The sequence below is a fragment of the Oncorhynchus gorbuscha genome, linkage group LG21 (genome assembly GCF_021184085.1).
Source record: "Oncorhynchus gorbuscha isolate QuinsamMale2020 ecotype Even-year linkage group LG21, OgorEven_v1.0, whole genome shotgun sequence".
In the NCBI taxonomy this organism is placed as follows: domain Eukaryota; kingdom Metazoa; phylum Chordata; class Actinopteri; order Salmoniformes; family Salmonidae; genus Oncorhynchus; species Oncorhynchus gorbuscha.
Window position 1 is genome coordinate 49,848,838 of NC_060193.1, and position 112,500 is coordinate 49,961,337.

Below are 112,500 nucleotides of genomic sequence, written 5' to 3' on the forward strand. Positions count from 1 at the left end.
GCATTACATGATTGAAGTATCTTGCATAATTAGATACGTTTAGATTACACCTATTACATAATCATATGCATGTCTGTTCAGTATCCCCTGGTGTTGTTTAAACGGTGTCTACGCGGCGTACATGTCGACAATCAAGTAGATCATTGATTGGATCTGCCAGCCATTGGATCTGCCAGCATTCACTCATTCATTGTACAAATAATTGTAGTCTTATGCAATATTCAACAAAAAAAACGTACAGGGCACCGTGTAAAACATATGCCACCAACAAATTTGACCTCAACTAGAGGATAATACAATCCGTTATTGCATCAGTTTCACAAATCTCCATGTAACAACATCATGAGAGGAAAGCATGTCTCTTCCGATCCATTCCCAAACGAACAGATATAATGGGACTGTACATTTCTGGCACAGCGTTTATGATGACACATCAGGGCTCTATTCAATTGTCTGTGTTCTTTTTATGAACCGTGTGCAACTAATTATTTACCATTTTCATGCTAATAAAAAATAATGATGCATCAATGAAGTGCGGGGAGGAAAATAGTTGCATGTTTCAAAACACGCTGCGAGCTAAGAATTAACGAGATTTATATCTCGTTGTGAAGCTGCCAAAAAAACAAAATGCTACACTAAGAATAGATGAAGACAAAAGGGTTTGGAGAGAGAGAGAGAGAGAGAGAGAGAGAGAGAGAGAGAGAGAGATGGGGGTAGGATGGAGAGAGAGAGGCGGGGGTAGGATGGAGAGAGAGGGAGACTTGGGAGAGAGAAGAAAGCGAGTTGGAGAGGAAGACTGAGAGGGAGAGAGATAGAAAGCGCATTAAAGGGGAATAACAAGGGAAGTTGAACATAACAAACAAAAGCAAATCAGGAGTCTCCTATAATGCTATTCTATTCCCTGAGAATTCTCAGTGATTAACTAACATCAACATCAAGGCTCGAGAAAAAAATCTGTCACTTAAAAACAGAATAATAATGTTGCTTTAGAACCAAAGAGGAGTACTGAGGAATGTACAACTTTTGAACATTTCCTTGGATCCTAATCAGTAATAACATATTGTTATTTCCCCCCCCTTCTTTGCCCCATTTGAAATAGAACTGTGGTTGTGTGTGTGTGTTTATGCTTGTGTGATTGTGTCTGTGTGCGTGTGTTTGCGTGTGTGTGTGTGTGTGTGTGTGTTGCGTGTGTGTGTGTTTGTGTGTGTGTGTTTGTGTGCGTGTGTTTGCGTGTGTGTGTGTGCGTGTTTGCGTCTGTGTGTTTGCGTGTGTGTGTGTTTGTGTGTGTGTTTCCTTTTTTTGTGTGTGTGTGGTTGTGTGTGTGTGTGTGCGTGCGTGCATGTGTATATATGTGCATGTAATTGTCTGCCTATGTGTGCTTGTGTGTGTGTGTTTGCTTTTATGTGTGCGAGTGGTTGTCCCCAGATTATAGTAATCAACCCTGTACTTGAACCAGAGAATGTCTCTCTTTGCACTACAGCCTCTTCGGCAATAGTCTGTAGACCCTATCCACTGCTACAGAATAAATCACACACAAATGTCCAGCAGCAGTAGTAGTACTGGACCGAGCCGGTTGGTGAAAGTGGAATGTGTGAAGAGGTGTCTTGCAGATAAGTCATGCTAATAATGGTGTGGTTAAGCGCTGTGGAAAGCATGCTTTGAGTGTTTTGTCCACTTACAAGGCCCTCTCCATGGCTCACTGCCCCTTGGAGGATTACTGTGTAAGGCTGCAGTGAGGGGCTAAGCGCCCAACTGTTCAAGCAGGGGGTTGGTGGCAGCACTGAGTGAGTGGCCAGGTGTGAAGCAAGACAGAAGGGCTTATTAAGTTGCATAATATCTGTTATAACCAGTACCAATGCACAGTGCCTTTGGAAAGTATTCAGACCCCTTGACTTTTCCACATTTTGTTACGTTACAGCATTATTCTAAAATGGATTTAAAAATACCTTATTTACATAAGTATTCAGACCCTTTGTTATGAGACTCGAAATTGAGCTCAGGTACATCCTGTTTCCATTGATCAAACTTGAAGTATTTCTACAACTTGATTGGAGTCCACCTGTGGTAAATTAAATCGAATTAACATGATTTGGAAAGGCACACAACTCTATATAAGTTCCACAGTGCACGTCTCAGCAAATACCAAGCCATGAGCTTGAAGGAATTGTCTGTAGAGCTCCAAGACAGGATTATGTCGAGGCACAGGTCTGGGGAAGGGTACTAAAAAATTGTCTGCAGCATTGAAGGTCTCCAAAAACACAGTGGCCTCCATCATTTATAAAAGGAAAATGTTTGGAAACACCAAGAACCTTCCTAGAGCTGGCCGGCCGGGCCAAACTGAGCAATCGGGGGAGAAGGGCCTTGGTCAGGGAGGTGACCATGAAACCGATGGTCACTCTGACAGAGCTCCAGAGTTCCTCTGTGGAGATGGGGGAACCTTCCAGAAGGACAACCATCTCTTCAGCACTCCATGAAGGTCATGTCTGGAGGAAACCTGGCACCATCCCTACGGTGAAGCATGGTGGTAGCAGCATCATGCTGTGGGGATGGTTTTCAGTGGCAGGGAGGCTAGTCAGCATCAAGCGAAAGCTGAATGGAGCAAAGTACAGAGAGATCCTTGATGAAAACCCGCTCCAAGACAATGCAGGAGTGGCTTCGGGACAAGTCTCTGAATGTCCTTGAGTGGCCCAGGCAGAGCCTGCACTTGAACATCTCTGGAGAGACCTGTAAATAGCTGCCCAGTGACGCTCTGCATCCAACCTGACAGAGCTTGAGAGAGTCTGCAGGGAAGAATGGGAGACACTCCCCAAATACAGGTGTGCCAAGCTTGTAGTGTCCTACCGAATAAGACTTGAGGCTGTAATCGCTACCAAAGGTGTTTCAACAGAGTACTGAGTAAAATGTCTTAATTCTTATGTATATATAATATTTCAGTTTTTAATTTTTAATACATTTGCAAAAATTTCTAAAAACCTGTTTTTGCTTTGTCATTATGGGGTATTGTGCGTAGATTGATGAGGGGGAAAAAACAATTTAATCAATTTCACAATAAGGCTGTAACGTAACAAAATATGGAACAAGTCAAGGGGTCTTAATACTTGCCGAATGCACTGTACATTCACAGTGGCATGCTGTTTTTTCTCATAAACTTACAAGGGCTGTCATGACTCTTGATGAGATCAGTTATTTCTGTCTTATGACAGGGTTATGCAGGCCTTATGAAAGAAGGGTCAAGACATGTGTTGCCACATTAATCAAGTTTTAACAGTTTACCATAGTTGTACAAGGGTTTGCTACTTTTGCAAGGGGCAATGGTTATTTTGGTGACAGTGACACCCTCAACCTCAGCCTCAACCTAACAGCATTACAGTACAATGCAGAATAGATTCCCAACCAAAGTGACATTGCGTCAATTTAGTTTTCATTTCAGAAATGGGAAACATCCCTCTAACTGAATTAATCAAGAAGATGATTAAACATTGAAATGGGGTGAATGAAACTAACAGTCTGAGACAGACAACTCTGCATAGTGTAAGGGAAATAGCCCATGCAAAAACAAGTTACTTGAACTAAACAAAAATCTGTTCAAGCTGACGCAGGTGTATGCAAAACTGTTGTTCCCACCGTGAACTCAATGAACTAAACTGATTGAAATTGTGTTATTTTGGTGTTCAAATTTGAAATCAAATGGGCCATTGATTAGAAGATGGTTTTCTACATAGCTTACATTGAGTGACATTGTTGAATGTCAACAAGCTGGGAGTGACACGATTCTATCATGTGGAAGATATGAATGTACTTATTATTCTTGCAGAAATATATTTCCACTTTGACATATCTGCTTTTTACACAGATCACTGCAGGATCCTTATGTCCTTAAATGGTAACTCTCAACTCCAATTTCAGCCAGTGCCCAACCCCTTCAAATAAAAAAAATATATTCAGGTGAGAGGTTGTTAGGTGGGGGGGAATTGCTCATAAATGTTCATTTCGGGGGTGGGTAAACGTAGTTGTAACTGATCCCAACACTTTCTCACTAAAGCATACAGTTCGTACCAGAAGTCTACTGGCACGCTCTGATAATACAATGATGTGCATCGTGAGCAAATACAGCTCTGGACAGTTAGGTACCGAGTTCCTGAGATCTGTTGCCACTTATGGTGTAAATTCAAATCCTCCATGTGGTGCAAAAAAGTACATCTTTGAAATGTGGCCTCACATTTTTTTGCGGTATTGTGTTGGGAAGAAAAGTGCAATCCTCAAAATGAAGATTAGTGGCTCAATTCAATCCACCCACATTACAGTATTTGCGCAGTAGTTATTTTTACCATGGTCAGATTAACTCACAGATTGGTCTTGGGTACTATATACAAACCCACAATTACTACCTTCCCAGAATTGGAAGGAGGAATATTGAAAACAAACAATTTTAAAAACAAAGGAATCTTTCTGAAGTGGGATTAGAACTCCTAGCAATTAAACTATGAACCAACTGTTTTAGTAGACTGCGCCACCAATCAGTCATATTACAACAAATTAGCTTTACAACCATTGTTATCTATTTCCTGTTACAATGGATGCAACTACGAATATACACGTATATTCCCTATAGTCTACACGTAAAATCACATAGATGTGTATGAAAGGGTAAACCATTTTATTTATTTTTTGGGGTCATATGTGGAAATATGCCTTACTGCCTTTTGAATTTTGTGTAATGTCAGTTGTGTAGTCAAGGAAGCACCATACTAAATATATTGTCAAACTCCATTTACCAAGACCAATGCCAAATAAGGCGCACTCTCACCTGCTTTTATAGTCAGCCTTGAGGAGGTACCTCTCTCTCTCTCTCTCTCTCTCTCTCTCTCTCTCTCTCTCTCTCTCTCTCTCTCTCTCTCTCTCTCTCTCTCTCTCTCTCTCTCTCTCTCTCACACACACACACACTCACACACACACACACACACACACACACACACACACACACACACACACACACACACACACACACACACACACACACACACACACACACACACACACACACACACACACACACACACACACACACACACACACACACACACACACACACACACACACACAAACAAACCCACATACACACACATTAGAATGTAATCTCAATGAGAAGCCCTATTCCAGGGCGTGCACATAGATGTCATGTCATCATCTTGGATGTTCACTGTCAGGTCAGACCTCTCCCAGTGGCAAAACAAAGATGTGCTTTTCTCTGAATCAGTTCATTATGAGTGTATTAATTGCAAAGTCAAGTCTCTCAACAGCATCCCCAAAGTAAGGGCGTTCCCTGTGAAATGAGTCCATCAGGAATCACAATTTTCCTCCAAAATTAGATATACTTGCAGACAAACTGCTCTTAATTTCCTTTGGGTTAAAAACAGAGGGGGGAAAAGGGAAATGTGAAATTGAATTAGGTCTAATTACCAGTGCAATCGATGGAAAATTGAGTTGATATTCACTTTCCGCTTTTCTCAACACTAGATCTCAGATAAGAGTGTTGGCATTGTAACATGAGCTGATACGGAGGAAGGTAGTTTTGATGGAAGGCGATAGGGAGTCAGTCTGGAATTATCTGATCTGTCAAGGTTGCTGCTCAGAGAGCTTGGCTTGGTTCCCAAATCGGGATGAGCGGAAAGGTTGGAACAGGGAAAGGCTGTTTTTATCATCTTGATGTCTTCTAAGTTGTTGAAACTGTCATAGTGCCAATGTAAGACAAGCTTAGCTTATGTTCCATGGTAAGATACTAGGTGTGGCTTAATCATAGTTTCAGTGATGTGATTATTATTGATGTGCTCTATTATCCCTCCACATATAACTATGTAAGTGTGAGACTTACTGCATCCGTAATATACAGGGCCTTCAGAAAGTTTTCATATCCCGTGACTTATTCCACATTTTGTTGTATTACAGCCTGAATTTAAAATGGATTAAAGTTGCTGTTCTTTCACGCATCTACACACAATATCCCTTGCTGACGAACTGAAAACATGTTTTTATTTCATTAATTGAAAATTAAATGCAGAAATATTTCATTGACATGAGTCAATGCTTTTTAGAAGCACTTTTGGTGTCGATTGCAGCTTTGAGTCATCTTGGGTGTGTCTGTATCAGTTTTGCACGTCTGGATTTAGGGGTTTTCTCCCATTCTTCCTTGCAGATTTTCTCAAACTTTGTTAGATTAGATGGGGAGTGTCAGTGAACTGCAATCTTCAAGTCTATCCATAGATTCTCAATGGGATTCAAGTCTGGGCTTTGGCTGGGCCTCTCAAGGACTTTCACATTCTTGTTCTGAAGCCATTTCGGTGTTGCTTTGGCTGTATGCTTGGGTTAATTTCCTTTTGGAAAATAAATCTTCGCCCCAGTCTGAGGTCGTTTGCATCCTGAATAAGGTTTTCATCAAGAATTTGCCTGTATTTGGCTCCATTCATTGTTTCCTCCAGCCTTACCAGTCACCAGGTCCCTGCCAATGAAAAACATCCCCATAGCACAATGCTGCCACCACAATTCTTCATGGCTGGGATGGTGTAAGACCGGTGATGAGCTGCATGATTGTCTCCAGACATAGCCCTTTGCGTTCAAACCAGAGTTCAATTTTTGTCTCATCAGACCACAGAATATTCCAGGCATGCTGTCATGTGTGTGCCACTCTCCCATACATCCCAGATTGGTGAAGTGCTGTAGAAACTGTTGTCCTTCTGGCAGGTTCTCTCATCTCAATCAAGGAACTCTGTAATTCTGTCAGAGTGGTCATTGGGTTCTTGGTCACCTAAAAACAGGTTGCCTCCCTGCCGGAGGTCCGTCTTGCCCAGTTGCTCAGTTTGGTCGGACGGCCAGCTCTAGGCTGAGTCTGGGTAGTTCCATATTTTTTTCCAGTCGCAATGATGGAGATCACTGTTCTCTTGGAAACTTTCAACACTCTAGAAATGGTTTTATATTTTCCCCCAGCTATATGCCTCATCACAATTTTATCGTAGAGACCTACGGACAGTTCCTTGGATGTCATGGTATAGTTTCTGCTCTGACATGCACTGTAAACTGTGGGACCTTATACTGTATAGACAGGTGTGTTTCTTTCTAAATCATGTCCAGACTATTGAATTGGCCACATGTGGACTCCAATCAAGTTGTACTGTCATCTTAATGATAATCAGAGGAAATTGGATGCACCTGAGATCAATTTGGAGTGTCATAGCAAAGGGGTGTGAATACTTACAGTACCAGTCAAAAGTTTGGATACACCTACTCATTCAAGGGTTTTTCTTTATGTTTACTATTTTCTACATTGTAGAATATGTGTGTAGATGTGTGAATTCAGGCTGTAGCACAACAAAATGTGGAATAAGTCAAGGGTCATGAATACTTACTGAAGGCACTGTAGGTACCAATCCCTATCCACCAGTCAATTCCAACTATCCTCTCTCTCTCTCTCTCTCCGTATGGTGTTTTACATCAATGAGTCTTTGAGCAGAATGTGGACATATTGAACTTTTGAATGTGCTAATGGGAAAAACAATATAACAAGCTGACTATAAATCTCTGAATTGTAGCTCTCCAGGCAACAAGGTATCAATTAACATTTTGGGAGTTTCTTCAAAGAGAAGACATACGTCAGATCCTTGCAGCATGGGGAACGAAGCACACGGGAGGTGGTTGGAAAAATGGGCGAGCGGTTTGCTGATGTCAACGTTGTGAACAGAGTGCCCCATGGTGGCGGTGGGGTTATGGTGTGGGCAGACATAAGCTACGGACAACGAACACAATTGCTTTTTATCGATGGCCAGTTGAATGCACAGAGCAACAGTGGCAAGATCCGGAGGCCCATTGTAGTGCCATTCATCTGCCGCCATTACCTCATGTTTCAGCATGATAATGCACGGCCCCTGTGTCGCAGCGATACACAATTCCTGGAAGCTGAAAACGTCCCAGTTCTTCCATGGCCTGCATACTCACCAGACATTGAGCGTGTTTGGGATGCTCTTGATCAACGTGTACCGGTTCCAGCCAATATCCAGCAACTTCGCACTGCCATTGAAGAGGAGTGGGACAATGTTCCACAGCCCACAATCAACAGCCCGATCAACTCTATGCGAAGGAGATGTGTTGCGCTGCAAGAGGCAAATGGTGGTCACACCAGATACTGACTGTTTTTCTGATCCACGCTCCTGCCTTTTATCTGTGGCCAACAGATGGATTTCTCTTTTCCCAGTTGTGAAATCCATAGATTGGTGCCTAATGAATTCATTTAAATTGATTGATGTCTTTATATGAACTGTTACTCAGTAAAAGCGTTAAAGTTGTTGCATGTTGTGTTAATAATTTTGTTCAGTGTAGTATGGATGCCATACGCTGGCAGAACAAGTCACAGACTCGTGACCCCTAGTCTGTTGAACCCTACGAATGAATAGACATCTTCCAGTGGTGGTGAGTGTGTGGGCGAGTGTGTGTGTGTTTGTGCGTGAATGTGTGTGTGCGTGCGAGCGAGCACGTGTGTGTGTGTGTGTGTGTGTGTGTGTGTGTGTGTGTGTGTGTGTGTGTGTGTGTGTGTGTGTGTGTGTGTGTGTGTGTGTGTGTGTGTGTGTGTGTGTGTGTGTGTGTGTGTGTGTGTGTGTGTGTGTGTGTGTGTGTGTGTGTGTGTGTGCGAGTGTGTGGTGTGTGCATGTGATATTTTGTTTGTGATGGGATGCACCAGACGTGTGTTTGCTTGGCTCGCTTACTATGATGGGTCAGAGTTCATTATAGGGCCTTGACAACAAAAGTGAGTCTAACTGGGAGTCCGTAGCAGGAGATGGGAAGAGATCTGATTGGGCAGGGTTATGCCTCCAAGGGGATGGGTGAGATTTGTTAGCCTTGGATGGTGACGCTGTATCCCATGCCGTTGGCAGAGAGAAAACAATTGCTGTAGGGATGTTTAAACATTTCAAATAGGATGGTACCAGTCTGTCCATTTAGTACTGAAACAGAAAGCATAATCACAGTAGGTACACTTCAATGTATCTCTAGCTTTTTGTTTTGTAATTACATTGAGAACGTGGTATTTTGGTGAGGTTGGTTCATGCTATACAGTCTGCCACCTCAACACTTCTTTCCCCTTTTTATAACGTCTAACTTTCTCACTCTGCTGTCATGTAGTAACAATACATTCAAGCCTGAACAATTTGCTGTGACCTCTCTCAGTCACGCTCTGACAGAGTCACTGACCGGCACATAGAGTAGTCTCAGACCGGTGATTTTGCAAGAAGCAGTGTTACACGGAGCGATGTTTCCTCAAGTGTCCAGAGATATGGTATTGCTCTTATTTACCCTGTCTGCACCTATACTACCTCAACAGGTACACATACAGCATACTAACATGATTGATAAAAAGTATACACCCCATTGATTTATTCATCTTTTGTTGACCATGCACGCTTTCCTTTTGGGCCCTTAAAGCCATTGGGTATTACTTTGAATGACTCTTTATTGAGATTAATCTGCTACCTTAATCAAAGGGACCTTTAAAATCTGTTTGTTTGGCACTTTTGTGTTTATGCTGCTGGCTGTTTTCATGGACTCTGAAAGAGTGGATCAGCCGAACGTGCTAGCCATCATTTGCTGAATGTATTACAATACTTAAGGCACTTTTTATTCCCATCAGAAATCAAAAAATGCTTTCCTGTGAAATGCATCACCTTCATCTAAGGTCAGCTAGACGATTGGACTGATTAAATATGAATAAAACAATGACTATATTCATGAAGAAATCATTCAATTTCGGTAGACGCTCTTATCAAGAGCATTTAGGGTTAAGTGCCTTAAGGGTACAGAAGGAATTTTCACCTAGTTGTCTCAGGGATTCAATCCAGCAACCTTTTTGTTATTGACCCAACACTTTTAACAACTAGGCAACCTGCCACCCTCTAAACCATGGACAGGTTTGTCTGATAAGTGTTTGAACAATATGGCAGCAAACAGTATATGTTGTATTATTTTTGCTGGAAAAATAACGTTTATTCTTTCATTTTCAGTTAAGCCTGCATCAGCGAGTCGTGTTCAGACAATCTCATTGTTCAGGGATTTTGTTACACTTTTTTTCAGTGAGTCAGGATCAAACTATAGAACATATTCAATAATATGTCCTGTATTTCTCTTTGTGTCTGAGCCTTTGTGTGCTGTAGAACACATTGTCAGTAGAATGTATTATACCATAACTGAGTTCTCGGCAAACCAAAATGTAGTTCGGCAAGTTAGAGCTCAAGAACACCTTTTTGCTACACTATCTTTAGAAGTTGGCAGTCACCTTGGCCGTCCTTGGTCAGCTTGCTCAAGTTAGTCATGAATTGTGTAATGAATCATGCATGGGATCAAATCAAGGTGTCCTTGAGGGTGAACATGCCTGAACAGGTCTGTCGCCTCCTCTTCCTCCTCCACCTGCTGGCCCCAGTCATCTCCAGTCACCTCCAGTCACCGGGCCACAGGTTGGACTCTCTCCAACGATGTCATCCAAGTGACCGTCCCGTAAGAATTATACCAGACGGAAGTGAGTTTTATTTAGTGACTCTCCGAGGCGAGTCACACTTCAATGCCTCCGCAGCTGCTACTTGTTGTCTCCCATCTGTTAAGGGTATTGTTTGTGTGGTTAGTGATCCTGAACTCATTATCATCAACCTCTAAGATAAACTATTGTTCTTCCCTCTAATATGGACTCTCGGAGTCCAATCAGGCTCCAAAGTTTTGCGGGGAAACTGAAATGATCGCAGCTGCACTGCTGTGGACCTAATTACATCACAGGGAGTCAAGGGGGAGACGAGAGGGGCCAGACCTGGTTTCTCGTTTTGTTGGCCGACCCTCTGAAATCACAGGGAATGGAGACGTACTGTGCCCTATGATGTCACTGGCCATAAAACATTGCTTTACGTTTGTTGTGTAGTCTATAACTGATGTAGTATTGTCACGGTGATTTTGTTTCTGTAACTACTCTTCTTGTTTACCCTTGAGATGAAGCAGCGAGTCAGAGTTTCTTTCTTTATCTGTCTGATAAATAGACATATTGTGTCCATCCTTTACCGTCTTCAATCCGTACGCTAGACTGGCGATCAAATTGTATTGGTTCATTGTTTTGAACTTTTTGTCTAAAAAGCCATGCATTTCTTTGTTGACTTCTGAATCCAGGTAAATATTGGTTGAATGGGGTGTCTGGATCTGAGATTAGTGTAATTGTTAGATAGATATTCATGTAAATATCCAGAACTCAACACAGGAAACACAATGTCTTATATTGACAATCCATCTACTTACTTTAAAAGAGTGTATTGCTTTATTTGGCAGAATGCCGTCCCTATATCCCTATATCCCTATCCCTGCTGCTCGGGTTCTTTTCTGCTGGCCTGGCAAAGAACAATAACTTTCAGCTTTCATTTAATTAACTCAGCTTTTTTATGCACTTTTTAAAGGTACTGTGACAGTACAGAAATCAACCAGTTATTAGTCCATCAGCTCTTCTGTCCTTAAGTCTCCCGGTGTAGAACTGCTGTTGTACACCCAGCAAAACGCTCTTGCAGCAAATTGCCTCCGTAAATATTAGCTGTATAAACAGGTCATATGTCAAATTCTGGCAGTGCGAATAATCCTGGATAGATATGTCTGCTACTGTAGGTCAACGAATAATGGGAATTAAACAAATTATTCCCTGACTCAGAGCCATACCTATACACATTTATAAGCAAGGCCCAGAAAGATCTAGAGATTCTAATTATATGAGGGAAGCAATCTATATTTTAGCGATCGGGATAGAATATCCACTGAACAATCCAATACCGTATATTGAAAAACTAGGAGATTGTCTTCATAGCAGGCAGTAAGACTGGTAATGTTAGCAGATGATAGTGAACAATCCAATACTGTATATGGGAAAAAAAACATGTAAGATTTCAGATAATATTACCTTGACCTCCATTAAGGCATTTCTTTGGTACAACTTCAATGCGTCACAATACCAAAGAGTGGTTTGACAGGGTTTGGTACTGTAGTGTATAAGGTGAGTTTATGCAGCTTCTTTTAGGACATTCAGAATTATTATGGTCTTCTTGATTCATCGGAAATGGATGGCAATGGATATTTTAGTGTAATTCATAACAGATCATGTTTATTACCAGGAGTGTGTATCAACTGGAGTAGTGCCTGCACATTAATGTCTAATTTCAAATCTATTTTCTGATAAAGACAATATTCAGTGCGTTTGCTTTATGCGTCTGGCAAATTGAAAGACTTATTCAACAATATTCTCCGCAGATGTTTCTTCTCCCTTGGGATTTAAAAAGTGGTGAACCATGAATGTCTATTAGATTCTTCGATTTCTAAAAACGCTCTCAGATAAATCTTCATTGGGAGGGGATGTCCCACCTTCACACAGGGAGACTTGTAATGAAAGTCATGTTAACTTTAGATCCGCCATGAATTACTGGATAATGTGCAGAACATATAGTGGATACTTGGGACTGAGTTTCCCTGCACTGAATATGTGCTGTCACTCTGCACGACTCATTGTGGACCCTAGGGCTCAAAGATATTGCTTACTCATGTGGATTAAACTGGTGTCAAATGTGTACGCCCCACTGTATATCATGTTTGACTCGCTGGCGCCAAAATCGATACATATGGAATAATTCATTCCAGATTGGAATTCACTGAATTTATCAAATATATCACAGATCTTTTCGCTGTCGTGCGCACATCGCAGAGCGTTGGTAAGTGACAACTTAGGTCTTTAATGCATATATATAGCAGCAAGCATGAACTGACAATGGAGTAACGCCATGACAATCATTTAGATTTACAGTAGCCATTTAGCTCTTGAGAATAATCTGTGTTTTGCCCTTTCAATCCTCCACATTTGCAGCTGTATGAGAATAAGTGTTCCCTGAGGCAAAATGTGGTGATAATGGAATTCATACTGCTTGAGGCATTCTACACAATCCCGCCAAAATGACTTGTTTGACAATCTCTCTGCTAAACCAGACACTACCTTAATTGGGGAATAAGGAGACAGCAGACATGACACATCATGAATCACCTTATCCATATGCAGGTACAGCAGGACTTAAAGGAAACTATTACATTTCTTCCCACCTGGTAATGGTGAGTAATGGCCATTTTATCACTGATAGAGCTGAATTCCACATTGGTATGATTAAATTCATTGATGTAGCTTAGCATCGGAAAAATCCAAGTGTATTACTAAAAGAGCAATGACACAATTGGCTTTTGAATAGCTACATTTAATTTATTCCACTTTCAGAAATGGACCTCAAAGTAATTGTCCAGTGAAAATCTCACTTTTAAAAGTTGATATTCTGTTAACAGATACCTAAATAATGTTGTTGACTCATGCTATTGTAGTATTTGTGGTGAAAGCATAAATTGGCTAATAATTTCTTTCAAAAACCCCACCTCAAACTTGTATTTCCTCATAGACGATGGTGTCATCCACCTGAGGAGGATGAGCTGGCCAATCAGCGTTCTGCACACATTCATATTTTTTATGAGCCGTATGTGCCCACACCATTCTGTTGTTGGGGTATGCCCACACCATTCTGTTGTTGGGTTATGCCCACACCATTCTGTTGTTGGGGTATGCCCACACCATTCTGTTGTTGGGGTATGCCCACACCATTCTGTTGTTGGGGTATGCCCACACCATTCTGTTGTTGGGGTATGCCCACACCATTCTGCCCACACCATTCTGTTGTTGGGGTATGCCCACACCATTCTGTTGTTGGGGTATGCCCACACCATTCTGTTGTTGGGGTATGCCCACACCATTCTGTTGTTGGGGTATGCCCACACCATTCTGTTGTTGGGGTATGCCCACACCATTCTGTTGTTGGGGTATGCCCACACCATTCTGTTGTTGGGGTATGCCCACACCATTCTGTTGTTGGGGTATGCCCACACCATTCTGTTGTTGGGGTATGCCCACACCATTCTGTTGTTGGGGTATGCCCACACCATTCTGTTGTTGGGGTATGCCTACACATTTTATTTAACCTTTATTCATCAGGGAGTCATACTGAGACTAAGGTCTCTTTTACACATGAGCCCTGAATTACATAAATTACAGAATGTGCACACATCAAAATATAAATACAAAATGCAAGGAGAAAGAAAACACTATTGTAAAAAACTAACACATTCATCAGTAATAAGGTCCTCAATCAACTTTCTGAATTGCCGTAGAACCACCAAAACATCAAATGTAAGAATATTTTGAAGACCATTCCACAAATAAGGAGCAAGAAAAATAACTTCCAGAGTTAGCCATCCCTGAGACCGGATGTGGTAACTCGTATGTCTACATTTTAGTAATAATGTTAGATACAGCGTGGGACTTTTTGGTAAAAGGGATTTATAAATGAAAAATAATTACAAGCAACCTAAGTGACATCAGAAGGCCATCCAATTTCTGGTAGAGAATGCTGTGATGAGTACTACAATTGTCACCTGTAATAAAGCATAGTGATCTATGATAAACTGCATCTTAACTACTTTAATGAAGTGGTAACTACATTCATATAGATGATGTCGCCACAGTCTAGGACTGATGGAAACATCGACTGAATAATAGGCTTTCTACTATTTAACGTGGCAGGACTTATTTGTATAGAAGAAGCCCATTTTTATTATCAGCTTCTTAAAGGGAAATTCCACCCAAAAACTACATTTTGGTATTTGTTGTGATATATTTCATTGGTTCATTGTTGACGTTGTCCCCATTGCTTGTCAGCAATCAACTTTTCAAGATATGTAACTTTCAAAATGCCTAAGTTATCATGCAAAATGCATCATACGGGGGATAAAGCCAATCTCAATGCAAAACACAACTATAGAGTATGTCCGTTGTATTGTCAATGACAATTGGTGTGCCCCACCACATCCTGCGCACCTGTCATGTTACATTGGGGGTATCTCACTCAGTCATTATTTTAATAGTGCATGACACTGTTAATGAGTGTTCAAACTTTAATTCAAAACAGAATATTACCATTTGCTCCATCCGGTAATTCAGGCTCTGAAATCAATTTGGTCCCAATGTCTCTTACCACTCATTCAGAGGGCCTTGCAGAGGGAAAACGTAATTCAACTATCACTCTATAAATTCTATTACATCTCTGTGGGTATGGCTGTGAATGCAATGTATCAAATGAAGTGCTTGCAGCAGACAAGCTGCTCCTTGGAGCTATTGCACAATACAGGAAGTTATGGGGGCGCATTGGTGTGTCAAGCAATAGCTCCGACATTATGTCTTGCAGAGATAAAGTGTCTTTCCATTTAATCATAACTAGATGGTATTATTCAGTGGCATACACAATACGTACACACACACACATGTACACGCACAGAGTCAGTTGGTGGGGACACTGACAGTACCTGATAGAAAATCGTAAGAATAGCATTCTTTGGAAATATCTGCTGCTTTTGCCTTTTTGCACTTCAAGAAATATAAACAACAGTCTACAGCCCTGCAGATGACATGCAACATTAGGTTACTGTACTCAAGCTTGTGCAAGCTCAGGTGAAGTAAGCCTCATGTCCATCAGGAAAAACAGTTTGATGGTAATGGTTCTCACTCACTGCCAAGACTCCCTGGGTTTGTAAGTGCACCGACGGAGTTCCCGAGTCAGCTACTTTTAAGTGTGCTGAGACTATGAATAAAACATACAAGGTAAAGGTCACTTGCAGGTCATGTCATTAACCTAACAGAGTGTGGCCCCTTTTAGACCCTGGTGTGGCATCCTTAAAAATCTGCACAGACACATCCATCACAGACACCTACTTTATCTTACATGGGATAGAATTACTCAAGTAGAGGTCAACAACCACTACCTTTGTTATTAGTGTAATAAAACAAATCCCAGTGTAGAAGTGCTGATCTCGATATGATCCCCAATATCCATGTAAACGCCACATATTCTTTTAACCATTTACTAGAAGTAAATTACAATATTCCAATACAATACAGATGAGCTAAATGCCTTTTATGCTCGCTTCGAGGTAAGCAACACTGAAGCATGCCTGAGAGCATCAGCTGTTCTGGATGACTGTGTGATAACTCTCTCGGTAGCCAATGTGAGCAAGACCTTTAAACAGGTCAACATTCACAAAGCCGCAGGGCCAGATGGATTACCAGGACACGTACTCAAAGCATGCGTAGACCAACTGGCAAGTGTCTTCACTGACATTTTCAACCTCTCCCTAACTAACTCTGTAATATCTACATGTTTCAAGCAGACCACTATAGTTCCTGTGCCCATGGAAGCGAAGGTAAGCAGTATGGCTAGTCATGGCTCACATCAACAGCATCCTCCCAGATACCCTTGACCCACTCCAGTTTGCATACTGCCTCAACAGATACACAGATGGTGTAATTTCAATTGCACTCCACACTGCCCTTTCCCACCTGGACAAAAGGAACACCTATGTGAGAATGCTGTTCATTGACTAAGCTAAGGACCCTGGGACTAAACACCTCCCTCTGAAACTGGATCCTGGACTTCCAGACCGGCCTTCCCCAGGTGGTAAGAGTAGGCAACAACACGTCTGCCACGCTGATCCTCAACACTGGGGCCACTCAGTGGTGTGTACCCATGACTGCGTGGCCAAACATGGCTCCAACACTATCACTAAGTTTCCTGGCAACATAACAGTGGTGGGCCTGATCACCTACAACGATGAGACTATAGGGAGGAGGTCAGAGAACTGGCAGAGTGGTGCCAGGACAACAACCTCTCCCTCAACGTGAGCAAGACAAAGGAGCTGATTGTGGATTACAGGAAAAGGCGGGCCGAACAGGTCCCCATTAACATCAGCAGGGATGTAGTGGAGCTGGTAGAGAGTTTCAAGTTCCTTGGTCTCCAAATTACCAATGAGCTATCATGGTCCAAACACACCAAGACAGTCGTGAAGTGGGCACGACAAAACCTATTCCTCCTCAGGAGACTGAAAAGATTTTGTAGATCCTCAAAAAGTTACACAGCTGCACCATCGAGATCATGCTAACCGGTTGCATCACCGCCTGGTATGGCAACTGCTCGGCACCTGACTGTAAGGCGCTACAGATGGTAGTGCGTACAGCCCAGTACAACAACCAAGTTTCCTGCAATCCAGGACCTATATAATAGGCAGTGTCAGAGGAAAGCCCATAAAATTGTCAATGACTCCAGCCAACCAAATCATAGACTGTTTTCTGTGATCTGCAAGGCAAGATCTACCAGAACACCAAGTCTAGGACCAAAAGGCTCCTTAACCTGTAGTGACACCCCATCCCGTGAACGGGACCGTTGTCATCATCTGACACTAATTAGCATAACGCAACGGACATAAATCTTCCTAGAAAATCTTCCTATTTATGAAAAACACAAGTGAAATATATTGGAACACAGCTTAGCCTTTTGTTAATCACCCTGTCATCTCAGATTTTCAAAGTATGCTTTACAGCCAACGCTAGACAAGCATTTGTGTAAGTTTATCATAGCCCAGCATAGCATAATGCCTTGCTAGCAGCAGTCAACCTTGTCATGGAAATCAGAAAAGCAATCAAATTAAATTGTTTGCCTTTGATGAACTTCGGATGTTTTCACTCACGAGACTCCCAGGTAGACAGCCAAAGTAAATTTTTTCCCAAAATATTATTTTTGTAGGCGAAACAGCTCTGTTTGTTCATCACATTTGGCTGAGAAATCGTCTGGACGAAAAATATCCCAAATTAGCTCCATAATATCGACAGAAACATGGAAAGCATTGTTTAGAATCCATCCACAAGGTGTTTTTCTAATATCTATTCGATAATATATCCGTCGGGACAATTCCTTTTTCACTAGGACCGATTGGAGTAATGGCTACCTCTGTATTTTACGCGAGAATCTCTCTTGGAGCCACCATGTGACCACTTACGCAATGTGGCAGCCTACAGCTATTCTTCAACAGAAATGAGTAAAACTATGTCACAATGCTGTAGACACCTTGGGGAATACGTAGAAAGCGTATGCTCGTTGATGGTACATTCACAGCTGAATATGGAGTCATTGGAACGCAGCGCTTTCAAATCCTGGGGCACTTCCGGATTGGATTTTTCTCAGGCTTTCGCCTGCAACATCAGTTCTGTTATACTCACAGACAACATCTTTACAGTTTTGGAAACGTTAGAGTGTTTTCTATCAAAGCCGTCAATTATATGCATATTCTAGCATATTTTCCTGACAAAATATCCCGTTTAAAAATAAATAAATAACGGGAACGTTTTTTTTTCTCCAAAAATGAAAATACTGCCCCCTAACACCAAGAGGTTTTAAAGGCTTTTACCTCCAAGCCATAAGACTACTGACCAATTAATCAATCAAATGGTCACCGGAAGATTATATTTCCCCCCTCCCATTTGTTTTGCACACTGCTGCTACTCAGTGTTTATTATCTATGCATAGTCACTTCACCCCAAGCTACATGTACAAATGACCTCAACTAACCTGTACTCCCGCACACTGACTCGGTACCGGTACCCCTTGTAAATCAAATCAAATCAAATCAAATTGTATTTGTCACATACACATGGTTAGCAGATGTTAATGCGAGTGTAGCGAAATGCTTGTGCTTCTAGTTCCGACAATGCAGTGATAACCAACAAGTAATCTAACTAACAATTCCAAAACTACTGTCTTATACACAGTGTAAGGGCATAAGGAACATGTACATAAGGATATATGAATGAGTGATGGTACAGAGCAGCATACAGTAGATGGTATCGAGTACAGTATATACATGAGATGAGTGTGTAGACAAAGTAAACAAAGTTGCATAGTTAAAGTGGCTAGTGATACATGTGTTACATAAGGATGCAGTCGATGTTGTAGAGTACAGTATATACATATGCATATGAGATGAATAATGTAGGGTAAGTAACATTATATAAGGTAGCATTGTTTAAAGTGGCTAGTGATATATTTACATCATTTCCCATCAATTTCCATTATTAAAATGGCTGGAGTTGGGTCAGTGTCAATGACAGTGTGTTGGCAGCAGCCACTCAATGTTAGTGGTGGCTATTTAACAGTCTGATGGCCTTGAGATAGAAGCTGTTTTTTCAGTCTCTCGGTCCCAGCTTTGATGCACCTGTACTGACCTCGCCTTCTGGATGATAGCGGGGTGAACAGGCAGTGGTTCGGGTGGTTGATGTCCTTGATGATCTTTATGGCCTTCCTGTAACAACGGGTGGTGTAGGTGTCCTGGAGGGCAGGTAGTTTGCCCCCGGTGATGCGTTGTGCAGTCCTCACTACCCTCTGGAGAGCCTACGGTTGAGGGCGGAGCAGTTGCCGTACCAGGCGGTGATACAGCCCGCCAGGATGCTCTCGATTGTGCATCTGTAGAAGTTTGTGAGTGCTTTTGGTGACAAGCCGAATTTCTTCAGCCTCCTGAGGTTGAATAGGCGCTGCTGCGCCTTCTTCACGACGCTGTCAGTGTGAGTGGACCAATTCAGTTTGTCTGTGATGTGTATGCCGAGGAACTTAAAACTAGCTACCCTCCACTACTGTTCCATCGATGTGGATAGGGGGTGTTCCCTCTGCTGTTTCCTGAAGTCCACAATCATCTCCTTAGTTTTGTTGACGTTGAGTGTGAGGTTATTTTCCTGACACCACACTCCAAGGGCCCTCACCTCCTCCCTGTAGGCCGTCTCGTCGTTGTTGGTAATCAAGCCTACCACTGTTGTGTCGTCCGCAAACTTGATGATTGAGTTGGAGGCGTGCGTGGCCACGCAGTCGTGGGTGAACAGGGAGTACAGGAGAGGGCTCAGAACGCACCCTTGTGGGGCCCCCGTGTTGAGGATCAGCGGGGAGGAGATGTTGTTGCCTACCCTCACCACCTGGGGGCGGCCCGTCAGGAAGTCCAGTACCCAGTTGCACAGGGCGGGGTCGAGACCCAGGGTCTGTATATAGCCTCATTGTTGTTATGTTGTTGTGTTACTTTTTATTATAATTTTTAAAAACTTTACTTTATTTGTTAAATATTTTCTAAACTGTTCTTGAACTGCACAGTTGGTTAAGGGCTTGTAAGTAAGCATTTCACGTTAAAGTCTACACTTGTATTCATCACAAGTGACAAATACAGTTTGATTTGATTTGATTAGATCTTGGCGCTAGGCTCTGCAGCTTCAGGGAAGCTGACTGCAATAGCAAGTCTTAATCATTACCGTAATAATAAACTACAGGCAAAGAGTGTGGTATAGCTACAGTACACCAATCCCCCTGACTGGAACAAAAGCAGAGCCAAAAAGGTGGAGGCTGGGGTGGTGGTGACAATCCATAGTGAGTATCGCATGTTACAGCAGCGTCATAGGTAGAAAGAAACACCAGCGCATAGCTTGCGTTCGGCAGCCATCAGAGAATGTCTGTGCAGAAATGCTCAACTGAATTAGACCGTCATGTTAAGGTGGAGTGATGGATTTAATTGGTGCAATATCAGCTGATGCTATCAGCGGACACAAACACTTGGGTTCCCTGCCTGAACTGGCTTTGCTTTATTCATTATAATCAAAAAGGATAAACTGATCTTAGATCAGCATTTCTATTCAGAAATGTTTCATGAAGACAGTACCTGAATATCAATACTGAGATGGGAGTAGACTATCAATGCATGAAGGTGATATGACTGTAATGGTATATACTAGTTTATTACATAACCATTGCATGCATTGGGATATTTTAAATGTAAGATGTCACTCATTAAAATTAAAATTCAAGACTGTACAGGAGAGGAATTGAAATGTGACAATCTTGTGCAGTTATTATTCTGGAGAATTCAGCACCATGGATGGTCACTTTGACATCATCCATTCAAAATGTTTACTAGTAGCCTGCAGGAAAGGACATTTAATGGAAAGTGCTATATTTTCAGTTTTGACAAAAACGATTTGGTCTAAAATGTAGTCTATGTTCCAACCTGTACAGTTTGCCTGCGTTATGTCACAGATGCATATCATATGTTATGCAACTGGCATAACAAGATCAGAACTTATTCATACCCCTTGACTTACTCCATATTTTGTTGTGTTACTGCCTGAATTCAAAATGTATTAAAAATGTGTTTTTATCTCAACCGTCTGCATACAATATCCCAAAATCAAAACATGTTAGCAGATTTTTGGGCATATTTATTGAGAATGAAATACACCCCTGAGTCAGTACATATTAGATTGCCTTTTGGCAGTGATTACAGCTGGGAGTCTTTCTGGGTTTTACACATCCTGGCATGTACAATATTTGCACAACATTTTTTTATTTATTCTTTGTTGGTCATTGCTAGACAGCCATTTTCAAGCCTTGCCACATATAATTTTACTGATTTAAGTAGGCCACTCAGGAACATTATACAAGTCGTCTTGGTAAGCAAATCCAGTGTATATTTGGCTTAGTGTTTTAGGTTATTGACCTGCTGATAGGTGAATTTGTCTCCCAGTGTCTGGTGGAAAGCAGACTGAAACAGGTTTTCCTCAAGGATTTTGCCTGTGCTTAGCTCTATTTTGTTTCTTTCTATTTAAAAGAAACTCCATAATCCTTGCTGATGACAAGCATACACATAACATGATGCAGCCACCCCATGCTTGAAATGATCAAGGGTGGTACTCAGTGATGTGTTGTGTTGGATTTCCCCGAACATAATGCTATGTATTCAGGCAGGATCTTAAGTTAATTTATTTGACAAATGTTCTGCTCTTTTACTTTAGTGCCTAATTATAATCAGGATGCATGTTATAGAATATTTATTTTCTGTACAGACTTCCTCGTTTTCATTCTGTCATTTAGGTTAGTATTGTGGAGTAACGACAATGTTGTTGAGCCATTCTCAATTTTCTCCTATCACAGCCATTGCATTATGTAACGGTAACCATTGGCCTCATGGTGAAATTCCTGAGCGGTTTCCTTCTTCTCCGCAAGTGAGTTAGGAAGAGTGCCTGTATTGTTGTAGTGACTGTGTGTATTGATACACCATCCGAAGTGTAATTAATAACTTCACCATGCTCAAAAGGATATTCAATGTCTGCTTTATAAAAGGCATTGGAAATCCTCTCTGGTCTTTGTGGTTGAATCTGTGTTTGAAATCCACTGCTCCACTGAGAGATCTTACAGATACAGTGGTTGCTCAACTAAAAGTTGTGTGATTATGCTGCGGGACTTTGGTCGTTTGTGGTTTAGTACAGTACCCTGCGTCACTACTTCATTGCTCCAGAACAGCGCAAGGGGGAATTAGAGCCATGATTATGTTTTTGGGTCCCAAGGCGCTACTGTGTCTCTAACTGACAATGAATGGGCAACATAAACCACATGGAAACTGATAATTGTGCACTATTTTAAAATTGAATTTCAAAGAACTGAATGCTGAGGATGAAGAAAGTGATTCAATTTAGAACAATAGTGTAAGAATTGACAATTCTTTGTCCTGCAGTGCACACCCGGAAAAATACACTTATTATTTTGTTACTACTCGTCAGTATTACTTACTAAAACTGTTGTTACACTAAGGTTTTTATTCTAAGAAAAATGTAGACTACAATTAGGGTGAGTAAATGTCTGGATTTTTTTGCTATTAACCCTGTTTTTCACAAGCCTGGCAGGCTGTGAATTCTGCAAACAACGTTTCTAGCCGAACAATATACAGTATATTGGCCATATTGGTCATGGCTCCCGAGTGGCGCACAATGGGATTGCCTTGCTGTTCTCCAGCGTTATCCACTGTGATAGCAGTAGGCGCACAAGGTTCAAGGCACAAGGGCAGGAGGCATGGGACTAGACCCAGGGCAGCGGACAGAAGACCCCCACCCCGCCCCACTGGGTAGCACAGAGCAACACTTTAAGGGGCATTGCATTAATAATGGCCCTGACTAGGGATAAGTTCCAGCTGTTCTTAGTGCCTGTCTGCACATTCAAACTAAAACAATGTACCTTATAATGGTTTGAAAAATGCCCCTTAGATATGAATTCGGAGGGCAGAAATGATTAAATGTTAAAGCATTTGACCTCTCACTAAAGGCATCAGTCAAAAGTTAAACTTTAATCCGAACTGGATTTAACGGGAAAAAAAGGACATGAAAAGCACACATTTGTAAATTCCAAATTCGAAAAGTAATTGGAAAGGTAGATCAATTATTTGTGACCTTGTGATTACAATAAAGAATGTTAACAGGATGTAAACACTTGCTTTTCACAAGTGTACTGTAGTACTTTTCCAGTACTCCTCACCCCGCCCCAAATTCCACCCTTAACACAGTTCCCATTCAAAGACGAGTAGTTTATCTAAAAAAATGACATTGCGACCTAAAAGAACAGACAACATGTACATCGTTTTCATCAAGCCAACTTCTTTGCATCGTGCTACCCGTTCCAGGTTTCAGACCATAACCACCAGAGGACTTGAAAACGAGCCGGAGCTAAGAGGATCACCAAAACTAAAGGTATTTTGGTTTCGGAGCATTTTCTTTCAAATAATGATACAACCTATCAATGTGTAGGCATACTGTGTAATTAAATCGATAATTAAATAAAGGTTAAATAAAATTACAAATATTGTGTACTAAAAATGTGAATGTGTTTTTGCAGAGCATACAACCATGCCGACAAGACAACCATCTGTTAAGATCCATGGACGGGGCTGGACAACAGGCCGCACCGGAAAAAAACACATGGTTGCCAAGAAAGTGGTTAGTTTTAGTTTTCTTAAAATGTGTACGCAGAATTTGTGTGTTGGAGTCACTTTTAAGTCTTAATTGATCTACCATTTCTATCATAGGCCACTGTAATCGATGGGAGCTCAGGGCTGTACCATTCTGCTTATCTGATGGAGGTGCACATGGATCCGATTCAATCTTTGAAGACCGAGACCGAGTCATTGTAGGCAGACCGGCAGAAAGAGAAACATCATCTGAGGGCAGAGATATGGGCGACAGCTGATGAATTGGTCCAGAGCCAGGCGGTATTGGCAGAGAGTTACTCGTCATTGTCAGAGAGTCACTCGTCATTGGCGGAGAGTCAGGCAGAGAATGACGCATTGAAGAGGGCGAGGAACGAGATGGAGACACAATCCATGCCAGACACACCTGTGAGCTCTGGAACTCCATCTCCGACGGTCGGGGTCAACATACTTGGCGGATTCGTCAGGTCAGCGGTTCACCCTGACATTTCCATTCCTCTTCTGACAACAGAACTTGACCAACTGCTCAAAAGGCACAGCAATGGCCGCCCGGAACGTTATGCTGTTCTGCTATTCCAAGGATGTGTAACCAAAGAGAGATACCACGAGTGGAGACAGAATACCAAACGGGATGGATCCCAAGGCAAATGTGGCTTACCATTGAACCTCTGGGTGTTCATCATTAATACTGTGTCTCAGAAGTTTCTGTCCATGACTAATGCAACCCGAAAAAAACATTAAAGCCGGGGTTAATGAGTACTTGAGGTCACGAGAAAGTCTGGACATGGCTTGCTCTCCCTTATGTAAGGAATTAGACACTTTACCATGTTTACTACAGTATGTACTGTAAAAATTATTATCATTATGTATCACATCCGACCATGATAGGGAGTCCCATATGGCGGCGAACAATTGGCCCAGTGTTTCTCTCCCTCTGAAAACTGTCACGTTCTGTCCATCGTTCGTATGTGTTTTCCTTGTTTTAGTGTTGGTCAGGATGTGAGCTGGGTGGGCATTCTATGTTGTGTGTCTGGTTTGTCTATTTCTATGTTTGGCCTGATATGGTTCTCAATCAGAGGCAGGTGTTAGTCATTGTCTCTGATTGGGAACCATATTTAGGTAGCCTGTTTTGTGTTGGGTTTTGTGGGTGATTGTTCCTGTATCTGTGTTTGCACCAGATAGGACTGTTTAGGTTTTCACTTTTCTTGTTTTGTTTAGTCTGTTCATGTATTGTCGTCTTTATTAAAAACATGATTAACCATTACGCTGCATTTTGGTCCGCCTCTCTTTCACCAGAAGACAACCGTTACAAAAACAGAAATAAATGTTTTGGTCTTTACAAATATTATTTTGCCATTTATTTAGATTACAATCGCTCACTTTCATTTTTTTTATACAAAATGATCTCCAAAATATCATTATATATAATCAGGTTGATGGCACAGTCATATAGCCCTGGCACCTATTTAAAGCTGAGTGACTCACTCATTCATGGCTTTGGATTAAAATAAATAAGTACCAACATTTTTCCTGATAGTCTTTAATAAAGAAACATTTTGGTTACGTTGACCTGGACACCATGTGCGGTATTATAATAGCTCATTATGGGCTATTAGCAGGACAATATAGCTTACCAACACCTCTCTGTATTTTGATACTTTGTGCAAGGCAATTGATCAGCATGACAAACTTTGTGGATGGGGCTTCCCGAGTGGCGCAGAGGCCTAGGACAATGCATCGCAGTGAAAACTGCGTTGCTACAGATGCTTGTACGATACCTGTGCTGGGAAACCCATAAAACGGCTATTGGTTTTTCCAGAAATAAATAATCCTAAAAAACAAATCTAATTTATTTACAAATTAGAGAGAATTTCTCACCCAATGTTCAAGAATGGCCCTTTTCTCGCTCCCTCTAGGTTAAATGAAAATGAAATAATCTCCAAAATATCATGCAATTTTTAAACAAAGCAATGATTATTATTATTATTCATTAATTTAGAATTATATAAATGCTCCTTACATATTCTCACAGATCTGATTTGCCATAATGAAAACGGCCCCTCAGAAATTAATTTAGAATCCAATCCTCTAAATGTAATTATTGGCGGAGAGTCACACCATTTAAAAAAATATTTGTAGATATACTGTAGGCCTACCGTAGAAGAAAAGAGTCTCACTAGTGTTGAGGAATGTGTTGTTAAAAGTGGTGTAGGTCTTATTTATTTAAAAAGCATATTGAAGTTAGAAGCAATAGCATTTGAAGCAATAACAATTTCAGCATTGTTTCTGCGCTGCTCTGAGACAAGCAGAGACTGGTCTTGATAAATCAGTGAGGTTTTTATTTTCACTGAATCTCTGTTTGAGTATTGGTTACACTACAATTAGAGTGTGGAAATGTTATGCCCCTTAGATATTAATTTAGAATCCTAGAATCCTCTTATGCTCTTAGTACTGTAACCTACTCCCGACCGTCACGTTGTACAGCGTCATATTTTCTGTTCTATCCTAACGGAAAGCCTGAGGGTTTCGTTTTTTGATTTTCTTGGAATAGAAACACCATAATCAAACTTATTAAGCTACAAGACTATCAAATGCTTCTCAACAATCCCCCCTGGTGGTCAAACTAGCACTATCTTGCATTAATGATAAAATTGGCTGACAATTAAATGTCACGTGCCATAGAATTCTTCAGCAACTATTATTGCACACAGAGTGAGTCCATGTAACTTATTATGTGACATTTTTACTCCTAAAATTATTTAGGTTTATCATAACAATGGGGTTGAAAACTTTATGACACATCATTGTTTATTCATTTGTAAAAGAAAGTCTACAAACATATTTCCACTGTGTGTATGTATGTAGGCCAGTGACACAAAATCTCAATTTAATAAACATTCAGGGTGTAAAACAACACAATGTGGGAAAAGTCAAAGGGTGTGAATACTTTCTGAAGACAATGTATGTAATATAATGTATGATCTTATTATTCTTGTGAAGGTCTATGGTTTCACTCCATCTTTACTGAAAATTAGACTACACCAGTAATTTATTATTTTCCAGAAGGTCTTGATTCTGTGAACCATTTTGGTTGTACAGGTCTTTCAACACATTGTGGAGTACCATAATTAACACTAAGTGTTGAATAGTTATGGCGTATGGGCATACGTGCTGTACAATACGATTTCACACAATTGTGTTTACCTATCTAAACTCTCCTTTCATAAAGTTCATCAACAATGGACCTTTGGAACCTTGCCACCAGTATAAAAGGAACTCAATAAGTTGACTTTGTTTGAATATTCTTTAGTAACCCTAAATAGTTTTACTCAAACAAAATGAATGTGCTTACCGATTTTCCCCACAGTCCATGTTCAATACTTTGTCATCAAGATGGATTTTCCAAACAGTCGAAGCCCCCCAAGCTCAATGGGTAGAAAAATAATTGTTTGTGTATCACTGATGAAATAAACAGTGTGAAATGGAATGAAATGCTCACAGACATTTGCCATCTCTGAATTGAGGTAATATAGTGCAATTTGATGGGAATTAGAAAAAGAGAGGACAATCATCGCTTTGCCACAGGCAAAAATGGAACATTACAAAAACCACATTACAAAACCACTTCATAATCTATAAAACACTGGCATGCACTTTTAGAAAACATGAGCTTCTATCATATGTGTAAAAGTGGATTCTGTTCAACTGTGGTGACATTATATGACTTTGTAGACATAACCTATTTCCGCATCTTTCTATTTCAAAGTTATTCATGATCCAAAGCAGATATGATCAGTTGAAGTCCTTGATGTCGAGAACACAGCCGTTCACAAAGACTTGCTGGGAGGGAAAATAAGCCTCATTATCTATGCATATTTATTATCCTTGAATTTTGCTCTCCTCGTGTTACGTTCATAGATGACCCTCACTTTACTGGTGACTAATCCCAGGGATCCCTGCGAGCAACAGCTATACAGGGGGCCAGTGGACTTCTGTGACATACGTCATTATGTGACATTAATGGACATGGCTAGTTCACTCAACGCCACTGTCTCGGAATGAAGGCAAGGGAGGGAGTGAGATTGACACATTGTATTTTCCTCATGTTTTATGAGTGGATTCAAAGGGAGGGCAGTGTAACCTAATGCTACAATAATTTACAGATGGTTCCAACCCACCTCTGTGTAAGTGTACCTCCTAATTTCTATTGCCCTTCAGAGGCCATTACGGTGCCTAACCCAATAAGGTAATTGACTCGGTGCAATGGGCATCAGGGAATATCTCTGCCTAGCAATTTTTCCAGAGAAGATGACTGGCTGAAAACACTGTCTGCTTCAATTGAGCCGGGCTCTCGAAAAAGATTGTGTACTTTTTAGCACTGCACTTGCATTAAACCGCATATTTCAACTGATTGCGTTTTTTTGACAGGTTGTTCCTCAGCCTTTAAAATACAGTCAGTAGTGGAAGTCTACACACCCCTTGCATAGTCCTCACATTTTGCGGCCTTAAAATTAGATCCCCCCCTATTGATCTATGCAACCTACTCCATGTTTTCAAAGTGAAAGAAAAGTCTAGCACATATCTCAAATTACTAATAAATACAAAATGAGGATGTATTGATTGCATATGTCTTCACACCCCAGAGTTAATACTTGGTAGAAGGATCTTTGGCAGTAATTACAGCTGTTGTGTCTTTGGCTATGCCGGGTTAAGTGATATGACATGCTATTCTATAAAATCCTTTCTCCGTAATTAATATTACCTGATTGAGCTAATCATGTAGATGTAATTAACTATAGAGTCGGGGCACCACAAAATAATATTTATAGAGCTGTTATCTTCCGAATAAACTCTTAAAGACCTAGCAATATTTTACATCAATAGCAGTCAGTATTTATCGTCACCTTAATTCAGTCTTATCTGAAAGTTGTAAATTCCTGGTTATCTGCATGAGCCCTGGCTAACAAGTTGAATCAGCAATACAAAATTGGGTTTAATTATTTAATAATTAAATACCTAACTAATCACACAGAATTACATATACACATAATTAATTATACCTTGATTACAAATGACGTCATCAAGGAAAACGTCCCAAGCGGGCGGTACAGATATGACAGCTGGTTACACAAAAGAAAAGAAGCTGGGTTTGATTGAAAGAGCGGGAAGACTGAGGGACAAAGGGAGAAGCTGTGCTATTGTAAATACAGTATCTTATACATTCTAAATTGCCGCCCATTTGGAAAAGGAAAATGCAACAAACATTTACTCTGAGCTGCGCTTCAGTAGGTTGGTGGTAGATGGAACTCTGGGTTGCCAAACCGAGTCCTTTGAAGAATGTCTCTGGTGGTCAACTGGATAAGTTGTAGTAACGTCGTTGTGTGGTAGATGGGATACTCTCTCGGTTCTTTCCTAGACCGCGTTTGCAGCTGCTGTTGCTAACTCAACGGCTAGGAGGTATCACTTGTGTCGTGAATAAGAGTTCAAATTTCATACCATTCGCAATCAAAGCTCATGCTGAGGTTGGCTTAGTTCTGTAGTTGACATGTTAGTCCTTTTTTAACGCAGAGGCTGCAGACCTCACATACTTGGAACAGGAGGTTATATTGTCGTCAAGGCTTTATATAGGAAGGGAGAGGAGGGCGTGTTTGAAAAGTTGTATAACCCATGTCCCTTCACAGGGGCGGGCCACTGATTGAGCAGAGCCCTAACCTTATGAAAACCCAAATCTCTCATTTGGAATCTAAAATTACATTTCATCTCTTCACCAATCATTTTATATTCAAACATTTAAATTAAACAACAATTCCATGTGAATCCGATAACTCTGATGTGTAGACTTTCCACTGTAGAGCTTATGTCATCCTATCATCGATGAGAATGTCTCAGATGACAACCGAACTGACATAGTCATTAAGTACCACCGCATATGTTCAATTGGTCGGATTACCAGTATATAGTTCATTTCCCCCACCTTCTGATGTTCCCAGAATCTCTATGTTAACCAAGGGGTTTTCAAACTTCACATCAGTAGGGTAGAGAGAGCAAAAAGGGGGGAAGAGGTATTTATGACTGTCATAAACCCCCAGGCCAACGTCATGACACAGCTATGAGTCATTTTGAATATGATTCTACCAGCACAACAAATTTGGTTCGGAATCATTGGTGGACAGCAATACTCAAACCGTGTCTCAGATTTTTAAGCAGATTTAAGGCAGTCCGGAGACTGGACCATTTAGGAACACTTTTCACACTTCTTGGAAAACCATTCTGGTGTTTTCCTCATTACAATTAGCGTAATTCTCATGTGGAAAAATAAAACTCGTTCCCAGGGTTAGGTTTTCAGAAGTTTGAGGAGTGTTTTCCTCTAAATGTTTACCTGGGCTTTGCTCCTTTCATATATATTTTGATCCTAACAAACTCCCCAGTCCCTGCCGGTGACAAGAATACCTATAACATGCTGCTGCCACCACAATACTTGAAAATTCAAATGGATCAACAACATTGCTTTCACTCCACATTACTGGCCTGTTTGAAAAAGTGAAAGGAGGAAGCTTGTGTTAAAAAAAATCCATTCCAAATCACTCATTCGATTTGAAACAAGAAATGTAGTTGTCCGAGTCAATTTCCCCTTCAACTGATTATTGCAGCATAATTATTGTCTGTGAAAGCTTACTGCACCCATGCCACAGTTAATTAAGTATATGCCTTTCAACTAATTGATACCATCAAAATGTATATAAAAAAACACTGGGAGACTTCGAAATGAAGCTTTATCTCATCTATAGTAGCAGATTAAACAGTTAATTGAAACAGATAAACACATATTCCAAATTCAAGGTTTATGGCTGCTTACGTTTCCCCCTTCGGGATCAAGGTAATTGAATTGAATTGATTGTAGATGGCCAGTGGCCTGTTACTGACAGACAATCCGAAAAGGTATTCTACTGTGAATATGGTTTCTAGGTAGATGTCTTAACTTAACAAGCTATCTCAGTTTAGGTTGAACTAGGGCACTATTTCTTTAGGAAACAAATATTGATTGGTACAAATCAGTTTGATCTCTGATGGATCCATTTGATCTATGTGTAATTTGAGCTTTGGTAGCTGATAGGTCAAAGGTCACAAGAGACACAACTTAATATGATGAATGGTATTTCCATTCTCTCACTTCTCCTGTTTTGCAATCAAACAACATCATTCAAATCACTGAGTAATTGGAAAGAAGTTCAAACTTGGAAGAAAATAAGAAAAGAAAAGGGGACCAAAATGATCCTCCACTTGTAATCAAAGCCTTAGGTCATGTGGTTTACCTGAATTAATATGCATAGTCCTATCTGAAGCAGGTAGCAACTTTAGTCCCCTACTTTGAGCAGATCTGTAATGGTTCCAACCAACAAAGTGCACTGTGAACGAAGCAACATCAATTGCTGCACACTCCATGACAGCATTAGTTGTCCTGCTTTCCATGCCATTCTCCCCTCTTATCTGAGATGCAGTATGTGAAGTCTGACACCTCATTTGCAGAGGGAGCGACACGACACATTTTCTGGCCTACCCAGACAAAGGATCCAAGTCCCCTGTCTGTGAACCTTGCAAATCTGATTACAATATACAGTAGCATATGAAACGAGAGACTAGAGATTGCAGCAAACGCAGTCTCATCCCACTGTGATGTTCTTAGACCGATTGCGAGCTCACAAAATAAAAACAACTATCATAATTGCCTAGAATTGAAGCAAGACCACGTTCTCTTGGTCACAGAAGGACGGGATCACCTTGTTCTTAAAGCTGAAGTTTTAATGAGTCAGCAGGCATTTGAATGGGGTCTGTGTGTCGCTCATAGGACTCTGGACATAAAATGCTGTATTTTACAGTTATAAGAAAGGTCACATATTATAGTAAGCTGTTTATAACTTGACTGTTACTATATTTAGAAAGTATTACAATCATTTCAAGCCATATTCCCCCACTTTTGTTGAATAGAAAAACGAATTATTTATGATTCGTCATGTTTTCATATTTATATCATATCTGTACTGTGTACATGAGCTTTTTTCCTCAAAAGTTACTACACCTCAGCACCTTATAAAAAAACTTTTTACCAGAAAGGTGAGATTTTTGTCTTTCTAGCTGTACAAGCATTAGTAGGTATTATTTATAGCCCCCCCGTGATAAAAAAATATAATTTGGGGCAATGTTCCCGTGTATGTCGCTTATGCCTAGACGCTGGAGAGCATCATGGCATATAAATAATATTATTTAATTTGGAAGTGGATTGACACCAACTCCTTGAGTGGTCTTTAAGAACTTTGATGAACAAACATTCTGAAAACCTCAGTGCTGGGGGTTTACATGACGGTGTTGGGCGGCAGCCTGAAAATAATCCAAATCCACCTCCCTCATACTGCCGGCAGCAAAGTTGGTATCTTTCTTGCTTCGTCACAGAATCAATAAAGAAAGGGCAGTGGAAGTTTCTGTTCATGGTATTTAAAGGGATAGTTTAACTGCTATAGTAGCCTAAATGATAGAAGAGCTATTTCCATGTTAAGATGTATTCACCATTGTTTTTGGGGTAGGCCACTCTGGTAGGCCTACATTATGATCATAAATTGTGCTGACTGGGTAAACACATCCTGGCAGATTCTATCACATGTTGTCTATAGTGTAATTTGGAAAATTGACCTGTGGTATATTCTGAGAATGAGCAGAAGGGCCGTTTCTATAATTTTGGAGGCCCTAATTTATTTATTTTGATTTTTTTACCTTTATTTTACTAGTCAAGTCAGTTAAGAACAAATTCTTATTTTCAATGACGGCCTAGGAACAGTGGGTTAACTACCTGTTCAGGGGCAGAATGACAGATTTGTACCTTGTCAGCTCAGGGATTCGAACTTGCAACCTTTCGGTTACTAGTCCAACGCTGTAACCACTAGGCTACCCTGCCACCCAAAAGCGATACTTGGCCCACCTCGAAGGGGAAAATATATTAGTGGCCCCATATTTTGACAGCGGATATAAACATTTGCAGCTTTAAAGTTAATGTCTTGCAATTTTACACATTTTTCAATGGGGCAGAACAAACATTTTGCCATGGGGTGGAGAAACATTAGTCGTTTTAAAGCACATTTCCTGGAGTTCGACATGTCTTGCCATGGGTTGGAGAGAACCTGTTTTTTCAGTTTTAAATGCTAATTTCCTGCAGTTCTTGTCACTTTCGTTTAGAGATGGATTGGACCAAGGGCAGCGTGGTAGGCGTACATCATACATTTATTAAATGAACACCAAAAAACAGCAACTATCCAAAAACAAGATCCCACAAACTAAAGGTGGAAAAAATGCTGCCTAAGTATGATCCCCAATCAGAGACAACGGTAGACAGCGGCCTCTGGTGGGGAACCATACCCGGCCAACAAAGAAATAGAAAAACTAGAATGCCCACCCAAATCACACCCTGACCTAACCAAATAGAGAAATAAAAAGGTTATCTAAGGTCAGGGCGTGACAGTTCTATATCTGGGTTAGCGTGACTAACAAAATCAATGGGGGCCCCATGGAGGTCAGAGCCCCTGGACAAGTGCCTTGTAAGCCGGGTCAGTAATTCGGCCATGATGACAGCAATATTTAGGTACAGTTGAAGTCAGAAGTTTACATTCACTTAGGTTGGAGTCATTAAAACTTGTTTTTCAACCATTCCACCGTATTCTTGTTATCAAACTATAGTTTTGGCCGGTCAGTTAGGACATCTACTTTGTGCATGACACAAGTAATTTTTCCAACAATTGTTTACAGACAGATTATTTCGCTTGTAAATCACTGTATCACAATTCCAGTGGGTCAGAAGTTTAAATGCACTAAGTTGACTGTGCCTTTAAACAGCTTGGAAAATTCCAAAAAAGTATGTCATGGCTATTGAAGCTTCTGATAGGCTAATTGACATAATTTGAGTCAATTGGAGGTGTACTTGAGGATGAATTTCAAGGCCTACCTTCAAACTCAGCTGAAAATAAAAAGAAATCAGCCAAGATCTACACAAGTCTGGTTCATCCTTGGGAGCATTTTCCAAATGCCTGAAAGTACCACTTTCATCTCTACAAACAATTGAACGCAAGTATAAATACCATGGGACCAGGCAGCCATCAAACCACTCAGGAAGGAGATGCGTTCTGTCTCCTAGAGATTAACCTACTTTGGTGCAAAAAGTGCGAATCAATCCCAGAACAACAGCAAAGGACCTTGTGAAGATGTTGGAGGAAACAGGTACAAAACTATCTATATCAACAGTAAAACAAGTCCTATATCAACATAACCTGAAAGGCTGGGGTGACAGCATCATGTTGTGGGGGTGCTTTGCTGGAGGAGGGACTGGTGCACTTTACAAAATAGATGGCATCATAAGGTAGGAAAATTATGTGGATATATTGAAGCAACATGTCAAGACATCAGTCAGGTAGCAAATGGGTCTTCCAAATTGTCACACTCTGACCATTATTTGAGTTGTTTGTTTCTATGTTTTGTTTGGTCAGGGTGTGATATGAGTGGGCATTCTGTTGTTCATTCTATGTTCCCACCTTATTGTGGGAAGCTTGTGGAAGGCTACCCAAAATATTTGACACAAGTTAAACAATTTAAGGCAATTCTACTAAATACTAATTGAGGGCACGTTGCTGTATGTAAATTTTCTAGTGACCACAGGATCAAGCAGCTGAATTACTACAAATGTAATGTCAATGAGAAGGATTTCCACAGTAAAGGTGCTAGTTTCTGCACTGCACACAAATGTAGCAGAAGCAGATCAATGAAAACAATTGTCACCACGACGACGACGACGTGATAGATGTTTAAATGTAGAAATGCGAGCGGATCAATACGCCGCTTAGGGGAGTGGTGATCGGGTTTCTCTCTGAGTGATACTCATACGCTGCATTGATCGTGAGCTTGCCTCCCAAATGTTCACCCTATTCCCTATATAGTGTACTACCTTTTTAACCAGAGACAAAAAGTAGTGCACCATATAGGGAATAGGGTGCCGTTTGGGATACAGACAGGGTCTAGAGGGGTCCTAGTGGAGCAGAGGCAATTCATTTTGTGCTTAATACGACCGTGTGGAATATGGGCTAGCTCTGAGATGTGATTAGTACTGCCTGTGTGGTCCATCGCCTCCTTTTACAACGCAGCATTTAAAAAGACATTAGCAAACGATGAGAAAAATGGATTTGTCTGGTTTGGCATTTAGAGGAGGATTGACAGGCCAATGTCATAATACGAGGTAATACTGATACTATGTAATATATCATATAGTCATAATACTAGGTAATACTGATACTATGTAATATATCATATAGTCATAATACTAGGTAATACTGATACTATGTAATATATCATATAGTCATAATACTAGGTAATACTGATACTATGTAATATATCATATAGTCATAATACTAGGTAATACTGATACTATGTAATGTATCATATAGTCATAATACTAGGTAATACTGATACTACGTCTTGTAATATATCATATATACATAATACTAGGTAATACTGATACTATGTAATATATCATATAGTCATAATACTAGGTAATACTGATACTATGTAATATATCATATATACATAATACTAGGTAATGCTGATACTATGTCTTGTAATGTATCATATATACATAATACTAGGTAATACTGATACTATGTAATATATCATATATACATAATACTAGGTAATACTGATACTATGTAATGCATCATATAGTCATAATACTAGGTAATACTGATACTATGTAATGTATCATATATACATAATACTAGGTAATACTGATACTATGTAATATATCATATATACATAATACTAGGTAATGCTGATACTATGTCTTGTAATGTATCATATAGCCAATACTAGGTAATACTGATACTACGTCTGTTAAGAGTAATGAGTGAAGAGGTGTGGAGTCAGGCGCAGAGAGCAAAGGATGTGGGAAAACAACACGCTTAATGTCCTTGAAACATAACATGTACAAAAGTGGAAACACAAATGAACAGAAATATAAACGGACAGCGTGAAACCCAAAATGCCAACAAAATACACTCAAACAAGGAAACAGGAGAACAAGCCCGCACGAAACAGAAGCGGGCTAAACAGACTATATATAACCCTATCCTAACAACCAAACTAGAAACAGGTGCTACCAATTAGACAAAACTAAACGAACACAGAACAACGGATCGGCGATAGCTAGTAGACCGGCGACGACGACGCGAGCGCCACCCGAACAAGAAGGGGAGTCACCTTCGGTAATATTCGTGACAACATCTTGTAATATATCATATAGTCATAATACTAGGTAATACTGATACTATGTAATATATCATATAGTCATAATACTAGGTAATACTGATACTATGTAATGCATCATATAGTCATAATACTAGGTAATACTGATACTATGTAATGTATCATATATACATAATACTAGGTAATACTGATACTATGTAATATATCATATATACATAATACTAGGTAATGCTGATACTATGTCTTGTAATGTATCATATAGCCAATACTAGGTAATACTGATACTATGTAATATATCATATAGTCATAATACTAGGTAATACTGATACTACGTCTTGTAATATATCATATAGTCATAATACTAGGTAATACTGATACTATGTCTTGTAATGTATCATATAGTCATAATACTAGGTAATACTGAGACTATGTAATATATCATATAGTCATAATACTAGGTAATACTGATACTACGTCTTGTAATATATCATATAGTCATAATACTAGGTAATACTGATACTATGTAATATATCATATAGTCATAATACTAGGTAATACTGATACTATGTAATATATCATATAGTCATAATACTAGGTAATACTGATACTATGTAATATATCATATAGTCATAATACTAGGTAATACTGATACTATGTAATATATCATATAGTCATAATACTAGGTAATACTGATACTACGTAATATATCATATAGTCATAATACTAGGTAATACTGATACTATGTAATATATCATATAGTCATAATACTAGGTAATACTGATGCTACGTCTTGTAATATATCATATAGTCATAATACTAGGTAATACTGATACTATGTAATATATCATATAGTCATAATACTAGGTAATACTGATACTATGTAATATATCATATAGTCATAATACTAGGTAATACTGATACTAAGTAATATATCATATAGTCATAATACTCTGTAATACTGATACTATGTAATATATCATATAGTCATAATACTAGGTAATACTGATACTATGTAATATATCATATAGTCATAATACTAGGTAATACTGATACTATGTAATATATCATATAGTCATAATACTAGGTAATACTGATGCTACGTCTTGTAATATATCATATAGTCATAATACTAGGTAATACTGATACTATGTAATGTATCATATAGTCATAATACTAGGTAATACTGATACTACGCCTTGTAATATATCATATAGTCATAATACTAGGTAATACTGATACTATGTAATATATCATATAGTCATAATACTAGGTAATACTGATACTATGTAATATATCATATAGTCATAATACTAGGTAATACTGATACTAAGTAATATATCATATAGTCATAATACTCGGTAATACTGATACTATGTAATATATCATATAGTCATAATACTAGGTAATACTGATACTATGTAATATATCATATAGTCATAATACTAGGTAATACTGATACTATGTAATATATCATATAGTCATAATACTAGGTAATACTGATACTACGCCTTGTAATATATCATATAGTCATAATACTAGGTAATACTGATACTATGTAATGTATCATATAGTCATAATACTAGGTAATACTGATACTATGTAATATATCATATAGTCATAATACTAGGTAATACTGATACTATGTAATATATCATATAGTCATAATACTAGGTAATACTGATACTATGTAATATATCATATAGTCATAATACTAGGTAATACTGATACTAAGTAATATATCATATAGTCATAATACTCGGTAATACTGATACTATGTAATATATCATATAGTCATAATACTCGGTAATACTGATACTATGTAATATATCATATAGTCATAATACTAGGTAATACTGATACTATGTAATATATCATATAGTCATAATACTAGGTAATACTGATACTACGCCTTGTAATATATCATATAGTCATAATACTAGGTAATACTGATACTACGCCTTGTAATATATCATATAGTCATAATACTAGGTAATACTGATACTATGTAATATATCATATAGTCATAATACTAGGTAATACTGATACTATGTAATGTATCATATAGTCATAATACTAGGTAATACTGATACTACGTCTTGTAATATATCATATATACATAATACTAGGTAATACTGATACTATGTAATATATCATATAGTCATAATACTAGGTAATACTGATACTATGTAATATATCATATATACATAATACTAGGTAATGCTGATACTATGTCTTGTAATGTATCATATATACATAATACTAGGTAATACTGATACTATGTAATATATCATATATACATAATACTAGGTAATACTGATACTATGTAATGCATCATATAGTCATAATACTAGGTAATACTGATACTATGTAATGTATCATATATACATAATACTAGGTAATACTGATACTATGTAATATATCATATATACATAATACTAGGTAATGCTGATACTATGTCTTGTAATGTATCATATAGCCACTACTAGGTAATACTGATACTACGTCTGTTAAGAGTAATGAGTGAAGAGGTGTGGAGTCAGGCGCAGAGAGCAAAGGATGGGGAAAACAACACGCTTTAATGTCCCGAAACATAACATGTACAAAAGTGGAAACACAAATGAACAGAAATATAAACGGACAGCGTGAAACCCAAAATGCCAACAAAAATACACTCAAACAAGGAAACAGGAGAACAAGCCCGCACGAAACAGAAGCGGGCTAAACAGACTATATATGTCCCTATCCTAACAACCAAACTAGAAACAGGTGCTACCAATTAGACAGAACTAAACGAACACAGAACAACGGATCGGCGATAGCTAGTAGACCGGCGACGACGACCGCCGAGCGCCACCCGAACAAGAAGGGGAGTCACCTTCGGTAATATTCGTGACAACATCTTGTAATATATCATATAGTCATAATACTAGGTAATACTGATACTATGTAATATATCATATAGTCATAATACTAGGTAATACTGATACTAAGTAATATATCATATAGTCATAATACTAGGTAATACTGATACTATGTAATATATCATATAGTCATAATACTAGGTAATACTGATACTATGTAATATATCATATAGTCATAATACTAGGTAATACTGATACTAAGTAATATATCATATAGTCATAATACTAGGTAATACTGATACTATGTAATATATCATATAGTCATAATACTAGGTAATACTGAGACTATGTAATATATCATATAGTCATAATACTAGGTAATACTGATACTATGTCTTGTAATGTATCATATAGTCATAATACTAGGTAATACTGAGACTATGTAATATATCATATAGTCATAATACTAGGTAATACTGATACTACGTCTTGTAATATATCATATAGTCATAATACTAGGTAATACTGATACTATGTAATATATCATATAGTCATAATACTAGGTAATACTGATACTATGTAATATATCATATAGTCATAATACTAGGTAATACTGATACTACGTAATATATCATATAGTCATAATACTAGGTAATACTGATACTATGTAATATATCATATAGTCATAATACTAGGTAATACTGATGCTACGTCTTGTAATATATCATATAGTCATAATACTAGGTAATACTGATACTATGTAATATATCATATAGTCATAATACTAGGTAATACTGATACTATGTAATATATCATATAGTCATAATACTAGGTAATACTGATACTAAGTAATATATCATATAGTCATAATACTCTGTAATACTGATACTATGTAATATATCATATAGTCATAATACTAGGTAATACTGATACTATGTAATATATCATATAGTCATAATACTAGGTAATACTGATACTATGTAATATATCATATAGTCATAATACTAGGTAATACTGATGCTACGTCTTGTAATATATCATATAGTCATAATACTAGGTAATACTGATACTATGTAATGTATCATATAGTCATAATACTAGGTAATACTGATACTACGCCTTGTAATATATCATATAGTCATAATACTAGGTAATACTGATACTATGTAATATATCATATAGTCATAATACTAGGTAATACTGATACTATGTAATATATCATATAGTCATAATACTAGGTAATACTGATACTAAGTAATATATCATATAGTCATAATACTCGTAATACTGATACTATGTAATATATCATATAGTCATAATACTAGGTAATACTGATACTATGTAATATATCATATAGTCATAATACTAGGTAATACTGATACTATGTAATATATCATATAGTCATAATACTAGGTAATACTGATACTACGCCTTGTAATATATCATATAGTCATAATACTAGGTAATACTGATACTATGTAATGTATCATATAGTCATAATACTAGGTAATACTGATACTATGTAATATATCATATAGTCATAATACTAGGTAATACTGATACTATGTAATATATCATATAGTCATAATACTAGGTAATACTGATACTATGTAATATATCATATAGTCATAATACTAGGTAATACTGATACTAAGTAATATATCATATAGTCATAATACTCGGTAATACTGATACTATGTAATATATCATATTGTCATAATACTCGGTAATACTGATACTATGTAATATATCATATAGTCATAATACTAGGTAATACTGATACTATGTAATATATCATATAGTCATAATACTAGGTAATACTGATACTACGCCTTGTAATATATCATATAGTCATAATACTAGGTAATACTGATACTACGCCTTGTAATATATCATATAGTCATAATACTAGGTAATACTGATACTATGTAATATATCATATAGTCATAATACTAGGTAATACTGATACTATGTAATGTATCATATAGTCATAATACTAGGTAATACTGATACTACGTCTTGTAATATATCATATATACATAATACTAGGTAATACTGATACTATGTAATATATCATATAGTCATAATACTAGGTAATACTGATACTATGTAATATATCATATATACATAATACTAGGTAATGCTGATACTATGTCTTGTAATGTATCATATATACATAATACTAGGTAATACTGATACTATGTAATATATCATATATACATAATACTAGGTAATACTGATACTATGTAATGCATCATATAGTCATAATACTAGGTAATACTGATACTATGTAATGTATCATATATACATAATACTAGGTAATACTGATACTATGTAATATATCATATATACATAATACTAGGTAATGCTGATACTATGTCTTGTAATGTATCATATAGCCAATACTAGGTAATACTGATACTACGTCTGTTAAGAGTAATGAGTGAAGAGGTGTGGAGTCAGGCGCAGAGAGCAAAGGATGTGGGAAAACAACACGCTTTAATGTCCCGGAAACATAACATGTACAAAAGTGGAAACACAAATGAACAGAAATATAAACGGACAGCGTGAAACCCAAAATGCCAACAAAAATACACTCAAACAAGGAAACAGGAGAACAAGCCCGCACGAAACAGAAGCGGGCTAAACAGACTATATATGTCCCTATCCTAACAACCAAACTAGAAACAGGTGCTACCAATTAGACAAAACTAAACGAACACAGAACAACGGATCGGCGATAGCTAGTAGACCGGCGACGACGACCGCCGAGCGCCACCCGAACAAGAAGGGGAGTCACCTTCGGTAATATTCGTGACAACATCTTGTAATATATCATATAGTCATAATACTAGGTAATACTGATACTATGTAATATATCATATAGTCATAATACTAGGTAATACTGATACTAAGTAATATATCATATAGTCATAATACTAGGTAATACTGATACTATGTAATATATCATATAGTCATAATACTAGGTAATACTGAGACTATGTAATATATCATATAGTCATAATACTAGGTAATACTGATACTATGTCTTGTAATGTATCATATAGTCATAATACTAGGTAATACTGAGACTATGTAATATATCATATAGTCATAATACTAGGTAATACTGATACTACGTCTTGTAATATATCATATAGTCATAATACTAGGTAATACTGATACTATGTAATATATCATATAGTCATAATACTAGGTAATACTGATACTATGTAATATATCATATAGTCATAATACTAGGTAATACTGATACTATGTAATATATCATATAGTCATAATACTAGGTAATACTGATACTACGTAATATATCATATAGTCATAATACTAGGTAATACTGATAATATGTAATATATCATATAGTCATAATACTAGGTAATACTGATGCTACGTCTTGTAATATATCATATAGTCATAATACTAGGTAATACTGATACTATGTAATATATCATATAGTCATAATACTAGGTAATACTGATACTATGTAATATATCATATAGTCATAATACTAGGTAATACTGATACTAAGTAATATATCATATAGTCATAATACTCTGTAATACTGATACTATGTAATATATCATATAGTCATAATACTAGGTAATACTGATACTATGTAATATATCATATAGTCATAATACTAGGTAATACTGATACTATGTAATATATCATATAGTCATAATACTAGGTAATACTGATGCTACGTCTTGTAATATATCATATAGTCATAATACTAGGTAATACTGATACTATGTAATGTATCATATAGTCATAATACTAGGTAATACTGATACTACGCCTTGTAATATATCATATAGTCATAATACTAGGTAATACTGATACTATGTAATATATCATATAGTCATAATACTAGGTAATACTGATACTATGTAATATATCATATAGTCATAATACTAGGTAATACTGATACTAAGTAATATATCATATAGTCATAATACTAGGTAATACTGATACTATGTAATATATCATATAGTCATAATACTAGGTAATACTGATACTATGTAATATATCATATAGTCATAATACTAGGTAATACTGATACTAAGTAATATATCATATAGTCATAATACTCGGTAATACTGATACTATGTAATATATCATATAGTCATAATACTCGGTAATACTGATACTATGTAATATATCATATAGTCATAATACTAGGTAATACTGATACTATGTAATATATCATATAGTCATAATACTAGGTAATACTGATACTACGCCTTGTAATATATCATATAGTCATAATACTAGGTAATACTGATACTACGCCTTGTAATATATCATATAGTCATAATACTAGGTAATACTGATACTATGTAATATATCATATAGTCATAATACTAGGTAATACTGATACTATGTAATGTATCATATAGTCATAATACTAGGTAATACTGATACTACGTCTTGTAATATATCATATATACATAATACTAGGTAATACTGATACTATGTAATATATCATATAGTCATAATACTAGGTAATACTGATACTACGCCTTGTAATATATCATATAGTCATAATACTAGGTAATACTGATACTACGCCTTGTAATATATCATATAGTCATAATACTAGGTAATACTGATACTATGTAATATATCATATAGTCATAATACTAGGTAATACTGCTACTATGTAATGTATCATATAGTCATAATACTAGGTAATACTGATACTACGTCTTGTAATATATCATATAGTCATAATACTAGGTAATACTGATACTACGTCTTGTAATATATCATATATACATAATACTAGGTAATACTGATACTATGTCTTGTAATGTATCATATAGTCATAATACTAGGTAATACTGATACTATGTAATATATCATATAGTCATAATACTAGGTAGTACTGATACTATGTCTTGTAATATATCATATAGTCATAATACTAGGTAATACTGATACTATGTCTTGTAATGTATCATATAGTCATAATACTAGGTAATACTGATACTATGTCTTCTACTGTAATGTATCATATTTAATTGTATACATGTTAAAAGTAGGACAAAATTTGATCAATAGTGAAATGATACAATTAGCCTAGTGAGGTTCTTTGTAAGGTTGCTTGTGTTTCTATCTAACTAGTCAAGATCAGATTATTATTTGTCCTGGTTTTCCGCCTTACAGAATGGGGGTGTACAGTGAAGCACATGTTGAAATTATAATCTGCATTAAATGGTTTTATGAAATATCCGGATTGGATCTTTAATAACTCTTATTATAAAAACACATACAGTAACGCTATTCACAGAATGCAATGTTTTGTTGTAGATTCTAACCCCATGAGGGTTAAACATATTTTCCTGATCATAAAGGACATAGAGGTTTTGGGTTATCTATATATTACTGTATATTAACATATATATATGTATGTGTGTTTGTTTGTGTGTTTATAGTGAACACCCCTCACTTCCTGACCATAAAGGACATGGAGGTTTTGGGTTATCTATATATTACTGTATATTAACATATTTTTTTATTTTTTTATTTATTTCACCTTTATTTAACCAGGTAGGCTAGTTGAGAACAGGTTCTCATTTGCAACTGCGACCTGGCCAAGATAAAGCATAGCAGTATGAACAGACAACACAGAGTTACACATGGAGTAAACAATTAACAAGTCAATAACACAGTAGAAAAAAGGGGAGTCTATATACAATGTGTGCAAAAGGCATGAGGAGGTAGGCGAATAATTACAATATTGCAGATTAACACTGGAGTGATAAATGATCATGTACAGGTAGAGATATTGGTGTGCAAAAGAGCAGAAAAGTAAATTAATAAAAACTGTGGGGATGAGGTAGGTGAAAATGGGTGTGCTATTTACCAATAGATTATGTACAGCTGCAGCGATCGGTTAGCTGCTCAGCTAGCTGATGTTTGAAGTTGGTGAGGGAGATGAAAGTCTCCAACTTCAGCGATTTTTGCAATTGTTCCAGTCACAGGCAGCAGAGTACTGGAACGAAAGGCGGCCGAATGAGGTGTTGGCTTTAGGGATGATCAATGAGATACACCTGCTGGAGCGCGTGCTACGGATGGGTGTTGCCATCGTGACCAGTGAGCTGAGATAAGGCGGAGCTTTGCCTAGCATGGCCTTGTAGATGACCTGAAGCCAGTGGGTCTGGCGACGAATATGTAGCGAGGGCCAGCCGACTAGAGCATACAAGTCGCAGTGGTGGGTAGTATAAGGTGCTTTAGTGACAAAACGGATGTCACTGTGATAAACTGCATCCAGTTTGCTGAGTAGAGTGTTGGAAGCAATTTTGTAGATGACGTCGCCGAAGTCGAGGATCGGTAGGATAGTCAGTTTTACTAGGTAAGCTTGGCAGCGTGAGTGAAGGAGGCTTTGTTGCGGAATAGAAAGCCGATTCTTGATTTGATTTTCGATTGGAGATGTTTGATATGGGTCTGGAAGGAGAGTTTGCAGTCTAGCCAGACACCTAGGTACTTATAGGTGTCCACATATTCAAGGTCGGAACCATCCAGTGTGGTGATGCTAGTCGGGCATGCGGGTGCAGGCAGCGATCGGTTGAAAAGCATGCATTTGGTTTTACTAGCGTTTAAGAGCAGTTGGAGGCCACGGAAGGAGTGTTGTATGGCATTGAAGCTCGATTGGAGGTTAGATAGCACAGTGTCCAATGACGGGCCGAAAGTGTATACAATGGTGTCGTCTGCGTAGAGGTGGATCAGGGAATCGCCCGCAGCAAGAGCAACATCATTGATATATACAGAGAAAAGAGTCGGCCCGAGAATTGAACCCTGTGGCACCCCCATAGAGACTGCCAGAGGACCGGACAACATGCCCTCCGATTTGACACACTGAACTCTGTCTGCAAAGTAATTGGTGAACCAGGTAAGGCAGTCATCCGAAGAACCGAGGCTACTGAGTCTGCCGATAAGAATATGGTGATTGACAGAGTCGAAAGCCTTGGCAAGGTCGAGATGAAGACGGCTGCACAGTACAGTCTTTTATCGATGGCGGTTATGATGTCGTTTAGTACCTTGAGTGTGGCTGAGGTGCACCCGTGACCGGCTCGAAACCAGATTGCATAGTGGAGAAGGTACGGTGGGATTCGAGATGGTCAGTGACCTGTTTGTTGACTTGGCTTTCGAAGACCTTAGATAGGCAGGGCAGGATGGATATAGGTCTGTAACAGTTTGGGTCCAGGGTGTCTCCCCCTATAAAGAGGGGGATGACTGCGGCAGCTTTCCAGTCCTTGGGGATCTCAGACGATATGAAAGAGAGGTTGAACAGGCTGGTAATAGGGGTTGCGACAATGGCGGCGGATAGTTTCAGAAATAGAGGGTCCAGATTGTCAAGCCCAGCTGATTTATACGGGTCCAGGTTTTGCAGCTCTTTCAGAACATCTGCTATCTGGATTTGGGTAAAGGAGAACCTGGAGAGGCTTGGGCGAGGAGCTGCGGGGGGGCCGGAGCTGTTGGCCGAGGTAGGAGTAGCCAGGCGGAAGGCATGGCCAGCCGTTGAGAAATGCTTGTTGAAGTTTTCGATAATCATGGATTTGTCGGTGGTGACCGTGTTCCCTAGCCTCAGTGCAGTGGGCAGCTGGGAGGAGGTGCTCTTGTTCTCCATGGACTTCACAGTGTCCCAGAACTTTTGGAGTTGGAGCTACAGGATGCAAACTTCTGCCTGAAGAAGCTGGCCTTAGCTTTCCTGACTGACTGCGTGTATTGGTTCCTGACTTCCCTGAACAGTTGCATATCGCGGGGACTGTTCGATGCTATTGCAGTCCGACACAGGATGTTTTTGTGCTGGTCGAGGGCAGTCAGGTCTGGAGTGAACCAAGGGCTGTATCTGTTCTTAGTTCTCCATTTTTTGAACGGAGCATGCTTATCTAAAATGGTGAGGAAGTTACTCTTAAAGAATGACCAGGCATCCTCAACTGACGGGATGAGGTCAATGTCCTTCCAGGATACCCGGGCCAGGTCGATTAGAAAGGCCTGCTCACAGAAGTGTTTTAGGGAGTGTTTGACAGTGATGAGGGGTGGTCGTTTGACTGCGGCACCGTAGCGGATACAGGCAATGAGGCAGTGGTCGCTGAGATCCTGGTTAAAGACAGCGGAGGTGTATTTGGAGGGCCAGTTGGTCAGGATGACGTCTATGAGGGTGCCCTTGCTGACAGAGTTAGGGTTGTACCTGGTGGGTTCTTTGATGATTTGTGTGAGATTGAGGGCATCTAGCTTAGATTGTAGGACTGCCGGAGTGTTAAGCATATCCCAGTTTAGGTCAACTAACAGAACAAACTCTGAAGCTAGATGGGGGGCAATCAATTCACAAATGGTGTCCAGGGCACAGCTGGGAGCTGAGGGTGGTCGGTAGCAGGCGGCAACAGTGAGAGACTTATTTCTGGAGAGAGTAATTTTCAGAATTAGTAGTTCGAACTGTTTGGGTATAGACCTGGAAAGTATGACATTACTTTGCAGGCTATCTCTGCAGTAGACTGCAACTCCTCCCCCTTTAGCAGTTCTATCTTGACGGAAGATGTTATAGTTGGGTATGGAAATCTCTGAATTTTTGGTGGCCTTCCTGAGCCAGGATTCAGACACGGCAAGGACATCAGGGTTAGCAGAGTGTGCTAAAGCAGTGAATAAAACAAACTTAGGGAGGAGGCTTCTGATGTTGACATGCATGAAACCAAGGCTTTTTCGATCATAGAAGTCAACAAATGAGGGTGCCTGGGGACATGCAGGGCCTGGGTTTACCTCCACATCACCCGCAGAACAGAGAAGGAGTAGTATGAGGGTGCGGCTAAGGGCTATCAAAACTGGTCGCCTAGAGCGTTGGGGACAGAGAATTAGAGGAGCAGGTTTCTGGGCATGGTAGAATATATTCAGGGCATAATGCGCAGACATGGGTATGGTGGGGTGCGGGTGTGGCGGAGGTAAGCCCAGGCACTGGGTGATGATGAGAGAGGTTTTATCTCTGGACATGCTGGTTGTAATGGGTGAGGTCACCGCATATGTTGGAGGTGGGACAAAGGAGGTATCAGGGGTATGAGGAGTGGGACTAGGGGCTCCATAGTGAACTAAAACAATGATAACTAACCTGAGCAACAGTATACAAGGCATATCGACATTTGAGAGAGACGTACACCGAGGCATACAGTAATCACAGGTGTTGAATTGGGAAAGCTAGCTAAAACAGTGGGTGAGACAACAGCTAATCAGCTAGCATAACAACAGCAGGTAAAATGGCATTGACTAGGCAATGGGGCCGACAGATAAAACAAACAAGCAGAATGGAGTACCGTGATTAATGGACAGTCCAGCGTGCATCAGCTATGTAGCCAAGTGATCAGAGGCCAGGGGCAGCGGTGGATGGGGCAGGGGGGCTGGGCTGGCGAGTGTTATGCAGGTTAAGAAAACTAACAATGACTAAGTAGCTTGTAGCTAGCTGGTAGCTAAATAGCTTGTAGCTAGCTAGCTGGTAGCTAAATAGCTTGTAGCTAGCTAGCTGGTTAGCTTCTGGAGGTTCTTGAGTGTGTTCTAAAAATAAAGATAATATAAATTCCGTATCACATTGGGTGAGGCAGGTTTCCGGAAGGTATAAACACATTTTTTGTTTTTAAATCGGGAAGAGATAGAAAGTACATATGGGCCACTGTGTTTTTGGGACGCGGCGATGCAGACGGTTAGCAGGCCTGTGCTAACAAGCTAACAGATTAGCAGGCCGGGTAAACAAGGTAGTAGTTAGCGGACCTGGGCTAAACAAGCTAGCAGTTAGCATGCCGAGTTAGCAACTAAGGAGATAGCGAGGGCTAGAGAGTTAGCCTTTGCAGGACGTTGCGATGGGGTGAGTCTGTTTATTCCTCTTCATGCGGTGACATCGATAGACCGGTCGTGGATCCGGGTATAGAAGCCCAGGAGTATGCTAGGAGCTCTGGCCGGACTAGCTTCAAGCTACATGGGTGGAAACGCTAGCCAGGAGTAATCAACCAGGGTTGCTGTTTAGCTCGATAGCTAGTTGTGAAGATCCAGCTGAAGAATGTTCCGTTTGTGGTGGGAATCCGGGGGTAAAAAAATAAATAGGTCCGTTATGCTCTGGTTAGCGTCGCGTTGTTTGAACTGGCGAGAGCTTTCCGAGCTAAAGGTTAGCTGAAGACCGCTAGCATAGCTGGCTAGCTTCAGTTGAAGGGTTCCGGTTTCGGTTTCAAAGTAAATATAACTACTTTAGGAAAAGTAGCTACATTGGCGGGTTGCAGAAGAGTATTCGGAAGCTTAGGTTTAGCAAAATTTTTTAAAGATATGCGAAGAAAAAAATATCTAAAATATCTAAAACGAAAAAGAGACGGTATTTACAGAGAGACGATACGACATATATATATATGTATGTGTGTTTGTTTGTGTGTTTATAGTGAACACCCCTCACTTCCTGACCATAAAGGACATAGAGGTTTTGGGTTATCTATATATTACTGTATATTAACATATATATATGTATGTGTGTTTGTTTGTGTGTTTATAGTGAACACCCTCACTTCCTGACCATAAAGGGTGTAGAGGTGAACGCTGGACAGACGGCCGCCTTCCACTGTACTGTCAACGGACGACAGAGAAACAACTTCAACCTCTGGTTACAGGTAACAACAACACCTTATCCTGACCCCTGACCCCTAAACCTAACAATCCACTGTTCTGTTAATGGACGACAGAGGGACAACTTCAACCTCTGGTTACAGGTAACAACAACACCTTATCCTGACCCCTGACCCCTAAACCTAACAATCCACTGTACTGTTAATAGACGACAGAGAGACAACTTCAACCTCTGGTTACAGGTAACAACAACACATTATCCTGACCCCTGACCCCTAAACCTAACAATCCACTGTACAATCCACTGTACTGTACTCTTTAGTATGATGTTACACGCTTGGCAGACCTGTATTTGGGGAGTTTCTCCCATTCTTCTCTGCAGATCCTCTCAAGCTCTGTCAGGTTGGATGGGGAGCGTCGCTGCACAGGTATTTTCAGGTCTCGCCAGAGATGTTAGATCGGGAGGTCTTGCATTGTCTTGGCTGTGTGCTTAGGGTCGTTGTCCTTTTGGAAGGTGAACCTTCGCCCTAATTTGACATCCTGAGCGATCTGGAGCAGGGTTTTCATCAAAGATCTTTCTGTACTTTGCTGTTGGCTCTCTTGTTGGATCTGCAAACACACACACACACACACACACACACACACACACACACACACACACACACACACACACACACACACACACACACACACACACACACACACACACACACACACACACACACACACACACACACACACACACACACACACACACACACACACACACACACACACACACACACACACACACTGTTGTCCCCTCGAACACTGATGCAATCAAGGTCAAGCCACTTTAGTATTTAAACCTGTCAATTTTATTTTCGCCTAACCCTACGTTTTGAGAGCTAACCCCTGTCTGTGTTTCAACAGGGTGGACGCGAGTTCCATATGAAGGCCACTAAATTAACATGTACCACTAAAACTACATCTAACCTGCTGTGTGTTTCAACAGGGTATTGGTGGACGCGAGGCCCCTATGAAGTCCACTAAGCCGTGGAACAACAGACGCTTCATTGGGACCTTCGACGTGGAGAACACCACTAAAGGAGACTCAGGACGCTACCGATGCATAGTCCACTCTGACAAAGGAGTTGGAGTGTCCAACTATGGAGAACTCACCATAAAACGTAAGTAGATCTCAGTCATTCTCCTCCAAGACCTTTTAAATGACATTGTGGTGAATTTTGAAATGGAACCCACAACAGAACTGAAATAGCCTCAACATTCCCACGATCTTCGTAGAGCAATGAGCACAAGACATATACAACCAGGAAATGATTCAGACGTTGTTTTCCAGAATATCCTCAAAGACGAAAGAAAGCCCCAACGAGGTTAAATATAAAACACAGCTAGAGAAGGGGCGAAAGAAAGCCCCAATGAGGTTAAATATAAAACACAGCTAGAGAAGAGGTGAAAGAAAGCCCCAACGAGGTTAAATATAAAACAGCCAGAGAAGAGGTGAAAGAAAGCCCCAACGAGGTTAAATATAAAACACAGCTAGAGAAGAGGTGAATTCAAGCCCCAACGAGGCTAAACATAAAACACAGCCAGAGAAGTAAAGGTTTATGTTGATGTGTTCTCTAGTGGACTGGGATGTGTGTGTTCTCTCTTCTCATGCCCTTGAACGAGTGAAGAGGACTGACCCATTCTAACCTAAATGATGATACTAAAGGACAAGGCAGACCCATCTTCTGTTTCCTGCTTCTTCCTGTCTTTTCCTGCTCAACAACATCAGCCATAATACTCCAGAGATGGGCGCCGACAGAGATGGCCGCCTCGCTTCGCGTTCCTAGGAAACTATGCATTATTTTGTATTTTTTTACGTTTTATTTCTTACATTGGTACCCCAGGTAATCTTAGGTTTCATTACATACAGTCGGGAAGAACTACTGAATATAAGAGCAACGTAATCTCACCATTATTACGACCAGGAATATGACTTTCCCGAAGCGGATCCTGTGTTCTGCCTTTCACCCAGGACAACGGAAAGGATCCCAGTCTGCAACCCAAAACAATGATGTCGTAAAAGAGGCAAACGAAGCGGTCTTCTGGTCAGGCTCCGGAGACGGGCACATCGCGCACCACTCCCTAGCATACTACTCGCCAATGTCCAGTCTCTTGACAACAAGGTTGATGAAATCCGAGCAAGGGTAGCTTTCCAGTGAGACATCAGATACTGTACCGTTCTTTGCTTCACGGAAACATGGCTCACTTGAGAGACTCTATCCGAGTCGGTGCAGCCAGCTGGTTTCTCCACGCATCACGCTGACAGAAACACCCATCTTTCTGGTAAGAAGAGGGGTGGGGGGTATGACTTATGATTAACGAGACGTGGTGTGATCATAACAACATACAGGAACTCAAGTCCTTCTGTTCACCTGATTAGAATTCCTCACAATCAAATGTCGACCGCATTATCTACCAAGGGAATTCTCTTCGATTATAATCACAGCCGTATATATTCCCCCCAAGCAGACACATCGATGGCCCTGAACAAACTTTATTTGACTCTTTGTAAACTGGAAACCACATATCCTGAGGCTGCATTCATTGTAGCTGGGGATTTTAACAAGGCTAATCTGAAAACAAGACTCCCTAAATTGTATCAGGATATCGATTGCGCAACCAGGGCTGGTAAAACCCTGGATCATTGTTATTCTAACTTCCGCGACGTATATAAGGCCCTCCCCCGGCCTCCTTTCGGAAAAGCTGACCACGACTCAATTTTGTTGCTCCCAGCCTACAGACAGAAACTAAAACAAGAAGCTCCCGCGCTGAGGTCTGTTCAACGCTGGTCCGACCAATCTGATTCCACACTTCAAGACTGCTTCCATCACGTGGACTGGGATATGTTCCGCATTGTGTCCAACAACAACATTGACGAATACGCTGATTCGGTGAGCGAGTTCATTAGAAAGCGCATTGAAGATGTCGTACCCCTAGCAACAATTAAAACATTCCCAAACCAGAAACCGTGGAATGATGGCAGCATTCGAATGAAACTGAAAGCGCAAACCATTGCTTTTAACCAGGGCAAGGACAAGAGGAATACCTATGTGAGAATGCTGTTCATCAACTACAGCTCGGCACCATAGTACTCTCCAAAATCGTCATCAAGCTCGAGACCCTGGGTCTCGACCCCACCCTGTGCAACTGGGTACTGGACTGCCCCCAGGTGTTGAGGGTAGGTAACAACATCTCCACCCGCTGATCCTCAACACTGGGGCCCCACAAGGGTGCGTTCTGAACCCTCTCCTGTACTCCCTGGTCACCCTGTTCACCCAGGACTGTGTAGCCATGCACACCTCCAACTCAATCATCAAGTTTGAGGACGATACTACAGTGGTAGGCTTGATTACCAACAACGACGAGACGGCCTACAGGGAGGAGGTGAGGGCCCTCGGAGTCTGGTGTCAGGAAAATAACCTCACACTCAACGTCAACAAAACAAAGGAGATGATTGTGGACTTCAGGAAACAGCAGAGGGAGCACCCCCCTATCCACATCGAGGGTAGTACGTTTTAAGGGAGGGTAGTACGTTTTAAGTTCCTCGGCGTACACATCACAGACAAACTGAATTGGTTCACCCACACAGACAGCGTTGTGAAGAAGGCGCAGCCACGCCTCTTCATCCTCAGGAGGCTGAAGAAAGTTGGCTTGTCACCAAAAGCACTCACAAACTTCTACAGATGCACAATCGAGAGCATCCTGCCGGGCTGTATCACCGCCTTGTACGGCAACTGCTCCGCCCACAACCGCCCACAAAAGGCTCTCCGGAGGGTAGTGAGGTCTGCACAACGCATTCCCGGGGGCAAACTGTCTGCCTTCCAAGACACCTACGTATACCACCCGATGTCACAGGAAGGCCATAAAGATCATCAAGTACAACAACCACCCGAGCCACTGCCTGTTCACCCCGCTATCATCCAGAAGGTGAGGTCAGTACAGGTGTATCAAAGCAGGGACCGAGAGACTGAAAAACAGCTTCTATCTCAAGGCCATCAGACTGTTATACAGCCACCACTAACATTGAGTGGCTGCTACCAACACACTGACTCAACTTCAGCCACTTTAACTTGTTATGGCTGCAATCCCGATATCGGTGTAAGTGTCATCAACAACCGCTGAATAGCATAGCGCTACATACAATAAATATTACTACAAATATTTATATTCATGAAATCACAAGTACGATATAGGAAAACACAGTTTAGCCTTTTGTTAATCCACCTGCCGTGTCAGATTTTGAAATTATGCTTTACAGTGAAAGCAATCCAAGCGTTTGTGTAAGCTTATCGATCGCACGATAAACATTAAGTACACTTAGCATCAGGTAGCTCGGTCACGAAAATCAGAAAAGCAATCAAATTAATCGTTTACCTTTGATGATCTTCTGATTTTTTTCACTCACGAGACTCCCAGTTACACAACAAATGTTCCTTTTGTTGCATAAAGATTATTTTTCTATCCAAAATACCTCAGTTTGTTTGTCGCATTATGTTCAGAAATCCACAGGAAAGAGCGGTCACGACAACGCAGACAAACTCCAAATAGTTTCCGTAATGTCCACAGAAACATGTCCAACGTTTTTTATAATCAATCCTCAGGTTGTTTTTAAAATATATAATCGATAATATATCAACTGCAAATGTCTTTCACAGTAGTAGAGGGAAAAGCAATACCTATCCAAACTCTGTTGCGCGAGCAAAACTCATGTGACCACTTGACGCGATGTTATCGTTCTGGCTCATTTTTCAAAATAAAAGCCTGAAACTATGTCTGAAGACTGTTGACACCTTGAGGAAGCCATAGGAAAAGTATCTGGTTCATATCCCTTTAAATCCAGCAACGGGAAGCTATGGAACATGGAGTTTTCAAAATAGAAGCCACTTCCTGCTTTGATTTTCCTCAGTGTTTCGCCTGCAATATCAGTTCTGTTATACTCACAGACAATATTTTTACAGTTTTGGAAACTTTAGAGTGTTTTCTATCCAATACTAATAATAATATGCATATATTAAGAACTAAGACTGAGGAGCTGGCCGTTTACAATGGGCACCTTTTCATCCGAGCCACTCAATACTGCTCGTGCAGCCATAAAAAGTTACTAATGGAAATTGATGTAAAAATATATCACTAGCCACTTTAAACAATGCCACTTTATATAATGTTTACATACCCTACATTACTCATCTCATATGTAAATGTGAATACTGTACTCTATATCATCTACTGCATCTTTAGGTAATACATGTATCACTAGCCACTTTAAACTATGCCACTTTGTTTACATACCCTACATTACTCATCTCATATGTATATACTGTACTCGATACCATCTACTGCATCTTGCCTATGCCGCTCTGTACCATCACTCATTCATATTTCTTTATGTACATATTCTTTATCCCTTTACACTTGTGTGTGTATAAGGTAGTAGTGTTGGAATTGTTAGGTTAGATTACTCGTTGGTTATTACTGCATTGTCGGAACTAGAAGCACAAGCATTTCGCTACACTCGCATTAACATCTGCTAACCATGTGTATGTGACAAATACATTTGATTTGATTTGAACCATTGAGGGCAAGTAGGGGGCATTACCACACACACACACACACACACACACACACACACACACACACACACACACACACACACACACACACACACACACACACACACACACACACACACACACACACACACACACACACACACACACACACACAGATGAACCTCTCTCATACCACCCTCCTCTTTTCCCTGCAGTTTGATATGAATTTATGGACTGAGTGTGAAACTAAATCCAGCATGGCCTCTTTCCTTCAGCCCTATAGTCCTGTAATGGCCGTGTATATTTCTTCACCTCAGTCGGCCTGCCCTGTCTATTGAATTTACTGGCCTGACCTTTTTTTTGTCTGGCAGCTTCGTGTTTGACTGATAGGTTTAATCCAGTGTGTCTGGATGGAGGGGTGTCAATCATGTTATAACGGCCCCGTCCTCAGAGTTTTACACAGAGAGAGATGGGAAGACAGAGGGTGCGTCTCCATTGACACCCTATTCCCTACTAACCCCATAGACCCTGGTCAATAGAAGTGCACTACTAACCCCATAGACCCTGGTCAATAGAAGTGCACTACTAACCCCATAGACCCTGGTCAATAGAAGTGCACTACTAACCCCATAGACCCTGGTCAATAGAAGTGCACTACTAACCCCATAGACCCTGGTCAATAGAAGTGCACTACTAACCCCATAGACCCTGGTCAATAGAAGTGCACTACTAACCCCATAGGCTCTGGTCAATAGAAGTGCACTACTAACCCCATAGTCCCTGGTCAATAGAAGTGCACTACTAACCCCATAGACCCTGATCAATAGAAGTGCACTTCTAACCCCATAGACCCTGATCAATAGAAGTGCACTACTAACCCCATAGGCTCTGGTCAATAGAAGTGCACTACTAACCCCATAGACCCTGATCAATATAACTGCACTACTAACCCCATAGACCCTGGTCAATAGAAGTGCACTACTAACCCCATAGACCCTGGTCAATAGAAGTGCACTACTAACCCCATAGACCCTGGTCAATAGAAGTGCACTACTAACCCCATAGACCCTGGTCAATAGAAGTGCACTACTAACCCCATAGACCCTGGTCAATAGAAGTGCACTACTAACCCCATAGACCCTGGTCAATAGAAGTGCACTACGAACCCCATAGGCCCTGGTCAATAGAAGTGCACTACGAACCCCATAGGCTCTGGTCAATAGAAGTGCACTACGACCCCCATAGACCCTGGTCAATAGAAGTGCACTACTAACCCCATAGACCCTGGTCAATAGAAGTGCACTACTAACCCCATAGACCCTGATCAATAGAAGTGCACTACTAACCCCATAGACCCTGATCAATAGAAGTGCACTACTAACCCCATAGACCCTGGTCAATAGAAGTGCACTACTAACCCCATAGACCCTGGTCAATAGAAGTGCACTACTAACCCCATAGACCCTGGTCAATAGAAGTGCACTACTAACCCCATAGACCCTGGTCAATAGAAGTGCACTACTAACCCCATAGACCCTGGTCAATAGAAGTGCACTACTAACCCCATAGACCCTGGTCAATAGAAGTGCACTACTAACCCCATAGACCCTGGTCAATAGAAGTACACTACTAACCCCATAGACCCTGGTCAATAGAATTGCACTACTAACCCCATAGACCCTGGTCAATAGAAGTGCACAACTAACCCCATAGACCCTGGTCAATAGAAGTGCACTACTAACCCCATAGACCCTAGGCAATAGAAGTGCACTATAAAGTGTCCAATATATTGTGATAGACAGTGTTTATTTTGTTTAACCTCTATTTTAACTTGGCAAGTCAGTTAAGAACAAATTATTATTTACAATGAAGGCCTACCCCGGGCCAAACTCTTAACAACACTGGGCCAATTGTGCGCCACCCTATGGGACTCCCAATCACGGCCGGTTGTAATAGAGCCTGGAATCAAACCAGGGTGTCTGGAGTGACGCCTCTAGAGGTGAGATGGAGTGCCTTTAGACCGCTGAACCACTCGGGAGCCCAACATTTCAGTGGTGTTTTCATGGAGAATTTAGTGTTTAATAATATACTGTCCTGTAGGCACTCAGTAACACACTCGGCAACATACACACAAATATCTCCGTCACTAGAGATTGGTCATTAGATACAAATCAGGATTTTTCTCTCCCCCTAACAAAAAGTCAAGTGTGCTTCATAAAAACCCCTCGATAATATTGCAGTCAATCATGTGATATAAATCAAGGCATGGTAACCTAGCTGTTAAGACCATTGGGTCAGTAACTCTGTAGGTAACCTAGTAGTGAAGACCATTGGGTCAGTAACTCTGCAGGTAACCTAGTAGTGAAGACCATTGGGTCAGTAACTCTGCAGGTAACCTAGTAGTGAAGACCATTGGGTCAGTAACTCTGCAGGTAACCTAGTAGTGAAGACCATTGGGTCAGTAACTCTGTAGGTAACCTAGCAGATCAGACCTTTGGGTCAGTAACTCTGTAGGTAACCTAGTAGTGAAGACCATTGGGTCAGTAACTCTGTAGGTAACCTAGTAGTGAAGACCATTGGGTCAGTAACTCTGCAGGTAACCTAGTAGTGAAGACCATTGGGTCAGTAACTCTGCAGGTAACCTAGTAGTGAAGACCATTGGGTCAGTAACTCTGTAGATAACCTAGCAGATCAGACCTTTGGGTCAGTAACTCTGTAGATAACCTAGCAGATCAGACCTTTGGGTCAGTAACTGAAAGGTTGCTTGTTCAAATCCCTGCACTGACTTGTTGAAAAATCTGTCTGTGTTCTTGAGCAAGGCAGTTAACCCTAGTTGCTCTGGATATGAGTGTCTTCTAAATGGCTTTGAAGCAAAATACAAAAACAAGTATTGGATCATCAACAATGGGCTTTGTGTTCTATGGAGAGTTAAAATGAATGCCGGACTTATAGACTCATAGATCCCCGAGAATATTATCCCTTTTCACCATGGCTATAATTGAACAAATTTGCCTCTAGAAATGTTTTCAACATCCACTGAAGTAACTAGCAAGTTACATTTTACATTTACATTTAAGTCATTTAGCAGACGCTCTTATCCAGAGCGACTTACAAATTGGTGCATTCACCTTATGACATCCAGGGGAACAGTCAATTTACAATAGTGCATCTAAATCTTAAAGGGGGGGGGGGTGAGAGGGATTACTTATCCTATCCTAGGTATTCCTTAAAGAGGTGGGGTTTCAGGTGTCTCCGGGAAGGTGGTGATTGACTCCGCTGTCCTGGCGTCGTGAGGGAGTTTGTTCCACCATTGGGGGGCCAGAGCAGCGAACAGTTTTGACTGGGCTGAGCGGGAGCTGTACTTCCTCAGTGGTAGGGAGGCGAGCAGGCCAGAGGTGGATGAACGCAGTTTACTAAAATAGCTACAATAGTTGACTTGGTAACCAAAGCATACTAGTTTAGTTAAACCAAACCATTAGTCCTTGCTTGCTATTATGATAAAAATGCCAAATTTGTTTTCAATTCGACTTTCGGAAGCAGTTGAAACATAGAACATTTAGATTTCTATCCCGTTTCAAATGGTGCTTCATGATCTGACAAGAATTCAGTTTAGAACTCAATCCAGTGCTCTCAATTGAACCCACTCTGTCAATGAGGAAAACTGTATTTTTCACAGTCGTAAGTGTCTCAAACAAACCGTCTGTATCTCATCTTATTGTAGCAGGCATTAAACATTGTGCTAACTCCGGGTATGGCTGGGAAATCCTACTCAGTTGTGTATTCACCGTAACCATGCGTTATGATCTGAGATACTCCTTTTTCTGACAACTCCTCTTCTCCATCTCTCTTTCGGTCTCTCCTCTCTCTCCCTTCCTCTCTCCATCTCTCTCTCTCCTTCTGTCTCTCCTCTCCCTTCTTCTCCATCTCTCCCTTCTGTCTCTCCTCTCCCTTCTTCACCATCTCTCCCTTCTGTCTCTCCTCTCCCTTCTTCTCCATCTCTCCCTTCTGTCTCTCCTCTCCCTTCTTCTCCATCTCTCTTTCTGTCTCTCCTCTCTCTCCCTTCCTCTCTCCATCTCTCTCTCTCTCCTTCTGTCTCTCCTCTCCCTTCTTCTCCATCTCTCTTTCTGTCTCTCTTCTCACAGAAGTTCCAAAGGAATAAATACATCACAAATGTCATATTATGTATATACAGTGTATAACGTTGCAATGCAAATAGTTAAAGTACAAAAGGGAATGTAAATAAACATAGATGTTGTATTTACAATGGGCCTCCCGAGTGGCGCAGTGGTCTAAGGCACTGCATTGCAGTGCTTGCTGTACTACTAGAGATTCTGGGTTTGAATCCGAGCTGCGACCGGGAGACCCATGGGGCGGTGCACAATTGGCCCAACGTCGTCCTTGTTAGGGGAGGGAAAGGCCGGCAGGGATGCCTTGTCCCATTACGGACGAGCTACTGATGTGGTGGACTGGGCGCAGTGCACGCCAGGTGTAAGGTGTTTTCTCATTGGTGCGGCTGGCTTCCGGGTTAAGCAGCAGTGTGTGTTTCGGGAGAATGCATGGCTCTCGACCTTCGCCTCTCCTGAGTCCGTACGGGAGTTGCTGCGATGGGACAAGACTGTATCTAACAATTGCGGACAAAAAGGGGGTAAAAAATATATATTTATATAATAATGAGTATTTACAATAAATATGGGCTGTATTTACAATGGTGTTTGTTCTTCACTGGTTGCCCTATTCTTGTGGCAACAGGTCACATGTCTTGCTGCTGTGATGTCACATTGTGGTATTTCACCCAGTAGATATGGGAGTATATTAAAATTGTATTTATTTTCAAATAGTTTGTGGGTCTGTGTAATCTGAAGGAAATATGTCTCTCTAATATGGTCATACATTGGGCAGGAGGTTAGGAAGCGCAGCTCAGTTTCCACCTCATTTTGTGGGCAGTGAGCACATAGCCTGTCTTCTCTTGAGAGCCATGTCTGCCTACGGCGGCCTTTCTCAATAGCAAGACTATGCTCACTGAGTCTGTACATAGTCAAAGCTTTCCTTAATTTTGGGTCAGTCACAGTGGTCAGGTATTCTGCCACTGTGTACTCTCTGTGTAGGGCCAAATAGCATTCTAGTTTGCTCTGTTTTTTGTTAATTCTTTCCAATGTGTCAAGTAATTATCTTTTTGTTTTCTCATGATTTGGTTGGGTCTAATTGTGCTTGGGCTCTGTAGGGTGGCCCCAGGACCAGCTTGCTTAGGGGACTCTTCTCCAGGTTCATCTCTCTGTAGGTGATGGCTTTGTTATGGAAGGTTTGGGAATCACTTCCTTTTGGGTGGTTATAGAATTTAACGGCTCTTTTCTGGATTTTGATAATTAGTGGGTATCGGCCTAATTCTGCTCTGCATGCATTATTTGGTGTTCTACGTTGTACACAGAGGATATTTTTGCAGAATTCTCAATTTGGTGTTGGTCCCATTGTGTGAAGTCTTGGTTGGTGACCGGACCCCAGACCTCACAACCATAAAGGGTAATGGGCTCTATGACTGATTCAAGTATTTTTAGCCAAATCCTAATTGGTATATTGAAATGTATGTTCCTTTTGATGGCATAGAATGCCCTTCTTGCCTTGTCTCTAAGATCGTTCACAGCTTTGTGGAAGTTACCTGTGGCGCTGATGTTTAGGCCAAGGTATGTATAGTTTTTTGTGTGCTCTAGGGCAACAGTGTCTAGATGGAATTTATTTATAATATTAAAATTGTATTTATTTTCAAATTGTTTGTGGGTCTGTGTAATCTGAAGGAAATATGTGTCTCTAATATGGTCATACATTGGGCAGGAGGTTAGGAAGTGCAGGTCAGTATCCACCTCATTATGTGGGCAGTGTAGCCTGTCTTCTCTTGTGTCAGGTCAGTATCCACCTCATTATGTGGGCAGTGTAGCCTGTCTTCTCTTGTGTCAGGTCAGTATCCACCTCATTATGTGGGCAGTGTAGCCTGTCTTCTCTTGTGTCAGGTCAGTATCCACCTCATTATGTGGGCAGTGTAGCCTGTCTTCTCTTGTGTCAGGTCAGTATCCACCTCATTATGTGGGCAGTGTAGCCTGTCTTCTCTTGTGTCAGGTCAGTATCCACCTCATTATGTGGGCAGTGTAGCCTGTCTTCTCTTGTGTCAGGTCAGTATCCACCTCATTATGTGGGCAGTGTAGCCTGTCTTCTCTTGTGTCAGGTCAGTATCCACCTCATTATGTGGGCAGTGTAGCCTGTCTTCTCTTGTGTCAGGTCAGTATCCACCTCATTATGTGGGCAGTGTAGCCTGTCTTCTCTTGTGTCAGGTCAGTATCCACCTCATTATGTGGGCAGTGTAGCCTGTCTTCTCTTGTGTCAGGTCAGTATCCACCTCATTATGTGGGCAGTGTGGCCTGTCTTCTCTTGTGTCAGGTCAGTATCCACCTCATTATGTGGGCAGTGTAGCCTGTCTTCTCTTGTGTCAGGTCAGTATCCACCTCATTATGTGGGCAGTGTAGCCTGTCTTCTCTTGTGTCAGGTCAGTATCCACCTCATTATGTGGGCAGTGTAGCCTGTCTTCTCTTGTGTCAGGTCAGTATCCACCTCATTATGTGGGCAGTGTAGCCTGTCTTCTCTTGTGTCAGGTCAGTATCCACCTCATTATGTGGGCAGTGTAGCCTGTCTTCTCTTGTGTCAGGTCAGTATCCACCTCATTATGTGGGCAGTGTAGCCTGTCTTCTCTTGTGTCAGGTCAGTATCCACCTCATTATGTGGGCAGTGTAGCCTGTCTTCTCTTGTGTCAGGTCAGTATCCACCTCATTATGTGGGCAGTGTAGCCTGTCTTCTCTTGTGTCAGGTCAGTATCCACCTCATTATGTGGGCAGTGTAGCCTGTCTTCTCTTGTGTCAGGTCAGTATCCACCTCATTATGTGGGCAGTGTAGCCTGTCTTCTCTTGTGTCAGGTCAGTATCCACCTCATTATGTGGGCAGTGTAGCCTGTCTTCTCTTGTGTCAGGTCAGTATCCACCTCATTATGTGGGCAGTGTAGCCTGTCTTCTCTTGTGTCAGGTCAGTATCCACCTCATTATGTGGGCAGTGTAGCCTGTCTTCTCTTGTGTCAGGTCAGTATCCACCTCATTATGTGGGCAGTGTAGCCTGTCTTCTCTTGTGTCAGGTCAGTATCCACCTCATTATGTGGGCAGTGTAGCCTGTCTTCTCTTGTGTCAGGTCAGTATCCACCTCATTATGTGGGCAGTGTAGCCTGTCTTCTCTTGTGTCAGGTCAGTATCCACCTCATTATGTGGGCAGTGTAGCCTGTCTTCTCTTGTGTCAGGTCAGTATCCACCTCATTATGTGGGCAGTGTAGCCTGTCTTCTCTTGTGTCAGGTCAGTATCCACCTCATTATGTGGGCAGTGTAGCCTGTCTTCTCTTGTGTCAGGTCAGTATCCACCTCATTATGTGGGCAGTGTAGCCTGTCTTCTCTTGTGTCAGGTCAGTATCCACCTCATTATGTGGGCAGTGTAGCCTGTCTTCTCTTGTGTCAGGTCAGTATCCACCTCATTATGTGGGCAGTGTAGCCTGTCTTCTCTTGTGTCAGGTCAGTATCCACCTCATTATGTGGGCAGTGTAGCCTGTCTTCTCTTGTGTCAGGTCAGTATCCACCTCATTATGTGGGCAGTGTAGCCTGTCTTCTCTTGTGTCAGGTCAGTATCCACCTCATTATGTGGGCAGTGTGGCCTGTCTTCTCTTGTGTCAGGTCAGTATCCACCTCATTATGTGGGCAGTGTAGCCTGTCTTCTCTTGTGTCAGGTCAGTATCCACCTCATTATGTGGGCAGTGTAGCCTGTCTTCTCTTGTGTCAGGTCAGTATCCACCTCATTATGTGGGCAGTGTAGCCTGTCTTCTCTTGTGTCAGGTCAGTATCCACCTCATTATGTGGGCAGTGTAGCCTGTCTTCTCTTGTGTCAGGTCAGTATCCACCTCATTATGTGGGCAGTGTAGCCTGTCTTCTCTTGTGTCAGGTCAGTATCCACCTCATTATGTGGGCAGTGTAGCCTGTCTTCTCTTGTGTCAGGTCAGTATCCACCTCATTATGTGGGCAGTGTAGCCTGTCTTCTCTTGTGTCAGGTCAGTATCCACCTCATTATGTGGGCAGTGTAGCCTGTCTTCTCTTGTGTCAGGTCAGTATCCACCTCATTATGTGGGCAGTGTAGCCTGTCTTCTCTTGTGTCAGGTCAGTATCCACCTCATTATGTGGGCAGTGTAGCCTGTCTTCTCTTGTGTCAGGTCAGTATCCACCTCATTATGTGGGCAGTGTAGCCTGTCTTCTCTTGTGTCAGGTCAGTATCCACCTCATTATGTGGGCAGTGTAGCCTGTCTTCTCTTGTGTCAGGTCAGTATCCACCTCATTATGTGGGCAGTGTAGCCTGTCTTCTCTTGTGTCAGGTCAGTATCCACCTCATTATGTGGGCAGTGTAGCCTGTCTTCTCTTGTGTCAGGTCAGTATCCACCTCATTATGTGGGCAGTGTAGCCTGTCTTCTCTTGTGTCAGGTCAGTATCCACCTCATTATGTGGGCAGTGTAGCCTGTCTTCTCTTGTGTCAGGTCAGTATCCACCTCATTATGTGGGCAGTGTAGCCTGTCTTCTCTTGTGTCAGGTCAGTATCCACCTCATTATGTGGGCAGTGTAGCCTGTCTTCTCTTGTGTCAGGTCAGTATCCACCTCATTATGTGGGCAGTGTAGCCTGTCTTCTCTTGTGTCAGGTCAGTATCCACCTCATTATGTGGGCAGTGTAGCCTGTCTTCTCTTGTGTCAGGTCAGTATCCACCTCATTATGTGGGCAGTGTGGCCTGTCTTCTCTTGTGTCAGGTCAGTATCCACCTCATTATGTGGGCAGTGTAGCCTGTCTTCTCTTGTGTCAGGTCAGTATCCACCTCATTATGTGGGCAGTGTAGCCTGTCTTCTCTTGTGTCAGGTCAGTATCCACCTCATTATGTGGGCAGTGTAGCCTGTCTTCTCTTGTGTCAGGTCAGTATCCACCTCATTATGTGGGCAGTGTAGCCTGTCTTCTCTTGTGTCAGGTCAGTATCCACCTCATTATGTGGGCAGTGTAGCCTGTCTTCTCTTGTGTCACGACTTCCGCCGAAGTCGGTCACTCTCCTTGTTCGGGCGGCGTTCTAGCCATCGCCGATCCACTTATCGTTTTCCATTTGTTTTGTCTTTGTTTTACACACCTGGTTTCAATTCCCCAATTACATGTTTATTATTTAACCCTCTGTTTTGCGTGATTGTTTTATGTATGTTCGGTCCATTATTGAAGGCTCGGTATTACAACATGTTATTGGAATATTTTAGTAATGTTACTTGTGTTACTCATCTCTGCTGTCCTGCGCCAGTTCTGCCTATGGCAGCCTTTCTCAATAGCAAGGCTATGCTCACTGAGTCTGTACATAGTCAAAGATCTCCTTAAGTTTGTGCCAGTCACAGTGGTCAGGTATTGGGGCGATAGGGTAGCCTAGTGGTTAGAGCGTTGGACGAGTAACCGAAATGTACAAATCTGTCGTTCTGCCCCTGAACAGGCAGTTAACCCACTGTTCCTAGGCCATCATTGAAAATAAGAATTTGTTCTTAACTGACTTGCCTAGTTAATTAAAGGGAAATAAATACAAATTCTGCCACTGTGTTCTCTCTGTTTAGGGCCAAATAGCATTCTAGTTGGTTGTGTCTATTTGAGTTGCTGTCTTGGTCTGTTTGTGAACAGAGCCCGAGGACCAGCTTGCTTCGGGGCTTTTCTCCAGGTGTATTTCTCTGTAGGTGATGGCTTTGTTATGGAAGGTTTGAGAATCACTTCCTAAAAGGTTGCAGAATTTAACAGCTCTTTCCTGGATTTGGATAATTAGTGGGTATCTAATTCTGCTCTGCATGCATTATTTGGTGTTGTACACAAAGGATATTTTTGCAGAATCCTGCATCCAGAGTCTCAATGTGGTGTTTGTCCCATTTTGTGAATTCTTGGTTGATGTGCGGAGCTCAGATCCCACACCATGAATGGCAATGGTTTCTGTAACTGATTCAAGTATTTTTAGCCAGATCCTAATTGGTATGTCAAATTTGATGTTCCTTATGATGGCATAGAATGGCCTTCTTGCCTTGTCTCTCAGTCGTTCCTTATGATGGCATAGAATGCCCTTCTTGCCTTGTCTCTCAGTCATTCCTTATGATGGCATAGAATGCCCTTCTTGCCTTGTCTCTCAGTCGTTCCTTATGATGGCATAGAATGCCCTTCTTGCCTTGTCTCTCAGTCGTTCCTTATGATGGCATAGAATGCCCTTGTGGCCTTGTCTCTCAGATCTTTTAGAGCTTTGTGGAAGTTACCTGTGGAGGTGATGTTTAGGCCGAGGTATGTATAGTTTTTTTGTGTGCTCTAGGGCAACGGTGTCTAGATGAAATTTGTATTTGTGGTCCTGGCGACTGGACGTTTTTTGGAACACCATTATTTTTGTATTTTATTGAGATTTACTGTCAGGGCCCAGGTCTGTCAGAATCTGTGCAGAAGATCTAGGTGCTGTTCTAGGCCCTCCTTGGTTGGGGACAGATCTAGGTGCTGCTCTAGGCCCTCCTTGGTTGGGGACAGATCTAGGTGCTGCTCTAGGCCCTCCTTGGTTGGGGACAGATCTAGGCTCTAGGCCCTCCTTGGTTGGGGACAGATCTAGATGCTGCTCTAGGCCTTCCTTGGTTGGGGACAGAATTAGGCTCTAGGCCCTCCTTGGTTGGGGACAGATCTAGGCTCTAGGCCCTCCTTGGTTGGGGACAGATCTAGGCACTAGGCCCTCCTTGGTTGGGGACAGATCTAGGCTCTAGGCCCTCCTTGGTTGGGGACAGATCTAGGCTCAAGGCGCTCCTTGGTTGGGGACAGATCTAGGTGCTGCTCTAGGCCCTCCTTGGTTGGGGACAGATCTAGGTGCTGCTCTAGGCCCTCCTTGGTTGGGGACAGATCTAGGTGCTGCTCTAGGCCCTCCTTGGTTGGGGACAGATCTAGGCTCTAGGCCCTCCTTAGTTGGGGACAGAATTAGGCTCTAGGCCCTCCTTGGTTGGGGACAGATCTAAGCTCTAGACCCTCCTTGGTTGGGGACAGATCTAGGCTCTAGGCCCTCCTTGGTTGGGGACAGATCTAGGCTGTAGGCCCTCCTTGGTTGGGGACAGATCTAGGCTCTAGGCCCTCCTTGGTTGGGGACAGATCTAGGCTGTAGGCCCTCCTTGGTTGGGGACAGATCTAGGCTCTAGGCCCTCCTTGGTTGGGGACAGATCTAGATGATGCTCTCGGGCCTCCTTGGTTGGGGACAGATCTAGGTGCTGCTCTAGGCCCTCCTTGGTTGGGGACAGATCTAGGCTCTAGACCCTCCTTGGTTGGGGACAGATCTAGGCTCTAGGCCCTCCTTGGTTGGGGACAGATCTAGGCTGTAGGCCCTCCTTGGTTGGGGACAGATCTAGGCTCTAGGCCCTCCTTGGTTGGGGACAGATCTAGGCTCTAGGCCCTCCTTGGTTGGGGACAGATCTAGGCTGTAGGCCCTCCTTGGTTGGGGACAGATCTAGGCTCTAGGCCCTCCTTGGTTGGGGACAGATCTAGGCCCTCCTTGGTTGGGGACAGATCTAGGCTCTAGGCCCTCCTTGGTTGGGGACATATCTAGGCTCTAGGCCCTCCTTGGTTGGGGACATATCTAGGCTCTAGGCCCTCCTTGGTTGGGGACAGATCTAGATGATGCTCTCGGGCCTCCTTGGTTGGGGACAGATCTAGGTGCTGCTCTAGGCCCTCCTTGGTTGGGGACAGATCTAGGCTCTAGGCCCTCCTTGGTTGGGGACAGAATTAGGCTCTAGGCCCTCCTTGGTTGGGGACAGATCTAGGTGCTGCTGTAGGCCCTCCTTGGTTGGGGACAGACCTAGGTGCTACTGTAGGCCCTCCTTGGTTGGGGACAGATCTAGGTGCTGCTCTAGGTCCTCCTTGGTCGGGGACAGAATTAGGCTCTAGGCCCTCCTTGGTTGGGGACAGATCTAGGCTCTAGGCCCTCCTTGGTTGGGGACAGATCTAGGCTCTAGGCCCTCCTTGGTTGGGGACAGATCTAGGCTCTAGGCCCTCCTTGGTTGGGGACAGATCTAGGCTCTAGGCCCTCCTTGGTTGGGGACAGATCTAGGCTCTAGGCCCTCCTTGGTTGGGGACAGATCTAGGCTCTAGGCCCTCCTTGGTTGGGGACAGATCTAGGCTCTAGGCCCTCCTTGGTTGGGGACAGATCTAGGCTCTAGGCCCTCCTTGGTTGGGGACAGATCTAGGCTCTAGGCCCTCCTTGGTTGGGGACAGATCTAGGCTCTAGGCCCTCCTTGGTTGGGGACAGATCTAGGCTCTAGGCCCTCCTTGGTTGGGGACAGATCTAGGCTGTAGGCCCTCCTTGGTTGGGGACAGATCTAGGCTCTAGGCCCTCCTTGGTTGGGGACAGATCTAGGCCCTCCTTGGTTGGGGACAGATCTAGGCTCTAGGCCCTCCTTGGTTGGGGACAGATCTAGGCTGTAGGCCCTCCTTGGTTGGGGACAGATCTAGGCTCTAGGCCCTCCTCGGTTGGGGACAGATCTAGGCTGTAGGCCCTCCTTGGTTGGGGACAGATCTAGGCTCTAGGCCCTCCTTGGTTGGGGACAGATCTAGGCCCTCCTTGGTTGGGGACAGATCTAGGCTCTAGGCCCTCCTTGGTTGGGGACAGATCTAGGCTCTAGGCCCTCCTTGGTTGGGGACAGATCTAGGCTCTAGGCCCTCCTTGGTTGGGGACAGAAGCAGCAGATAGTAGACATTTGACATGGATTTTACAATGTCATATGTTTTTCCCTCCAACACGACTTTCCATCAATTTGTTTTGCAGACCCTTGTGCCAAATTGAGTCAAAAGCTTTTTTGAAGTCAACAAAGCATGAGAAGACATTGCCTTTGTTTTTTGTTTGTCAATTATGTAGGATAATCACTTCTCCTTCACCATGCCATGAGGAGACTGAATGGTTGATTATGTAGGATAATCACTTATCCTCTACCATGCCATGAGGAGACTGAATGGTTGATTATGTAGGATAATCACTTCTCCTTCACCATGCAACAACTATAGATGGGTTAGGTTAATTGACTAATGTTGCCAAAAACATCTGTTCTGATAGATCTAAAGGCCAATAATTGTGGAAACAGATCAGATTTGGGCTGCCTGTGTAAGTGCAACCTAAGTGCCAGACTCAGACACACCTACTGGAAGAGCCAGTCTCCCTGGTTACTGTCTCTGAGGAACGGGGGAGTTGGCCCCTAGCTAGACACACCTACTGTAAGAGCCATGTTCCCTGGTTACTGACGCTGAGGAAAGGTAGAGTTGGCCCCTAGCTAGACACACCTACTGTAATAGCCAGTCTCATTGGTTACTGTCGCTGAGGAACGGGGGAGTTGGCCCCTAGCTAGACACACCTACTGTAAGAGCCAGTCTCCCTGGTTACTGTCGCTGAGGAACAGGGGAGTTGGCCCCTAGCTAGACACACCTACTGTAAGAGCCAGTCTCCCTGGTTATTGTCGCTGAGGAACGGGGGAGTTGGCCCCTAGCTAGACACACCTACTGTAAGAGCCAGTCTCCCTGGTTACTGTCGCTGAGGAACGGGGGAGTTGGCCCCTAGCTAGACACACCTACTGTAAGAGCCAGTCTCCCTGGTTACTGTCGCTGAGGAACGGTAGAGTTGGCCCCTAGCTAGACACACCTACTGTAAGAACCAGGTTCCCTGGTTACTGTCGCTGAGGAACAACACGTGTGTGTCTGAGCGCACTATGGCGTGTGTATGCGTGTGTATGTCTACTGTATGCACACGTTAGTGTGTGTTTGTGTGGGTTCGTACGTTCCTGGCAGGTGCTGTGATATTTAGAGGACAGCTGTCGCCCTGCCGGCTGGCTGCCTGGTCAACATCACCGTGGCAACAGCTGCTCGCTGACCCTGGCGTATGGCGCTGTCTGCTCTCATATAGCACGCACACACACACACTGACACAGACAGTGACACCACGCATACACACACACACACACTGTAGCCTGTTCTCAGCTGCATTCTAACCCTCGTTCTCTCCCTCGCTCTCTTAGCACTCTGATGTCCCTCTTCTGTCTAAACCCCCTCTTGAGGATTAAAGTGCTGACAAATCTGAGCTATTAACATCTTAATAGTTCCACAACCCATCTTAACAGTTGTAGAACACATCTTAACAGTTGCAGACCCCATTTTAACAGTTGTAGAACCCATCTTAACAGTTGTAGACCCCATCTTAACAGTTGTAGACCCCATCTTAACAGTTGTAGAACCCATCTTAACAGTTGTAGACCCCATCTTAACAGTTGTAGAACCCATCTTAACAGTTGTAGACCCCATCTTAACAGTTGTAGACCCCATCTTAACAGTTGTAGACCCCATCTTAACAGTTGTAGACCCCATCTTAACAGTTGTAGAACCCATCTTAACAGTTGTAGACCCCATCTTAACAGTTGTAGAATTCATCTTAACAGTTGTAGAACCCATCTTAACACTTATAGAACCCATCTTAACAGTTGTAGAACCCATCTTAACACTTATAGAACCCATCTTAACAGTTGTAGAACCCATCTTGACACTTATAGAACCCATCTTAACAGTTGTAGAACCCATCTTAACAGTTGTAGAACCCATCTTAACAGTTGTAGAACCCATCTTAACAGTTGTAGAACCCATCTTAACAGTTGTAGAACCCATCTTAACAGTTGTAGACCCCATCTTAACAGTTGTAGACCCCATCTTAACAGTTGTAGACCCCATCTTAACAGTTGTAGACCCCATCTTAACAGTTGTAGACCCCATCTTAACAGTTGTAGACCCCATCTTAACAGTTGTAGACCCCATCTTAACAGTTGTAGACCCCATCTTAACAGTTGTAGACCCCATCTTAACAGTTGTAGACCCCATGTTAACAGTTGTAGACCCCATCTTAACAGTTGTAGAACCCATCTTAACAGTTCTAGATCCCATCTTAACACTTATAGAACCCATCTTACCTTTTGTAGAACCCATCTTAACAGTTGTAGAACCCATCTTAACACTTATAGAACCCATCTTAACAGTTGTAGACCCCATCTTAACACTTATAGAACCCATCTTAACAGTTGTAGAACCCATCTTAACACTTATAGAAACCATCTTAACAGTTGTAGAACCCATCTTAACAGTTGTAGACCCCATCTTAACAGTTGTAGACCCCATCTTAACAGTTGTAGACCCCATCTTAACAGTTGTAGACACCATCTTAACAGTTGTAGATACCATCTTAACAGTTGTAGAACCCATCTTAACAGTTCTAGATCCCATTTTAACAGTTCTAGATCCCATTTTAACAGTTCTAGAATCCATCTTAACAGTTCTAGATCCCATCTCAGCTGTTCTAGAACCCATCTTAACAGTTTTAGAACCCATCTTTTGAATTCCAGAACCCATTGTGCCCGTTTCACATAGCTGTAATACCTTACTATCTCTGCTATTGTGTTTTGGTTTTAAAGCTTTTCTATAGAAGTGCATCATTCAGAAGAGGTCACCCATGTTGGGATGTTTTGCTGAGTTGTGATACTGTTTTCTGTGACTCGTGTTTTGCTGTTAACAGTAGCACTATATGTTGTGTTAGTTAAGGATGTGATAAAATGGAGAAAGAATATATACGTTTGCTGTTAAAATAATAATAATACAATTATAATATCCAGGTCAATTCACAATGCAGAATAATGGTCCTATTACTTATTGTAATGGCAGATTTCCTCCTCGTCTGAGGAGGAGGTGTAGCAGGGATCAGACCAAAACGCAGCGTTGTAAGTGTCCATGGTTGTTTATATAAAAACATAAACTGAACACTATGAATATAAAAACAATAAACATGAACCGAACAAAAACCGAAACAGTACCGTGTGGCGAAAAGCACAGACACGGAAACAATCACCCACAAACACACAGTGAAACCCAGGCTACCTAAGTATGATTCTCAATCAGAGACAACTAATGACACCTGCCTCTGATTGAGAACCATACTAGGCCGAAAACATAGAAATCCCAAAATCATAGAAAAACAAACATAGACTGCCCACCCCAACTCACGCCCTGACCATCCTAAATAACGACAAAACAAAGGAAATAAAGGTCAGAACGTGACACTTAGGTACTGTACTACTTTCCCCACTTTGTGTTACAGTCTGAATGAAACATTCATTACATTGAGATTTTGTGTCACTGATCGACACACAAATACCCAATAAGGTTAAAGTGGAATTTTGTTTTGAAAATGTAAAATCTGAAATGCTTTGAGTCATTAAGTATTATAATCCTTTGTTATGACAAGCCTAAATAAGTTCAGACATAAAAATGTGCTTAATTAACTAATCACATAATAAGTTGCATGGACTCACTCTGTGTGCAAAAATAGTGTTTACCATGAGTTTTTGAAAGACTACCTTCTCTTTACCTCACACATACAATTATCTGTAATGTCGCTCAATCAAGTAGTGAATTCTACCACAAAGACCAGGGAGGTTTTCCTCGCAAAGAAGGGCACAGATTGGTAGATTGGTACAACAAAAAATCATAATAACAACATTTAAATAAAAATAATTCTATCCCCTGTAACTATTCCCCAGGTTGTTGCTGTAAATGAGAATGTGTTCTCAGTCAACTTAACTGCTAAAATAAGGGTCAAAAATAAACCCAATCACTACAGAGACATAGGTGTCCTTCCTAACTCAGTTGCTGGAGAGGAAGGAAACTGCCCAGGGATTTCGCCATAATGCCAATGGTGATTTTAAAACAGTTACAGAGAGGGTTGTGATAGGAGCAAACTGAGGATGGATCAACAACATTGTAGTTACTCCACAATACTAACATATATGACGGAGTGAAAAGAAGGAAGTCTGTTCAGAGTAATTCAGTTCCAAAACATGGCACCTGAAATAAAACTGCAAAGAAATGAACTTTTCAAATCCGTTAGTCCTCTGCAGGGACTAGGAACCTTTTTTTAGGATACAAATAAACTGAATACAGCTATAAGCACAGGCACAAAGCATGATGGGATGTTACGGAAATAGAGTTAAGAGGAAAACCTGGTTCAGTCTGCTTTCCAACAGACACTGGGAGATGACTTTACCCTTTCAGCAGGACAATAACCTAAAACACAAGGACAAATCTACACTGGAGTTGCTTACCAAGACAACATTGAATGTTCCTGAGTGACCTAGTTACAGTTTTGACTTAAATTGACTTGGAAATCTATGGCAAGACTTGGAAATTACTGTCTCACAATGATCAACAACCAACTTGACAGAGCTTGAGGTTTTTTTGTTTTACATTAATGGGAAAATATTGTACAAACCAGGTGTGCAAAGCTCATAGAGACTTACCCCAAAAGACTCACAGCTGTAATCACCGCCAAAGGTACTTCTGCCAATTATTGATTTAGGGGTGTGAATATGTATGTAAACAGGATATCTGTATTTAATTTTCAATACATTTGCAAAAAATGACAAACAAACAAAAAAGTTTTCATTTTGTTGTTATTGGGTATTGTGTGTCGATGGGTGAGAATTTTTTTTTTTTTTTACACCATTTTGAATTCAGGCTGTACAAAATGTAGAATAAATCAAGGGTTTGTGAATAATTTCTGAAGACAACGTATTGACCGCTCTGTAAGGGTACACTTCAGTGTTTAAATGTCGATTGGGCGATGGAGTTATATCTACATAGGCTGTTGTTTCTCTGTAAGGGTACACTTCAGTGTTTAAATGTCGACTGGGCGATGGAGTTATATCTACATAGGCTGTTGTTTCTCTGTAAGGGTACACTTCAGTGTTTAAATGTCGACTGGGCGATGGAGTTATATCTACATAGGCTGTTGTTTCTCTGTAAGGGTACACTTCAGTGTTTAAATGTCGACTGGGCGATGGAGTTATATCTACATAGGCTGTTGTTTCTCTGTAAGGGTACACTTCAGTGTTTAAATGTCGACTGGGCGATGGAGTTATATCTACATAGGTTGTTGTTTGGTCTGTAAGGGTACACTTCAGTGTTTAAATGTCGACTGGGCGATGGAGTTATATCTACATAGGCTGTTGTTTCTCTGTAAGGGTACACTACAGTGTTTAAATGTCGACTGGGCGATGGAGTTATATCTACATAGGTTGTTGTTTCTCTGTAAGGGTACACTACAGTGTTCAAATGTCGACTGGGCGATGGAGTTATATCTACATAGGTTGTTGTTTCTCTGGAAGAGTACACAAGCGTTTAAATGTAGAAGCGCCGCTGAACGGGCTGGAATCTGTAAAGCCACTTCTGAAGCCGATCTAACGTCCACCACTAGGTGACCAGAACAGCCTGCTGCTCAGACCACTCTCTCCTAAAAAAAAAAAGTACTTTAAATTTGAAATACCGTGATTTACCAAGACATTTAGTAGAAAGATAACACATATTCCGCTAGGAATCGACTCTTAAAAGTCTGGATTTTTGGAACGGAGGAGACTTATTCGTTGCCGTAAATTGTGAGCTAGCAAGTAATGGAGAGAGGGGAGGGGTACAGTATAGGCAGGTCGGCCACAAGGCAGACTGAGTCAGAACCGTGCACTTGGCCTGGATCTCACAATGCAATGCTCTATTTTGCAATTTCTTTCCTTGCAATGTCTCGCAACTTCAGTAAAGCAGGGCCTATCATCAATGAATAAACCAGAATATTCTACGGGAAACAGACCGAGGACTGAACACACACTCCCATCATTAGGGAGGAGAAAGAGCAGGCCGACCAGCTGCATTGGGATTTACATTTTGTGGGTGAATTTCTTTTGTTGTAAAATAAATAAATGGCACAGAATAATGTAACAATAATACACCTGCAGTGTCATGCAGGTGATAGAGGACCCAAAAGCGACTTAACAGAAACAGAGTTTATTCAAGTCCAAACAGGGAATAACAGAAATCCTCTAGTCTGTAGAGGGGAATGACAAGAGAAGCGGCCACAGACTGCAGGTCGCTTCGGGTAGGCGCAGGCCGTAGTAGACAGAGACACCTGCTCACACGCAGCATCTGATGAAGGCAAAAAACACGACAGGACAGGGCGAACCACAATCACAGCATGGTGAATACAAAACAAGGAACCGACGGGACAGGAACGGAACACAAAGGAATAAATAGGGACTCTAATCAGGGGAAAGGATCGGGAACAGGTGTGGGAAGACTAAATGATGATTAGGGGAATAGGAACAGCTGGGAGCAGGAACGGAACGATAGAGAGAGGAGAGAGAGGGAGGGGGAGAGAGAGGGATAGAAAAAGGGAACGAACCTAATAAGACCAGCAGGGGGAAACGAACAGAAGGAAAAGCAAAATGACAAGATGATATAAGACAAAACATGACAGTACCCCCCCACTCACCGAGCGCCTCCTGGCGCTCTCGAGGAGGAACACTGGCGGCAACGGAGGAAATCATAGATCAAACGGTCCAGCACGTCCCGAGAAAGAACCCAACTCCTCTCCTCAGGACCGTAACGAAAACGATAAAAGGGAAACTAGGGTACTACTCTAAAAAAAAAATGAGAACTAGGGACAGACTGAGACACAGCAAGGGCAGGGACAAGAACAGGAGAGATGCGATGGCAGGGAACAGACTGAGACCCAGCAAGACCAGGAGCAGAAGCAGAAAAAAAATTACCAGACTTCTTCTGCGCGCAGTCTGAACACGCAGCCACGAAACGGCGCGTGTCACGCTCCTGAGTCGGCCACCAAAAGCGCTGGCGAATAGACGCAAGAGTGCCTCGAACACCGGGATGACCAGCTAACTTGGCAGAGTGAGCCCACTGAAGAACAGCCAGACGAGTGGAAACAGGAACGAAAAGGAGGTTACTAGGACAAGCGCGCGGCGCAGTGTGCGTGAGTGCTTGCTTAACCTGTCTTTCAATTCCCCAGACTGTCAACCCGACAACACGCCCATAAGGAAGAATCCCCTCGAGATCAGTAGAAGCCACAGAAGAACTAAACAGACGGGATAAGGCATCAGGCTTGGTGTTCTTGCTACCCGGACGGTAAGAAATCACAAACTCAAAACGAGCGAAAAACAACGCCCAACGAGCTTGACGGGCATTAAGTCGTTTGGCAGAACGGATGTACTCAAGGTTCTTATGGTCTGTCCAAACGACAAAAGGAACGGTCGCCCCCTCCAACCACTGTCGCCATTCGCCTAGGGCTAAGCGGATGGCGAGCAGTTCACGGTTACCCACATCATAGTTGCGCTCAGATGGCGACAGGCGATGAGAAAAATAAGCGCAAGGATGAACCTTATCGTCAGACTGGAAGCGCTGGGATAGAATGGCTCCCACGCCTACCTCTGAAGCGTCAACCTCGACAATGAATTGTCTAGTGACGTCAGGAGTAACGAGGATAGGAGCGGACGTAAAACGTTCTTTTAGAAGATCAAAAGCTCCCTGGGCGGAACCGGACCACTTAAAACACGTCTTGACAGAAGTAAGAGCTGTGAGAGGGGCAGCAACTTGACCGAAATTACGAATGAAACGCCGATAGAAATTAGCGAAACCTAAAAAGCGCTGCAACTCGACACGTGACCTTGGAACGGGCCAATCACTGACAGCTTGGACCTTAGCGGAATCCATCTGAATGCCTTCAGCGGAAATAACGGAACCGAGAAAAGTAACGGAGGAGACATGAAAAGAGCACTTCTCAGCCTTTACGTAGAGACAATTCTCTAAAAGGCGCTGTAGAACACGTCGAACGTGCTGAACATGAATCTCGAGTGACGGAGAAAAAATCAGGATATCGTCAAGATAGACAAAAACAAAAATGTTCAGCATGTCTCTCAGAACATCATTAACTAATGCCTGAAAAACAGCTGGCGCATTGGCGAGACCGAACGGCAGAACCCGGTACTCAAAATGCCCTAACGGAGTGTTAAACGCCGTTTTCCACTCGTCCCCCTCTCTGATGCGCACGAGATGGTAAGCGTTACGAAGGTCCAACTTAGTAAAGCACCTGGCTCCCTGCAGAATCTCGAAGGCTGATGACATAAGGGGGAAGCGGATAACGATTCTTAACCGTTATGTCATTCAGCCTCGATAATCCACGCAGGGGCGCAGAGTACCGTCCTTCTTCTTAACAAAAAGAACCCCGCCCCGGCCGGAGAAGAAGAAGGCACTATGGTACCGGCGTCAAGAGACACAGACAAATAATCCTCGAGAGCCTTACGTTCGGGAGCCGACAGAGAGTATAGTCTACCTCGAGGAGGAGTGGTCCCCGGAAGGAGATCAATACTACAATCATACGACCGGTGAGGAGGAAGGGAGTTGGCTCGGGACCGACTGAAGACCGTGCGCAGATCATGATATTCCTCCGGCACTCCTGTCAAATCGCCAGGCTCCTCCTGAGAAGTAGGGACAGAAGAAACGGGAGGGATGGCAGACATTAAACACTTCACATGACAAGAAACGTTCCAGGATAGGATAGAATTACTAGACCAATTAATAGAAGGATTATGACATACTAGCCAGGGATGACCCAAAACAACAGGTGTAAACGGTGAACGGAAAATCAAAAAAGAAATAGTCTCACTGTGGTTACCAGATACTGTGAGGGTTAAAGGTAGTGTCTCAAATTTGATACTGGGAAGATGACTACCATCTAAGGCAAACATGGGCGTAGGCTTGTCTAACGGTCTGAAAGGAATGTTATGTTTCCGAACCCATGCTTCGTCCATGAAACAACCCTCAGCCCCAGAGTCAATCAAGGCACTGCATGTAGCACCCGAACCGGTCCAGCGTAGATGGACCGACATAGTAGTACAAGATCTAGATGAAGAGACCTGAGTAGTAGCGCTCACCAGTAGCCCTCCGCTTACTGATGGGCTCTGGCCTCTTACTGGACATGAATCAACAAAATGTCCAGCAACTCCGCAATAGAGGCACAGGCGGTTGGTGATCCTCCGTTCCCTCTCCTTAGTCGAGATGCGAATCCCTCCCAGCTGCATGGGCTCAGTCTCAAAGCCAGAGGAGGGAGATGGTTGTGATGCGGAGCAGGGAAACACCGTTGATGCGAGCTCTCTTCCACGAGCCCGGTGACGAAGATCTACCCGTCGTTCTATGCGGATGGCGAGAGCAATCAAAGAGTCCACATCTGAAGGAACCTCCCGGGAGAGAATCTCATCCTTAACCACTGCGTGGAGTCCCTCCAGAAAACGAGCGAGCAGCGCCGGCTCGTTCCACTCACTAGAGGCAGCAAGAGTGCGAAACTCAATAGAATAATCCGTTATGGACCGTTCACCTTGGCATAATGAAGCCAGGGCCCTAGAAGCCTCCCTACCAAAAACTGAACGGTCAAAAACCCGAATCATCTCCTCTTTAAAGTTCTGGAACTTGTTAGAGCAATCAGCCCTTGCCTCCCAGATAGCTGTGCCCCATTCTCGAGCCCGGCCAGTAAGGAGTGAAATGACGTAAGCAACCCGAGCTCTCTCTCTAGAGTATGTGTTGGGTTGGAGAGAGAACACAATCTCACACTGCGTGAGAAAGGAGCGGCACTCAGTGGGCTGCCCGGAGTAGCAAGGTGGGTTATTAACCCTAGGTTCTGGAGACTCGGCAGGCCAGGAAGTAACAGGTGGCACGAGACGTAGACTCTGGAACTGTCCAGAGAGGTCGGAAACCTGAGCGGCCAGGTTCTCCACGGCATGGCGAGCAGCAGACAATTCCTGCTCGTGTCTGCCGAGCATAGCTCCTTGGATCTTGACGGCAGTGTAACGAGCGCCTGAAGTCGCTGGGTCCATTCCTTGGTCGGTTCCTTCTGTCATGCAGGTGATAGAGGACCCAAAAGCGACTTAACAGAAACAGAGTTTATTCAAGTCCAAACAGGGAATAACAGAAATCCTCTAGTCTGTAGAGGGGAATGACAAGAGAAGCGGCCACAGACTGCAGGTCGCTTCGGGTAGGCGCAGGCCGTAGTAGACAGAGACACCTGCTCACACGCAGCATCTGATGAAGGCAAAAAACACGACAGGACAGGGCGAACCACAATCACAGCATGGTGAATACAAAACAAGGAACCGACGGGACAGGAACGGAACACAAAGGAATAAATAGGGACTCTAATCAGGGGAAAGGATCGGGAACAGGTGTGGGAAGACTAAATGATGATTAGGGGAATAGGAACAGCTGGGAGCAGGAACGGAACGATAGAGAGAGGAGAGAGAGGGAGGGGGAGAGAGAGGGATAGAAAAAGGGAACGAACCTAATAAGACCAGCAGGGGGGAAACGAACAGAAGGAAAAGCAAAATGACAAGATGATATAAGACAAAACATGACATGCAGGAAATAAAGTGACTCAGACCAGACATAAATCTTTCTATATACGCAGGCCTACAAGTTCACTGAAACCAAGTTCACCAACCGAGCACCTCTGTTTGACGCGTACAACCCTGTCAAGTACACCCGTTGCTGTTACGTGTATACAATTGAGCACACAGTCATGCAATCTCCATAGACAACAATGCATGCTCTTCAACCGATCGCTACCTGCACCTACCCGCCTGTCCAACATCACTACTCTGGACGGCTCTGACTTAGAATACGTGGACAACTACAAATACGTAGGTGTCTGGTTAGACTGTAAACTCTCCTTCCAGACCCATATCAAACATCTCCAATCCAAAGTTAAATCTAGAATTGGCTTCCTATTTCGCAACAAAGCATCCTTCACTCATGCTCCAAACATACCCTTGTAAAACTGACCATCCTACCAATCCTCGACTTTGGCGATGTCATTTACAAAATAGCCTCCAATACCCTACTCAACAAATTGGATGCAGTCTATCACAGTGCAATCCGTTTTGTCACCAAAGCCCCATATACTACATTTACATTTACATTTAAGTCATTTAGCAGACGCTCTTATCCCACCATTGCGACCTGTACGCTCTCGTTGGCTGGCCCTCGCTTCCTACTCGTCCCCAAACCCACTGGCTCCATGTCATCTACAAGACCCTGCTAGGTAAAGTCCCCCCTTATCTCAGCTCGCTGGTCACCATAGCATCTCCCACCTGTAGCACACGCTCCAGCAGGTATATCTCTCTGGTCACCCCCAAAACCAATTCTTTCTTTGTCCGCCTCTCCTTCCAGTTCTCTGCTGCCAATGACTGGAACGAACTACAAAAATCTCTGAAACTGGAAACACTTATCTCCCTCACTAGCTTTAAGCACCAACTGTCAGAGCATCTTACAGATTACTGCACCTGTACATAGCCCACCTATAATTTAGCCCAAACAACTACCTCTTTCCCAACTGTATTTAATTTATTTATTTATTTTGCTCCTTTGCACCCCATTATTTTTAGTTCTACTTTGCACATGCTTCCATTGCAAATCTACCATTCCAGTGTTTTACTTGCTATATTGTATTTACTTTGCCACCATGGCCTTTTTTGCCTTTACCTCCCTTCTCACCTAATTTGCCCACATCGTATATAGACTTGTTTATACTGTATTATTGACTGTATGTTTGTTTTACTCCATGTGTAACTCTGTGTCGTTGTATCTGTTGAACTGCTTTGCTTTATCTTGGCCAGGTCGCAATTGTAAATGAGAACTTGTTCTCAACTTGCCTACCTGGTTAAATAAAGGTGAAATAAATACATTTTAAAAAATGGCAGTAGAAGAAGAACTCACTGAAGAGTTCATTGGAAATAATATGGCCCGTACTGAGGAGCTCAGTGACTTTCAACGTGGCAGTAGAATGGCCCGTACTGAGGAGCTCAGTGACTTTCAACGTGGCAGTAGAATGGCCCGTACTGAGGAGCTCAGTGACTTTCAACGTGGCAGTAGAATGGCCCGTACTGAAGAGCTCAGTGACTTTCAACGTGGCACCATCATAGGATGCCACATTTCCAACAAGTCAGTTCATCAAATGTCTGCCCTGCTAGTGCTGCCACGGTCAACTGTAAGTGCTGTTATTGTGAAGTGGAAACGTCTAGGAGCAACAACGGCTCAGCCGTGAAGTGGTAGGCCACACAAGCTCACAGAATGGGACCACCAAGTGCTGAAGCGCATACTGCGTAAAAATTTGAACTGCCTCTGGAAGCAACGTCAGCACAAGAACCGTCGGGAGGTTCATGAAATGGGTTTCCATGGCCGATTAGCCACAAACAAGCCTAAGATCACAATGCCCAATGCCCAATGCCCAGCGTCGACTGGAGGGGTGTAAAGCTCGTCGCCATTGGACTCTGGAGCAGTGGAAACACGTTCTCTGGAGTGATGAATCACGCTTCACCATCTTGTAGTAGGTAGAATCTGGGTTTGGCAAAAGCCAGGATAACGCTACCTGCCCCATTGCATAGTGCCAACTTTAAAGTGTGGTGGAGGAGGAATAATGGTCTGGGGCTGTTTTTCATTTTTCGTGGTTTAGGCTCCTTAGTTCAAGTGAAGAGAAATCTTTTAACGCTACAGCATACACTGACATTCTAGATGATTTTGTGCTTCCAACTTTGTGGTAACAGTTTGGGGGAAGGCCCTTTCCTGTTTCAGCATGACAATGCCCCCGTTCACAAAGCAAGGTCTATACAGAAATGGTTTGTCAATATCGGTGTGGAAGAACTTGACTGGCCTGCACAGAGCCCTGACCCCAATCCCATCGAACACCTTTGGGATGAACTGCAAGCCAGGCCTAATCGCCCAACATCAGTACCAGACCTCACTAATGCTCTTATGTCTGAATGGAAGCAAGTCCCTGCATCAATGTTCCAACATCAAGTGGAAAGCCTTCCCAGAAGAGTGGAGGCTGTTATAGCAGCAATGTTCCAACATCTAGTGGAAAGCCTTCCCAGAAGAGTGGAGGCTGTTATAGCAGCAATTTCCAACATCTAGTGAAAAGCCTTCCCAGAAGAGTGGAGGCTGTTATAGCAGTAATGTTCCAACATCTAGTGGAAAGCCTTCCCAGAAGAGTGGAGGCTGTTATAGCAGCAATGTTCCAACATCTAGTGGAAAGCCTTCCCAGAAGAGTAGAGGCTGTTATAGCAGTAATGTTCCAACATCTAGTGGAAAGCCTTCCCAGAAGAGTAGAGGCTGTTATAGCAGTAATGTTCCAACATCTAGTGGAAAGCCTTCCCAGAAGAGTGGAGGCTGTTATAGCAGCAATGTACCAACATCTAGTGGAAATCCTTCCCAGAAGAGTGGAGGCTGTTATAGCAGCAATGTTCCAACATCTAGTGGAAAGCCTTCCCAGAAGAGTGGAGGCTGTTATAGCAGCAATGTTCCAACATCTAGTGGAAAGCCTTCCCAGAAAAGTGGAGGCTGTTATAGCAGCAAAGGGAGTATCAACTCCATATTAATGTCCATTATGATGGAATGAGATGCTTGACATAGCAGGTGTTTTCGGCCATGTAGTGTATTACCGGTATGTAGACTTGATGTATGTATGGGATCTGTAGTACATTGATGTTTTAGGAGCTACCTATTGGATCTATAGGATGTTTTAGGAGCTACCTATTGGATCTACAGGATGTTTAAGGAGCTACCTATTGGATCTACAGGATGTTTTAGGAGCTACCTATTGGATCTACAGGATGTTTTAGGAGCTACCTATTGGATCTACAGGATGTTTAAGGAGCTACCTATTGGATCTATAGGATTTTTTAGGAGCTACCTATTGGATCTATAGGATATTTTAGGAGCTACCTATTGGATCTATAGGATTTTTTAGGAGCTACCTATTGGATCTATAGGATATTTTAGGAGCTACCTATTGGATCTATAGGATTTTTCAGGAGCTACCTACTAACATGTCTCTCCCCTGTTTCATTCATTGAGTTCCACAGATAGCCCTCTACACTTCATGGACACACACACACACACACACACACACACACACACACACACACACACACACACACACACACACACACACACACACACACACACACACTCACACTCACACTCACACTCACACACTCTCTCTCTCTCTCTCTCTCTCAGATATCCCTCCCCTCTATATAGTTACCTGGTAACAGGGTTTGGTTAAAGTTAACAAGTCCTTGTCTTGCTGTTCATGTTTAATTGGCCCTGTGACATCCCAGCAAACCAAAATTGGTTCTGTCAAAGCTCCCAGAACATTTGTTAGGTTGCGGCAAATGTTCTCATAACACCAAAACTGTCCAGTTGTGGTTATGATTGTAAAATGTTTGTCTAAAACGTTCGCCTGATGTTGCAAGAATGTTCCCAGAACACATTTTTTTATGTTCTTTAAAGGTTCCCAGAATGGTGGGAACATTAGGTTTACGGAACAGTTTGGTGGGAACATTAGGTTTATGGAACAGTTTGGTGGGAACATTACTTTTATGGAACAGTTTGGTGGGAACATTAGGTTTATGGAACAGTTTGGTGGGAACATTAGGTTTATGGAACAGTTTGGTGGGAACATTAGGTTTATGGAACAGTTTGGTGGGAACATTAGGTTTATGGAACAGTTTGGTGGGAACATTAGGTTTATGGAACGGTTTGGTGGGAACATTAGGTTTATGGAACGGTTTGGTGGGAACATTAGGTTTATGGAACGGTTTGGTGGGAACATTAGGTTTATGGAACGGTTTGGTGGGAACATTAGGTTTATGGAACGGTTTCGCGGGAACATTAGGTTTATGGAACAGTTTGGTGAGAACATTAGCTTTATGGAACAGTTTGGTGGGAACATTAGGTTTATGGAACAGTTTGGTGGGAACATTAGGTTTATGGAACAGTTTAGTGGGAACATTAGGTTTATGGAACAGTTTGGTGGGAACATTAGGTTTATGGAACAGTTTAGTGGGAACATTAGGTTTATGGAACAGTTTGGTGGGGACATTAGGTTATGGAACAGTTTAGTGGGAACATTAGGTTTATGGAACAGTTTGGTGGGGACATCAGGTTATGGAACAGTTTAGTGGGAACATCGTAGGGACATCACAAAAGATATGTTCACAGAACACAATAAAACTGTCCAGTTGTGCAGATGATCATACTTTTAGGGTGCAAAAAACAACAACATTCACCCGATGTTACACTATTAGTATACACTATTAAACACTATTAAATACTATTAAACAATTATTGAACACTAATTATTGAACACTATTATTAAACACTATTATTGAACACTATTATTAAACACTATTATTAAACAATATTATTAAACAATATTATTAAACAATATTATTAAACACTATTATTAAACACTATTATTAAACACTATTATTGAACACTATTATTGAACACTATTTTTAAACACTATTATTGAACACTATTATTAAACACTATTATTGAACACTATTATTGAACACTATTATTAAACACTATTATTAAACACTATTATTGAACACTATTATTGAACACTATTATTGAACACTATTATTGCACACAGAGTAAGTCCATGCAAATTATTGTGACTTGTTATGGACATTTAGACTTTCCATAACAAAAATATTGTTCAATAATAGTACTCAATACATTTCACCTTTTTCCTTTTTATTTAATTTGTAAAAAATCTAATTAGTGAATAGTCTCTTAAGACACTGTTAAACGAATGAGAACCTTAACGGAATGTTCTGTGGTCTTTTTTTTAGATGTTGTGAACAATGTTTAGTGAATGTTAGCACAACATTTAAAGGATATTCATTTCAAACATTATCTTGGAAGAAAACATATTGTTGGAATGTTTGTAGGACGTTATCATCCTAATGTTAGCTAAAACCCTAACTCGGACTTCATGTGAATGTTCGCTAATGTTTTGAGAATGTTGCCGGGTTTGCTGGGATGTCTGTGACAGAATGATTGTGAGTCATCATGTATGAATCCATTGGGGTGTGAGGGCAGTTGGGGTCCTCGCTCATAGCAGGTGCCCTGAACTATGCTTGTGTGGTGGGAGTGTCAGGTGTAATGGTCGTGAGTGTCCTCACTTATAGCAGGTGTCCTGGACTATGCCTGACTGGCTAGGTGATTGACTGGCTCGTTATTTATTGAGTGTACAGATGTAGGATCGTAACTTGATCACCCTGTTGAGAACATTTAAAAAGGCTTCTGAAGTTTGTCATTTACATTTTTAAATGTCAGACTTGATTTTCCCAAAAAAGGATCAACCCAACAAAAATGTCCATTAATTATAATTGACATAATAATTGACATTTCCTGTTGCTGCAGGATTATTTTTAGTAAACTGGCTCAAATAAAGAGCCTACATAGGTTCAAAGATTTAATGACAAAAGTTAGGTGATGTCTAAAGCTGTTGCTTTGGTACAGAATGTTTTTTAGTGTCTTGGGGACAGAGTGTCTATACAATACATAATAAAAATACTCATCAATCTACACACAATAGCCCATAATGACCGATTTTTAGAAACACCTTATTTACATACAGTAAAAGGTCAAAGGTTTGGATACACCTACTCATTCCAGGGTTTTTCTTTATTTTTACATTTGTGGAATAATAGTGAAGATATCAACATGATAAAATAAAACACATGGAATCATGTAGTAACCAAAAAAGTGTTAAACAAATCAAAATATATTTCATTTTTTAGATTCTTCAAAGTAGCCACCCTTTTGTCTTGATGACAGCTTTGCACACTCTTGGCATTCTCTCAACCAGCTTCATGAGGTAGTCACCTGGAATGCATTTCAATTAATCCCTTTGCTAAAAGTTAATTTGTGGAATTCCTTTCCTTCTTAATGCATTTCAGATAATCCGCTGTGTTGTGACAAGGTAGGGTTGGTATACAGAAGATTGTCCATGTGGAATTCCTTTCCTTCTTAATGCATTTCAGATAATCCGCTGTGTTGTGACAAGGTAGGGAAGAAGAAGAAGATTGTCCATAGGACTAGGAGTAGGAAATCAAGTGCAGGGAGTGAATATTTAATGAATAAAAAAAACATGGAACAATACAAGAAACACGAGAAGCGTACAGCCACGAAACACAGAGTCAACAACGCCTAGGGAAAGAACCAAAGGGACAGTTATAGGGAAGGTAATCAGGTAAGTGATGGAGTCCAGGTGAGCGATGAGGCGCTGATGCGCGTAACGACGGTGACATGTGTGCGTAATAATGAACAGCCCGACGACCTCGCGCGCTGGAGAGGGAGTATACAGTGACAGAGTTGCTCCGGTGGTTTGTTCCACTCAACACTGCTGGTATGTAAAAATGTGTTCTTACCAGATAGACTCTTCCATTGAAAACAGGCGATATCAGAGTCTGGCTCTGGTGCCGTGTTGGTGGACATCTCTAATATAAGTTAAATAATTAGGTACCTGGGGGCTGAGTCAGTGATAATTCTATGAACCAGACCATGTTGAATTAATATAGATTTATTTTTCTACAGATAGCCAGTTTAGCTGATTAAAATGCTCGACTTCCTGATGAGTACGAGCGGGGAGTTTAAATACAATTCTCACAAGTTTGTTTTCCAGCTCTACGTTTGTTTTTTTGTATTTTTGACCTTTGATATAAATAGGTAGGCAATTTGAGAACAAGTTCTCCTTTACAACTGAGACCTGGCCAAGATAAAGCAAAGCAGTGCGACACAAACAACAACACAGAGTTACACATGGAATAAACAATCGTACAGTCAATAACACAATTGAATAGTATATGTACAGTGTGTGCAAATGAGGTGAGATAAGAGGTAAGGCAATAAATAGGCCATGGTGGCAAAGTATTTACAATATAGCAATTAAACACTGGAATGGTAGATGTGCAGAAGATGAATGTGCAAGTAGAGCTACTAGGGTGCAAAGGAGATTGCAGGTGGTTGCAACTCTATGTTGCAGCTCTATGTTGCAGCTCTATGTTACAGCTCTATGTTGCAGCTCTATGTTGCAGCTCTATGTTGCAGCTCTATGTTACAGCTCTATGTTGCAGCTCTATGTTACAGCTTCATGTTGCAGCTTTATGTTGCAGCTCTATGTTGCAGCTCTATGTTGCAGCTCTATGTTACAGCTCTATGTTGCAGTTCTATGTTACAGCTTTATGTTACAGCTTTATGTTGCAGCTCTATGTTGCAGCTCTATGTTGCAGCTCTATGTTGCAGCTCTATGTTGCAGCTCTATGTTGCAGCTCTATGTTGCAGCTCTATGTTGCAGCTCTATGTTGCAGCTCTATGTTGCAGCTCTATGTTGCAGCTCTATGTTACAACTCTATCTTACAGCTCTATGTTGCAACTCTATGTTACAGCTCTATGTTACAGCTCTATGTTGCAACTCTATGTTACAGCTCTATGTTGCAGCTCCGTGTTACTGAGGTCAAAGTAGAGCACTGTATGAGAAACTAGGTTGTCATTTAAGATGCAGACAGTCAGAGGAGTGGACAAGGTAACATTCTGTCACTCTACCCCTGAACAAGGCAGTTAACCCACTGTTCCCCTGAACAAGGCAGTTAACCCACTGTTCCCTTGAACAAGGCAGTTAACCCACTGTTCCCCTGAACAAGGCAGTTAACCCACTGTTCCCCTGAACAAGGCAGTTGACCCACTGTTCCCCTGAACAAGGCAGTTAACCCACTGTTCCCCTGAACAAGGCAGTTAACCCACTGTTCCCCTGAACAAGGCAGTTAACCCACTGTTCCCCTGAACAAGGCAGTTAACCCACTGTTCCCCTGAACAAGGCAGTTAACCCACTGTTCCCCTGAACAAGGCAGTTAACCCACTGTTCCCCTGAACAAGGCAGTTAACCCACTGTTCCCCTGAACAAGGCAGTTAACCCACTGTTCCCTGAACAAGGCAGTTAACCCACTGTTCCCCTGAACAAGGCAGTTAACCCACTGTTCCCTGAACAAGGCAGTTAACCCACTGTTCCCCTGAACAAGGCAGTTAACCCACTGTTCCCCTGAACAAGGCAGTTAACCCACTGTTCCCTGAACAAGGCAGTTAACCCACTGTTCCCTGAACAAGGCAGTTAACCCACTGTTCCCCTGAACAAGGCAGTTAACCCACTGTTCCCTGAACAAGGCAGTTAACCCACTGTTCCCCTGAACAAGGCAGTTAACCCACTGTTTACCTGAACAAGGCAGTTAACCCACTGTTCCCCTGAACAAGGCAGTTAACCCACTGTTCCCGGGCGCCGAAGACGTGGATGTCTATTAAGGACAGATAGACGGATAGCATACCATTCTACGCAGGGCTGAGGAGTGTCTTATTATTGGGTGTTGGTCGCAAGGTAGAAGTAGGTCTACACACCATGACTGTACTCTACAGATGGTTGTCCCACTCTGACCTCTGACCTGGGAGACTAGGCCTGTACAACCATGTAATCCCCAGCGTCCACCCTGCGAGTCAAACATCACCTATAACGAAACAGCTAATCCACACACTTCTCCTCTCCAGTCTATACTGGAGGTTAAAACCCAGTCTCTCAGACACTGAACCAGTCTATACTGGAGGTTAAAACCCAGTCTCTCAGACACTGAACCAGTCTATACTGGAGGTTAAAACCCAGTCTGTCAGACACTGAACCAGTATCTACTGGAGGTTAAAACCCAGTCTGTCAGACACTGAACCAGTCGATACTGGAGGTTAAAACCCAGTCTCTCAGACACTGAACCAGTCGTTACTGGAGGTTAAAACCCAGTCTCTCAGACACTGAACCAGTCGATACTGGAGGTTAAAACCCAGTCTCTCAGACACTGAACCAGTCTATACTGGAGGTTAAAACCCAGTCTGTCAGACACTGATCCAGTCTTTACTGGAGGTTAAAACCCAGGAGGAAAACAGGGTACTTGGAATAGTGTATGAGTGTGTACCAAAAGTCACCCTATTCTCTATATTGTGCACGACCTTTGACCAGAGGCCCTATTAGATCCCTATAGGCCATGGTCAAAAGTTGGGCACTACATAGGGATTAGGGTGCCAGACTGGGAGTATGTTGTGTGTGTTAGATGAGTTAAATAAAATGTTATTGGTCGCCTACACATTTTGTTATCGCGGGTTTAGTGAAATGCTTATGTTCCTATCTCCTAACAGTACAGTAGTGTATATATATATATATATATATATTTATCTGACTGTGTTTGTTTAATTGGAATATTTGAATTGAAATAGCCCTCTGAGATAAAATACTAGCAGTAAATATATCTGAGGGATAATGGGGTGTTTTGTGGATTAAGTTGATGATGTGTTTATTAGGTCATGAGTGTTGTGGTATAATTTCCAGTGTTTATTTTGTGTTGAAGTCTGGGAAGGTAAAATGTGAACACGAAACAACTTAAACCCTTCATTGAATAAGTTGTGTACGTTCCTTGGTAATGACTACAGACAGGCTTGTTCTATTAGTAAGCTTTTATTTTGGGGGGGGTGACAACTGTGACTTGAGTACAATTTCCATTATGTTTGTTGTGTCTCAACTTGAGAGCCTTAAAAGTTGTTTTAGCATCCATTGTCTACGATGTTTCTGCACTTATTATCGTATTGTCACTCAGATCTGTCTCCTCTTCTTCTATCCGCCCCAGAGCCCCCGGTGCCCATCGCTCCCCCCCAGCTCACAGCGGTCGGCGCCACCTACCTTTGGATCCAGCTTAACGCTAACTCCATCAACGGAGACGGTCCAATCATCGACCGAGAGGTATTTCTATTTATTAATGGTTTGGTTTAATAGGGACTGATTGGCCGCGTCCCAGAATGCACCTTCATTCCCTACATAGTGTACTGCTTCAATGTGCCTACGGCAAAAGAAGTACACTTTATACGGGATAGGGTGACATTTGGAACGGAACCATACATAATGAGTAAACAATAATCTGATGCATTGCACCATAGTGTCTATAGCAGTATTCACCATAGTGTCTATAGCAGTATTCACCATAGTGTCTATAGCAGTATTCACCATAGTGTCTATAGCAGTATTCACCATAGTGTCTATAGCAGTATTCACCATAGTGTCTATAGCAGTATTCACCATAGTGTCTATAGCAGTATTCACCATAGTGTCTATAGCAGTATTCACCATAGTGTCTATAGCAGTATTCACCATAGTGTCTATAGCAGTATTCAAGTGTGTTGGGCCTGTATTGGACATCCCTGGGACATATCTTCCAACCCTTTTCCCAGGTGGAGTACCGTACGGTGTCAGGGACCATGTACGACCTGCAGCCTGTGGACAAGACCACCCATAAGATAGGTCACCTGACACCAGACACAGACTATGAGATCAGTGTGCTGTTGACCAGGCCCCTGGATGGAGGGACTGGGGCCCCGGGCCTCCTCTCAGGGCCAGGACCAAGTGTGCTGGTGAGTCCTAAATAAAAGTTGTATACTAAACACAAGAACGCACACACGCACACGCACACGCACACACACACACACACACACACACACACACACACACACACACACACACACACACACACACACACACACACACACACACACACACACACACACACACACACACACACACACACGCATGCTCCAACCTTCACTCCGAGCCGGTGGACCAAGTGTACTGATTTGTCTGAACCGTAGAGATCCTATTAAATTACTCTAGGGCTTTTTTCATAAACCTTCAGTTCCAGAATGGGGTGAAGAATGGCAGCCATATTAGTCAGGGAGAATTTCAAACCAGTCTAATTGGAATGATTGGCAGTAGAAGTATAATAACCGTGATTTGACTTATGCAGGAAAATAAAAGTAAGATATGTGATATATCAGAAGGTGTGTAATATAATTATTGTCAAACTGAAATATTGTCACATGATTATGATTATGAATGCAGTTTATACGGCTTGTATACCAATTTCTGGTATAAATAGTCTCTAAAATATGTATAAACAGACCATAAATGTCAACATTTTTTGTTGTTTTCTTGGACGGCTGTGAGTGCTATGATACAATATCAGTCCTTGTTGCATTTACGACTTGTCCAACTTTAGACCAAAGCCCTATGGAACCCTTTATAGTGCACTACTTTAGATCAGAGCCCTATGGAACCCTATTCCCTGTATAGTGCACTACTTTAGAACAGAGCCCTATGGAACCCTATTCCCTCCCTCCACCCTTCCCTCCCTCCCTCCAACCTTCACTCCCTCACTCCCTCCCTTCCTCCCTCCTCCCTCCACCCTTCCCTCTGCAATTCCCTCCCTCCCTCCCTCCCTACCTCCACCCTTCCTCGCTCCACCCCTTCCCTCCCTCCCTCCCTCCCCCTCCACCCTTCCCTCCGCCCCTCACTCCCTCCCTCCCTCCCTCCCTCCACCCTTCCCTCCCTCCCTCCAACCTTCACTCCCTCACTCCCTCCCTTCCTCCATCCTCCCTCCACCCTTCCCTCCGCAATTCCCTCCCTCCCTCCCTCCCTACCTCCACCCTTCCTCGCTCCACCCCTTCCCTCCCTCCCTCCACCCTTCCCTCCGCCCCTCACTCCCTCCCTCCCTCCACCCTTCCCTCCCTCCCTCCCTCCACCCTTCCCTCCCTCCCTCCAACCTTCACTCCCTCACCCCCTCCCTTCCTCCCTCCTCCCTCCGCCCCTCCCTCCACCCTCCCTCCGCCCCTCTCTCCCTCCGCCCCTCTCTCCCTCCGCCCCTCCCTCCCTCCACCCCTCCCTCTCTCCCGCCTCCCTCCCTCCTCCACTCCCTCTCTCCCTCCAACCTCCCTCCGCCCCTCTCTCCCTCCGCCCCTCCCTCCCTCCGCCCCTCCCTCTCTCCTGCCTCCCTCCCTCCCTCCGCCCCACCCTCCCTCCGCCCCACCCTCTCTCCCACCCTTCCCTCTCTCCACCCTTCCTCCCTTCACCCTCCCTCCACCCTCTCCTCCCTCCGCCCCTTCCCTCCGCCCCTCCCTCCACCCTTCCTTCCTCCCCTCCCAAATCCACCCTTCCTTCCTCCCTCCACTCTCCCCTCCCTCCACCCTCCCTCCGCCCCTCTCTCCCTCCGCCCCCTCTCCCTCCGCCCCTCTCTCCCTCTGCCCCTCCCTCCCTCCACCCCTCCCTCTCTCCCGCCTCCCTCCCTCCTCCACTCCCTCTCTCCCTCCAACCTCCCTCCGCCCCTCTCTCCCCTCCGCCCCTCCCTCCCTCCACCCCTCCCTCTCTCCCGCCTCCCTCCCTCCTCCACTCCCTCTCTCCCTCCAACCTCCCTCCGTCCCTCTCTCCCTCCGCCCCTCCCTCCCTCCGCCCCTCCCTCTCTCCTGCCTCCCCCTCCCTCCCTCCGCCCCACCCTCCCTCCACCCTTCCCTCTCTCCACCCTTCCTCCCTTCACCCTCCCTCCGCCCCTCCCTCCACCCTCCCTCCCTCCCTCCGCCCCTTCCCTCCGCCCCCCTCCCTCCCTCCACCCTTCCTTCCTCCCCCCTCCCTCCCTCCCTCCCTCCACCCTTCCTTCCTCCCTCCACCCTCCCCTCCCTCCCCCTTCCCTCCACCCTCCCTCCGCCCCTCCCTCCACCCTTCCCTCCGCCCCTCCCTCCCTCCGCCCTTCCCTCCGCCCTTCCCTCCACCCTTCCCTCCACCCCTCCCTCCACCCTTCCCTCCGCCCCTCCCTCCACCCTTCCCTCCGCCCCTCCCTCCCTCCGCCCTTCCCTCCGCCCCTTCCCTCCGCCCCTTCCCTCCGCCCTTCCCTCCACCCCTCCCTCCACCCTTCCCTCCGCCCCTCCCTCCCTCCGCCCCTCCCTCCGCCCCCTCCCTCCGCCCCTCCCTCCCTCCGCCCTTCCCTCCGCCCTTCCCTCCGCCCCTCCCTCCACCCTTCCCTCCACCCCTCCCTCCGCCCCTCCCTCCCTCCGCCCTTCCCTCCGCCCTTCCCTCCGCCCCTCCCTCTTTCCACCCTCCCTCCGCCCCTTCCTCCCTCCCCCTACCTCCGCCCTTCCTCCGCCCTTCCCTCCCTCCGCCCTTCCCTCCGCCCTTCCCTCCGCCCCTCCCTCCCTCCCTCGACCATCCCTGTCTACACTTTATGTCACTACGTCTGTTCGTCCTTTGTTATTATTCATAATCATTGCTACTTGGGCACTTCATTATACATTGAGTAATGTTTCTAGTGACAAAAAGACATGTTATTTCAATCTTTTGAGAAATAGGGAATGAATAATACAAGGATGAAACCAATTTGAATGAAACTGAAGGGACTGTTCTTCCTCCCCGGAATCCATGTTTTTAATACATTTTCTTTCTTTCCAAAAGATATTCCCAAGGATTTTCTGATTGCTTTTTTTTTCACCTCTAGTGGATGTACAATGGTGTTGAAACTGGAAGACATTGTGCGTAGATCTCTTCTGTCCTTGGTCTCTCTGTATAGGGGCCATTCATGAAATCACCACCTTCTTACTGTATGTCCCCTTACCTTTACAACCAACATGCTGCTCATTTTACTGTTGACCTGAGTTAAATTCAACTATATGTAGCTCAATTCAGGCCCACTGCTGTTACATCTGAACCTGTGAATGTGTGAATACACTGATTTAGTTTAGTCCCCCGTACAGTAGAACCCAATGGGCCCAGGTCTAGCTGTTACATCTGAACCTGTGAATGTGTGAATACACTGATTTAGTTTAGTCCCCCGTACAGTAGAACCCAATGGGCCCAGGTCTAGCTGTTACATCTGAACCTGTGAATACACTGATTTAGTTTAGTCCCCCGTACAGTAGAACCCAATGGGCCCAGGTCTAGCTGTTACATCTGAACCTGTGAATACACTGATTTAGTTTAGTCCCCCGTACAGTAGAACCCAATGGGCCCAGGTCTAGCTGTTACATCTGAACCTGTGAATGTGTGAATACACTGATTTAGTTTAGTCCCCGTACAGTAGAACCCAATGGGCCCAGGTCTAGCTGTTACATCTGAACCTGTGAATGTGTGAATACACTGATTTAGTTTAGTCCCCCGTACAGTAGAACCCAATGGGCCCAGGTCTAGCTGTTACATCTGAACCTGTGAATGTGTGAATACACTGATTTAGTTTAGTCCCCCGTACAGTAGAACCCAATGGGCCCAGGTCTAGCTGTTACATCTGAACCTGTGAATGTGTGAATACACTGATTTAGTTTAGTCCCCCCGTAGTCGAACCCAATGGGTCCAGGTCTAGCTGTTACATCTGAACCTGTGAATGTGTGAATACACTGATTTAGTTTAGTCCCCCGTACAGTAGAACCCAATGGGCCCAGGTCTAGCTGTTACATCTGAACCTGTGAATGTGTGAATACACTGATTTAGTTTAGTCCCCGTACAGTCGAACCCAATGGGCCCAGGTCTAGCTGTTACATCTGAACCTGTGAATGTGTGAATACACTGATTTAGTTTAGTCCCCCGTACAGTAGAACCCAATGGGCCCAGGTCTAGCTGTTACATCTGAACCTGTGAATGTGTGAATACACTGATTTAGTTTAGTCCCCCATACAGTAGAACCCAATGGGCCCAGGTCTAGCTGTTACATCTGAACCTGTGAATACACTGATTTAGTTTAGTCCCCGTACAGTAGAACCCAATGGGCCCAGGTCTAGCTGTTACATCTGAACCTGTGAATGTGTGAATACACTGATTTAGTTTAGTCCCCCGTACAGTAGAACCCAATGGGCCCAGGTCTAGCTGTTACATCTGAACCTGTGAATACACTGATTTAGTTTAGTCCCCGTACAGTAGAACCCAATGGGCCCAGGTCTAGCTGTTACATCTGAACCTGTGAATACACTGATTTAGTTTAGTCCCCCGTACAGTAGAACCCAATGGGCCCAGGTCTAGCTGTTACATCTGAACCTGTGAATGTGTGAATACACTGATTTAGTTTAGTCCCCGTACAGTAGAACCCAATGGGCCCAGGTCTAGCTGTTACATCTGAACCTGTGAATGTGTGAATACACTGATTTAGTTTAGTCCCCCGTACAGTCGAACCCAATGGGCCCAGGTCTAGCTGTTACATCTGAACCTGTGAATGTGTGAATACACTGATTTAGTTTAGTCCCCCGTACAGTAGAACCCAATGGGCCCAGGTCTAGCTGTTACATCTGAACCTGTGAATGTGTGAATACACTGATTTAGTTTAGTCCCCCGTACAGTCGAACCCAATGGGCCCAGGTCTAGCTGTTACATCTGAACCTGTGAATGTGTGAATACACTGATTTAGTTTAGTCCCCCGTACAGTAGAACCCAATGGGCCCAGGTCTAGCTGTTACATCTGAACCTGTGAATGTGTGAATACACTGATTTAGTTTAGTCCCCCGTACAGTAGAACCCAATGGGCCCAGGTCTAGCTGTTACATCTGAACCTGTGAATGTGTGAATACACTGATTTAGTTTAGTCCCCCGTACAGTAGAACCCAATGGGCCCAGGTCTAGCTGTTACATCTGAACCTGTGAATGTGTGAATACACTGATTTAGTTTAGTCCCCCGTACAGTAGAACCTAATGGGCCCAGGTCTAGCTGTTACATCTGAACCTGTGAATGTGTGAATACACTGATTTAGTTTAGTCCCCCGTACAGTAGAACCCAATGGGCCCAGGTCTAGCTGTTACATCTGAACCTGTGAATGTGTGAATACACTGATTTAGTTTAGTCCCCGTACAGTAGAACCCAATGGGCCCAGGTCTAGCTGTTACATCTGAACCTGTGAATGTGTGAATACACTGATTTAGTTTAGTCCCCCGTACAGTAGAACCCAATGGGCCCAGGTCTAGCTGTTACATCTGAACCTGTGAATACACTGATTTAGTTTAGTCCCCCGTACAGTAGAACCCAATGGGCCCAGGTCTAGCTGTTACATCTGAACCTGTGAATGTGTGAATACACTGATTTAGTTTAGTCCCCCGTACAGTAGAACCCAATGGGCCCAGGTCTAGCTGTTACATACTGAACCTGTGAATACACTGATTTAGTTTAGTCCCCCCGTACAGTAGAACCCAATGGGCCCAGGTCTAGCTGTTACATCTGAACCTGTGAATACACTGATTTAGTTTAGTCCCCGTACAGTAGAACCCAATGGGCCCAGGTCTAGCTGTTACATCTGAACCTGTGAATGTGTGAATACACTGATTTAGTTTAGTCCCCCGTACAGTCGAACCCAATGGGCCCAGGTCTAGCTGTTACATCTGAACCTGTGAATGTGTGAATACACTGATTTAGTTTAGTCCCCCGTACAGTAGAACCCAATGAGCCCAGGTCTAGGTGTTACATCTGAACCTGTGAATGTGTGAATACACTGATTTAGTTTAGTCCCCCGTACAGTAGAACCCAATGGGCCCAGGTCTAGCTGTTACATCTGAACCTGTGAATGTGTGAATACACTGATTTAGTTTAGTCCCCCCGTACAGTAGAACCCAATGGGCCCAGGTCTAGCTGTTACATCTGAACCTGTGAATGTGTGAATACACTGATTTAGTTTAGTCCCCCATACAGTAGAACCCAATGGGCCCAGGTCTAGCTGTTACATCTGAACCTGTGAATGTGTGAATACACTGATTTAGTTTAGTCCCCCGTACAGTAGAACCCAATGGGCCCAGGTCTAGCTGTTACATCTGAACCTGTGAATGTGTGAATACACTGATTTAGTTTAGTCCCCCGTACAGTAGAACCCAATGGGCCCAGGTCTAGCTGTTACATCTGAACCTGTGAATACACTGATTTAGTTTAGTCCCCCGTGTAGAACCCAATGGGCCCAGGTCTAGCTGTTACATCTGAACCTGTGAATACACTGATTTAGTTTAGTCCCCCGTACAGTAGAACCCAATGGGCCCAGGTCTAGCTGTTACATCTGAACCTGTGAATGTGTGAATACACTGATTTAGTTTAGTCCCCCGTACAGTAGAACCCAATGGGCCCAGGTCTAGCTGTTACATCTGAACCTGTGAATGTGTGAATACACTGATTTAGTTTAGTCCCCCGTACAGTCGAACCCAATGGGCCCAGGTCTAGCTGTTACATCTGAACCTGTGAATGTGTGAATACACTGATTTAGTTTAGTCCCCCGTACAGTAGAACCCAATGGGCCCAGGTCTAGCTGTTACATCTGAACCTGTGAATGTGTGAATACACTGATTTAGTTTAGTCCCCCGTACAGTCGAACCCAATGGGCCCAGGTCTAGCTGTTACATCTGAACCTGTGAATGTGTGAATACACTGATTTAGTTTAGTCCCCCCGTACAGTAGAACCCAATGGGCCCAGGTCTAGCTGTTACATCTGAACCTGTGAATGTGTGAATACACTGATTTAGTTTAGTCCCCGTACAGTAGAACCCAATGGGCCCAGGTCTAGCTGTTACATCTGAACCTGTGAATACACTGATTTAGTTTAGTCCCCCGTACAGTAGAACCCAATGGGCCCAGGTCTAGCTGTTACATCTGAACCTGTGAATGTGTGAATACACTGATTTAGTTTAGTCCCCCGTACAGTAGAACCCAATGGGCCCAGGTCTAGCTGTTACATCTGAACCTGTGAATACACTGATTTAGTTTAGTCCCCCGTACAGTAGAACCCAATGGGCCCAGGTCTAGCTGTTACATCTGAACCTGTGAATACACTGATTTAGTTTAGTCCCCCGTACAGTAGAACCCAATGGGCCCAGGTCTAGCTGTTACATCTGAACCTGTGAATGTGTGAATACACTGATTTAGTTTAGTCCCCGTACAGTAGAACCCAATGGGCCCAGGTCTAGCTGTTACATCTGAACCTGTGAATGTGTGAATACACTGATTTAGTTTAGTCCCCCGTACAGTCGAACCCAATGGGCCCAGGTCTAGCTGTTACATCTGAACCTGTGAATGTGTGAATACACTGATTTAGTTTAGTCCCCCGTACAGTAGAACCCAATGGGCCCAGGTCTAGCTGTTACATCTGAACCTGTGAATGTGTGAATACACTGATTTAGTTTAGTCCCCGTACAGTCGAACCCAATGGGCCCAGGTCTAGCTGTTACATCTGAACCTGTGAATGTGTGAATACACTGATTTAGTTTAGTCCCCGTACAGTAGAACCCAATGGGCCCAGGTCTAGCTGTTACATCTGAACCTGTGAATGTGTGAATACACTGATTTAGTTTAGTCCCCGTACAGTAGAACCCAATGGGCCCAGGTCTAGCTGTTACATCTGAACCTGTGAATGTGTGAATACACTGATTTAGTTTAGTCCCCCGTACAGTAGAACCCAATGGGCCCAGGTCTAGCTGTTACATCTGAACCTGTGAATACACTGATTTAGTTTAGTCCCCCGTACAGTAGAACCCAATGGGCCCAGGTCTAGCTGTTACATCTGAACCTGTGAATGTGTGAATACACTGATTTAGTTTAGTCCCCCGTACAGTAGAACCCAATGGGCCCAGGTAAGTCGCTACATTGTTAACCAGATCCATCTATGAAATGTATTTTATACAGCCCTTTTTTTGTTGCATCACTAGTAGTCTTTGTTGCATCACTAGTAGTCTTTGTTGCATCACTAGTAGTCTTTGTTGCATCACTAGTAGTCTTTGTTGCATCACTAGTAGTCTTTGTTGCATCACTAGTAGTCTTTGTTGCATCACTAGTAGTCTTTGTTGCATCACTAGTAGTCTTTGTTGCATCACTAGTAGTCTTTGTTGCATCACTAGTAGTCTCTGAAAAGGGTATTTAATCATTTACTGACCAGAGCTACTTGGAAAACACGAAAAGGAACCCAACTCAGATCCACTGCTGTCACATGTACCTGTCATGTGTGAATACACTGATTTAGTCTAGTCCTGTACAATAGAACCAACGGGCCCAGGTCTAGCTGTCACATGTACCTGTCATGTAAACATTCTGTATCATTCTAGTCCTTCTTGGGACACTGTGTTAACTAGCCTCCAGACAAGCTTCAATGCCATACAACTCTCCTTCCGTGGCCTCCAACTGCTCTCAAATACAAGTAAAACTAAGTGCATGCTCTTCAACCGATCGCTGCCTGCACCTGCCCGCCCGTCCAGCATCACCACTCTGGCGGTTCTGACTTAGAATATGTGGACAACTACAAATACCTGGGTGTCTGGCTAGACTTTAAACTCTCCTTCCAGATTCACATTAAGCATCTCCAAACCAAAATTAAATCTGGAATCGGCTTCCTATTTCGCAACAAATCATCCTTCACTCATGCTGCCAAACATACCCTTGTAAAATTGGCCATCCTACCGATCCTCGACTTCGGTGATATCATCTACAAAATAGCCTCCAACACTCTAGTCAACAAATTGGATGCAGTCTATCACAGTGCAATCCGTTTTGTCACCAAAGCCCCATATACCAAACGCCACTGCGACCTGTATTCTCTCGTTGGCTGGCCAGCTTCATACTCGTTGCCAAACCCACTGGCTCCAGGTCATCTATAAGTCTTTGCTATGTAAAGCCCCGCCTTTTCTCAGCTCACTGGTCACCATAGCCTCACCCACTCGTAGCACGCGCTCCAGCAGGTATATCTCACTGGTCACCCCCAAAGCCAATTCCTCCTTTGTTTGTCTTTCCTTCCAGTTCTCTGCTGCCAATGACTGGAACGAACTGCAAAAATCTCTGAAACTGGAAACACTTATCTCTCTCACTAGCTTTAAGCACCAGCTGTCAGAGCAGCTCACAGATCATTGCACATGTACATAGCCCATCTGTAATTTAGCCCAAACAACTACCTCTTCCCCTACTGTATTCATTTATTTATTTATTTATCTTGTACCTTTGCACCCCAGTATCTCGACTTGCGCATTCATCTTCTGCACATCTATTCACTCCAGTGTTTAATTGGTATGCTGTAATTAATTCGCCACCATGGCCTATTTATTGCCTTACCTCCCTCATCTTTCCTCATTTGCTCACACTGTATATAGACTTCTTCTATTGTATTATTGACTGTACGTTTGTTCATGTGTAACTCTGTGTTGTTGTATGTGTCGAACTGCTTTGCTTTATCTTGGCCAGGTCGCAGTTGTAAATGAGAACTTGTTCTACCTGGATAAATAAATATGTGAATACACTGATTTAGCTTAGTCCTGTACAATATAACCAACGGACCCCGGGTCTAGCTGTTACATCTGAACCAGTGTGAAGTTGTTTACCACATCAAATCCATCCATGCAGGATAAGTGTACCTTCTGACTAGCCCTACCATCAGGTGGCTTTCCGCTCATAGCAGGGGGGTAGTGCATTACAGCAACAGGCCTGAAATACTGCCCGCCGCTTCAGCCATCATGGAACATTGACTTGAATGTGAATGTCTGTTGTAGTAATACTGTTTCTGTGGTCCCATCCTGGCAGGGGGGTAGTGCATTACAGCAACAGGATATCACAGTGTTCCGCAGCATAAAGTTATTTTCAACCACTCGAGGCTGAGAAGCAGTTAAACATTCCCCTCAGAAGTTATCCCTGTACCAGCTAAACATTCCCCTCAGAAGTTACCCCAATACCAGCTAAACATTCCCCTCAGAAGTTACCCCAATACCAGCTAAACATTCCCCTCAGAAGTTATCCCAATACCAGCTAAACATTCCCCTCAGAAGTTACCCCAATACAAGCTAAACATTCCCCTCAGAAGTTATCCCTGTACCAGCTAAACATTCCCCTCAGAAGTTATCCCAATACCAGCTAAACATTCCCCTCAGAAGTTATCCCAATACCAGCTAGACATTCCCCTCAGAAGTTATCCCAATACCAGCTGGACATTCCCCTCAGAAGTTATCCCTGTACCAGCTAAACATTCCCCTCAGAAGTTATCCCAATACCAGCTGGACATTCCCCTCAGAAGTTATCCCAATACCAGCTGGACATTCCCCTCAGAAGTTATCCCAATACCAGCTGGACATTCCCCTCAGAAGTTATCCCAATACCAGCTGGACATTCCCCTCAGAAGTTATCCCAATACCAGCTGGACATTCCCCTCAGAAGTTATCCCAATACCAGCTGGACATTCCCCTCAGAAGTTATCCCAATACCAGCTGGACATTCCCCTCAGAAGTTATCCCAATACCAGCTGGACATTCCCCTCAGAAGTTATCCGAATACCAGCTAAACATTCCCCTCAGAAGTTATCCCAATACCAGCTAAACATTCACCTCAGAGTATGTTGGTGTTAGCACATTCCAGTTTATAGAATCTACGCTCTAGACTCAATCCATTTCAGGTAGCATTCTGGATAACGCAGTGGCATGTTTTTCAGAAGTGCATTTATTTGTACAGCAGAAACATGTTCACGGTTTTCGTTGGTGGAAGAAGGTGAGGACCAAAGCGCAGCGTGATAAGGTGTCCGTGTTAAATTTATTCAATAACTGAACGCTGAAACACAAAGTAAACACAATGCACAACCGAAACAGTCCTGTCTGGTAGAGACACCGAGACAGAAAACAACTACCCACAACTCAAGTGGGAAAAACAGGCTGCCTAAGTATGGTTCTCAATCAGAGACAACGATTGCCAGCTGCCGCTGATTGGGAAGCATACCAGGCCAAACACATATAAATAGAAAACATAGAACACAAAACGCAGAATGTCCACCCCAACTCACGCCCTGACCAAACTAAAATAGAGACATAAAAAAAGGAACTAAGGTCAGGACGTGACAGAGGTTTTGTCATTGACCACTGAGGACCACTGTTGTTCGTCAGTTTATCTTGTCCCCCTGAGTCAGAGGTTCAAGAAGGAACTAAAATTGTAGTGGAGGGATGGACCCAGTGTTACACGTAAAGACTATACGAGTGTTTACCATGAGGGACCAGGGCATGTTTACCATGAGGGACCACACCATGTTTACCATGAGGGACCACACCAAGTTTACCATGAGGGACCACACCAAGTTTACCATGAGGGACCACGGCATGTTTACCATGAGGGACCACGGCATGTTTACCATGTCCCAAGATCCCATGTGGCTAGTAGCAAACACAGAGCAACAGAATGTTAAATATAAAGCCAACCAGATGAGTCTATATTCCAATGTGGCGTAGTGGGCTGGAGATGGAGACTTGAAGCTGGCAGAACCAGGGCTATTGGGCCTCCCAGGGCCTCCCGGGTGGCGTAGTGGGCTAGAGATCCAGACTTGAAGCTGGCAGAACCAGGGCTATTGGGCCTCCCAGGGCCTCCCGGGTGGCGTAGTGGGCCAGAGATCCAGACTTGAAGCTGGCAGAACCAGGGCTATTGGGCCCCCAGGGCCCCCGGGTGGCGTAGTGGGCTAGAGATCCAGACTTGAAGCTGGCAGAACCAGGGCTATTGGGCCCCCCAGGGCCTCCCGGGTGGCGTAGTGGGCTAGAGATCCAGACTTGAAGTTGGCAGAACCAGGGCTATTGGGCCTCCCAGGGCCTCCCGGGTGGCGCAGTGGTTAAGGGTGCTGTACTGCAGCGCCAGCAGTAGACCTTCGTCTCTCCCGAGCCCGTACGGGAGTTGTAGCGATGAGACAAGATAGTAGCTACTAAACAATTGGATACCACGAAATTGGGGAGAAAACGGGGTAAAATTCAAAAAAATAAATAATAAAATAAAAAAGAACCAGGGCTATGGAGAAGGGTCAGAGATCGAGCCTTGAGGATGGCAGAACCAGGGCTACAGAACAGGGCCAGAGATGGAGTCTTGAGGCTAGCAGAACCAGGGCTATGGAACAGGGTCAGAGATCGAGCCTTGAGGATGGCAGAACCAGGGCTACAGAACAGGGCCAGAGGTGGAGTCTTGAGGATGGCAGAACCAGGGCTACAGAACAGGGCCAGAGGTGGTCTTGAGGATGGCAGAACCAGGGCTACAGAACAGGGCCAGAGATGGAGTCTTGAGGCTAGCAGAACCAGGGCTATGGAACAGGGTCAGAGATCGAGCCTTGAGGATGGCAGAACCAGGGCTACAGAACAGGGCCAGAGGTGTAGTCTTGAGGATGGCAGAACCAAGGCTACAGAACAGGGCCAGAGGTGGAGTCTTGAGGATGGCAGAACCAGGGCTACAGAACAGGGCCAGAGATGGAGTCTTGAGGATGGCAGAACCAGGGCTACAGAACAGGGCCAGCGATGGAGTCTTGAGGATGGCAGAACCAGGGCTACAGAACAGGGCCAGAGATGGAGTCTTGAGGCTAGCAGAACCAGGGCTATGGAACAGGGTCAGAGATCGAGCCTTGAGGATGGCAGAACCAGGGCTATGGAGTAGGGTCAGAGATCGAGCCTTGAGGATGGCAGAACCAAGGCTACAGAACAGGGCCAGAGATGGAGTCTTGAGGCTAGCAGAACCAGGGCTATGGAGCCAGTGTCTGGACCAAGGTAGGGACGCCACATCGGTCCGTTTAGAGAGCAGTCGACACAAAGTAGAGAGAGCCATTTGTTTCATAATACATACATCCTCAGCAGGATGGGAACAAGAACATTGCCAACCATTCTTTATTTTCAATGTAAAAGGATAAGGGCTTTCTGCATACAATTTGAAGCGTAGAAAAATGGTTAAGAAAATAGATAGTGTTAGAGCAGAGGACAAACAAAGGTCCTCCTCTCCTGTCGTCAATGGCCTTCTACCTACTAATCCAGGTATATAGGCTGCATCCCAAATGCCTCCCTATTACCTATGTAGATCACTACTCCAGGGCCCATAGGTTAAAACTAGTGCACTAAACAGGAAATAGGGTACCATTTGGAACTCGGAGCCTTGTCTACTCACCAGATCCATCTGTTCCGACCAGAATAGACGAGGGAATAGTTTGGTGAGCTTGACAGTTTTTTCTTCTTCTAATTAATCCCATTGTTGCCTTGAGGTCTGAATAGAGAGTCACTCCTACCTCTGGGCTCCAGATAACGTTGACTTCCTATTATTGTTTGAGGTAAGGTTGAATGAAGGAACTTTTTTTTTTCAGGCAGAGAAAAGCAGAATAGATTGAGTTTGTTGTTGTGGATTGGGGAGGAGAAGGAGAAGAGGGAGGAGATGATGAAGGTTATCTGAGTAATAGAACAACAATCAATTAATGTCTGTACCCACCAGGCCCTGGTCAAATGTAGTATATAGGACAGGGATGCCACAAAGAAATATCTGAACTTAATTTGAATTGTTAATTATCTGCAAATCTACACAATTTTCCAGGGTGGACAGAAATATTTCAACAATTATATCCGAGTGAGAGTGACTAACAAAATCAATGGGGGGCATCCCGGTCGCTAATCAAATGGTATTGGTCGGATTAACATATTTAGCAAATGTTATTGCGGGTTGTAGTGAAATGCTTGTGTTCCTAGCTCCAACAGCGCAGTAGTATCTAACAATTCACAACAATACAAACACATCTAAAAGTAAAATAATGGAATTAATGGGATTAAGAAAAATATGAATATTTGGATGAGCAATGATGGAGTAGCATTGACTAGAATACAGTAGAATGGAGTATATACTGTACGTAAGAGATGAGTAAATCAGTATGTAAACATTATGTCTATGTATATAGGGCAGCAGCCTCCAAGGTGCAGGGTTGAGTAACCGGGTGGTAGCCGGATAGTGATGGCTATTTTAACAGTTTAATGGCCTTGAGATGAAAACTGTTTTTCAGTCTCTCAGTCCCAGCTTTGTACTGACCTCGCCTTCTGGATGATAACGGGGTGAACAGGCAGTGGCTCAGGTGGTTGATATCCTTTATGATATTTTTGGCCTTCCTGTGACATTGGGTGGTGTGGGTGTCCTGGAGGGCAGGCAGTGTGCCCCCGGTGATGCGTTGGGCAGATCGCACCACCCTCTGGAGAGCCCTGCAGTTGTGGGCGGTGCAGTTGCCTGGCAGTGATACAGCCAGACAAGATACTCTCTTGTATATCTGTAAAAGTTTATATCAAGATCATCATACTCAAAACATCCCTACAAACATCCCCAAAACATTCCTCCAACGCATACCCAAAACATCCCTACAACAGATACTCAAAACATCCCTCCAACACATACCCAAAACATCCCTACAACAGATACCCAAAACATCCCTACAACACATACCTAAAACATCGATACAACAAGATACCCAAAACATCCCTACAACAGATACCCAAAACATCCCTACAACACATACCCAAAACATCCCTACAACACATACCCAAAACATCCCTACAACAAGATACCCAAAACATCCCTACAACAGATACCCAAAACATCCCTACAACACATACCCAAAACATCCTCCAACACATACCCAAAACATCCCTACAACAGATACCCAAAACATCCCTCCAACACATACCCAAAACATCCCTACAACAGATACCCAAAACATCCCTCCAACACATACCCAAAACATCCCTACAACAGATACCCAAAACATCCCTACAACAGATACCCAAAACATCCCTACAACAGATACCCAAAACATCCCTACAACAGATACCCAAAACATCCCTACAACAAGATACCCAAAACATCCCTACAACAGATACCCAAAACATCCCTACAACAGATACCCAAAACATCCCTACAACACATACCCAAAACATCCCTACAACACATACCCAAAACATCCCTACAACAAGATACCCAAAACATCCCTCCAACACATACCCAAAACATCCCTACAACAGATACCCAAAACATCCCTCCAACACATACCCAAAACATCCCTACAACAGATACCCAAAACATCCCTCCAACACATACCCAAAACATCCCTACAACAGATACCCAAAACATCCCTACAACAGATACCCAAAACATCCCTACAACAGATACCCAAAACATCCCTACAACAGATACCCAAAACATCCCTACAACAAGATACCCAAAACATCCCTACAACAAGATACCCAAAACATCCCTCCAACACATACCCAAAACATCCCTACAACAGATACCCAAAACATCCCTCCAACACATGCCCAAAACATCCCTCCAACACATGCCCAAAACACATACCCAAAACATCCCTCCAAAACATCCCTACAACATATACCCAAAACATCCCTCCAACACATACCCAAAACATCCCTCCAACACATGCCCAAAACATCCCTACATACACACACACACAAACACACATACCCAAAACATCCATACACACACACACACCCACACACACATAAACAGGCATACCCAAAACATCCCTACACACACACACACAGTGGTCACTCTGACAGAGCTCCAGAGTTCCTCTGCGGAGATGGGAGAACCTTCCAGAAGGACAACCACCCCTGAAGCACTCCAACAATCAGGCCTTTATGATAGAGTGGCCAAACGGAAGCCACTCCTCAGTAAAAGGCACATGACAGCCCACTTGGAGTTTGCCAAGAGGCACCTAAAGAACTCTGACCATGAGAAAGATGAAACCAAGATTGAACTTTTTAGCATGAATGACAAGCTTCACATCCGTTGGAAACTTGGCACCATCCCTATGGTGAAGCATGGTGGTGGTGACAGCTTTATGCTGTGGGCATGTTTTTCAGAGGCAGGAACTGAGAGACGAGTCAGGATCGAGGGAAAGATTAACGGAGCAAATTACAGAGAGATCTTTGATGAAAACCTGCTCCAGAGAGCTACGGACCTAAGACTGGGGGTGAAGGTTCATCTTCCAACTGGACAACGAACCTAAGCACCCAGCCAAGACAACACAGGAGTGGCTTCGGGACAAGTCTCTGAATGTTCTTGATTGGCCCAGCCAGAGCCCGGACTTGAACCCGATTGAATATCTCTGGAGAGAGACCTGAAAATAGCTGTGCAGTGACACTCCCCATCCGGCCTGACAGAGTTTGAGACGATCTGCAGAGAAGAATGGGAGAATCCCCTATATACAGCTGTGCTAAGTTTGTAGTGTCATACCCAAGAAGACTCGAGGCGTAACACTTCTGTCATCTGCTAACTTAATGATGGTGTTGGAGTCGTGTCTGGCCACGCGGTCGTGGGTGAACAGGGAGTACAAGAGGGGACTGAGCACACACCCCTGGGGGACTCCAGTGTTGAGAATCAGCGTGGCAGATGTGTTGCTACTTACCCTCACCACCTAGGGGTTGCCCGTCAGGAAGTTCAGGATCCAGTTGCAGAGGGAGGTGTTTAGTCCCAGGATCCTTAGCTTAGTGATGAGCTTTTAGGGTACTATGGTGTTCAACTCTGAGCTGTAGTCAATGAATAGCATTCACAGGAAGGTGTTCCTTTTGTCCAGAGATTGCATCATCTGTGTATCTGTTTGGGCGGTATGCAAATTGGAGTGGGTCTAGGGTTTCTGGAATAATGGTGTTGATGTGAGCCATTACCAGCGTTTCAAAGCACTTCATGGCTACGGATGTGTGTCCTACAGGTCGGTAGTAATTTAGGCAGGTTGCTTTAGTGTTCTTGGGCACAGGGACTATGGTAGTCTGCTTAAAACATGTTGGTATTACAGACTTAGTCAGGAACATGTTGAAAATGTCAGTGAAGACACATGCCAGTTAGTCAGCACATGCCCGGAGCACACGTCCTGGTAATCCATCTGGCCCTGCAGCCTTGTGTATGTTGACCTGTTTAAAGGTCTTACACACGTCAGCTACGGAGAGCGTGATCACACAGTCATCCAGAACAGCTGATGCTCTCATGCATGCCTCAGTGTTGCTTGCCTCGAAGTGAGCATAGAAGTGGTTTAGCTCATCTGGTAGGCTCATGTCACTGGGCAGCTCGCGGCTGTGCTTCCCTTTGTCGTCTGTAATAGTTTACAAGCCCCTGAAAGTCAAGAGGTCTGAATACCATCCCAAAGCGATTTAACTACAGTCACAATATTACATTATATTATAATATTATATTATATAATTACTGATTACAGTGATTGAACTGCCATCCAACTTCTGTCCATCATTCTCAAACTAATACGTGCTGCTACTACTGCTCTCTTACTCACTATGGCAGTAAGCACACACACACAAACACACCGTACACACACAAACATACACACACACACACACACACACACACACACACACACACACACACACACACACACACACACACACACACACACACACACACACACACACACACACACACACACACACACACACACACACACACACACACACACACACACATACATCATACACACACACACACACACACACACACACACACACACACACACACACACACACACACACACACACACACACACACACACACACACACACACACACACACACACACACACACACACACACACACACACACACACACCGTACACTAACAAACACACACAAACACACCGTACACACACAAACACAGCATAGACACACAAACAAACACACACACACACAATCTGTACAAGAACAGTGGGAGGCTTGTGGGTTACCAAGGTGATTTTTCAACTTCCCAGATGGTTGTTGAATGGTGTTGTCATTAGTCACAAACATGGTAGTAATACATAAGACAGATCACTGGGGGGGTATGTATGTGAGTGAGTGAGTGAGTGAGTGAGTGAGTGAGTGAGTGAGTGAGTGAGTGAGTGAGTGAGAAATCAGTAGTAAAGTACAAGACAGAGCACTAGGTCTTCTTCCACCCTGACCCCAATCACCACACAGCATATTGCTGGAAATAAAATGAAAGATTGATTTTCCACTGTCCAGCCTCCTCCTCACCTCTTCTCTCCTGGTCTCCTTTTCCTCCCTCCCTGTCTCCTCCTCTCTCCCTATCTACTCCTCTCCTCCTCTCCCCCTTCTCTCCTCCTCTACACCTCTCTCCTCCTCTCCCCTTCTCTCCTTCTGTCCTCTTCTCTCCCTGTCTCCTCCTCTCCCCCTCTCTCCGTCTCCTCCTCTTTCCTGGTCTCCTTCTCTCCTCCTCTCGCTTCGAGGCAAGCAACACTGAGGCATGCATGAGAGCATCAGCTGTTCCGGACGACTGCGTGATCACAGCTAAGGACTGTGTCCAGGCACTCCGCGTTGCGTCGTGCTCTTAGCCGTGGTATATTGGCCATATTTCACACCCCCTGGGGCCGTAATTGTTTAATGTTGTTCTCGCCCCCCCTGCACATCCGCTCAAGAAAAAACAATAGCCCGTGGCTGAATGTAGTTGATGATTCCTGCTCTACTCCTTCACCCCTCCAGGAACACACACTGTTTTAGTTGGGCTTTTAATCCGGGTAAATGACTTTAACAAGATTGATGCATGTACAACCCAGTGGTTTTCCACATCTTTATTATTATTATTATTATTATTATTATTATTATTATTATTGTTATTATTATTATTATTATTATTTAAACACAAACTACCACAGAGTAAAGAACATGTAAGTATAGAGTACGGCAGGTCAGAGGTCAACTCATCCTGGTCCGTCTCCAGCCGTATGGTGTTAATGTGTTCATTAGACATCACGGCAGGTCAGAGGTCAACTCATCCTGGTCCGTCTCCCGCCGTATGGTGGTAGTGTGTTCATTAGACATCACGGCAGGTCAGAGGTCAACTCATCCTGGTCCGTCTCCCTCCGTATGGTGGTAGTGTGTTCATTAGACATCACGGCAGGTCAGAGGTCAACTCATCCTGGTCTGTCTCCCTTCGTATGGTGTTAATGTGTTCATTAGACATCACGGCAGGTCAGAGGTCAACTCATCCTGGTCCGTCTCCCGCCGTATGGTGGTAGTGTGTTCATTAGACATCACGGCAGGTCAGAGGTCAACTCATCCTGGTCTGTCTCCCTTCGTATGGTGTTAATGTGTTCCTGTGTGGTCCTGTGTAGCTCAGTTGGTAGAGCATGGCGCTTGTAACGCCAGGGTAGTGGGTTCGATCCCCGGGACCACCCATGCGTAGAATGTATGCACACATGACTGTAAGTCGCTTTGGATAAAAGCGTCTGCTAAATGGCATATATATTATTATTATTATTATTATTGTTCATTAGACATCACGGCAGGTCAGAGGTCAACTCATCCTGGTCTGTCTCCCTTCGTATGGTGTTAATGTGTTCATTAGATATCACGGCAGGTCAGAGGTCAACTCATCCCGGGCTCTACTTTCGGTTGGTGCTCAGGCGGCCACTAAGGTGGTGCACGTCAGTTAACATTTTTGTCACGTAAAAACTGGTGCACTGGCAGGGTTGATCATTTACCTGTCATTTACGCCGAGGTGGTGGTCATATGTTTTGCCGTGTCCTCAGAAAACATGCCTCAGTTTGTCAGTTTCAGTCGGCGCAACGAGGGATATGTAAAGGTTCAATGCAGCTGTTTTTATCTCAATATCAAATCCTTTCTGGGTAACAATTAAGTACACTTACTGAAATGGTGATGGTCTCCCGAGTGACGCAGGCGGTCTAAGACACTGCTTCACAGTGCTAGAGGGATCACTACAGACCCGGGTCCGATTCCGGGGCTGTATCACAACCCGGCCGTGACGGCACACAATTGGCCCAGCATCGTCCGGATTAGGGGAGCTGGCGCACCTCGGTCGTCAGGTGAACCATGTTTTCCTCTAACACATTGGTGCGGCTGGCTTCCGGGTTAAGCGGGTGGTTTGTTAAGAAGCGCGGTTTGGCGGGTCATGTTTCGTAAGGACGCATGACTCGAGCATCACTTCCCAAGCCTGTTGGGGAGTTGCAGTGATAAGACAAGATTGAAATTGGGGAGAAAAAGTTGGGTAACATATATATATATATATATATATTTATTATTAAAAGGGTCAAAAAGATACAAAATAGGTCATCAGGCATTCCAAAACAGATCATCAGGCATTCCAAAACAGGCCATCAGGCATTCCAAAACAGGTCATCAGGCATTCCAAAACAGATCATCAGGCATTCCAAAACAGGCCATCAGGCATTCCAAAACAGGTCATCAGGCATTCCAAAACAGGTCATCAGGCATTCCAAAACAGGTCATCAGGCATTCCAAAACAGGTCATCAGGCATTCCAAAACAGGCCATCAGGCATTCCAAAACAGGCCATCAGGCATTCCAAAACAGGTCATCAGGCATTCCAAAACAGGCCATCAGGCATTCCAAAACAGGCCATCAGGCATTCCAAAACAGGTCATCAGGCATTCCAAAACAGGCCATCAGGCATTCCAAAACAGGCCATCAGGCATTCCAAAACAGGTCATCAGGCATTCCAAAACAGGTCATCAGGCATTCCAAAACAGGCCATCAGGCATTCCAAAACAGGTCATCAGGCATTCCAAAACAGGTCATCAGGCATTCCAAAACAGGTCATCAGGCATTCCAAAACAGGTCATCAGGCATTCCAAAACAGATCATCAGGCATTCCAAAACAGGCCATCAGGCATTCCAAAACAGGTCATCAGGCATTCCAAAACAGGTCATCAGGCATTCCAAAACAGGTCATCAGGCATTCCAAAACAGGCCATCAGGCATTCCAAAACAGGCCATCAGGCATTCCAAAACAGGTCATCAGGCATTCCAAAACAGGTCATCAGGCATTCCAAAACAGATCATCAGGCATTCCAAAACAGGCCATCAGGCATTCCAAAACAGGTCATCAGGCATTCCAAAACAGGTCATCAGGCATTCCAAAACAGGTCATCAGGCATTCCAAAACAGGTCATCAGGCATTCCAAAACAGGCCATCAGGCATTCCAAAACAGGCCATCAGGCATTCCAAAACAGGTCATCAGGCATTCCAAAACAGGCCATCAGGCATTCCAAAACAGGCCATCAGGCATTCCAAAACAGGTCATCAGGCATTCCAAAACAGGCCATCAGGCATTCCAAAACAGGCCATCAGGCATTCCAAAACAGGTCATCAGGCATTCCAAAACAGGTCATCAGGCATTCCAAAACAGGCCATCAGGCATTCCAAAACAGGCCATCAGGCATTCCAAAACAGGCCATCAGGCATTCCAAAACAGGTCATCAGGCATTCCAAAACAGGCCATCAGGCATTCCAAAACAGATCATCAGGCATTCCAAAACAGATCATCAGGCATTCCAAAACAGGTCATCAGGCATTCCAAAACAGATCATCAGGCATTCCAAAACAGATCATCAGGCATTCCAAAACAGATCATCAGGCATTCCAAAACAGATCATCAGGCATTCCAAAACAGATCACCAGGCATTCCAAAACAGGCCATCAGGCATTCCAAAACAGATCATCAGGCATTCCAAAACAGATCATCAGGCATTCCAAAACAGATCATCAGGCATTCCAAAACAGATTCAAAACAGATCATCAGGCATTCCAAAACAGTTCATCAGGCATTCCAAAACAGTATCTTAGTACTTGTCTTAGTATCTTAGTAGTAATGGTCAATGATTTAACCAGCGGATCACCTTATTGATACATCAACATGTTTTATAAAAATATTACCAGCAGCAAAACAGTCAACTGTCATTCCACTTTTATTTATTTTTTTATTCAACATTGTTTTTGTCCAGATTCTGTAAAAAAAACTCAGTATTCTTTTCTTTTTTCAGTAAATATTTTGTTCAGTAAATCTTTTCTTTTCATTGGCCAGTCTGAGATATGGCTTTTTCTCTGGAACTCTGCCTAGAAGGTCAGCATGCCTGAGTCACCTCTTCACTGTTGACGTTGAGACTGGTGTTTTGCGGCTACTATTTAATGAAGCTGCCAGGTGAGGACTTGTGAGGCATCTGTTTCTCAAACTAGACACTCTAATCTTCTTGTAATCTTGCTCAGTTGTGCACCGGGGCCTCCCACTCCTCTTTCTATTCTGGTTAGAACCAGTTTGCGCTGTTCTGTGAAGGGAGTAGGACACAGCATTGTACGAGATCTTCAGTTTCTTGGCAATTTATCACATGCAATAGCCTTCATTTCTCAGAACAAGAATAGACTGACTAGTTTCAGAAGAAAGGTCTTTGTTTCTGGCCATTTTGAGCCTGTGCCCACAAATGCTGATGCTCCAGATACTCAACTAGTCTAAAGGAGGACAGTTTTATTGCTTTTTTAATCAGGACAACAGTTTTCAGCTTTGCTAACATGATTCCAAAATGTTTTTGTAATGATCATTTAGCCTTTTAAAATGATCAACTTGGATTATCTATAACACAAAGTGCCATTGGAACACAGGAGTGATGGTTGCTGATAATGGGCCTCTGTACGCCTATGTAGGTATTCCATTAAAAAATCAGCCGTTTCCAGCTGCAATAGTCATTTACAACATTAACAATGTCTACACTGTATTTCTGATCAATTTGATGTTATTTTAATGGGAAAAAAACAAGGACATTTCTAAGTGACCCCAAAACTTTTGAATAGTAGTGTGGTCCTCTCTGTGTACATCGTCAACTCTCTCCCTCACTCCTCTCTTTAGTCATCTCTCTCCCTCACTCCTCTCTTTAGTCATCTCTCTCCCTCACGCCTCTCTTTAGTCATCTCTCTCCCTCACACCTCTCTTTAGTCATCTCTCTCCCTCTCTCCTCTCTTTAGTCATCTCTCTCCCTCACGCCTCTCTTTAGTCATCTCTCTCCCTCACGCCTCTCTTTAGTCATCTCTCTCCCTCACGCCTCTCTTTAGTCATCTCTCTCCCTCACGCCTCTCTTTAGTCATCTCTCTCCCTCACTCCTCTCTTTAGTCATCT

General features: G+C 42.9%; 1 protein-coding gene across 1 annotated transcript; it reads left to right on the plus strand.

Annotated features, from left to right (window-relative positions):
• Positions 1-10,404: 10,404 nt before the first annotated feature.
• Positions 10,405-89,440, plus strand: LOC124008031 (receptor-type tyrosine-protein phosphatase mu-like). Its single transcript, XM_046318940.1, has 5 exons — positions 10,405-10,490; positions 49,438-49,552; positions 50,503-50,677; positions 88,648-88,760; positions 89,246-89,440. Exons 1-5 carry the CDS (start codon positions 10,405-10,407, stop codon positions 89,438-89,440), a joined length of 684 nt encoding a protein of 227 aa, XP_046174896.1.
• The last annotated feature ends 23,060 nt before the right edge of the window (positions 89,441-112,500 follow it).

Bases quoted from the DNA above. Each gene is read 5' to 3' on its own strand.
- LOC124008031 (XM_046318940.1), top strand. From the start codon at position 10,405: ATGCCTGAACAGGTCTGTCGCCTCCTCTTCCTCCTCCACCTGCTGGCC. The intron at 49,553-50,502 runs GTAACAACAACA...GTGTTTCAACAG, and splicing joins ACTTCAACCTCTGGTTACAG to GGTATTGGTGGACGCGAGGC. The intron at 88,761-89,245 runs GTATTTCTATTT...CCCTTTTCCCAG, and splicing joins GTCCAATCATCGACCGAGAG to GTGGAGTACCGTACGGTGTC.